The sequence below is a fragment of the Camelina sativa genome, chromosome 15 (genome assembly GCF_030686135.1).
Source record: "Camelina sativa cultivar CO46 ecotype springtype chromosome 15, ASM3068613v1".
NCBI classification, from domain to species: domain Eukaryota; kingdom Viridiplantae; phylum Streptophyta; class Magnoliopsida; order Brassicales; family Brassicaceae; genus Camelina; species Camelina sativa.
This window is the reverse complement of record NC_141894.1, coordinates 12,832,703-12,948,310: the sequence shown is the minus strand read 5'-3', so window position 1 is coordinate 12,948,310 and position 115,608 is coordinate 12,832,703. Positions and strand designations below refer to the sequence as shown.

The 115,608-nt window shown below is 38.5% G+C and overlaps 15 protein-coding genes and 1 pseudogene across 21 annotated transcripts; 8 read left to right on the top strand and 8 right to left on the bottom strand.

Moving 5' to 3' along the window:
• The first annotated feature begins 3,783 nt into the window (after window positions 1-3,783).
• Window positions 3,784-4,587, top strand: LOC147926569 (secreted RxLR effector protein 161 pseudogene; annotated as a pseudogene).
• A 29,344-nt stretch (window positions 4,588-33,931) lies between these two features.
• On the top strand, window positions 33,932-36,224 carry LOC104746710 (FCS-Like Zinc finger 8). Its single transcript, XM_010468238.3, has 3 exons — window positions 33,932-34,757; window positions 35,066-35,804; window positions 35,924-36,224. Exons 2-3 carry the CDS (start codon window positions 35,080-35,082, stop codon window positions 35,991-35,993), a joined length of 795 nt encoding a protein of 264 aa, XP_010466540.1. The 5' UTR covers window positions 33,932-34,757; window positions 35,066-35,079; the 3' UTR covers window positions 35,994-36,224.
• A 3,045-nt stretch (window positions 36,225-39,269) lies between these two features.
• On the top strand, window positions 39,270-40,353 carry LOC147926568 (uncharacterized). The gene is made up of 3 exons (XM_087487104.1): window positions 39,270-39,590; window positions 39,679-39,861; window positions 40,159-40,353. The coding sequence occupies exons 1-3, from the start codon at window positions 39,270-39,272 to the stop codon at window positions 40,351-40,353; spliced, it is 699 nt and encodes a 232-aa protein (XP_087343230.1).
• A 16,386-nt stretch (window positions 40,354-56,739) lies between these two features.
• Window positions 56,740-57,386, top strand: LOC104746709 (uncharacterized). Its single transcript, XM_010468237.3, has one exon. It carries the CDS (start codon window positions 56,957-56,959, stop codon window positions 57,287-57,289), a length of 333 nt encoding a protein of 110 aa, XP_010466539.1. The 5' UTR covers window positions 56,740-56,956; the 3' UTR covers window positions 57,290-57,386.
• A 6,032-nt stretch (window positions 57,387-63,418) lies between these two features.
• On the top strand, window positions 63,419-64,514 carry LOC104746708 (uncharacterized). Its single transcript, XM_010468236.3, has one exon. The coding sequence runs from the start codon at window positions 63,765-63,767 to the stop codon at window positions 64,350-64,352; it is 588 nt and encodes a 195-aa protein (XP_010466538.1). The 5' UTR covers window positions 63,419-63,764; the 3' UTR covers window positions 64,353-64,514.
• A 28-nt stretch (window positions 64,515-64,542) lies between these two features.
• On the bottom strand, window positions 64,543-67,631 carry LOC104746707 (uncharacterized). Its single transcript, XM_010468235.2, has 4 exons — window positions 67,421-67,631; window positions 67,228-67,308; window positions 66,048-66,592; window positions 64,543-65,912 (listed from the first exon to the last, which is right to left on the bottom strand). Exons 2-4 carry the CDS (start codon window positions 67,284-67,286, stop codon window positions 64,714-64,716), a joined length of 1,803 nt encoding a protein of 600 aa, XP_010466537.1. The 5' UTR covers window positions 67,287-67,308; window positions 67,421-67,631; the 3' UTR covers window positions 64,543-64,713.
• A 178-nt stretch (window positions 67,632-67,809) lies between these two features.
• LOC104746706 (uncharacterized) lies at window positions 67,810-68,907 on the bottom strand. Its single transcript, XM_010468234.3, has 3 exons — window positions 68,375-68,907; window positions 68,199-68,287; window positions 67,810-68,115 (listed from the first exon to the last, which is right to left on the bottom strand). The coding sequence occupies exons 1-3, from the start codon at window positions 68,610-68,612 to the stop codon at window positions 68,062-68,064; spliced, it is 381 nt and encodes a 126-aa protein (XP_010466536.1). The 5' UTR covers window positions 68,613-68,907; the 3' UTR covers window positions 67,810-68,061.
• Window positions 68,908-69,276: 369 nt separating this feature from the next.
• LOC104746705 (late embryogenesis abundant protein 32-like) lies at window positions 69,277-70,672 on the top strand. Its single transcript, XM_010468233.3, has 3 exons — window positions 69,277-69,627; window positions 69,704-69,997; window positions 70,093-70,672. Exons 1-3 carry the CDS (start codon window positions 69,316-69,318, stop codon window positions 70,255-70,257), a joined length of 771 nt encoding a protein of 256 aa, XP_010466535.1. The 5' UTR covers window positions 69,277-69,315; the 3' UTR covers window positions 70,258-70,672.
• Window positions 70,673-71,547: 875 nt separating this feature from the next.
• On the top strand, window positions 71,548-72,755 carry LOC104746703 (late embryogenesis abundant protein 31-like). Its single transcript, XM_019237376.2, has 3 exons — window positions 71,548-71,938; window positions 72,022-72,327; window positions 72,418-72,755. The coding sequence occupies exons 1-3, from the start codon at window positions 71,621-71,623 to the stop codon at window positions 72,580-72,582; spliced, it is 789 nt and encodes a 262-aa protein (XP_019092921.1). The 5' UTR covers window positions 71,548-71,620; the 3' UTR covers window positions 72,583-72,755.
• On the bottom strand, window positions 72,731-74,456 carry LOC104746704 (prefoldin subunit 2). Of its 4 annotated transcripts, none has more exons than XM_010468230.3 (2): window positions 74,143-74,456; window positions 72,731-73,397 (listed from the first exon to the last, which is right to left on the bottom strand). In XM_010468230.3, the coding sequence occupies exon 2, from the start codon at window positions 73,374-73,376 to the stop codon at window positions 72,930-72,932; it is 447 nt and encodes a 148-aa protein (XP_010466532.1). In that variant the 5' UTR covers window positions 73,377-73,397; window positions 74,143-74,456; the 3' UTR covers window positions 72,731-72,929. The 4 variants fall into 4 exon arrangements, with proteins under 4 accessions (XP_010466532.1, XP_010466534.1, XP_087344724.1 ...); XM_010468232.3 differs by having other exon boundaries at window positions 72,731-73,387; window positions 74,143-74,432; XM_087488598.1 differs by having other exon boundaries at window positions 72,731-73,647; window positions 74,143-74,291.
• A 111-nt stretch (window positions 74,457-74,567) lies between these two features.
• On the top strand, window positions 74,568-75,785 carry LOC104746702 (uncharacterized). Its single transcript, XM_010468228.3, has 3 exons — window positions 74,568-74,833; window positions 74,908-75,153; window positions 75,286-75,785. Exons 1-3 carry the CDS (start codon window positions 74,568-74,570, stop codon window positions 75,527-75,529), a joined length of 756 nt encoding a protein of 251 aa, XP_010466530.3. The 3' UTR covers window positions 75,530-75,785.
• LOC104746698 (cysteine synthase-like) lies at window positions 75,721-78,206 on the bottom strand. 2 transcript variants are annotated; one of them, XR_002035587.2, is made up of 11 exons: window positions 77,856-77,909; window positions 77,666-77,775; window positions 77,525-77,582; window positions 77,171-77,434; window positions 76,949-77,086; window positions 76,819-76,870; window positions 76,567-76,646; window positions 76,400-76,459; window positions 76,173-76,253; window positions 75,876-76,028; window positions 75,721-75,782 (listed from the first exon to the last, which is right to left on the bottom strand). XR_002035587.2 is itself a non-coding variant. In XM_010468223.3 (11 exons), the coding sequence occupies exons 2-11, from the start codon at window positions 77,895-77,897 to the stop codon at window positions 75,936-75,938; spliced, it is 978 nt and encodes a 325-aa protein (XP_010466525.2). In that variant the 5' UTR covers window positions 77,898-77,909; window positions 78,046-78,206; the 3' UTR covers window positions 75,721-75,935. The 2 variants fall into 2 exon arrangements, 1 of the variants encoding a protein (XP_010466525.2); XM_010468223.3 differs by adding an exon at window positions 78,046-78,206 and having other exon boundaries at window positions 75,721-76,028.
• Window positions 78,207-78,213: 7 nt separating this feature from the next.
• On the bottom strand, window positions 78,214-79,420 carry LOC104746699 (uncharacterized). 2 transcript variants are annotated; one of them, XM_087488597.1, is made up of 2 exons: window positions 78,731-79,420; window positions 78,214-78,639 (listed from the first exon to the last, which is right to left on the bottom strand). In XM_087488597.1, exons 1-2 carry the CDS (start codon window positions 79,418-79,420, stop codon window positions 78,508-78,510), a joined length of 822 nt encoding a protein of 273 aa, XP_087344723.1. In that variant the 3' UTR covers window positions 78,214-78,507. The 2 variants fall into 2 exon arrangements, with proteins under 2 accessions (XP_087344723.1, XP_010466528.1); XM_010468226.3 differs by having other exon boundaries at window positions 78,214-79,420.
• A 273-nt stretch (window positions 79,421-79,693) lies between these two features.
• On the bottom strand, window positions 79,694-82,847 carry LOC104746700 (FRIGIDA-like protein 4a). Its single transcript, XM_010468227.3, has 3 exons — window positions 81,132-82,847; window positions 80,613-80,788; window positions 79,694-80,514 (listed from the first exon to the last, which is right to left on the bottom strand). The coding sequence occupies exons 1-3, from the start codon at window positions 82,042-82,044 to the stop codon at window positions 80,002-80,004; spliced, it is 1,602 nt and encodes a 533-aa protein (XP_010466529.2). The 5' UTR covers window positions 82,045-82,847; the 3' UTR covers window positions 79,694-80,001.
• Window positions 82,848-84,219: 1,372 nt separating this feature from the next.
• Window positions 84,220-88,815, bottom strand: LOC104746696 (uncharacterized). 2 transcript variants are annotated; one of them, XM_010468221.3, is made up of 3 exons: window positions 87,670-88,815; window positions 85,642-85,952; window positions 84,220-84,825 (listed from the first exon to the last, which is right to left on the bottom strand). In XM_010468221.3, exons 1-3 carry the CDS (start codon window positions 88,605-88,607, stop codon window positions 84,470-84,472), a joined length of 1,605 nt encoding a protein of 534 aa, XP_010466523.2. In that variant the 5' UTR covers window positions 88,608-88,815; the 3' UTR covers window positions 84,220-84,469. The 2 variants fall into 2 exon arrangements, with proteins under 2 accessions (XP_010466523.2, XP_087344722.1); XM_087488596.1 differs by lacking the exon at window positions 85,642-85,952 and having other exon boundaries at window positions 87,670-88,770.
• Window positions 88,816-88,876: 61 nt separating this feature from the next.
• Window positions 88,877-91,289, bottom strand: LOC104746695 (imidazoleglycerol-phosphate dehydratase 1, chloroplastic). Its single transcript, XM_010468220.3, has 8 exons — window positions 90,801-91,289; window positions 90,588-90,709; window positions 90,319-90,423; window positions 90,074-90,166; window positions 89,897-89,971; window positions 89,724-89,786; window positions 89,495-89,604; window positions 88,877-89,225 (listed from the first exon to the last, which is right to left on the bottom strand). The coding sequence occupies exons 1-8, from the start codon at window positions 91,048-91,050 to the stop codon at window positions 89,198-89,200; spliced, it is 846 nt and encodes a 281-aa protein (XP_010466522.1). The 5' UTR covers window positions 91,051-91,289; the 3' UTR covers window positions 88,877-89,197.
• Window positions 91,290-115,608: the final 24,319 nt, after the last annotated feature.

The following is a 115,608-nucleotide window of genomic DNA, read 5'->3' as shown; positions in this document are numbered from 1 at the left end:
GGGGACAACTACTTGCAATGGGCTTTGGATACTAAGATCCATCTAAAATCAAAGGAATTATGCGAGTGCATTGAGGAAGACTTTGGATGTTCTGAAAAGCAAAAGTATAAGGCGATTATGCATATACGCCATCACCTTACTGAGAGTCTCAAGAACCAGTACCTCACTATTGAAGATCCTCTTGACCTTTGGACAGAGCTGAAAAGCAGATATGGACACCAAAAGACGGTGCTCCTACCAAAGGCTCAATTTGATTGGAAAAACCTAAGGATCCAGGATTTTTAAATCCGTGGATGAGTGTAACTCAGAGGTATTTAAGATAGTCTCGATTTTGAGGTTGTGTGGTACTGAGGTTACTGAGAAGGATCTACTAGAGAAGACATTCTCTACTTTTCCCACTAACAACATACTGCTTCAGCAACAGTATCGTGAAAAGGGGTTTAAGACCTATGCAGACCTAATCTCTTGTTTGCTGCTAGCTGAGCATAAGAATGAACTATTGATGATGAATAGTGCATTGAGACCTCCTGGTGCAACCCCATTTCCAGAAGCACACAAGGTTGACATGGCAAAGAAAAATCCCACAGAGCCTATAGAGCCTAAAGAACCCAAGGAAACTAAGAAGTCTAATTACGTCTATAGAGATAAGCACCATGGTCGTGGCCGTGGTGGAAGAGGACGTGGTGGTCGTGGACATTACCAAGGGAACCGTGGAACCCGATCCGACTTTGGTCGTGGTCGTGGTGGTAGAGGCCGCGGGTCTTTCAAACCGCAACACAAGGCCAAATCGGTTTGTCACCGATGATGTATGTCTAATCATTGGGCCAAGATGTGTAGGACGCCTAAGTTTCTCATTGACCTCTATCAAGAGAGTTTGAAGAAAAATCCAGAAGCTAACCTGGTTCATCTCGATGGTGAAGGAGATTTCGACCATGAGAATGATGACCAGATTGACTTTGAGACTTCTGATTGCCTAAAAGAAGATAACTAACTTTAAATGTTGCTTTGGTTTAATTTCTATGTTTTATGCTTTGCATTTTGATTGGATTATTTTATTGGATAATTATTTGGTTTAAGCTCAATGATTTGATTTCCTTCAATACATATTTGCTTGTTTTATTAAAGTTTAAAACAAAATTATTGTCCATTATAGAAATGGCTGAAGACAAGAGTGTACTTGTGGTGGATAGTGGATCCAGCCACACAATTTTGAAGGCCAAGAGATATTTTATTAATCTCATAATAAAAAATGCCAATGTTAGTATAATTGTGGGTATAGCAAGCCAAATAGAAGGCTACGGCCATGCTTATATTATTACCAAATGGCACACATCTTGAACTAAGTGATGCCTTGTATTCACCCAGGTCTAAGAGAAGTTTATTGAGCTTTAAGGACATTCGATTGAATGGTTACCATGTTGAAACAAAGGGTGAAGAAATAAAGAGTTCAATGACATAAGAAAGTCCTAGAGACTATACCTGCACTAGCCACTGGTCTTTACCATGCCAAGATTAATATGATAGAGGCTAACTTGGCAAATAATAAAATGTTCAATAAACAATTCACTCTATGGCATGACCGGCTTGGCCATCCGGGTTCTAACATGATGCGAAAGCTAATTATGAATTCAAATGGGCACACTCTTAAAGAGAGAAAAGTTATCCCTAAGAATCTCACGTGTGTAACATGTGCACAAGGGAAACTTATTATAAGGCCATCACCAGTCAAAGTAACTAAGGAGATTTTGAACTTTCTGGAAATGATACAAGGAGATATATGTAGACCAATACACCCACCTTGTGGGACGTTTAGATATTTTATGGTCCTTATTGATGCATCGACCAGATGGTCGCATGTTTGTTTGCTATCAACAAGGAACCTAGCATTTGCTAGGCTGTTGGCTCAAATTATAAGACTAAGAGCACATTTTCCAGATTTTCCACTTAAGACTATACGTCTAGACAATGCTGGTGAATTTACATCCCAAGCATTTAATGAATATTGTATGTCCATGGGGGTGAGTGTGGAACATCTTGTGGCACATGTCCATACACAGAACGGATTAGCAGAATTCTTCATTAAACGAATACAACTAATTGCTCGACCATTGCTAATGAGGTCAAAGCTTCCTGTGTCGGCTTGGGGACACGCAGTATCACATGCAGCAGAGCTTATACGCATCAGGCCATCTAGTGAACATAAATATTCACCATCCCAATTATTAACGGGTCAAGAGCCAGACATATCCCATCTCAAAACATTCGGGTGTGCCGTTTATGTACCTATTGCTCCACCACAGAGAACTAAGATGGGACCTCAAAGGAGGATAGGAATATATGTTGGATATGAGTCTCCCACCATTATTAAGTATCTTGAGCCAACTACAGGTGATTTATTTAAGGCCAGATACGCGGACTGTCAATTTACGGAATCCGAATTTCCTATGTTGGGTGGAGAGACAAGCAAGCTGGTTAAAGAACTATCATGGAATCAAACATCCTTAAATTGGCAAGATCCTCGAACTCTAGCATGTGATGCAGAGGTTCAAAAGATTATTCATTTGCAAAAGCCAGCTAATCAATTGCCAGATTCCTTTGCTAACCCAAAGAGAGTAACAAAATCGTACATACCAGCTTGTAATGCACCAATACGTATTGATGTTCAGAAGGAACACAATCAATTTGCTACATAGTCTAAGCCACATTTAAAACGAGGTAGACCATTAGGTTCCAAAGATAAGAACCCTCGGAAATCTAAGAAAGGTGTAAAACAAACCGAGGTTAAGGAAATTACAGACATGGCTGCGGCAAATCCTAAGGTACCGAATGAGGTTTGGGACGCTGAACCTCAAGGTCCTGAAGGTATTGATAATAATGAGATCTCAATCAATTATATCATGTCTGGAATACAATGGAACCGTAAGAATGTCGACATTGATGAAATATTTGCTTATAAGGTAGCACTTGAAATAAATGAGGATCAGGAACCCACATCTATATTAGAGTGCACTCAAAGTAAAGATTGGCTAAAGTGGAAAGAAGCCATTGACGTGGAGTTGAACTCTTTAAAGAAGAGGAATGTGTTTGGTCCGATCTTAAGGACACCATTCGATATAAAGCAAGTTGGACATTAGTGGGTCTTTGTAAGAAAGAGAAATGAGAATAATGAAATCGTGAGATATAAGGCACGGCTTGTAGCACAAGGATTCTCTCAAAGACCAGGAATAGATTATGAGGAGACTTACTCCCCTGTGATGGATGCAACGACTTTTAGATATTTGCTAAGTCTGGCTATAAGAGAAAAACTGGATTTTCGGTTAATGGATGTTTTAACCGCATATTTATATGGTCCACTGGATAATGAAATTTATATGAGATTACCAGAGGGTACTGAGCTCAAAGATAAGAATGGTTCTCGAGAACAATACTGCATAAGGCTGAACAAATCCCTTTATGGACTAAAGCAAAGTGGTCGAATGTGGTACAATAGACTAAGTGAGTACCTAACCAAGGAAGGCTATAAGAATGACCCAATCAGTCCATGTATTTTTATAAAAAGTTTGCAAACAAAGGGTTTGTAATCATAGCAGTGTATGTGGATGATTTAAACATCCTTGGACCTCTGGTGAAATCGCCCAAACAGTAGAATATCTAAAGAAAGAATTTGAAATGAAAGACCTAGGTAAAACTAAGTTCTGTTTGGGATTGCAGCTTGAGTACATTGATAATAGAATCCTTGTGCATTAAATGGCATATACAGAAAAGGTACTCAAGATGTTTAATATGGACCAGGCTCACCCATTGACCAGCCCAATGGTTGTGAGAAGCCTTGATTTGGATAAAGATCCATTCGGTCCAAAGAAGGACGATGAAGAAGTTCTCGGTCCTGAAGTGTCATACCTCAGTGCTATAGGAGCGTTAATGTTCTTGGCTAGCCACACTAGACCAGACATATGTTTTTCCGTGAACCTCCTAGCAAGATTTAGTTCTTGTCCGATCCAAAGGCACTGGAATGGTATTAAACATGTACTGTGTTACCTACAAGGAATGACAGATTTGGGTTTGTTTTATACTAACTATAACAAAGAAGGTTTAGTTGGTTTTGCTGATGCAGGTTACTTATCGGATCCACACAATTCAAGGTCTCAAACCGGCTATGTATTTACACACGGTGGTACAGCGATCTCATGGCGCTCTATGAAGCAAAGTATTGTGGCCACTTCATCTAATCATGCGGAGATCTTAGCAATTCATGAAGCCAGCCGTGAGTGTGTTTGGTTGAGGTCAATGACTCAATATATCAGGACAGATTGTGGCATGGTCGACGATAAGGAAGCAACTGTTATGTACGAAGATAATACGGCCTGCATCGCACAGCTCAAGGAAGGATACATCAAGGGAGATCGGACGAAGCACATCTTACCGAAGTTCTTCTTCACACATGAACTACAAAAGGCCGGAGAAGTTCAAGTGGTACAAGTTCAATCATGCGACAACTCAACCGATCTCTTCACCAAATCATTGCCGACATCAACATTCAAGAAGCTCACACACCAGATTGGAATGCGGAGACTTAAGGACTTTTAGGGATGCTTAGAATAGGGGGAGCAATGCGTGCTGTACTCTTTTTCCTTCACCATGGTTTTGTCCCACTGGGTTTTCCTGGTAAGGTTTTAATGAGGCAGCACCCCCAAGCGTATTGCACTGATCCCTTAGCATCAACACGGTTATGTCATCCAAGGGGGAGTGTTGTAAAATACTTGGAGTGGATCTTCCATAACCGGTCCATACACGGTCCATACCTTGAAGCCCATCGATCAGGACCATAAGGCCCATCGGCCATAAGCTTTAGTCTAAGTCGGTTTAAGTGTATTGTGTTTCCTATTGTGATAAGGCTTAGTTCTTTACTATAAATATGTAACCTCTATTCGATTCTATCAATAAGAATAAGAGAATTACAACCTTCAAGTTCTCTAGTTTCACAATAATATGGTGCTTGTAAAACAGTTGGTAAACCTCTTAGTGGTCCCCTCCTCCCTCTCAACGACCACGAGTACTACTAGTTTTCTTTGTCATAAAATAAATTTCTTTGGCATATAGTGACCAACTATATATTAGATAATTAATACTTGTTTTCTTTGTTTGGAAAGATATAGTTGGGAGAGAGAGAGAAATGTTGCAGTGTGTAAGTTATTGCTTTATATATAGAGGAGCAAAAGAGTATTGGAGTCATCTTCCTCCTTATAATTTGCCTGAGTGTGTAAGTTACACAATCACAATCTCACTTTTTAGTTTCTTTTAATTTCTTCCGTTCTGTTTTGTATTTTTCTTGCTCACACGCTAGTACATATATATATTTGCAGAAGAAGCTCATTGAGCAAGAAGGGTGTGGTCAGTGCCGTACCTCATGTATATTGAAAAGGGCATTTGCCCAAAACCACATAATATAAAAAAATTCTAAGCCACATATATCTTTTTAAGTTAGTTTATGTATTTAGTTTGAAAATGCGTTTACGGCTTTTATTTTAAAAATCTATAATATTTTGTTTGTTATTAATTCTTTCTTATTTCATATTTCATAATTTTTTATTTGCATTATTAAAGTATTATATAATTTATTACATGTTTGAAAGGAAAATGAAAAACTACATAAAAGTTGAGAACTTGTATTAAAAATTTATGAGAAAAGATATTATTAATTAACTAACAAAATGCTAATGTGTAATAACATATAAAATAGATTATTAAATATCATACGATCTATTTTTTATTGTCACATTAGCATTTTGGTAGGGTGGTTGCAAATTTTCAACTTTCATGTGATTTTTCAATTTTACTTTCAAACATCTAATACATTATAAAACACATACATAAAAATATTTTACTTATGTTTTATTTATATTTTGCATATGTTTTACTTAGTTTTTGTTAATATCTATTCAATATTTCAAAGAACCAAAATATGACTAATTTGCTGCCATATATAAACAATCACACCTACAATTTATATTTATATAAAATTTAATGTAAACTATATTCAATGTATCAAGCAATTAGATAATTTTTATATATGTAAATGATTTTGTTATAGTCACAAAATAATATAAATATATAAACAATTAAAAATACATATCATCTATGATGGGTAACCATGTAGTATGAGCGAAAATCTCATAACACCCTTTCTATCAAAACAAATTCTCAAAACTCCCTCAATGGTAAAAGGACAATATTACCCTTAATGAAGATTGTTTTAGGTTAAATATAATTAAATAAGTAATTGTTCAACGAAAATCACAGTAGCTTAGTGGTTGTGAGCTCCATGCGCACGCACGCGCGCCCAGGGTTCGAATCCCACTATGTGCGGTACAACTGGTACAACTAGGGTGCAACTGGTACAACTAGAGGATATATGGTACAACTATGCGAGGTGCAACTGGTACAACTATGGTGCAACTGGTACAACTAGGGGATATATGGTACAACTATGCAAGGTGCAACTAGGAGATATATGGTACAACTATTCTTTAAAAATTGTTAGAGGGGTAGTTTCGTCCTTTCGTTAAAAAAAGGGGTAGTGAGATTAAGTGGGGGTAATACAGAGATGAATTTCTGGTATAGGGACACTAGAGATGAATTCTCCATGTAGTATATCATTTTGTCATATGTCTCACTTGTCATTCGCCAACCACTTCCTGAGGGAACCGATGGCTTTCGATTCGACATCCGTATCATGAAGAATGAACAAGGACGGGGCTCTACCTATTTTATGATTCATGGGTTACTACCATGTTACAGACCTCTCTTTTGCGAGAGTACCGGTACCGGTACCGGGCATGTGGTCTTCGCAGACGAGCTCGTAACGACCTCCTTCTTTGAGGTGTGGTCTTCCTTCCTCCGTTACTACGAGATCAAGAGGGAAGAAGATTCTCCGGTTAGATGCTGGCATCGTCGATGCGACAAGTTCACCGACGTATTCGATGCGGCAGATTCACCGTCGCATGTTGATGTTGATGTGCAGTATTTCTTGGGAAATGGGAACCGTGAGTTTCATCGAGCTAAAATCTCATAACACCCTTTCTATCAAAACAAATTCTCAAAACTCCCTCAATGGTAAAAGGACAATATTACCCTTAATGAAGATTGTTTTAGGTTAAATATAATTAAATAAGTAATTGTTCAATGAAAAACACAGTAGCTTAGTGGTTGTGAGCTCCATGCGCACGCGCGCGCGCCCAGGGTTCGAATCCCACTATGCACGGTACAACTGGTACAACTAGGGTGCAACTGGTACAACTAGGAGATATATGGTACAACTATGCGAGGTGCAACTGGTACAACTATGGTGCAACTGGTACAACTAGGGGATATATGGTACAACTATGCAAGGTGCAACTAGGAGATATATGGTACAACTATTCTTTAAAAATTGTTAGAAGGGTAATTTCGTCCTTTCATTAAAAAAAGGGGTAGTGAGATTAAGTGGGGGTAATGCAGAGATGAATTTCTGGTATAGGGACACTAGAAATGAATTCTCGAGTGTCCATATAAGTCCCGAAGAGCTTCTTGAGTAAAAGTTGGAACTATCTACACAATAATAAGTCTTTCTAATTGTTGTTTGGTCAATAAGTCTAGTTTTTTTGGAAAGATACGTTTGAATTCGTCTTATATAGTTTGGTTCTCTCATTTGGTTGTTGGTTATGTGTAAGGCTTTTTGAAAGCCTGTACTTATTATTATATATCAAGCTTTTCTTAGCAATTCCCTAATTTAATGATACTCTCTCTCTCGTACTTTAATTTGTGTCTCCATGTCATGAGCTAATTGAAAGCTGGTTTGATTTCGTTCTGGTTTCTTGTTTTGTCTTTTTCTTTTTTGCTTTTTAATTATATGCATACAACGGTATAGTCCACATTAGATATATTCTTACTTTCGATTCTCTTGTTTTGTTAGAAAAGATTATAGTAAGTGGCTCTCCAACCTTTACTTACCTCTCCTTTTCGTTTTATAACAACATTAATCAACCAAGGCAGTACACTAAAAAGAAATATCATAGTTCCCAACAAAAATTTTGACTCAACAAAACAATGTTTTTTTTTTGCTTTTTCGACTAACTCTCAAAAACGAAAATGTAGTTAGTAACTGTCTCCCCCAAACTTAAATAATACTGTCCCCAGTGTTATCAAGTAAGTGATTGGTGAAGAAAAATAAACAAAGACAAATAAATATTGAAAGTAACCAAAATTGGATTAACTCATCTGTGATGGTGGTGTCGAGTGACACCAATAGTGGTGTCGGTCGACATCCTCTGCGTCTGCAGAGTGTTCGCCCTGAAATCCCATAGTTAGTTGCTATTAATTGTGTCCCTCTCAATCCTTGGATGTTGGCACTGCTAAGAATCACTCAAACACAAGATTAAACGCAACATGATAGATAGAAATTCATAATTCAACAATAATTCAAAATGACTCAAAGCAAAAATAAAAATGACTCAAGATGGAAAAGAAAAACCTAAAGGTATTTGTGTGTTTTAGTACACCTAGAGGTATTTGTGTTTTTAGTACGTTTTTGGAAAGTAATAAGCAAATTAGTACATTTCCTATTCACAATTATACAAATAGTCTGTCTCTCACTGTAGCAACGTTAGACTTTAGTGTTTTTTTTTTTTTAATATCATACCCCCTCATGTTAATTACTCAAATACTTGATAATATAATTTTTTTTCTAAGTTTTTTTCAGATACAAAAAAACTATGTTTTTTCTTTATAATTTGATATGCATTTTGTTTAATGATTTTATTTGATAATATTTAATATTTTTTACAAATTTTATATCCGTACAACCTATTAATTGTATAGATATCTGTACAGATCTAAAAACCTAAAAAGTAAACAAATTACATACTTAATAATGCGTACAGATGTCTGTACATAACCATTGTATAAATCATTTTTGATATGAATATATATTTGATAATGTTAAATAATTTTTACAAATTTTGTATCCGTACAGCTAATAAGCTATACAGATGTCTGTACAGATTTGAAATCCTAAAAATTTAACAAATTACATACTTAATAATGTATACAGATGTCTGTACAGAACCATTGTATAAATCATTTTTCATATGAATATATATTTGATAATGTTAAATATATTTTTACAAATTTTGTATCCGTACAGCTTATTAATTGTACGGACATCTAAAAGCATATATCATTTTTGATATCAAAATTTAATATTTATTTGAAATTATTAAAACAAATACATGTCAAATTATAAAGAAAAAGACATAGAATTTTTTTTCTATTTTCAAAAAAATAAATAAATATTATTAATCAACAAATATTTAAGTTATTAGTGAGCAGGAGATGTGTAAAAAATATATATATATATATATATATATATATATATTTTTATGTTTATTTCCTATGTCCCACTATTCTCTCTCACACACTCACACATCCATATCCCACTTGGCCACTTTTCTCTCTCACACACCCACACATCCATACCCCACCTTCTCCCTTTCTATTACACTGTAGCTATTAGACAAAAAACATATGTACTATTTCTCAAATTACAAATAGTAAATGTACTAAAAACCTTATTATTTTCTTAAAATGTACTAAAACTACAACACACCCAAAAGAATTATAGTAATACGAACTGCAATGTAAAATTTAGTAATGGCTACGTACATGCGTGCATGTTGGCTGTCGGTTAAGTCAAACAAACATAGCAGCTTTGTTCATACCAAAAGAAAAAAAAATGCACTATATATCTGAACCAATTAGCATGCAAGGCTCAGAGAAAACAAACCTATCTGAACAGAATCAAAATAAACCTCAAAAGGATTCATCTCCAACCACATCTCTCAAGGAAACATGAAAACGGGAATGGTTTTAGTGTTGCTTACAGTTTTCATGGCTGTGATGTCTTCTACAAGGGTCTCTGCTCAGTTGAACTGCAAAAACCTGATCACGGGACTGGTTCCGTGTATTCGCTACCTGACTAATCCTACCTCTCTTGTTAATCCGTCCTGCTGTGCGTCGATGCGTAGAGTATCCCAAAATTCTCGTGACTGTTTTTGTCTATTCCTCAACAATGGCTTGAATCTCCCTATGAATTTTATCCAAACACGAATTCCTGGTCTGCCATTGGCTTGTGGAGTTTCCACTGGGTGTAACATTAAGGGTAAGAATTTCAAACATCAGTTTATATAGGAAGAAACAACAATCCTAGTACGTAGTCTTTATGTTATCTGATGCATGGATATCGCTAATATATGTTATAGGAACAGGAAATTGATTGAAATCTGTACCAGTAGGGTGAAATTGGAGTTGCAGAACCGGTTAGGAGGACGTCAAACCGAGCGCGTGTTCCAAACCGAAAGCATTTGAATTGATTTAATCGTTGTTCTGGTTTTATTGTGTATCATGAGTCTTTGTTTCAGCATGAGTCAATAACGTGGTCTTCCTTGTGTTAATTAAGGAGCCAGCTTTCAAATTTTCCCATTCATGATTTGTAGCAGTAACAACTCCATCTCTTTGATTTAAGAAAATAAAATAAAGACTATGGAACAAACAAAAATACCTATATTTATGAAACATGAGACCTAATGTGAGAGTTAGATAACTAGATAAGCTCTTGAAGTTAGAATAAGATGAACAAACTTTCAACCAAGAGAAACAGTAACTATCCACATAGGAACCTTGTATATATACATATTGTTCACGTATTAAAAAGCAAGAAGTTTGATAAGCTAGAGAATCAAATAATAAAATACAAAAAATAATAATTTGAGATATACCCCAATAGAGATTAGGAAGACGATACTTAGGTCAAAAAAAAAGACGATACTTAGCTTTACCTCTTTCTTCATGAAATGATCAAAACAACGTGGGTTTGAACAAAAAAAAAAAAAAAAAAAAAAAAAGAAGAAAGATCAAAACAACGTGGAATAATGCATTAGTTTTGTTTCCACACCAAAAGCTACGAAAAATGACAGTGGGAAAACTTATTTTCTTGAAATGGTTGGGTCACTAGAGTAGTATAGAAATATAGAATTATAGATATAGAGTCTTCGCAGCTCAAGCTAACTTGAATCTAGCAAGAAACTTCCTCACCATAGTTAGAAGAGATGAAGAGAACTTAACTAAGAACAGTTATTCTTCTTGAGACATCATCTGAAGATCTTCACCTGACCCAATCATCAAGCTTCAAAGCAGATGATTTGTCCCCAACTTAATTAAATACGCAGTCACACTAACAACTGTTAAAAAGATTTGTAAATTGGTCATATTAGCAAGTCTCTAAGATGTAAAACCGATAAGAATAGGCCTAAATAATTAATGGGTCTTTTCAAGCTTAATATAATCATCTCTCCTGAATATTCACATCTGTTGCATTTTTATATATCGTATTTAGTATCAGATTAAACTACAAGATTTATGTAAAAAAAAAAAAAAGATAGTAAAGATTTTACATAAACATGGAATCACCAAAAATCTTTCTCCGGCCGTTCAAAGTATCAGACGCCAAAGACGTCTTTAAATGGGCTGGTGACGAGTACGTCACACGTTAACGCCCGACCGCCACTTTTCTGTGGGTCCATATCCACTCCTAGTTCATGGGCACACTTTTCTTAATGGGCTTTACGTTTTTTATTAGGTTCGTGAACCCATCTATATCCGACGGCCGGTTTGTTACGTCAGGAGGCTTTAAAGACTTGTTACCATCCCTACAAATCACCACATGATCTTTTTTGTATTTTGTCCTCACTCTCACAGTTCCGACAGTTACTTCCCGGAAGTTCACCCATCGTGAGACTACTCCAGCTCAAGCACGCTTAACTTTGGAGTTCTCTCAGGACCCTTGACCGAAAAGATAATTGCACTTTGGTGACAGAGGTGGCCAAATCATTTTTCTAAACCTCTCCGCAAGTCTCTAAAACCGGGGTGTCACAATTTACCCCCACTAACAGATCGCAACGTCCTCGTTGCGCACCAATACCGTCACCCCCGACGGTGTGATTCCACTCGACTCCACACTAATCTAGGTTCGGCTCTGATACCACTTGTAACGCCCCGACCGCCACCTCTCTGTGGGCCCATGTCCACTCCCAGTCCATGGGCCCACCTTCTTTAATGGACCTCACGTCTTCTCACTAGGCCCGTGAGCCATCCATATCCGACGGCCGGTTTGTACGTCCGGGAGGCTTTAAAGACTTGTTACCATCCCTACAAATCACCACATGATCTTTTCCTGTGTTTTGTCCTCACTCGCCCAGTTCCGACAGTCACTTCCCGGAAGGTCACCCATCCTGACACTACTCCAGCTCAAGCACGCTTAACTTTGGAGTTCTCTCAGGACCCTTGACAGAAAAGATAAATGCATTTTGGTGACATAGGTGGCCAAATCAATTCTTTAAACCTCTCGGCAAGTCTCTGAAACCGGGGTGTCACAGATTCAGTTAAGACCTTAGAGGAAGCCGAACAACACATCTTGAACAAGGCCATACCACACCCGTGGCACCGTTCCATATCTCTCCTCCATGAAGGCCGTTCGATCGGTTACGTCTCTGTCAAGCCAGATTCTGGTGATGGTTGGTGCCGGGCTGATCTCGGGTACGCTGTCGCTAAAGAGTTTTGGGGGCGGGCATTAGCCACGGCGGCTGTGATGAGGGCGGTGGGACAATATTTCAAGGATTTTCCGGTGGTGGTGAGGATTCAAGCGGTAGTGGAGGTTGAGAACAAATCGCCTCAGAGGGTTTTGGAGAAAGTTGGGTTTCGTAAAGAGGGTTTGCTTGAGAAGTATGGTTTTAGCAACGGCATGATTAAAGACATGTTTCTCTATAGTTTCGTTAAAGAATGATCATTGGTTTATGTGATAACTGATAATTAACTGTATAATCCGGTTTTTACCGAGATGATTGATACACAATTAGGTCAAACATTTGGTTTACAGAGACAAAAATGTTTACGGCAACAAATGATGTATGGGTGGCATGCCTTTTGTCTCCATGTTCTTTATCATGTACAAGTCGTGTTGGGTGTCTATGGTGACCCTTTAGAGCATGGCCATTGCACATCCCATGGGGATGTCTTTTATTTGTTTAATAATATAACAAAAAAAAAGAAAAAAGTTTTAATCCCATATTTTGTGAGACACATGTCTCTGCCCAGACCCTTTTACATCCTCAGAGACCCCATACGTGTCATCAGGTTATTGGTCAAGTATTGTTTTGTTTTTTTTTTTTGTTTTTTTTATCTTTTCTTTCTTTTCCTCTCGTTCTATTTCGACAAAATCAAAACAAAGAAACACGAAATCAAAACGATCGATCGGTTTCCAGAAACAATCCGAAAGTTTTGATCTTGTTTTTTTTAATTGAATGCAGAACTTGTTGTATAGGAGAGGACTCATCGATTTGGTCAGAGCTCTTTTGTTGAATTCCGGAATTTTCTTTGGGTTTCGTGATTTTGTCGTTGTGGTTTGTTTTGCTACTTGTATCCTTATTCCCTTTGCCTCTGCTTCTTCTTCTTCTTCTTTTGTTTATTGGCAATTCATCTGTGGAGCTCCTCCGCTCATCTTTCCCGGAGGTGTTGGCAAGAACAAATTCTACTCCATGGATTCTCGAGCCGACGAGGAGGCGCCGTTGGTCTCTGGTGGTGAGGATCGTAAAGGAAGAGCTGGAAAGAGCTACACAAGGGATGTTCATATCCTCAGCATCTCCTTTCTTTTAATCTTCCTCGCCTATGGTGCTGCTCAGAACCTTGAAACTACCGTTAATAAGGTGCGCCCGATCAAACTTTTTGGGGAAATCAGTAGCAATGCGTATAGGAAAAATGCAATTTTTGAATTTCAGATGGATGTTCAACTTTCATTTATATTTTTGAGGGGATAAATTATGCTGGCATTTTGTATTGATGGATCATTAGAGGAATATGAACTTAGGAGCAGTGAGAACTTAGGAATATCAACTTTCATTTATATATGAACTTAGGAGCAGGACCAGTGAGGCTGTTGTCTATATTTATGTTGAGACACGATATTGTCTTTTGTTCTGAGGATTTCACAGTGTAAAATTCTTGTTTGTTTGTGCGTGTGTGGTGATTATTTGAGTTGTTTTGATTCTATCAGTATTTGGGAACAATATCTCTAGGGATAATGTATGTGTCCTTCATGTTTTGTTCCATGGTTGCTTCTTTGGTTGTCCGGTCAATGGGATCAAAGAATGCTCTGGTTTTAGGAACTACAGGGTATTGGCTCTTTGTCGCTGCTAATCTCAAGCCATCTTGGTATTCTCATTTGTTTCTCTTGTCTTGATCACTACCGTTGCTTCTTTTTTGGCTATAGAATGTCTCCATTTAATTGAATCTTTTAGTCTCTCTGTCACTTTCGACACTTTCTTCTTTGACAGTTTTAACTTGGACTGTTTACAAAGTACATATGGTAAGCGACTCTTACTAAGAGTTCTTGTTATGTGATGTGAAGAAGTGTTGGAGAAGCATTTGAGACCAAACACAAAAGATCTAGAACAGTGTGTAAGTCTGTCAAAGATCTTGTTATGTTGATATCTTGGTTAATTTGTTTTTAATATGGTCACATAAATGTTGAGACTAGATTGTAATAGCTTTCTAAGTAGATGCAGAACCATGATAACTAAGTAGATGTAGAATAAATTGATAGCTTCTTGTTTGTTGTTTTAAGTCATGTCTTGTTTGCCTTGGATACTTTGAGCGGTCAAGCTTTCGGAGCTAAGCTATAACGGAAACTAGGTGTTCAGACTTACACAGCCATGTTTTGTCTTGCTTTGGTGTGTATCCCTCTTTCTCTCGTTTGGCTCAACATGGAAAAGCTTCTTGTGTTCCTGGGACAAGACCCTGCTGCCTGGCTTATCCCTGGACTCTTTGCTTACTCTGTTCTACAGCCTCTCACTCGCTTCTTTCAAAACCAGAGTTTGATCTCACCTCTCTGCATCACTCTGCAGTTAAACTTGTTCTGTTCCTTAGATGGTAACTGTTGCTCAGTTCAGACAGCCTTATGTCATCCAAGGGGGAGTGTTGTAAAATACTTGGAGTGGATCTTCCATAACCGGTCCATACACGGTCCATACCTTGAAGCCCATCGATCAGGACCATAAGGCCCATCGGCCATAAGCTTTAGTCTAAGTCGGTTTAAGTGTATTGTGTTTCCTATTGTGATAAGGCTTAGTTCTTTACTATAAATATGTAACCTCTATTCGATTCTATCAATAAGAATAAGAGAATTACAACCTTCAAGTTCTCTAGTTTCACAATAATATGGTGCTTGTAAAACAGTTGGTAAACCTCTTAGTGGTCCCCTCCTCCCTCTCAACGACCACGAGTACTACTAGTTTTCTTTGTCATAAAATAAATTTCTTTGGCATATAGTGACCAACTATATATTAGATAATTAATACTTGTTTTCTTTGTTTGGAAAGATATAGTTGGGAGAGAGAGAGAAATGTTGCAGTGTGTAAGTTATTGCTTTATATATAGAGGAGCAAAAGAGTATTGGAGTCATCTTCCTCCTTATAATTTGCCTGAGTGTGTAAGTTACACAATCACAATCTCACTTTTTAGTTTCTTTTAATTTCTTCCGTTCTGTTTTGTATTTTTCTTGCTCACACGCTAGTACATATATATATTTGCAGAAGAAGCTCATTGAGCAAGAAGGGTGTGGTCAGTGCCGTACCTCATGTATATTGAAAAGGGCATTTGCCCAAAACCACATAATATAAAAAAATTCTAAGCCACATATATCTTTTTAAGTTAGTTTATGTATTTAGTTTGAAAATGCGTTTACGGCTTTTATTTTAAAAATCTATAATATTTTGTTTGTTATTAATTCTTTCTTATTTCATATTTCATAATTTTTTATTTGCATTATTAAAGTATTATATAATTTATTACATGTTTGAAAGGAAAATGAAAAACTACATAAAAGTTGAGAACTTGTATTAAAAATTTATGAGAAAAGATATTATTAATTAACTAACAAAATGCTAATGTGTAATAACATATAAAATAGATTATTAAATATCATACGATCTATTTTTTATTGTCACATTAGCATTTTGGTAGGGTGGTTGCAAATTTTCAACTTTCATGTGATTTTTCAATTTTACTTTCAAACATCTAATACATTATAAAACACATACATAAAAATATTTTACTTATGTTTTATTTATATTTTGCATATGTTTTACTTAGTTTTTGTTAATATCTATTCAATATTTCAAAGAACCAAAATATGACTAATTTGCTGCCATATATAAACAATCACACCTACAATTTATATTTATATAAAATTTAATGTAAACTATATTCAATGTATCAAGCAATTAGATAATTTTTATATATGTAAATGATTTTGTTATAGTCACAAAATAATATAAATATATAAACAATTAAAAATACATATCATCTATGATGGGTAACCATGTAGTATGAGCGAAAATCTCATAACACCCTTTCTATCAAAACAAATTCTCAAAACTCCCTCAATGGTAAAAGGACAATATTACCCTTAATGAAGATTGTTTTAGGTTAAATATAATTAAATAAGTAATTGTTCAACGAAAATCACAGTAGCTTAGTGGTTGTGAGCTCCATGCGCACGCACGCGCGCCCAGGGTTCGAATCCCACTATGTGCGGTACAACTGGTACAACTAGGGTGCAACTGGTACAACTAGGGGATATATGGTACAACTATGCGAGGTGCAACTGGTACAACTATGGTGCAACTGGTACAACTAGGGGATATATGGTACAACTATGCAAGGTGCAACTAGGAGATATATGGTACAACTATTCTTTAAAAATTGTTAGAGGGGTAGTTTCGTCCTTTCGTTAAAAAAAGGGGTAGTGAGATTAAGTGGGGGTAATACAGAGATGAATTTCTGGTATAGGGACACTAGAGATGAATTCTCCATGTAGTATATCATTTTGTCATATGTCTCACTTGTCATTCGCCAACCACTTCCTGAGGGAACCGATGGCTTTCGATTCGACATCCGTATCATGAAGAATGAACAAGGACGGGGCTCTACCTATTTTATGATTCATGGGTTACTACCATGTTACAGACCTCTCTTTTGCGAGAGTACCGGTACCGGTACCGGGCATGTGGTCTTCGCAGACGAGCTCGTAACGACCTCCTTCTTTGAGGTGTGGTCTTCCTTCCTCCGTTACTACGAGATCAAGAGGGAAGAAGATTCTCCGGTTAGATGCTGGCATCGTCGATGCGACAAGTTCACCGACGTATTCGATGCGGCAGATTCACCGTCGCATGTTGATGTTGATGTGCAGTATTTCTTGGGAAATGGGAACCGTGAGTTTCATCGAGCTAAAATCTCATAACACCCTTTCTATCAAAACAAATTCTCAAAACTCCCTCAATGGTAAAAGGACAATATTACCCTTAATGAAGATTGTTTTAGGTTAAATATAATTAAATAAGTAATTGTTCAATGAAAAACACAGTAGCTTAGTGGTTGTGAGCTCCATGCGCACGCGCGCGCGCCCAGGGTTCGAATCCCACTATGCACGGTACAACTGGTACAACTAGGGTGCAACTGGTACAACTAGGAGATATATGGTACAACTATGCGAGGTGCAACTGGTACAACTATGGTGCAACTGGTACAACTAGGGGATATATGGTACAACTATGCAAGGTGCAACTAGGAGATATATGGTACAACTATTCTTTAAAAATTGTTAGAAGGGTAGTTTCGTCCTTTCATTAAAAAAAGGGGTAGTAAGATTAAGTGGGGGTAATGCAGAGATGAATTTCTGGTATAGGGACACTAGAAATGAATTCTCGAGTGTCCATATAAGTCCCGAAGAGCTTCTTGAGTAAAAGTTGGAACTATCTACACAATAATAAGTCTTTCTAATTGTTGTTTGGTCAATAAGTCTAGTTTTTTTGGAAAGATACGTTTGAATTCGTCTTATATAGTTTGGTTCTCTCATTTGGTTGTTGGTTATGTGTAAGGCTTTTTGAAAGCCTGTACTTATTATTATATATCAAGCTTTTCTTAGCAATTCCCTAATTTAATGATACTCTCTCTCTCGTACTTTAATTTGTGTCTCCATGTCATGAGCTAATTGAAAGCTGGTTTGATTTCGTTCTGGTTTCTTGTTTTGTCTTTTTCTTTTTTGCTTTTTAATTATATGCATACAACGGTATAGTCCACATTAGATATATTCTTACTTTCGATTCTCTTGTTTTGTTAGAAAAGATTATAGTAAGTGGCTCTCCAACCTTTACTTACCTCTCCTTTTCGTTTTATAACAACATTAATCAACCAAGGCAGTACACTAAAAAGAAATATCATAGTTCCCAACAAAAATTTTGACTCAACAAAACAATGTTTTTTTTTTGCTTTTTCGACTAACTCTCAAAAACGAAAATGTAGTTAGTAACTGTCTCCCCCAAACTTAAATAATACTGTCCCCAGTGTTATCAAGTAAGTGATTGGTGAAGAAAAATAAACAAAGACAAATAAATATTGAAAGTAACCAAAATTGGATTAACTCATCTGTGATGGTGGTGTCGAGTGACACCAATAGTGGTGTCGGTCGACATCCTCTGCGTCTGCAGAGTGTTCGCCCTGAAATCCCATAGTTAGTTGCTATTAATTGTGTCCCTCTCAATCCTTGGATGTTGGCACTGCTAAGAATCACTCAAACACAAGATTAAACGCAACATGATAGATAGAAATTCATAATTCAACAATAATTCAAAATGACTCAAAGCAAAAATAAAAATGACTCAAGATGGAAAAGAAAAACCTAAAGGTATTTGTGTGTTTTAGTACACCTAGAGGTATTTGTGTTTTTAGTACGTTTTTGGAAAGTAATAAGCAAATTAGTACATTTCCTATTCACAATTATACAAATAGTCTGTCTCTCACTGTAGCAACGTTAGACTTTAGTGTTTTTTTTTTTTTAATATCATACCCCCTCATGTTAATTACTCAAATACTTGATAATATAATTTTTTTTCTAAGTTTTTTTCAGATACAAAAAAACTATGTTTTTTCTTTATAATTTGATATGCATTTTGTTTAATGATTTTATTTGATAATATTTAATATTTTTTACAAATTTTATATCCGTACAACCTATTAATTGTATAGATATCTGTACAGATCTAAAAACCTAAAAAGTAAACAAATTACATACTTAATAATGCGTACAGATGTCTGTACATAACCATTGTATAAATCATTTTTGATATGAATATATATTTGATAATGTTAAATAATTTTTACAAATTTTGTATCCGTACAGCTAATAAGCTATACAGATGTCTGTACAGATTTGAAATCCTAAAAATTTAACAAATTACATACTTAATAATGTATACAGATGTCTGTACAGAACCATTGTATAAATCATTTTTCATATGAATATATATTTGATAATGTTAAATATATTTTTACAAATTTTGTATCCGTACAGCTTATTAATTGTACGGACATCTAAAAGCATATATCATTTTTGATATCAAAATTTAATATTTATTTGAAATTATTAAAACAAATACATGTCAAATTATAAAGAAAAAGACATAGAATTTTTTTTCTATTTTCAAAAAAATAAATAAATATTATTAATCAACAAATATTTAAGTTATTAGTGAGCAGGAGATGTGTAAAATATATATATATATATATATATATATATATATATATATATTTTTATGTTTATTTCCTATGTCCCACTATTCTCTCTCACACACTCACACATCCATATCCCACTTCGCCACTTTTCTCTCTCACACACCCACACATCCATACCCCACCTTCTCCCTTTCTATTACACTGTAGCTATTAGACAAAAAACATATGTACTATTTCTCAAATTACAAATAGTAAATGTACTAAAAACCTTATTATTTTCTTAAAATGTACTAAAACTACAACACACCCAAAAGAATTATAGTAATACGAACTGCAATGTAAAATTTAGTAATGGCTACGTACATGCGTGCATGTTGGCTGTCGGTTAAGTCAAACAAACATAGCAGCTTTGTTCATACCAAAAGAAAAAAAATGCACTATATATCTGAACCAATTAGCATGCAAGGCTCAGAGAAAACAAACCTATCTGAACAGAATCAAAATAAACCTCAAAAGGATTCATCTCCAACCACATCTCTCAAGGAAACATGAAAACGGGAATGGTTTTAGTGTTGCTTACAGTTTTCATGGCTGTGATGTCTTCTACAAGGGTCTCTGCTCAGTTGAACTGCAAAAACCTGATCACGGGACTGGTTCCGTGTATTCGCTACCTGACTAATCCTACCTCTCTTGTTAATCCGTCCTGCTGTGCGTCGATGCGTAGAGTATCCCAAAATTCTCGTGACTGTTTTTGTCTATTCCTCAACAATGGCTTGAATCTCCCTATGAATTTTATCCAAACACGAATTCCTGGTCTGCCATTGGCTTGTGGAGTTTCCACTGGGTGTAACATTAAGGGTAAGAATTTCAAACATCAGTTTATATAGGAAGAAACAACAATCCTAGTACGTAGTCTTTATGTTATCTGATGCATGGATATCGCTAATATATGTTATAGGAACAGGAAATTGATTGAAATCTGTACCAGTAGGGTGAAATTGGAGTTGCAGAACCGGTTAGGAGGACGTCAAACCGAGCGCGTGTTCCAAACCGAAAGCATTTGAATTGATTTAATCGTTGTTCTGGTTTTATTGTGTATCATGAGTCTTTGTTTCAGCATGAGTCAATAACGTGGTCTTCCTTGTGTTAATTAAGGAGCCAGCTTTCAAATTTTCCCATTCATGATTTGTAGCAGTAACAACTCCATCTCTTTGATTTAAGAAAATAAAATAAAGACTATGGAACAAACAAAAATACCTATATTTATGAAACATGAGACCTAATGTGAGAGTTAGATAACTAGATAAGCTCTTGAAGTTAGAATAAGATGAACAAACTTTCAACCAAGAGAAACAGTAACTATCCACATAGGAACCTTGTATATATACATATTGTTCACGTATTAAAAAGCAAGAAGTTTGATAAGCTAGAGAATCAAATAATAAAATACAAAAAATAATAATTTGAGATATACCCCAATAGAGATTAGGAAGACGATACTTAGGTCAAAAAAAAAGACGATACTTAGCTTTACCTCTTTCTTCATGAAATGATCAAAACAACGTGGGTTTGAACAAAAAAAAAAAAAAAAAAAAAAAAAAGAAGAAAGATCAAAACAACGTGGAATAATGCATTAGTTTTGTTTCCACACCAAAAGCTACGAAAAATGACAGTGGGAAAACTTATTTTCTTGAAATGGTTGGGTCACTAGAGTAGTATAGAAATATAGAATTATAGATATAGAGTCTTCGCAGCTCAAGCTAACTTGAATCTAGCAAGAAACTTCCTCACCATAGTTAGAAGAGATGAAGAGAACTTAACTAAGAACAGTTATTCTTCTTGAGACATCATCTGAAGATCTTCACCTGACCCAATCATCAAGCTTCAAAGCAGATGATTTGTCCCCAACTTAATTAAATACGCAGTCACACTAACAACTGTTAAAAAGATTTGTAAATTGGTCATATTAGCAAGTCTCTAAGATGTAAAACCGATAAGAATAGGCCTAAATAATTAATGGGTCTTTTCAAGCTTAATATAATCATCTCTCCTGAATATTCACATCTGTTGCATTTTTATATATCGTATTTAGTATCAGATTAAACTACAAGATTTATGTAAAAAAAAAAAAAAATAGTAAAGATTTTACATAAACATGGAATCACCAAAAATCTTTCTCCGGCCGTTCAAAGTATCAGACGCCAAAGACGTCTTTAAATGGGCTGGTGACGAGTACGTCACACGTTAACGCCCGACCGCCACTTTTCTGTGGGTCCATATCCACTCCTAGTTCATGGGCACACTTTTCTTAATGGGCTTTACGTTTTTTATTAGGTTCGTGAACCCATCTATATCCGACGGCCGGTTTGTTACGTCAGGAGGCTTTAAAGACTTGTTACCATCCCTACAAATCACCACATGATCTTTTTTGTATTTTGTCCTCACTCTCACAGTTCCGACAGTTACTTCCCGGAAGTTCACCCATCGTGAGACTACTCCAGCTCAAGCACGCTTAACTTTGGAGTTCTCTCAGGACCCTTGACCGAAAAGATAATTGCACTTTGGTGACAGAGGTGGCCAAATCATTTTTCTAAACCTCTCCGCAAGTCTCTAAAACCGGGGTGTCACAATTTACCCCCACTAACAGATCGCAACGTCCTCGTTGCGCACCAATACCGTCACCCCCGACGGTGTGATTCCACTCGACTCCACACTAATCTAGGTTCGGCTCTGATACCACTTGTAACGCCCCGACCGCCACCTCTCTGTGGGCCCATGTCCACTCCCAGTCCATGGGCCCACCTTCTTTAATGGACCTCACGTCTTCTCACTAGGCCCGTGAGCCATCCATATCCGACGGCCGGTTTGTACGTCCGGGAGGCTTTAAAGACTTGTTACCATCCCTACAAATCACCACATGATCTTTTCCTGTGTTTTGTCCTCACTCGCCCAGTTCCGACAGTCACTTCCCGGAAGGTCACCCATCCTGACACTACTCCAGCTCAAGCACGCTTAACTTTGGAGTTCTCTCAGGACCCTTGACAGAAAAGATAAATGCATTTTGGTGACATAGGTGGCCAAATCAATTCTTTAAACCTCTCGGCAAGTCTCTGAAACCGGGGTGTCACAGATTCAGTTAAGACCTTAGAGGAAGCCGAACAACACATCTTGAACAAGGCCATACCACACCCGTGGCACCGTTCCATATCTCTCCTCCATGAAGGCCGTTCGATCGGTTACGTCTCTGTCAAGCCAGATTCTGGTGATGGTTGGTGCCGGGCTGATCTCGGGTACGCTGTCGCTAAAGAGTTTTGGGGGCGGGCATTAGCCACGGCGGCTGTGATGAGGGCGGTGGGACAATATTTCAAGGATTTTCCGGTGGTGGTGAGGATTCAAGCGGTAGTGGAGGTTGAGAACAAATCGCCTCAGAGGGTTTTGGAGAAAGTTGGGTTTCGTAAAGAGGGTTTGCTTGAGAAGTATGGTTTTAGCAACGGCATGATTAAAGACATGTTTCTCTATAGTTTCGTTAAAGAATGATCATTGGTTTATGTGATAACTGATAATTAACTGTATAATCCGGTTTTTACCGAGATGATTGATACACAATTAGGTCAAACATTTGGTTTACAGAGACAAAAATGTTTACGGCAACAAATGATGTATGGGTGGCATGCCTTTTGTCTCCATGTTCTTTATCATGTACAAGTCGTGTTGGGTGTCTATGGTGACCCTTTAGAGCATGGCCATTGCACATCCCATGGGGATGTCTTTTATTTGTTTAATAATATAACAAAAAAAAAGAAAAAAGTTTTAATCCCATATTTTGTGAGACACATGTCTCTGCCCAGACCCTTTTACATCCTCAGAGACCCCATACGTGTCATCAGGTTATTGGTCAAGTATTGTTTTGTTTTTTTTTTTGTTTTTTTATCTTTTCTTTCTTTTCCTCTCGTTCTATTTCGACAAAATCAAAACAAAGAAACACGAAATCAAAACGATCGATCGGTTTCCAGAAACAATCCGAAAGTTTTGATCTTGTTTTTTTTAATTGAATGCAGAACTTGTTGTATAGGAGAGGACTCATCGATTTGGTCAGAGCTCTTTTGTTGAATTCCGGAATTTTCTTTGGGTTTCGTGATTTTGTCGTTGTGGTTTGTTTTGCTACTTGTATCCTTATTCCCTTTGCCTCTGCTTCTTCTTCTTCTTCTTTTGTTTATTGGCAATTCATCTGTGGAGCTCCTCCGCTCATCTTTCCCGGAGGTGTTGGCAAGAACAAATTCTACTCCATGGATTCTCGAGCCGACGAGGAGGCGCCGTTGGTCTCTGGTGGTGAGGATCGTAAAGGAAGAGCTGGAAAGAGCTACACAAGGGATGTTCATATCCTCAGCATCTCCTTTCTTTTAATCTTCCTCGCCTATGGTGCTGCTCAGAACCTTGAAACTACCGTTAATAAGGTGCGCCCGATCAAACTTTTTGGGGAAATCAGTAGCAATGCGTATAGGAAAAATGCAATTTTTGAATTTCAGATGGATGTTCAACTTTCATTTATATTTTTGAGGGGATAAATTATGCTGGCATTTTGTATTGATGGATCATTAGAGGAATATGAACTTAGGAGCAGTGAGAACTTAGGAATATCAACTTTCATTTATATATGAACTTAGGAGCAGGACCAGTGAGGCTGTTGTCTATATTTATGTTGAGACACGATATTGTCTTTTGTTCTGAGGATTTCACAGTGTAAAATTCTTGTTTGTTTGTGCGTGTGTGGTGATTATTTGAGTTGTTTTGATTCTATCAGTATTTGGGAACAATATCTCTAGGGATAATGTATGTGTCCTTCATGTTTTGTTCCATGGTTGCTTCTTTGGTTGTCCGGTCAATGGGATCAAAGAATGCTCTGGTTTTAGGAACTACAGGGTATTGGCTCTTTGTCGCTGCTAATCTCAAGCCATCTTGGTATTCTCATTTGTTTCTCTTGTCTTGATCACTACCGTTGCTTCTTTTTTGGCTATAGAATGTCTCCATTTAATTGAATCTTTTAGTCTCTCTGTCACTTTCGACACTTTCTTCTTTGACAGTTTTAACTTGGACTGTTTACAAAGTACATATGGTAAGCGACTCTTACTAAGAGTTCTTGTTATGTGATGTGAAGAAGTGTTGGAGAAGCATTTGAGACCAAACACAAAAGATCTAGAACAGTGTGTAAGTCTGTCAAAGATCTTGTTATGTTGATATCTTGGTTAATTTGTTTTTAATATGGTCACATAAATGTTGAGACTAGATTGTAATAGCTTTCTAAGTAGATGCAGAACCATGATAACTAAGTAGATGTAGAATAAATTGATAGCTTCTTGTTTGTTGTTTTAAGTCATGTCTTGTTTGCCTTGGATACTTTGAGCGGTCAAGCTTTCGGAGCTAAGCTATAACGGAAACTAGGTGTTCAGACTTACACAGCCATGTTTTGTCTTGCTTTGGTGTGTATCCCTCTTTCTCTCGTTTGGCTCAACATGGAAAAGCTTCTTGTGTTCCTGGGACAAGACCCTGCTGCCTGGCTTATCCCTGGACTCTTTGCTTACTCTGTTCTACAGCCTCTCACTCGCTTCTTTCAAAACCAGAGTTTGATCTCACCTCTCTGCATCACTCTGCAGTTAAACTTGTTCTGTTCCTTAGATGGTAACTGTTGCTCAGTTCAGACAGCCTTAATGTAATTTGCTTCAGTTCTTCATATTCTTCTTATTCTCCTCTTTCTTCTTGTCCACTTTCCTCTACTTCTCTACTTACAAAACATTTTTAATAAAAATTATATAAGACACCCATATTTAGGGATGTCTAATGGGAGAAGAAAAAATAAAATCAATGGGATGAAGATCAAAACTTAAATTAATATTATTTTTAATATTATTAAAAGTTAGAGACACTAATTTGAGGTTGTGCAATGGGTTTGCTCTTAGTTTATCATTCTATTAGACAATATCCCACATCAAAAGAAATGTGTCTATGTATAAGTAGTGTTGTGTGTCATGTATAAATAGTACATGGATCCCTCCACTCATTGTCAATTAGTTTTGGGTTGGATATTCATGTTTATTAATGGTATCATTTTCAATTGGTTTAGGGTTGGATATTCATGTTTACAAATATGGTATTATAGTCAATGATTAGGCCCAACAAGCAATTTCCCACAAAATAATGGTTTCCTACCTATGTGGCCCTATGGCGGAGCCAGACTAAAAGTTGAGAGGGGTCAGAAGAAATTTTTTTTTTCTAATAAGATAAAAATGTAAAATTGATGAGGTCAATATAAATTTTTTTTTTGGGGGTAAAAATGCAAATTTTTGGAGGATCAAAGTATAAATTTTGTTTTAATAGGGTCAAAATATAAAATTTGTTGGGATCAAGATGGAAGTTTTAAATTTAATAGGGTCAAAAAACAAAATTTGAGGAGGTCATTTTTTATTTATAAGTAAAAATATACCAGAATTTTTTTTCATGGGGTCAGCTGACCCCCTCCCACTTTACTGGTTCTGTCCCTGATGTGGCCCATATAAGTGGCATGCTTGTTATGGATTTAAAAAAAAAAATATCGATTGTGGGTTCACCCGTGAGGAGTGTATTAGACAATATTTCACATCGAGAGAAATAAGATTTGTGGGATAATATAAATAGTATATGGATCTCTCTATTCACTATCAATTGGTTTTGGGTTGGATATTCATCTTTACTAATACTTTTTTAAAATGTTTTTTCTTGTTTGGTTGCCTACCTGAAAAAGATTGATGAAACTCTATGATAATAGTAGTTAATCTTATAACGTCATTAATTTGGGGTGAAAAAAAAGTCACCGGAGGTTTTGTCCAAGGCAAGAATAATTTTTTTACTGTGTAGCTGAACAAAATTAGATTATGGCTTTGAATGACACCTGATTTTAGAGTGGTTTTTAGCTTTAGATTCTGAAAAATCTATTTTTGGAGCCATTCACGATTATGAAAAAATAGATTTCCTAAAATTTAAGAAAACCAGTTTTTAGAGGATTTTAGCAATTCCTTCACAAAATCTAGAAACCACATTTTTTGGGTTTTCAGCGTGATTTTTCTTTTTCTTTTTCCTAATATATATTTATTTATTTTAATTACTTATTAAATTCCAAAACAAACGAAATCTTCTTTTTTTGTGTGCAATGAACAAATTAAAACCTATTCTAAGGATATTTCCTAAAGACTTGCATATTTGTTATTATTAAACTAATTTTTCTTATATACTTTTTTACTATAAAAGATCTACGTTTCATACTTTTTCTACATTATTGTATTTTTTTATTTTATAATATTTATTTTACTATTTTAAAAATAATTATTATACATAAAAACCAAAAACTAATCAAGTTACCAGATTTTACAAATACTAAGATCTACACCAAAAATCAAAAACTCAAAAAATCAAAATCCAAAATCCAAAAACTAAAAACCAAAATCTAAAAACCAATAAAAAACAGGCAGCCATTCATGGCCTATGACAGTTCTCAGTTTTGTGCTCCACTGAATCTACACAAATACGTCACTGACTCACTGGCATGGCGATGGCGGTATCTATTACAGAATAGCAAATATTCGGCATTATACATGTCGGATGCATTATATACACTACTAGTATTACACCCGTACTTCGTACGGGAAAAAAATAGAAACAATTACACTTGGTGAAAAACGTATTATTTAAAAAATATAAACATGAAATATATTTACACAAAGTAACTACGTACAGAGAAAACTATTTTATTGTATGCAACAATTGTCTCCGTCCTTCCTCCATATCATCGTATCACCATATACATCTACTGCTTGAACGTTTGAATTATGTGCTTGAATTACGTATTTGAATTGTTTGGAGCCCCTGTTTTAGTCGTCATTCTACCGTTGTTGTCCAGGTTTGGCTACTTGTCGTCAGTCAGGATGATTTTCTTCTAATCCTTTTTACCCTTAATCCACACTGACACTGTTGATTTTGTCGTAATTGATGTAGCCGGTAATCACCCACCTCGAAGATAGAATTATATAATTAGAACTTAGACATATGAGTTATAGAAATTGGGACACAGCATACAAAAGTCTGCTATATTTTTTTATACGTTACACAAATATTGAATACAAAAAAGTGTAATGCAAAATCATAACCAAGTAGTTTATTATACAAAACAATGAAACATTATAGTAGATATAGAAGTTCGCACGATGATTGAAAACCCTGATTTTATAGCTCCATAAGTTACGTATTTCTTTAGTGAATTGAGAAACTACACATATTATAACCATTAATCTTAAGTCAAGTCATCTACATAGGCATTTGAATAACACGCAAAAGATTGAGATTGGAGACATTACTCGATCGTTACCTTCATCAGTGGCGTTAATTTGCTTGCCGAGGCTTTCATATCTTGGATGATAGAGCTATTATTTTTTTCATTTTGTTTTGAAGAATTTAGTTGGCATCTTCAACCTGGATCATGTAAAATCAGAGAAAATTTAATATGACTTAAAAGAAAAAGAAAAAACGAAACTGAACAAAAAGTCATAAAAACCTGGATCAGCTTCTTTGGTAAATTATATGAATATGACAAACACGCAAATGAAACGACAAAGAGGAAAAAGGACCGACAAAATAGCATGAGAAACTGAGAAAGGGATGAATATGAGATTTCTTAGAAAATAAAAGATGGTAATGGAGAAAAAATATATAAAAGTTGTGTTGATTTGAGACTTAAATAGGTGATCAAACGGTTGAAAATGTGACCTATATATTATCATGATTTTCGAACGTGGTAGCGGTGGTGTGAGCAAATTTAGGGATCTAAAATTTTGCATTTTTAAAAAATAAATAAAAATAAAGTTTTTTTTTAAATATAATATATTTTCTATTTAGATCTCACTGAAAATATCTTTTGATTCACCGGCGAAACAATTTTTTTTATATAACTAAATTTGATAGTTGTTTTTTTTAGGCTTTTTTCTTTCTTTTTCTGGTTTTTTCTTACCACTATTTCGATATTAACTGTTTTTAATTAATTTTTTAAATATAAAAATATAAAAACAAAATCTATGTGGCATAACTCTATTGGTCTAGTGACTTGTGCTTTATAGGATAAAGGATACATAAAAATAAAATAAAAAGAGAGTATATAATTTGGAACGTCAGAGTTGGTCCATGTAAAAAATACGAAAAAATTATAAGAGTGATGAGTGAAAGTCTTTGAGAAGTAGCAAGGAGCACGCATGCGTGTTGAACATAAGTCATGTAATATGTATAGTGTCGTCAAAATCAAATTGGTGTATGTTTTTACATTTCTTGTCCTATCAAATCTTAAATGTGTCAACTTATATCATATTCAACTACTTCTATATACACATACTGTACCATCCTTAATATTCGCATAAATCGAACATATGCTGATATGTGGGTCTTAAGAGTGAAGGCCCAAAAGCCAATAATGGGCCTTCTAAGCGCCATAGAATAATCTCTTATCATGTTATTTATTTACATTTGTTGCGGTTAATTTACATAACCACCACGATGGAACCACCGATAATCTTTCTCCGGCCGTTCAAAGTATCAGACGCCGAAGACGTCTTTAAATGGGGCAGTGATGATGATGTCACACGTTACCTGCGTTGGGACTCAGTTAAGACCTTAGAGGAAGCCGAACAACACATCTTGTACAAGGCCATACCACACCCGTGGCGCCGTTCTATATCTCTCCTCCAAGAAGGTCGGTCGATTGGTTACGTCTCTGTCAAGCCAGATTCTGGTGATGGTCGTTGCCGGGCTGACCTCGCGTACGCCTTGGCTAAAGAGTTTTGGGGGCGGGGGATAGCCACGGCGGCTGTGAGGATGGCGGTGGGACAAGCTTTTCAGGATTTTCCTGTGGTGGTAAGGATCCAAGCGGTGGTGGAGGTTGAGAACAAAGCGTCTCAGAGGGTTTTGGAGAAAGTTGGGTTTCGGAAAGAGGGTTTGCTTGAGAAGTATGGTTTTAGTAACGGCGTGATCAAAGACATGTTTCTCTATAGTTTCGTTAAAGAATGATCATTGGTTTATGTGATAATAAACTTATAATTAACGGTATAATCCGGTTTTTACCGAGATGATACACAATTATAAGTCAAACATTTGGTTTACGGAGACAAAGATGTTTACGGCAACAAATGATGGACGGCATGCCTTTTGTCTCCATGTTCTTTATCATGTATAAGTCGTGTCGTGTGTCTATGGTGACTCTTTAATTTATCTTTCTTAATTGTTTTTTCTTGTTTGCTTGCCTACGTGAAAAGGTTGATGAAACTCTATAACAGTTGTAATCTCTTAACGTCCTAATAAGTTTGGGGGAAAAATAAAAAAGTTACCGGAGGGTTTGTCCAATGCAATAATAATTTTTTTACTGTGTAGCTCAACAAAAATAGTTTATGACAGTTCTAAATTTTTTCTCCACTGAATCTATACAAATACGTCACTGGCATGGCGGTATCTATTACAGAATAGCAAATATTCGGCATTATACATGTCGGATGCATTATATACACTATACATTAAAAAACAAAAACAAAAACAGTGTATATTTGGAACGTCAGAGTTGGTCCATGTATTTAATTATACTGTAAGAAATACGAAAAAAAAAAAAGTGTGTGAAAGTCTTTGAGAAATAGCAAGGAGCACGCATGCGTCTTGAACAGAAGTCACGTATAGTGTCGTCAAAATCATATTGATTTATGTTTTTACATTTCTTGTCCTATCAAATCTTAAATGTGTCAAAACTTATATCATATTCAACTACTTCTATATACGTACTGTACATAATAAATCTTTGATCTTACATATACCATCCTTAAACTTTGCATAAATCGAACATATGCGTTGGCTAGTGGTGACACGAGATTTTGTAGTAAGTTATCGACTGGTGATACAGTTTGTTAATTACGAAGATTTAATATTTGTATTTCTTAGTTTGTGATGTTTAAATTTCATAATGATCGGATAGAAACAAAAAATGAGGACTAAAGTTACTACTTAATGGCATGCTAACTATACCAATTCTTTTTTAGACAGTATTGTAAAGAAACGTCAACTTAATTGTAAGAAGAAAAAACACAGGATTCGTTCTTTTTATATTATTGGTATGATGTAGGATTCAAGACTTAGTCAGTTTATAATTTGGAAATGATATAAATGTCATTATAGATTGGTTGGCAAGTGTTTTTATTTGCCTAAGATTTTAGTCACTTTATAGTTAAGATCTAAAATTAAAAAGAAAAACGAAATAATTAGTCAATTTTCTTGATTTCTGCTTGTCATTTCAAAACAAACTCTCATGTTAATTTGAAATAAAAAAAAGTCAAGAGACTGTAATTGGAACACCGATACTGAAAAGCTGATGGACACGCCACAAACACATCACAACTTTAATTGTGTAACTAACGCACTTGTTCTTTATTTTATTTCCAACATTAATATTATTAAGTTCTAACCAAATTAAATCCCAACAAACCCACCTCTTAATCAACGAGTAAGTCCAAAATCTTAATTGCAAAATTGTATTCATCGTGTGTGGTCACGCCTCTTCCATAAACCATTATTACCTCTCTTATTATTATTATTTTTACTTTCTTCTGCGTAAAAGATAGATGATGCGACATGAAGCAGTGAATGCTGATGTGAGCTTATATGGTCCCTTAACTCACTCGACGTGTGGAGGCCAACTCTTAGTGCCTTCAGAGGGGTTTATACATATATATTAGGGGACCCTATATCTTATAATTCTTAAAAGAGTGGGCTCCTTTGTCCTGACAGCAACAGAGAGATTAGATTCTGATCTCATGGACGGTCACGATGATATGATGGATTGTGTTCACGAGCCATGACACGACTCATGATGCTTCATCAGTTCTCCACTGTGAGTGACTTCACACTATTATAGTCAAATTTTATGATGATCAAGTTTGCAAAAACACTGCTTAAACCTATTCTTGATCTCCTGTCCCTCAACTGTGATTGGTAAATTCGAATAGTTTATTTTTATTCTTTCCATTAAGTTGTATAATGGAAAACAGTCACAACACACACAAATATGCAAGTAAACAGTAATCAAGTTCATAAATGGTAATTGAAACTTTTAGGTAAATGTGGAAACTTTTTCTATCTAAAAATTACGAAAGTTTAGTAATGTGTACAATGGTTTCCAAAAAGTCTACAGAATCACACTACTCATTCGAACAGCTTGTCAAAAATAAGATCGCAACTTTGATTAGTAATTAATTTAATTCAATAACACAATATGAGGAGGTTGGAGGCGTTCAAGAGTGAACTCCATTTCTTGATTTGTAATCGAATGAATGAACGGATGGAAGATCCAACCAACATGCATGACTGCATGTTTACATACACTTATCCTCAGTGGCAGATCCAGGATCAAAAATTATGTGGGGCACTAGTAAGGCAAAACATTGAGGATAAACAATAAAATGGAAAATAAATGCAGATGAGGGGATTTGAACCTGGTCCTAAGACAGGATATAGGGCACTCCTCTCCAAATGAGCTATCAAATACATTACAACAAAACCTAACTGAATAATTATTAAAATGAGTGTGGGCATGTGCCCCACCCCCTTTGGCTGTAGATCCGCCCCTGCTTATCCTCCTGGTAGAGTAACCAACCACGGAGTGATGTTTGGTTAAAGAGAATAAGTGATACTTTCTATTTTATATTTAAAATATATACTTTGATAATTTTGTGTGAAAATATCAAGATGATACTTATTATAAAAGAGAGAGTGAGAGAATATCAACTAATTTAATCTCAAATACATAGAAAATACCCAAAATTAATTTGAGTTTAAAGAATATTAGAAAAAATTAAACTTGATAAAATTGTGTGAAAATATCAAAATGATACTTATTATAAAAGAGAGAGTGAGAAAATCTCAAATAAAAAAATGGCTAAAATAACAAAAGGTAATGCGTTACTAATATATTAACAATAGTATAATATACAAATATGTTATACCACTAGTTTGGTTTAAAGTAACGTTAATTATTTTCTTCGTGTTATACATATATAGCAAGTGTGTGTAGTGTCCACCCAAAGAGACTAGCCAGCTATGAAAGCAAAAGAGATATTCAGTTAAGATTGTGAAATATATTCGTACGTATGATCGTATCTCATTCCATTTCGATTCTGAGCGACCAAGTCCACTCCCCACCCACACTCCCATGCTAACAATATAGTCATCATCACCACGACGTACCATAAAATCATTACACAAATAAATTTTGTCATATAATGATCGTAAATTATTTTTGTATCTACAATAAAGATAACCAAAAGTTCTCGTAATCATCATCTCGATTTGTCTCCCGTTGAGAAAGCTACTTGCGTGTTTATATGAGTTACCTAATTGCTCCTCTATCTTGTTACAAATTTTGGTAACTTGAGAAGCCGTGGAAAGACTTCAATTCTTAAAAGACATGATAAAACCATCTCAAAAGCCTTGTACTAAATCTAAAATCATTGTTTTGGGTAATTTCTTATTCAATTCGTTTTCGTTCTCTGTTTCATTTTTGTTTTAATTAAAACATGATTTTATAAACCAAAGCTCTCTCGTTTCTGTCTCATCCCTAACTTTACATGAACTTTTGAACTTGAACTAGAATGAGATTTTTTATTTCCAGTTTTCCACATTTGCATCTACTAAAAACGTGTCTTGAATACCTTTGTCATTCCCACCTTCTAATTATGTACTGTTGTTACCTAACAGGCTTAACAGTGATAGACAATTACGTGAGAAGGTACATATGCCTCTAAATTAAATGACATGCAAGACGTAAACAACTTTGCGAACTTCTGCTATTTAAAACGTTTTAAATAGTATATATATAGTGAATTCCTAAGTAAACTACAAAAGATTATATCATATACTTCTAATATCATATTATCATCCATATATATTATATTATTATTATCCCCTAAACGTTTTGTGTTGTACTCCATTCCATTGTTAGATTACTCGTAACCCGTACGATATGCAAATGCAACATATACACGAGTGTTACCAACAGCTTTTTTCTCTTTTTGACAACATAATAGTAAGTTCTATTTCCAACTTGTTTTTCATTAAATTCCTAAAGTTTCCGTTTTCTATACAATAAATTAAAAAGAAAAAAGAATATAGAAAGAAAACTAAAAGAAAAATCCAAAAGAAAATATAAAAGACGAAAGGGTCAGTAGAAAACGACGTGAGTGGTTCCTTGGCATACCCAAAAGCAAAAAAACAATAAATCAGAAAAGAATAAAAGACAAATACATATAAAAAATAAATAATCGAATTTAGGTAGTTCCACTGCTAAAAAAAAAAAAAAAAAGCTTCGAGTGGTTTTATATCTTCACCCACTGATTCTTCAAAAACAATCTCTCACTCTCTATATATGATTACTTATACACAGAATTATACAGACGGATATAAATGCAAAACTGTGTGTATATTAGTATAAATATATTATTAATTTCATACAAAGAGCTAAGTGGGTGAGTGTGTCTCTTTAGTGCTCTCTCTGTTTCTTCTGCTATGAAACTTCATGGCGAATTTTGAGGATATGGTAGAGAAGAGAATCAGTGGGGCTGCTGTTTTATAATTTTCTTCTTTTCTCAGTTCATCGAAACTATAACCCCACTACTCCAACAACACAAACCCACACACACAAAAAATTGTATTAAAAAAGCAAACAAAATTACAAAAACAAACGGATCAATAATTCTTGCTTTTGTTTGTTTGTTTGTTTCTTCTTCTTCTTTCTCCAATCTCTAGTGTTAACGTTTCATGTTGTTGTTACACACTTGAGAAAATAAAAATAAACAAAGTTTTAGCAAGAAAGTGCGAGAAACTCGGGAGTTACAAACAATTATAAAAATCTTTTCAGTTACTTTTTCCTTTTTTATAATATTTTTTTCTTTCTCATTTTAGTTTCTCTTTGTGACACTTTCATTTTCTTACCAAATCATGGAGGCAACAGAATTGCATTAAGCTTTATCTTTCTCTGTAAAACTTCCACAATCTTCGAGGTTAGTTCAATTGAGTTCAAAAGTTATGTTCTTTTGCCTAGTTGAGTTACAAAGTTATGGTTTGTATTTGCATAATTGAGTTATGAAGTTATGATTTTTGTTTGCATAATTGAGTTATAAAAGTTGTGATTTTTATGCTTAGTGAGTAACAAAATTATGATTTTTATGCTTAATTGAGTTTGTATTTCCATAATTGAGTTACAAAGTTATGACTTTTATGTGTAGTTGAAGTTATAAAGTTTTGATTTTTATGCTTAATTGAGTTATAAAGTTGTGATTTTTGTTGTTGTTGTTGTTGTGTGGTGTAGTTGAGCAGTGAGTTATGCTAAAGAAGAGATCAAGAAGCAAGCAAGCTTTAATGGCGGATACGAACCAGAACCAGACGAATCAAAAACAGAGTAAACCGACGCCGTTTCCAAGGCTCTTCACAGCTTTCAGTAGCTTCAAAAGCTTCACTGAAAACGACGCTGTCGCGAGCCCGACTTCGATCCTCGACACCAAACCTTTCTCCGTTTTGAAAAACCCGTTCGGATCCGACAACCCGAAACTCCAAGAAACCCATCTGAAACCCGAACCCAGAAGAATCGGACTTGCCATCGTCGACTCTCTCATCCAAGACGAGAACTCCGAACCCGGATCCGGAACAATCCTATTCGGGTCACAGCTTCGGATCCGGGTCCCGGATGATTCTCCACGCTCCTCGTCGGACTTCGGGATCAAAACGAGGAACTCTCAACCGGAGTCGACGAAGAAACCAACTTCCGGGTCGGGTCTCGGGTCGCCCCGGGTACTCTCCGGCTACTTCTCGGCCAGCGATATGGAGCTATCTGAGGATTACACATGCGTGACATGTCACGGGCCTAACCCGAGAACCATTCATATATTCGATAACTGCATCGTCGAGAGCCAACCGGGCGTCGTGTTCTTTCGAAGCTCCGACCCGGTTAACGAATCGGATTCGGATTGTTCCCCACCCGACAGCTTTCTCAGTAGTTGCTGTAACTGTAAGAAGAGTCTTGGTCCTCGTGATGACATTTTCATGTACAGGTTTGGTTTGGCCTTTTTCATTATACTTTTTTTTTTTTTTAACATAACAAATTATGTGAAACTTTTGTAAAATTTTGGTTGGCTAATTAATTTGGTGATTTTGATGATTTTAATTGTAGGGGAGATAGAGCCTTCTGTAGCAGTGAGTGCAGAGCCTTGGAGATGATGTCTGATGAAAATGATAATTAAATATATATTAAAAAACAAAAAAGAGAGAGTATGATAATAATGAGTAATTACTAATAATTAATAAAATGTTTAGATATGAATTTTCAGTTTTGTTTAGTTGCTTTTTTTTTGTTTTTTTTGGTTTGGTTGGGAGCAGAGAGAGTTTGGTATCTTCATTGTATCTATGTGTATTATGTGTCTACATGCATAATCATATACTTTAATAATAACAGTAGTGATCACAATTATTAATGTAGCAAGTTCCATTTGATATGTGTTAAGACAGAAAACTCTAAACATGAGCTTAGCTTAAATTTTTATGGAGGTTTTGAATATCTTGAATCTTTTTTTGCTGCACTCCATACTAATATTTGTGGCTATTGGCTAATATCACAACTGTTGAACTAGTATAGCTACTAGCTCGAGGATGATATAATAGAAAGGGTGAAACAAAGGACTTTTATTAAGATAGTCAAAGATCGTCGAATTACAATATAACCGTTATAAGCCAGGTGGCTAATTACAGAGAATTGTGCTTCTCAAAATGACTAACTGAACAATAGCTTAGAATCGGATTTACTCCTGACTCTTGCCCGATGTTACTTGCCCCTTTCTGCAAGCTGATCCCCTGGTATTTATAGCTGATGGGACGTTTCACCTCTCTGCCTCGGGATCGATGTGGGATTGTCCTCAAGTAAAGTCGGCGATCGTTCTTATCCGGGCCGTCATTTATTGGGCTGTCCGTCTTAATTGGGCCTTCTAGGAGCTTGATCGGCCCAACAAGTAGGATTTAGCCGGTTTGCCTTCTTGGGTTTTTGGGTTGACTGTTTCGATAATGGGCCTGCAGGAAAGCCTGTTAAGGCTGGGTGAAACCCATATCCAACAATTGTCCCCCCCTTAGTTCATTGTGGTCAGCCTTGAGCCAATGAGGACAATCAACGGTGTATTAAGTCTGGCTATGCGAAGGATAAGGATATCGTTCCTATCGATCTCACGGTTGAAAAGGATCGCTCTTCCTCGAAAAATTTGCCTGACCCGACGGGGGATTCTGGCAAGCGCAAAGAGGCTCCGGCTGGTTCTGATGCGGTCGTTGCGTTTAAAAAGCCTAGGACCTCCTCGCTAGACCCAAAGGATAAAGGCGTCCAGCCTTCCTATTTTCATAACTTCCGCTATGCGAAGGACACTCCTTTCCTTTCTGACAAACGGGAATGTGGTGCTCTCATTCGTGAGGTCTCCAAAGTGCCGGGTGATCGCTCTGAGGGGGACTTGAAGGAGGATGATGCATTCGACGAATGGGCTCGGCATCATCTCCAGGTTCATCCTCTCTTCTCTATATATATATATATTATTATTATTATTATTTTATTATTATTATTATTATTATTATTATTATTTTTTTTTTTTTTTTTTTTTTAACTTTATTTGGTTTTGCCTCAGTCGGCAAGCTCGGTGTATTCGATGGTTTGTCGCTACGAGCGCAGGCTGAAGGCTGCCGAACGTGAGACTGCTTTTGCCGAGGCTGGACTAAAGGATTGCCAGAACCAGGTCGGCAAGTATCGATCTGAATCGACTAAGGCTTGGCGGGAGTTTGATCGTCTGAAGGAGGAGAATCGCCAACTGCAGGGGTCCTTGGAACGTTCTTGTGCCGACATCACTCGCCTGGAAACTTCCGTCAGACGGGCTGCTGAAGATTATGATCATCAACTGAAGGCTGCGGTCGAGAAGAGAGCCGAGGAAATTCGTCGCGAGGTGAGGGATTTCTACCGCGAACGGTCGGATCAAAATCGTCAGCATATCTGGGACGTGAGGCGGGCTTTTAACCCAATGATGATGAAGGCTCAGGCGAATGGTATCCTAAAGCAGGTTGAGGACCTTGTGGCTGATGGTTGTCCAGTTCCTACGAAGGTGGTCCAATTTGTCACTGACGGCTCGGCATTTTGGGATAATGTTGTGGATGGCATTGAGATCACCCCGCTTGTCAACGATGGGTACGTGGTGACTCCGACCGCTGAGCGTGTTGCGGCTAATCCTCGGCGTATTCCTGGCTATGATGAGATCGTCGATTTTGACGAGTATGGTTCGAACATGCCGTCTGCTACTGCCGAGGTTGCGGAACCCGATCTGCCCGACACTGAAGAACAGGCTCCCAATGCTGAGACACAGGCGGTGAGACAGGAAACGCCGGAACTGGACATTGTGACTGGCCTCGCTTTGGCGGATGCTGCTGTGGCTCCGATTTCCGAAGGGATTGAAGGTCGTAGCGTTCAAATTGCTGGGCTTGTCAGTGATGCAGGCGTGAGGGATCCACTAGCTCCTGCTCCAGTCATCGCCTCTGAAGGCGAGGGCGAAATTGTGCCGGAATAAGCCCTGCGAGGCTTTGGAACTATGCCGTTTGTGGCTCTTATCGTTTAAGACTTATTTATATTTTGCATCTCCGTTTTTTTTTTGAGTATGACTTGAATACTTTGGGGGTGGTGTATTAATTCCCCCTCCCTTTTGTTTGTGAATGATGGTAATGATTCTAAGTTTGCGACGTTCTGTCCTTGCGGTTTATTACGTGTTTTTTTTTTACGAGCTGGGGCGAGACTTTAGGCAAAGTTAGGATTTGCCATAGTCCCCCCCCTTTTTGACGAGCTGGGGCGAGACTTAGGCAAAGTTAGGATTTGCCATAGTCCCCCCCTTTTTGACGAGCTGAGGCGAGACTTAGGCAAAGTTAGGATTTGCCATAGTCCCCCCCCTTTTTGACGAGCTGGGGCGAGACTTAGGCAAAGTTAGGATTTGCCATAGTCCCCCCCCTTTTTGACGAGCTGAGGCGAGACTTAGGCAAAGTTAGGATTTGCCATAGTCCCCCCTTTTTGACGAGCTGGGGCGAGACTTAGACAGAGTTAGGATTTGCCATAGTCCCCCCCCTTTTTTGACGAGCTGGGGAGTTAATGCGTTAAGTGGCTGCAACTCTTGGACCCTTCGGCTTTGCTGTATTAATTGCTTGGTTTAAATGGTGAATTGCTTTTCCAAGGTGTTTCTCATCATTACCGCATGCGGATGTTGCGTGTGGCGCGATTTTTATTGCGAGGCGACGGTTGGCTGGGGAGGGAGGTGCATTAAATGCGGTAAAGTGGACGGTTTTCTAGTTAACCGTCGTGTCGCTTCACTTCTGTCCTGTCTTTGCTATATATAAAGGGAGGCGTGGGTGGGCGAAAGTGGGTCACGCAACGTTCTCTTCGTCTTTTCTTTATTTCAGTTTGCTGACAATCTTTCCTTGCTTCATACTCTCCTTCCTCCTTGTCTGCTTCGATCATGAGTAGCTCCGATGACTCGGGGGAATGGGTTCCGGTGAATCGCAGTGAACGGATTATTTTCGGTCGTCCTCGAACTGGCCGTTCTCCGTCGCCAGTTCGCGTTGATCCGGCTCAGCCTAGTGATGGGTCGGGTCGATTTGTTGAAGCTGGTCCTCATGATCTGTTCTTTCCGTGGAGAAGCCCATCCGTTGCTGCGGCGTCACCACCGTTTCGGCCACTGCCGCGGAACTTCGTGCCGGGTGTTGCTGAGATTCCGGTGGAGTTCCTTCAGTCCTTGAGTCCTGACGAAAGGCGTTTGGCGGTTGGCTGGTTTAGGACGGTTAGTTCGTCATGTTGCGCTTTCTATTATCTAATTTCGACCTTCTAACTACTTTGCTTTTTTTTTTTTTCTTTCTTGTTACTGGTAGATCGAGATTCAGCACCGGGCCTACCGTCGCCGGCATGAGTTTCTGGTCAAGCAGATTATGGACCTCGAGATGGGGATGCGGAAATTGGAGGCTGGGCCAGAGGATTGGGAGCGATTTGGGTTCGGGAAGTTTCGTGTGATGCCTTTCTGGCTCCGTGATCGAGTTCGTGCCTACAGCCGTAGAGTCCGTGAGAGTCGCTGAGGGTGCTCGGCGTATTATATGTCTTTACCGGTTGATGAACGGTTCCCCCTTTTTTTTTTTTTTTTGGTACCCGTGTGTTGGGTTACGTATTATTCTCGGAACTTTTGTATTACGGTTGGTGTTATTTTTTTTGTTGAACGCTTTACCCGCTTGGCGGGTTTTATTTTCGGGTGTTTATGTTATGTTTGGGTTATTCTCGACAGTGAGACGTCTCTCATCTTATTGTGTCGAGCCGAAAGTCTTTGTTCGGAACCGTTTTTTTTGTGTCTGCTTTTGCAGGATGTGACTGTCAGATTTTGGGAGCGAGAAGCGTTGGATTCGCGTATTAAAGCTCGGCTTATTCCCTACCTTGGAACCGAAGAGGTTGCGCGCTGGTGGCGGCTTATTTCGCTTATCGGCCTTGGTTTATTTGCGAGCAATGGTTGGAGCTCGGCTTACGATCTGCACCTCGCGTGGAGTGCCATTTTTTATTAATTTGTTTAATCGTCACGACTGGCCAAATTGCCGACCCTGTTTGGGTGTGTATTTTTTTGTTTTCTTTGTTGCCTGTATGATATTTGTCGAATTTTGCAAGACAATATGCTTAATAAAAAGGAACGCGGGGATTTTCATAGAAAATTGCATTCATAAATTGTGGCTGCGCCTTTTCAGGTTGCCTACGTACCCTTTTTTTTTTTTTTTTAAAAAAGGATCAAGCCGATCGTAGTTCAAGTTACACAGATACTGAATACTCCTAGATGGAAATAGAAATATAATATGCGTAATACACAAATTTCTTAATAGAAGTAGCGCTTAAGGTTGCCGGCGTTCCAGGATCGCGGAATAGCTTCGCCGGACATGGTAACTAGTTCGTAAACTCCCGGGCGAACAATTTTGGATACTTGGTACGGCCCTTCCCATTTTGCGCCGAGCTTACCAGCGTTGAGCTCGGCGGTGTTTTCGAACACCTTGCGTAGAACGAGGTCTCCCTCGCTGAAGGATCGCAGGTTGACCTTTTTGTTATAATGACGAGCTGCCGCCTGCTGGTAATTCTGAATTCGGAGCAAGGCGCGATCTCGTAGTTCTTCGATCTCGTCGAGGCTGTCATAGAGCATTTCGTCGTTTAGCTCGGTGTTCTTGACTAACATGGTCTGGCGTAAACTGCCGACGCTTACTTCGGCTGGCGCCATTGCTTCCAGGCCATAAGCTAGCGAGAATGGTGTTTGTCCTGATGCTCTTCGCGGAGTTGTTCGGTGGGACCATAGCACGCCGTCTAGCTCGTCGGCCCAGAGGCCTTTCTTTTCTTCGAGCCGCTTTTTTAAGCCACTTAAGATAGTCTTATTGGTCGCCTCAGCCTGACCGTTGCCTTGAGGGTACCTCGGGGTTGATTTACTGAGCCGGATACGCCAACTTGCGCAGAAATCATCGAATTTTTTGGATATAAACTGCGATCCGTTATCTGTTACGATTTCGTAGGGTAATCCGTGTCGGCATATTATATTTTTCCAGATGAAGTTTTGGACCTCATTCGCTTGGATTTTCTTATAGGAATCAGCCTCAACCCACTTGGTGAAGTAGTCAGTCAATATAAGAAGGAACTTTTTGCCGTGTGACGCGGGTAGTGGTCCGACGATATCCATTGCCCATCTCATAAACGGATACGGTGCTGTTGTTGTTGAGAGTAATTCTGCCGGGGCGTGTATATCGGATGCATGTCTCTGACATTTTTCACACTTCACGGCAAACTGCTCGCAGTCACTGACCATAGTCGGCCAGTATATTCCATGTTTCCTGATTTTTAGTGCTAAGGCGTGTCCACCGGAGTGGTTTCCTCCGGCTCCTTCGTGTGTTTCCTGCATTACTCGCTGGGCTTCTTCTGTCGAGATGCAATGTAGTAATATGCCGGCCGCGCTCCAACGGTAAAGGCGTCCCTCGACTATAACGTACTGTGCCGCCTTCTTTTTAAGGCGTCGGGACTGCCATTTATCTGCCGGGATTACTCCTTCACTGATGTACTGAAGTATTTCTTGGCACCAGTCCGCGGGTTCGGCGGCGAGCTTGGCCTCATGGTTAGGTTGTGCCTCATCGTCAAGGTCGGCATGTTCCACCGGGTCGGCAGATATGATGTTAACTTGAGCCCCAGAGTCGATGCTACTTACTGAGATACTCTCGACTGGGATTACCCGACGTAGGTCCGGGTCTGAGGTTGATGCTAAGACGGCCAGGGCGTCTGCGGGTGCGTTGGCGCTTCGAGGTATCTTGTCGATCATGAATTGGTCGAAACCCTTTGCTAGCTCCTTTACTATCTTTAAATATGCGTCCATGCGGCCGCATTTGGTACCGTACTCTCCATTGTATTGGTTTGCGACGAGCTGGGAATCGCAGTAGGCATGAAGCCTTTTTACGACGATCCCTGCTGCAAGCCGCATTCCGGCAAGTAAAGCTTCATACTCTGACTCATTGTTTGTTGCGTTGAAGTTAAGACGGAACGACTGCTCAACAACCTCTCCGGTTGGGGATGTTAAGCGAATCCCAATTCCTGAACCATGCTGCGATGAGGCTCCGTCGACGTACAAATACCAGTTCTCTTCGCTTGAGCTAGGAGAGGTGAAATGTTAGGGCAGCTCGACAATGAAATCTGCCAATACTTGAGACTTCATGCAAGTTCGGCCCAGATATTCGATATCGTACTCACTTAATTCGACTGCCCACTTCGCCATGCGACCTGATTGTCCCGGGCTATGCAGAATTTGCCGCAGAGGTTGGTTCGTCAGGACCGCGATTGTATGTGATTGGAAATAGGGTCTGAGCTTGCGAGCTGAAGTTACCACGGCGTATGCTATTTTTTCCAGGTTCGGATAACGCAACTCAGCCCCGTCGAGGGTCTTGCTGACGTAGAAGATTGGCTTTTGTTCGCCTCGGTCGTCTCTGACTAATACTCCGCTAACTGCCGATCCCGAAACGGCGATATATAGGTAAAGCTTTTCTCCTTCCTCAGGCTTTGAAAGTATGGGAGGGGTGGTTAAATAAGTTTTTAACTCGACGAACGCCTGCTCGCATTCGGCGGTCCATTCGTACGCTTTGTTCGTCGATCGCAGCAATTGGTAGAACGGCAAGCTTTTATCGGTTGACCGTGAAATGAATCGGTTTAAAGCTGCTATCCTGCCGGTCAGGCGTTGGACTTCGCGCTTGTTTCGCGGCGAGGGCATGTCGAGTATGGCTTTTATTTGCTTCGGGTTTGCCTCTATTCCCCTTTTCGTGACGATATACCCTAGAAATTCTCCTGACGTCACACCGAATGAGCATTTTGCCGGGTTGAGTTTCATGTTATACTTATTCAGGGTTTGAAAACACTTTCGCAGGTGCTCGACGTGATCGTTTGCGTTTGCGGATTTGACTAACATGTCGTCGATGTACACCTCCATAGTTATTCCTAATTGGTCTGCAAACATCTTATTGACAAGACGTTGATAGGTGGCTCCCGCGTTTTTCAAACCGAACGGCATTACTTTGTAGCAGAACGTGCCTTGATCTGTGATAAAGGCGGTTTTTTCGCGGTCGTCGGTGTGCATCAAGATTTGGTTATATCCTGAGAAGGCATCCATGAAGGAGAGCAATGCGTTGCCCGCCGTGGCCTCGACGAGCCTCTCTATATGTGGTAGCGGGTAGCTATCCTTGGGGCAGGCTTTATTGAGATCCGTGAAGTCGATGCAGACTCTGTTCTTCCCATTTTTCTTTTTAACCACCACCGGGTTTGCTAGCCACTCAGGATGCTTAACCTCCATGATTGACCCAGCATCTAACAATTTTTTGACCTCATCATTTACCGCTTTAGACCGTTCGGGTCCGAGTTTCCGCCGCTTCTGCTTGACGGGTTTATAAGTGGGATCGACGTTAAGTTCATGACTTGTGACGTCCATGCTGATTCCAACCATATCGTCAAAAGACCAGGCAAAGGTGGAAGCGTTGTCCTTCAAGAATTGGACCAGTTCGATTCTTATTGCCGGGTCGAGATCAGCACCGATCCCAACGCACCGCTTTGGGTCACTCTCGTCGATATTGACCTCATCGAGCAGGTGGTGACTCAGAATTTCCTCGGGGCTAGGTGCTGGCGGCGCGCCCAGCGCTTGCTGTGATTGCTATAAATCAGCGGCCTTCCGTAACTTGCATTCGATCGCGAAACAGTTCCTAGCGTCTGATTGATTACCCTTGATTGTGAATATCTGGCCGGACAGGGGAAACTTCACACACTGATGATAAGTGGATGGGACGGCCTGCATGTCGTGAATCCAGGGGGATCCAAGAATGATGTTATAAACAGCCGGCTTGTCAACCACAACAAACTTGTGCCACGAGGGTATGCCGGATACGTAAATTGGCATCTTGATTGTGCCGGACGTCATCATGTAATTTCCGTCGAACCCGGTGAGTGGCCTGATCGATGGTTTGATTTCTCTATTATTGACCTTCATTTTGTCGAGGACATCCCGGAAGATTACGTTGACGGAGCTTCCCGTGTCGATCATAATCCTTGTTACTTCGCTTTCTCCAACGTGTAATTCGATGACGAGAGGGTCGTTGTGCGGGAAGTTGACTCCAGCCAAGTCGTTTGCTGTGAACGTGATCGGAGGTACAAAGGGTGGGACTTTAACTGGCCAGACCGCAGCTGTGCCGGCCTTTACATAGTCGCGGATTGACCGCACGGAATCTCTACATGCTGTCAATCCTCCCATTATCATGTCAACACGGCGACGGGGCGGCCATTGGGTCGCTGTTGGGTCGGCGTAGAGGGTGTAAGTGCCGAACTCCATTGGGAATTTGACACATTGATGGTAGATGGAAACCACAGCTTTCATTTTATGGAGCCAAGGCGTCCCAAGGATGGCATTATACGCGCTTGGACGGTCGACGACTGCGAATTCAAAGAGGTGAACCGTACCACCGACCCTCATTGGGAGCATGACCGTTCCTAAAGAGGTAAGAGAGCATCCATCGAAACCAGTCAAGGTTTGTACTTCGGGCATGGTCAAGTGCAGGTCGACTTTTATCTGCGGGAGTGCTCTCCGGAAGATGACGTTAACGGAGCTTCCTGTATCGACCAACACATCCGGGACTAAGCAATCGCCGATGTTTATTTCAACAACGACAGGTCCAGTGGGCGAAGTCCGATGCTCGGCAGTGTCCTCTTCTCCGAACATGATCGGAGAGTACGATCGGCATATAGGTGTTCTGCCGGGCAACCAATCGCGTTCGGCTCTCTCGACGTCGTGGACGGGATATAAGGCGCGAGGCCAGTTAGGGTCGTACGGTAGACTTCCTCTTATGACATTAATTCTACGGCGGGCTGGAGGTGGTGGCGCGTCAGCCGGTTGGTTTTCTTGTCCTCCCACCTGGTTGCCAGCTGCGGGCTGGTTATTCGGCGCTGGTCCATTGTTGAAATGGTTATTTGGACCTCGTCCTTGATGTCCATGGCGTCCTCGACCTCGGCCTCGCGGGGCATTACTCTTGTACTGTCGTAATTCCACTTTGACCTCGCCGTTGAGGTATTTGCCCAGCAACGCATTTTGTAAGTGTCTGCAAGACTGCGTAGAGTGTCCGGTGTATTCATGTAACTCGCAATACAAGTTATGGTCAGGCTCTTCTCTTGCCCCTTTTGGTGGGGTCGTCGGTACTATAGCTGACAAACTGACTGCGGGGGTTGGCGGGGCGTCATTGACGAGGTACGTTGCGCCGCGCTTCTTACTGTCCGCGAGGTACTCTTTGTCGAGGTGTTGGCGAGGTTCGTGGTATACCTCTTTTGCTTTGCGGGTTGGCACTTGAATTCCGGTAGAAGCACGTTTTTTGTCGTAGATGACTTTTTCTTCTTCCAGTTCAATGTGGACTCCCGCTCGATGGAGGGCATCTTGGAAAGTTGGGAATCTGTTCAACTTGAGATCCTTTCGGAACGTTGATTCGTACCATAGGGCCTTGTGAAGGGCTGCAAGCGAAACGCTATGGGGTGCTTTTACCTGTGTGGCAATCTTTTTGAACCTATCCATGAATGTTCGCAACGGCTCATGTTCCCCTTGCTCGATATTGTGGAGATCGGCGATTGTCGCGGTGGGGACGGCTAATATCGAGTATTGTTTCAAGAAGGTTAGCGAGAGTGTACGGAAGCTGTCGATTGAGTCAGGCGGCAAAGAGGAGAACCAGCCGAGGGCGTCGCCGCTCAGGTTTTCGATGAACAGCTGACACTTTCCAGCGTCTAGCTCTTCCGGGGAAAACTCGCAACGATGGATTGCGATCTCGAAGGATGTCAAATGGTGAGTTGGGTCCGAATCTCCCTTATACGGAGGTAGGTGCTTTATTTTGCAATCGGGGCGAACGACGACCCGACGGATTCGCGCAGTAAATGGAGTTTTTTGGGACTGCTCCAACATATGGTCTACATCAGGTGCCGCGCTGGTTGCTTGGTGGAACTTGCTTGTGACATCCTTCATTTGACTTTTGAGTTCGGCCAATTCCCCGCTCTGGTTCTGGTCGGCGCTATTGGGATCGGCTCTATTGGTGCCGTCTGGATGTTCGGCATTTTCTTGTAGTTTTGCACAGACGCTAGAGAGAGTGGCGAATCGTTCCTCTGTCTTTCTGTCTTGGGCGTCGATTTTTTCCAGGATGCTTCGCATTAGTGCTCCTATGTCGAGGGCGCTGGTGCCTTCTCCGATCGAGCCGTTCGGCGTTGTCGGGGGCCGGGTCGGCGGTATTGGAAGCTCCTCTTGGGCCTGCTGGATGCGGTCCGGCGTGTCCGCCACATAGCCGTCGCTGCCCGTCGTTTCTCTTTCTGCCATTGCTCGAAATGTGCTTCGTCGATGTTGGACTTTCTTCAAAAGCTTTCCTTGTTTGTTTCCCTGGATGCGCACCAAATGTTGAACTAGTATAGCTACTAGCTCGAGGATGATATAATAGAAAGGGTGAAACAAAGGACTTTTATTAAGATAGTCAAAGATCGTCGAATTACAATATAACCGTTATAAGCCGGGTGGCTAATTACAGAGAATTGTGCTTCTCAAAATGACTAACTGTACTATAGCTTAGAATCGGATTTACTCATGACTCTTGCCCGATGTTACTTGCCCCTTTCTGCAAGCTGATCCCCTGGTATTTATAGCTGATGGGACGTTTCACCTCTCTGCCTCGGGATCGATGTGGGATTGTCCTCAAGTAAAGTCGGCGATCGTTCTTATCCGGGCCGTCATTTATTGGGCTGTCCGTCTTAATTGGACCTTCTAGGAGCTTGATCGGCCCAACAAATAGGATTTAGCCGGTTTGCCTTCTTGGGTTTTTGGGTTGACTATTTCGATAATGGGCCTGCAGGAAAGCCTGTTAAAGCTGGGTGAAACCCATATCCAACAACAACGAATCTAATTAACACATGAAATGACAAATTCAAATGTAAAAGACAGTTGCGAAGATATGTCGTTCTTGTCTCTTGATCGTGAAGCTCTACATGTATATGTGTTTTCACCTTCTTTTTTTTTTGTTCTTTCTGTAAATGACAAGAATTGTTATCACCATTAAATTTGTATTTGATGCATCAAAATCCTGATAACTTAAAAGTCTTTCTTGACTATCTTAAATGAAGTATATATTGAACTTTATTTGAGAAAATAATTGTAAAAGTTGATGAGTTTTGACTGTTGAAATATGACTGAATTATTTGAATTTTGTACTTTGAGAAAAATAATAAAAGACAGAAAATAGAAGTAAGTGATTTGAATCTTATATATATCACAATCACATGGTATATAAAACAAATTGTACAATAATTAATGGAACCGTATAGTTTTTCTCTTTTTTTTGTTGACAACATTTTGAATTATTGGAAACAAATTGTACAAGAATTCTAGTATAAAACAAAACACTGAAAATTTCTTTTACTCTTTTTTCTTCCAAGAAATGATATAGATTAGGGTGAACTTAACCATTGAAAGTATTTTTAGTCACACAACTCTGTACTTTATTTTATCAAAGAAAAAAGAAGTAAAGTTGAAATTAGTTGACAAAAAAGGAAGAAGAAGTTAAAAATTAAAAAGTCGAAGCCCGTTAAGGATCAGGATATTACCATTCTGCATCGTGGACCAATTATGATTGGGTTTAATAATAGTCTTACACTTGTTGGTCTAGTTTAATCCGCAAACAAACCGTACTAAAACCGAATCTGATTGCGAGTATGGGCTTTGGTTGCCTAACTACACACTGACAAGTGACAAGTATATAATGTTAATATGAAACTATTACCACTATAAAATAAAATAAAATAAAATTTAAAAGAATATAAAGTAAATATTTATCAATAAAAGTAAATAGATACACCGGGATATCCAATGTGATATTTGGTGTACAAGGTGCGACCTGCGGTTGAGACTATTAATTACGTTTTCTTTGAATGTTCTCGCTCGTGTGAAGTTTGGGATTTATTTCCGACTCTGGTCTCGTCAGAGGGTTTTACATATGAGTCGGTGTAATCGAATTTGGATTTTTTTTCTGGAAGAGTGCCTCTCAAAAGGGTGATCATGATCAACTTCTTCAATTACAGTCAAACCTCTATAAATTAATACTCGGTAAATTAATACTCTCTGTAAATTAATAAATTTTTCTGGTCCCAAGTTAGGATTAGTGTAATTTTGGATATAATTCGATAATTTAATAAAATAATAAAAATTTTGAAAATCCTTTGTAAATATATAGTCCCAACAATAGTATAAATTAATAATTATATAAAATTATCAAAATATATGTATATATATGAATATTAATTTTTGTTAAACCTCATTTCTAATATTTTTACTATATCAAAAAATTTTAGTTTTCTCTTCAAAACATGAGAATTGTTATTTTCCTTGTAATTGATTATATAAAAATATTATCTATAAAAATTAAATCTTAGTTTTTTAAACTTTTTTTAAAAAAATTACCAAATATGGACATTTGCTCTATAAATTATTAATTTATCGATAAAATAAAACCTCTATAAATTAATAAATTTCTGCAGTTCCAACATTATTAATTTATAGAGGTTTTACTGTACCATGAATTTTATGGGCAATCTGGAAAGCCATAAACAAAAAAGTTTTTCAAGGTTTAGAGATTGAGGCAAATGATATAATTGCTAAGGCTTTGGGCAATAAGTTAGCCTTGGAAGAGGCGCTCTCTTTTACGGTGGTCATGTCAGCTCCATCTCCATCTTCGCATGTCCATGTTTTTCACCTCGTGTCTAAGATGGAGCCTCTCCCTCTGCATTTGGAGTTAGAAGAGTTGTTGTGGGCCATGGAACGGATACGTGCTGTAGGAATCACTTGTCAACATTTTGAGACTGATTGTGCTGAGTTACTCGCTATGGTGCAGTCCAAGATTATCCGTCTTTCAACAACCTGCTCGATGAGTTTAACTCGCTGGAATCATTCCTACTATTCTTCATCTCATGGATCCCGCGTGCAGCAAATACAAAAGCGGAGTATCTTGCATGTGTTTCGCGTTCTCTTATATCTGAAGTTTCTTTAATAAACCCCTTCCCTCTGGCTTGGACAACTAACTGAGGAATTTCCTTTTAATTTGTTGTTTGGTTGAAAAAAAAGTATATAGATACACTTTAGTTAGAGAAAATAGTTGTAGATGAGTTATTAAAATAAAATAAAATTTAATAAAGAATATATATTTAATTCTTTTCGTAAGTAAAAACAACGTATAAAAGTAAAGAGATAAACTTTTAGTTATAGAAAATATTTATTTTTTTTTTGCTATAATACAGTAATGTATATCTATTTACAAATATAATATCTACATTACCACTAAAAATGTATTTGTACACACAAAAATATATTACTTGTAAAATATAATTTTTAGTCTTTACTACAACCAACAAATTTTATTTATGAACACATTAAATAACATATTATATATCTCTTTACTTTAATTTTTTTATAGTTACGAAAACACATACATTAATCTTACATACTCATATCTTATATATATTACAATAACAGTCTTTTTGAATAAATTATTTGATTGGTGAAAAAAATATGAGACGATTATAATTTTGAATTTCGAATTTCTATTTATTAGGTTTTCTTTTCTCTATTTTAATTTTATATAAAATCTTTTTATGGTAGGTTTTAAATTTTTACATTTTTATTTTTAAATTTTTTAATAAATTTAGAATTGACACGTGTCAACATCTGAATGATACAATTGACACATGTCACGATCTTGTTAATTAGTAATTTTGACATCAAGCTTTATATAATAAGATATTGAACATGTACAGGATACTGCTAATCTGCGCCTCCTCCTTTGCGAATGGTAGTAGTATAAAAATATACAATGTTTTTTTATTTTTAACTATTTGAACTTTTGAAGCTAAGCAGTTTGTATGGTTACTACTGGCACTCCACGCACTTAAAACATACTATATTAGGCCAAGTCCAACGGGACGGTAAAACTGCATAATAACGTGGAAGTGATAATTTTTTGTCTCCAACCAGACTGTATATTTTACACTATAATAGTGTGATTTCTTTTTGTTGCACAGTACACCACTATATTTGGTGTTTTACTGTAGGGACGCCAAATACTATAATATTGTTTTTTTTAAGTGTTATTCTATTTGAAAATAACTTAGTTATAGTAGATTAAATATAAGTTTAGTATTGTTATATAAGAATCTAGTTAAGTTTGTAATAAAAATTAATATACCAAAACAGTTTTGTAGTTTTTAATTTTCATAATATAAATTATTAATTAGTAGAAAATATTAAAATTAATTAGTAATTTGATTGATAATATATATAATAAAATTCAACTAACCATTAAAAATACATAAAAAATTAAATACAAAATAAATTATAATTATTATATCATTCAAAAAATCTTTATTTTAGTAATAAAATAATATAGAATAGTATTTTTAGTGTAATATTTGGTGTTGTGGTTGGAGATAAAATTTTTTTTAGTGTTAAAAATACACCAAATATAGTGTTATTTTAGCACTAAAATAGTATTGTAGTTGGAGATGCCCTTTGCATTATTTACACACAAATAACACTTGTTAGTTGTTGCTTGTTATAAGTTTAGGATGAGCTAGTTACAAGTTGAGGCTCTCGCAAGTTCGCAACGTCGGACCCATGAGTCTTAAAAAATCCAACTTTGAAGTCAGCATATGGTCCTACGAGTGGCGGCTTGATTGGTGAAGGACACGTAGTGGGCCAAATAAAATTATATGTTTGACAATTTATTCTATTTAATTTTGAGGTTGGTAATAGATTTCATTACGGTTCCGTTGAACAATCCACTTGGTAGAAACTAGAAACTGAATAGATTTATCATATCTTACAAATGATACTCAAAATTCTTCGACGATCTCCTCGCTACCTTGCCCCTAGCAAACCTCCCCGTCTTATTTTAACTCATTTTCACTATAATCTTTGACTAGGCTCATCGCGGATGTAGATTAGTTAATTTGACCTATATGATTTTACTTCGCGTCCATAAAATCTTCAGATGAAAGCTTGTTTAACCCCGAGAAAGTATGAAATGCCCCAGAGAGATCTAGAGATAAGAGTTTACAAAAGCGATGTCATTCTTTTATAGCATTAATACTATTATCAGGTTATAATGATTAATCCTAAGCAAACATCCGCTGTTCAAGTGAAAAGTTGCATATTAAGTATTTTGAATGGACGACACCATATTTTGTAAGCATTTCAAATAAGTTTAAATAATGAAACTCGAGGGTTCGAGCACATAAGACATACAAACAAAGACAAACCAACATGTAAACATGTATGTACACGTGAACTTTTTTTTGGTTATCACTTAATTACATGCGACCTATAATTGAATCTTCTACTTCATAAAAATGTACAAAAAGAAAAGGAAATGAATATGGTTCCAGTTAGTTTTTTTTTTTTTTATAGTGTTCAGATGATCTCAATTAGTTAAATACGTAAACACTTCTCTACTCCGCTAATTTTGTCAAAGCTCCAATCAAAGCGTCATTGTGTTAATCAAAGCACATGCATGCTTATGCGTGAACAGTTTGATTCATAAAACATCAAATTAATTTCAGTAATGCATAAAAATTCTACTAAAATGAAACAAAAAGAGACTTCTTACATATCTTACATAATGGGACAAAGGGATATGTATGTTATTTTACCATTGTTTGTTTGTTATAGAGATATCCCACAATGTTATTATTATCCATTTTAGGACATACATGAATGAGACATGTGATAGGTAGGACAAGCACGGCAAGGTCGAGAGGTTGAACAGAACCCAGCGAGACATATGAAACCTGTTCTTGTATTCACCAATCAATTCTTCTACTTATACCAATTTTGTTTTTATGTCTCAAGTTTTTACTAGTCACGCACAAAATCATCTAAAAATATAAATTTCTATATCCCCTGTATGATCAGTTCTATGGTAATCCTTTTTTTTTATAGTGTTCAGATGATCTCAATTAGTTGGTTTATTATATAGGTACCCACATGCATATAGGTATGGCTCTTTACTACAACATCGTTGGTCTCATATGCACACATGGCAACTATTGCTGACTCTTGTTTCATTCACAAGATTCATAATATATTCGCTTATAATTGGTTGTAATTCATGGTAAACAGGACAACATACATACACACACAGTGTAACATTAAACCCCAAAAAAAAAGTCATCAGTGAAGAATCGATTATGGGTGTGAATCAAACGATCAGTGTGGAATTAATTTGTTTGGGGGAAAAGTTGACGGACATATGGTTCTATGCTCCAATACAATTTTTTGCAAAAGAGAGAAAAAAAAAAGAGAAGAAGACGTATACAGTATGTAACATGCTACTATAATGAACTGATTTTGACTTTTGTTTGTTAATGTAATTAATATGACTTTACTAGACCATCATTTATCTTGGCCAAAGTTATAATCATTTGCAATCTTTTCAATTATTTAATTATTTTTTTCTTCAATTATTGAGATTGATCATACTATTAAGTTTTAGGAGAATATATGTAAGAAAGACCAACTTGGCCAAGGAAAGGCAACTATGTTATATGGTATATATCTACTAAATGTAGTGGATGAGAATCATTATATGACTCACGTTGAGTGGTTGATTGAATGCGTCAAGTTTGAAAGTTTAATTTAGTCAACTGAATACTAATGATGTTCTTAATTATGAACAGATTTAAAATATTGGGGCCATTTTGGAAAAAGAAAATCTTATGCCAGATACTCCTAATCCAATTAAGTTGATTTATGTTGCCACCACAACCAATCCCATTATAGATTGCTTTGATTAGCTCCAACCCTTCTCGTCAATAAATTATTATGTGTATTTGGCTGGCTTACTATAGAAATCAGTTGTTGTTATCATCATAAACCCACGTTTTCACTGAACTTATATGTTAACGCTTCCGTTTTTATAAGTGCAACAGCAACATATAAGTTCTATGCTAAAGTAGAATTTTCATAGAATTTATATTAGCATGTTTATTGAACTATGTGCGATATATGTTGCCGCTTGTACTTAGTTTCATTCTGGACGAAAATAATCAGTATAGTTACAAATCATTGTTGCATTTTTACTAGCTAAAAGGTTCTTTTTTTTTTGAAAAAATATTACTACTAAAAGGTTCTAAACTGTCAATTCGTGAAATTGTAAAATCCATTTTATGAGTCAACCATGGATAATTTTCATAGCTTTTAATTAGTTAGATATAACAAAAACATCTTTGTTAACGATCAATTACTAATATTCCCTTTTTGTTATGCGTGTGAAGTAAAACTCCTATAGACCGATATGATTATTATGTATATTGAAATAATAGTTAGTGACATGATTCTTGAAAGTAACTCGAAACCAAACCCACACGAGACATGTAAAATTTATCCACATAATCATTGGTGGTATACTTTTCCTTCAAGTGATGTAAGAGCAAATCATTGACAAAGAAAGCAATGAAGAAAAAGAGAGACAAAAGTCCAAGCATGGGGGCAAAAAATGATTACATGATGCAAAATCTAATGTTTAATTACATTTACAGTCCACACCATTTACGATTTCTAGCGAGAACGAAACTACATGAGTACCCACTTACTCGTAGCTGAACTCAAAACCTAATATTGAAGAGTGTTTAACTCGCTGCTTGAAGCAAAACATCTTCATAGAGGCTAGAGCTCCCCACTATCCGATCCTAGTCACTCGCGGTTCTCTACTATATAGTGATTGCACTGAGCATTTATATTTTCAGTTCTATTTGTTTCTTTGTAAGGCTAATAATCCATTGATGATCGTGAACATTATATGATTGTATCCATCTTTATTTTAGGCTAGCTTACATATTATTATGGCTATTAATTATTTTATTTGCCATCTGTTTAAGTCAAAACCTAGCTTAATATTAGGGTTGGAAATATGGAATGAGAGACATTTAGGAAGAAATCATACAAAATGTTATAGTCTCTTCAACTACTGAGAGAATATACGGATTTAAACTCAAAATATCTTAGTAGTTATTATTACAAAAAATAATCATGACTCGAGTTGCCACTTGATTTTTTACCGATTTCAACTAATAAACCCATTTAGTTTTATCTTTCTCTTTTACCATATACTACTATATTGCATCTTGTTTCATTAAAAAGTGTTTACATGATTATAAATAATGATTTTAATTACTATTTTCAATATAGTCAAACTTAGATATCCACATATAAATGAACTAAATCGGAGCACGATAAACGTTTTATAACCGAAGAAGCTGAACATACTTTTGAGTTTCAAGCCTAAAAAACTTTTAATCCTTTGTTCAACCACTTAATGAAACGTTCATATGTTTTTTTATACCTTTATGTACATAGTATATAAAAAAAACAAAGCCCTTAAAAAAAATATGATTCAGAAAAGCAGTCAATGGAAAAAAAAGTTGTCAGCATTATTGCAAGACAACGTCGGAAGTAACGCTCATGCTCATGTCTTTGTAACTCTTCTTGTTGCATCATATTCACAAATGCTTTATATTTTTTTAAGCCAAACAATTGCCCAACTTGTTTCTTAAATATGTTTTGTTTGTTTCTTGATGCAAATATTTTCTTTTATTTTATAGACTTGTATGATGTGTTTATCCGCTCTTATGAAGCCCACTTGACATAATTACATGGATTTTCATAACATAATACCATTATATGTGTAAGTATTAGTGATGTTAGCAAGCATATTAATTAAGAAAAAAATTGCATACTTATATGTGATGTGTAATGCATGATGACATGGCAAATATAGACAAATCTATGGCTGAAACTCTGAAAGACAGTCACAAGCTTAGTCAAGCAACTGTCGAGAGAAGACATGACAAATAGGGTAACTGAAATTAACTAACCCTACTAAATTGCATTCAATATCTCTTTTTATTTCTTTCTTTTATTTATTACAACAAAAAGTTTAACCGCCCACAGAGTTTATGCCTCGAGAGCTAGCATGCTGTTGAATAAATTATCTCTCTACTCTCCAAGACGACAAAACCTTTAACCACAGACCAACTTGTGTATATATTTTTCTAATCATCGTATTGTTTAACTTAAGATTAGAAATTATTTAGTATTCAAGAAATTATAAATTAGGTTCGCTACGGTTTTTGGCCTAAAATAATGATAGATTCGAAAAAGTGGGAGGAAAATAGGTAGATTAACTTTATTTACCTTTTTCTTCGATTTTTATAACAACTTTGCTTTGACATATAGTAATGATACTGTATTACATTATTGTTGTGGCTACAAGACTCATAGGCCTTAATTAATTATTGTTCCTTCTTTTGGGGACGAGTGTGTTTGCATCTTGTATGTTTAAGAGAGTTATGGTGTTTTCCTACTAATTAAGATGTATATATGCATTATAGAAGACTACACATATTATTCGGGTACATTTGCAAAATGATAAAACTCCAAGCTTACTGATTTATAAGCAAAAAAAAAATAACTATCTTATTAGTCATAACCCAAACAAATTCTGCTTTGAATAATACATCAAGAAAACTAATGATAAAGCATATGTGAAGAAGATATTTCATGTATAGATATATATATATATATATATATATATATATATATGTGTTGTTTATATATAGATAGATAATGGTAATAAGGATCATATGTATATGTGTGTGGTGTGGATATAACAATTCTAGAGGAGATTGAGAGAAGTGTGTTATAATTGGGTAGGTGATGGACCCTCCTAAATCCAACCACCTTTGTCTCTATTTCCACCTTCCCATGTCCCTTAGAACATGGAGCAAATTATGGCAACTCTTCTCTCTACCCTCTCTCTTTGTTTTTTTATTTATTTTCATATTGTTAATTCTTTTTAATCTTCTTTTCTATATTATAGTTTTCTGGTAGTGTATACTGATTTTATAAATCACTAACATTGCTTATAATTATTTTTAAAAAATCATAGACAAAACTGTAAAATTGTAAACAGATTTGAAGTTTTTAAGAAAACGCCCATAGATTTTGATCATTTTTCACCAAAATGGGTATTCCTCTATTGCCATTTAGATCGCACCATAATAATGTCCGAACATGGCTACGCAATTGGTTACTGAACCCACGATAAATTTATCTGACAACAACGGTGATTGATTAGAAATCTACACGTATAGATTCAATGATTCATACAGTTTCTAGACTATATTAATACTTTCATATACATTATACATAAAAAAAAATTATTATTACTTCTAAGCTTTGATTAGTCAAAACTTTAATATATACGATCGTCACTTGTAATTTGTGCTATTTCGTTTTGTCACTATCCAAATATAAAACCAATGTAACCGTTAAGAGATTTATTACTATATGATCTGCCCAATTATACGCATCGCTCGCTCTAGAGTATAATATTGATTGTTGCAAGTGTCGAGAGCCGGCCAAAAAGAATGCAACATATAAAGCCATACCCACAACACAAAACCATTCTCCATCACCCAAAAAAAAAAATACAATCTTCTTGTTTTGTTTGCCATATTGAAAGCTCATAGGCTTTTTTCTTTTCTTTTTTTTGGTGAAGAATGGAGATAGAATCTGTGAGATGTGAGTGTTGTGGGTTAATGGAAGACTGCACACAAGACTACATTAGTGAGGTCAAATCTAACTTCGACAACAAATGGCTCTGTGGTCTTTGCTCCGAGGCCGTGAGGGACGAAGTGAGCCGCCGGAAGATGACCACAGTTGATGAAGCCGTTAGAGCTCACGTGTCTTTTTGTGGCAAGTTTAAAAAAGATAACCCCGCGGTTCATGTCGCCGATGGTATGAGGCAGATGCTACGGAGGAGGTCCGGTGACTTGACGACTTCCTCTGCGTCCAAGAAGTTTGGTAGATCTAACACCACCAAGTTGTACTAAACCATTTTTCTATTTTCCGCTAATTATTTAATGTATAATATTTGAAGCTACTTTGTTTTGTTTTGTTTAATGTCATAAATGATGGTCGGTGATGCTATAACTAAACTAATCAATTAATTTCCCCCAGTCTTGTCATTTAGTTTCCACACAGTTCAATCTCTTTAGTCATTTGATTAACATGGCCAAAATTATCCCATGAGGAAATCTTGAATTCATGTTATGTTATTTGCTTGGTAACCAAGACGTACTTCTATAACCTTTTCGAGTCAGAGATGAGAGACCATAACATACTAAATTAGTAATCGAACTCGTGATTTTGAATACTCTATCCATTTGGGTCGCTAGCTATATATGTAATGCTGCAAAAGTTTGATGCCATTTTTATGTATTTTGGTCGTCCACGATTCTATACTATTGACAAGTTCTTTAACCCCCTATCTTGCCCCACACAAACTATCCACATTCTTCATTTCCTCAAACGTCTTTAACGCTTCTTGTAGATGCTTACACACTAGTGAAGTCCTCTCGATTTGGCCATACATTGTCTAAGCTAAGCATCTACAAAGAGAGAAAATAACTTTTAACTGAAGTTTTTAAAATTTTGATCATAACATCGTTTGTGGTCATTTCATTGAATATTTCGACCAGAAAATTTCAACAGTTCCATCAAAACAGTCTCAACAAACGTACCGGACAGAGCACTGAGCTTAACTATAACACCGTGAATCTCGATGCCGCCGATAACCGCCGAGGGTGCCGGCATTGTTCGTAACCATTCGGAGTAATGTTGATCGGCTAAACCAACACTTTTTTAACTGGGCTGATAATGGGCTTTGGCTTCGTCTAAACAAATATATCTATTATAAATTATCACAACAATTGTCGCTGAACTCATCAAATAGAGGCCTAATAAGAGCTCCATCTAATGGAAGTGACTTCATCAAATGTTTTTGTTCTACTTTTATTTACACTAACTATTGAACCTTCTATACGTTATATTTGCTTTTAGCTAGTAAATAAGATATTGATAGAATCATAGAATGATAGATCATATAAAATAGATTATGTTTATTTTCGATTAATGGATTTGTGATCTAGAGCAAACATTAATATAATGTTAACACGTAAATAATTAAAGTTTTCGAGTCTACTTAGAACACGTAAAGTACAAAAATAAAATCGGAAATTTCAGACAATATTCTTCTGTTTTTACACACATGTGAACATTTTGGATTTTGTTGGTTTCACTTCATATCCAAGATCTTACGACTAGCTATAACATTTTGATCCGTGACATATACTTTTTCCCCCAAGTTACATCCACAACCGATACCAAAGTTACATATGATTTTTTTTCTTTTTTCTTTTTATTATGTAGATTTAAGTTGGGGTTTATATTCTTCTAAAGGCTAAAATTAAAACCCAAGATACGTGTTTCTCTTTAAATTATATATTAGGATCCGTGCTAGAGCACGGATTGAAATTCATTTTATTTATATTATAATTTTAAAATAAAATATAATTCATATGATTGTTTTTAAAAGATTTTTTTTGATAAAACATTATGCAAGAAAATCATATGCTAAATATGATGCTTGTAAAAAGCACATATTTGTAAGTTTTATATTGTAATTTGTAATTTTATGTATGAGAAATGGTTATGTTTGTTTTTTGTTTTTATTTTAATTTTTGAACATATTTGGTGAGAGTGTTTTAATATGACTCGTGCTTAGGTAAGATTTTATTTTCAACTGCACAATAAGATGTTGGAAATCACGATTAAATGTGATAAATTGCTAATATTTTATTCTTTTTACGCCTAAAAATATATTTTATGCCTAATAGTATATATTTTGTAACAATACATGGAATACTAAAGATTTTATTTTAGAAATTGTATAAATCATTGGAATATTCTCTTTAAAATGATTCTTTGGAATATTTTTAAGTGTATGCCATATATTGACCAATTAATCTATAATCTTTTTTTTTTGTAACCAACATATATTTAATCTATAAACTATTTTGTAACCAACTTATAAAAATTATATAGTCTACAAAAAAAGTTGTGTACTTCCGTTTTATTATATAGGAGATTTTAGGTTGATTAAATTTAATTATAAACCTAGAATAAAATTCTTTCATTTTTGGGGGTTTATAAGAGAAAGAAGTACTGAATAATTGGGTCAAATACATAAAAATTTGGATGAAAGAAAACCAAAAACCTAATTTATGTGGCCAAAATGATATAGTCTAACCTCTAATTAATGGATACAAATAGATGAAAGGAAAAGAGAATCACTTTGGTTCACAAAAAAAAAAAAAAAAAAACCAAAGTATTCTTTAAATCTTCTTCTCATTAGGAAATGACCAAAGAAGTTTTGTTGCGTATCTTTTTGTTATCCCCCAATTTATCACTACCAAACATTTTTATGTCTCTGTCTTCCGTACGTCTGCAATTACGTTATATCCATCATATTTTATAACGAAAAATACTTAGGTGAACCTTCTTGTTCACTTCTTCCTAATCAACCAATCAGAATTTTCTTACATTATCTTGTTTAAAAAAATAAATCAAAATTAAATTAAAAAGCAATACATATTAAGGAAACAAATTCTGTATAATTTCTTTTAAGGAAAGTTAAATATTGGCTTGGTTTAGATTTTATAATTAGAATGAAATAATTTATCGGTTTGGGTTTACAAATAAGATTATTAGGGTTTAGATTTTACAATTCAAACAAAATTATATGTCGTTTTGTGTTTACAAATGAAGTGGTTAGGGTTTAGATTTTACAATTAAAACGAAATTATATGTCGGTTTGGATTTACAAATAAAGTGGTTAGGGTTTAGATTTTACAATTAAAACGAAATTATATGTCGGTTTGGGTTTACAAATGAGATGGTTAGGGTTTAGATTTTACAATTAGAACAAAATTATATGTCGGTTTGGGTTTACAAATGAGATGGTTAGGGTTTAGATTTTATAATTAGAATGAAATTATATGTCGGTTTGGATTTACAAATGAGATAGTTAGGGTTTAGATTTTACAATTAGAATGAAATTATATATCGGTTTGGATTTATAAATAAGCGGTTTAAGTTTTTAATTTTATAATAATGTATACAGATTTTGTTTCCTTATTTTACAAGGAGGTGAATAAATAGGTTATTAAATATACTATGACATGTCAGATTTTCATTGGCTAAAATAAAGAGAAGTGAACAAAAGGGTTCACCTTAGGAGTGAACCCAAGAATTGTCCATAACATATTAACATGCGTTTTTCTCTCTGAATACGGAAATTTGCACGACTCTTATTCAACTCTGATGAAATACATTCATGTGCTTATATATGAGTAATCTATTTATTATTGGGAACGAAAAAATCAAAAATTCATCAATGGAGGGAATTATTACAACTAATAGTAATTTTATATTCAGTTCGTAAACTAATTAAGAAAACTCCTGCATATTTGAAACATGTTACAAGAATGACTCAAGGAATATACAACTTTTGTAATCATAAAGTTAAACAAGAAAAAGGTTCTTTTTTGTTAAATAGATACATGTCCTACGAATCACTTTTTCTTCGAACATATACGAGGTAATCAATCAAAAACTTTATTACAGTCATAATCACAGTTAATAATAGCAGCCTTAAATACTCCCTCCGTTCTAATTTAGTTGTCGTTTTAGGATTTAATTTTTGTTTCATATTAGTTGTCGTTTTAGATTTTCAATGCAAATGTTTGATGAATATTCCAATCTTATCCCTGCTGTTTTAAAGTTTCAACCAATGAAAAAATTATAAAATATATTAATGAAGGGCAAAACATAAAATTTAATAATTTCCTTAATTTATGTGCAAAAACCTTAAACGATAGTTAAACTAGAACAGAGGGAGTACTAGTTTGTTTCGTTAACTAAGTATATCTTTTACGACATATATATTTTTTTATCCAAGACTAAAACCACTAAACCATAGTCTACTTGGTAACACACTAATGCATTCCAAAAGCCAAATTTACAGATTATTTGTTGTAATAGATTAAAAATCTGTTTTCTATTAATAACAATGACCATGGTGTAATTTTTTTTTAATCAATGGTTGATCAAAAGTTAATTAATATTTTTACACCGAGAGATCTAGGGTTCAAACTTCGACGTTCAGATACTATGATCTATTAATTTGTAGATTAAAAAAAACAAGTTTACCGTGCAAAATAAAAACATCAAGAATCCTACCAATCGAGTAAAACAATATATTTGCCTACTTGGTCACATATGTTGGTCGTCAACTCTTAATTTCTCTTTAATTTTGTTGGAAAAAAGATAGTCAGTTACACGAACTATATCACAATACATGACCACATATGCCAACTTTAGAAATGTATACTCAACTACACGAAGTATATATATTGCATGGCCACATATACCAACTATATGATGACATGTGCTCAACATCACAACCATCTTATTCCGGTACACCTTTCATCAGAATCCGGTGTTGACCAATATTGACCGGCGTTGACCGACATTGACCAATAAAAATATGCATTTTTTTGTTTTTTAATATTAGAAACCAAAATAAAAAATTTAATTGAATTATTTAGGAATCAGTTATGGTGTTTTATAACTAAAAACATATATGGATCCAAAATAAAGATATATTGTATATATATTCCATTCATTTAGTCTTATAATAGTTACTTTTTTATTTCGAAACTTAACTAAAATTAAAATAAAAATCATTTATAAGATATTAAAACTTAAATTCAAACCAGATAATCTTGTTGTAACAAATCAAATAAGAAAACTACTTATTTTAACATTATTAATTTAAAAACATCAACTTCTTACTTAATTTCTCTAAATATAAAATTAATTTTATTTAATATTCTCAACCACAAAACATTTTTCTAAAACAAAAATACTTAGAACCAAGCCCAATACATATCAAAATCATTAGAATTATTGAAAATGTTATATACTCATGGTAAAATAAAAATTTTAATATCTGAAAAATTATTAATGATTTTTCATTTCACTTTTATTAAGTTTTGCAATAGAAAAATATTTTGTATATATGTTAATTCATCCAGTCTTATGATAGTTAGTTTTTTTTAATTCTATTGTAACTAAAAACATCGTTATTATTTGATTTTTTTAAATACAGTGTTTTTTGTTATTTAATAAAAGCAATATATTTGATTGTAAACAACAAAAACACACAATATTTATTTTTAATATATAAAAGATAGAAGATCCAAAAAATTTATTTAACTATTAGTTTAGCTTCAAAATTAAAATGACTAATTATAAGAATGAATACATTAAAGATGTAAACAAAATATTTAGTTATATAATATAGAATATGTCTTAATTGAAAAAAAAACTATAAACTATTTGATATAGCAATTTATGTTTTTTCTTTAATATTATACATTAAAAAAAGGAATATTTTTTTGGTCAATATTGGTCAATGCCAGAGTCAGTTAACCGGTGTACCGGAATTGTATGTTTATGGTGTTAACCACATGACGTCATATAGTTCATACATGTACTCATGCAATACATCTACTTCATGTAGTTGAGAGTACAATATTATACTTGGAATGTGTGACCATGCATTCTTACATACTTCGTGTAGCTAGCCATCTTTTTTCCAATTTTGTTTCTATGAAACTTTTTTTTTGTAACAATATAAGGATGAATCCTATATGCCATTTTCACATACCAAACTACCAATGTATCATATTTAGATATAATCTCATTGCATTAAAGCGTTCTTTTGACTTTAAAATTTAATATGTCAAACAAAATTTTAATTTTTTTGGAAAACAAATTCTTAAAAACAAATATGCAGTGTAGGTTAATGATGAGTAATATAGTATACATTAAGATAAGCGAATTTAAATATAAGTTATGATACAAAAACATTGACGCTAAAGCTAATACTCTTTTAACCTACAATTAAATTTAGTATAACAAAAATAAAAATCTCTAACCTTAAGAACCGCAATTTATTTCAAAACCTACTTATCTGTTTCAGAATCTAATTAGTTTAATTGTTCCTTTTAATTAGACCTCAATCAAAATTTCATGAGTTCTCGCATAAATGATAAATCCAATTTTGTTGTATAAATAATAAAAACTGAAGATAATATGATAACAAAAATGACAATAAAAAGAGGGGTATTTTGGTAAATTAAGAAATGCCCTTATCACAATTTTCCGATCCATCATCATCCTCCTCCGTTGCTGCCGCCTTCGCACCCATTCATAAAACAGGAAAGACGCAATCTTTTTCTTGTCTCTCTCTCTCTCTCTCTCTCTCTTCCCCATTCTTCAAAATCTTAAAGCTTTCCTCATTCACTCTCTCAATCTCTTTGACCCCATTTATATCCCAATCTCAAAGTTTCGATCTTTCGATTAAAAAAAACAAATCCAACATTTTTGTGTTCTTTATATATGATTTTGTTTCCCATAAAGATTCGATCAGTTTTCTCATATCTCTTGTTGCTGAGTTTGATCCAATCGATCGATAAACCAAACCCAGAAGCCATGAGAGTCCACCCAATCCCTAGAAACCTCAACAACACTCTGATCCATCATCATCGTCATAACCCGACCCGAGAACCCGGCAAGAACCTCCGGAGATTGCCGCATATCTTCAACCGTGTTCTGGAGCTTCCGTTGAGGTCAGAGGCAGATGTATCCGTGGAAGAGAGACAAGACTGTTTCAGATTCGTGGCGGAGACGGTAGGTCTCTGTGACGGCGACGGAGATATGAGGGCTTATATGGTTGAGATTCATCCTGGTATAACCAAAATCGTGGTGAGGACTAATGAGTCTTCGTCTTTGGGTTTGTCCTTAGACGAGTTAGAGCTTGACGTGTGGCGTTTTAGGTTACCGGAATCAACTAGGCCTGAGCTTGTTACTGTGGCTTGTGTTGATGGTGCTTTGATTGTTACAGTACCTAAGAACGCAGAAGAAGATGATGATGATGGTGGTGGTGGAGACTTTGGACATAGTGGAAGGCTAGTGCTTGTTCAGTGAATCAAGTAATGTCTCTTTATGTAATGTAATGATGATACTCTTGGAATGTTCATGAGTGAAGAAGACAAATCTCTAATCTTCCTCTTTTCTACAATATTTGTGTAGCCTACTGTTTTTTTTGTTGTTGGCAATTCAGTTCTAAATAAAAAGAAAGATTGAATCTTTTGATCTCTCAAACTGTAAGATCAAGAAGCACAAAAAGGTCTGATTTTTATCAACTAACGGATAGTTTTCCATAGTACAACAACAACATAAAACAAGTTTTCATTCAAGAGACTTCTTGCAACATAAACCAAAAAGGCTATGTGACACAAAAAGACTAGCTAAAGGTTTTATAACAGGATACAACACGAGGACGGATTTAGAGGAAGAAGCCTTTGAGAGGGGTGAACTTAGAGAGGATCTCTGCTTCACGCTTAAGAGCATTATCCTTCTTACATTCCCATTCAGGCTTCTTTGAGTTGGCTGATTGAACTTCCTGTACGAGTTTTGGGATCGAGTTCGCTACCATTTTCTGACCGTAGCTTAGATCAACCCTTTCTTTCTCCTTGTTCCCGATGTACCGCTTCAGCTCAGACCGTCTAGCTTGAAGCTGCGCGATTTGGTCATCGATTTGGCGGATTGTCTCAGCGTTTGTGTCGACTTCCATCTGGATACTCCCTAGTTTGTCCTTCAGGTCGCTGTATTCGTATTTAAGTGATGCTACCTTGGCTTTGTTAAGCTCCAGCGCAGAGAAGAACCTATCAGCATCTTCAATCACCCCTTTGTTCTCCAGGAACACTTCGCTAAACGTTGGCATCTCCTCCATCAGCTTCAATCTCACAATCTCTTCAGCGGAAAGGTTTGGATCTTTCCTCAGTTTAGTTGCCAATGCTGCTATCTCTGCTGCGTCCTTGGAGAGGAACAAAGTAGTGAAATCCTTCTCCAGAAGAGATGAAATCTTCATTCGAGCTTCAGCCCATTCATATTCTCTCATTGGAGAGCTTACATTAACAAGAACATGAGAGTCTCCCCCGACCTCTTCTGGAGGCTGCTGCATGAGGTTATCAAGAGAGTTCAGGTAGCTGTCAAACTCCTCCGGGTTAACATCGATAGGCGAGTGCGAGACCGCGAGGACACCATTCATAGGAGAGACATAGATATGAGGAATAGAAACATCTTCTTCCTCGTAGTTAGCTCCGCGTTTCTTTCTCTTGTTACTAGTTTTTGGTGCAGTAGCAGGTTCACCTTCTTCGTTCTGGAAGTTCAAGTCCACAGCACCACCACGCTGCTGGTTCGAGGTGCGTCTTGTAGATTGTCGAGATGATTTCGGTTTGGTCGCAGATTGCGATCCAGTGGCAGGAGTTGTGGCTCCTTTCTTCTTCTTGTTACTGCCAGCTCGGGGAGTTGGTTTAGGTTTCTCTTCAACAGGTTCATATGTTTGTGTCTGCATTGGTTTCCTCTTCCTTTGGCTGTATCGGGAGTTTCCTTCTTTTTTCACATCCTGAGCATTCTCATCATTCTGGCCAACCTCGGTCTGTACCTCCTTCGGTGTCTCCTCAAAAAGAGACGCAGCATCAACTACAAAAGACAGCAAAGATGGTTTTACTAGCAGTGCTTAAACGAAAACACGAATCACTGATAATGTTCATCCATGAAATGAGAAAGGTACATCTGCAAAGTCTTACTCTCTCTTGCATAGATATAAAATTATACCTTTATTTGCAGGCTGGAAGAGAGCTGGAATCTTCCAGCTAAAAGAAGCAAAGAATGCATCAGCATCCATGTCTGGGAAATTCGATTGGACATAACGAGCAAGAGTGGCTTTGCTAGCGAAAGACTTTGGGACATTCTTTTGCTGAAGCTTTTGAGGGAGAATAAGAAACCTATCCTGATGATACCCAGTAGCAGTCACTCTCCTTCCAACTCTCCAAGTCCAAACATCACCAGGGGCTGGCCAATCAACAGGGGCATATGGCAGACCTTGACCAGTTGAAACCGGGGGAATGGCTGGAAGTTGATTGAGATCAGTTTCCCCATGAGTGAAGGAGCTGTTGTCTACGCTTCTCTTTCCATTCTCCTTTGCCTGAGAGGGCTCTGGATCTTCAATGGCCTCTTCCCTGTTGAAACCGTTTTCCCAGAAGTCATCTTTCTCTTGCTGAGTGGGGTCGAGATGATCAGAATCGTTTTCACGGTAAGTTGAAAGCGGAACAGGTTGATTGTCATGGTAAGTACTGATTGGGACTGGCTGTGTATCAAACCTGCATGCAAATTAACACTAGAGGAGCTGAAAGAGAAGTGGTATAAAACAAACAACAAACACATGAAACAAAAACAAACAACACTAACGCTTAAAAACCTTTCGATATACACAAGGACCACAAATCATTTGCCTTCTCAATAGCACAAATAAAACAAGTAGACAAACAATGTAACATACATTTCACTATACCACAACGTTGAAACAAACAAACACTAAAACATGGAGACTTCACCAAACCCACACCACAGTCAACCCTAAAGGCACATCCTATATGGTTGCAGCAGTTAGTATAAGAACCCTAACTTTTGCTCAACGTACGTTTCACAGTTCACGCTTTCACACCCTATTTCCCAAAGACAAAAAGGTTCCCTTGTACATAATTTTTAATCTTGTCTCATCTAAAACTCAAGAACTCTTGATGCTTAGTCAGAATTGTGAACATATATCTGCTAAACAATACAAATCCAAGTCTAAGAGAGGTGAATTAGTCTCATTTCCCGACACAAACCCATCAAAAGCTCTAATTTGTTCAAGGATCCAGAGAAATGACACAGACCCAGAGTTAAACAAAAAAAAAAAAAAACAAGTATTTGTTCACAATTATAACAAAGCTAGAGAGAAAAGAACAAGTACCCAGGAGGATTTTGAACGATCTCTTGCATATCAATCGGAGAATAAAAAGGAGCAGACATGTCCACTCAAACCCTAATTTTCCTGCAGATGGGAAGAAGAAAAAAAGGAAAAAAAAGCAGAATTCAGAATGAAAGATCAACTCTAGAAACGTGAAAGGTATGACCTTTATGCGAGATTAAGATGATGTACGAACAATTTTGGAAGCAGATCTAAGCTTTTTTCACTCTCTTCTTCTTCTTTCTCCTTTTGTTGTTTTCTAACTCTGGAGATGTGGTTAAAAAAGTCTTGAAGCTGAGAGAAGTCTAAGATGTAACGAATAAACGAGGAATTGACAGCTATGCCCTTATGTGTGGTTCATCAGTCCCTTTTTTGGGGGAATAAAATCCTTTTTTTTTACGTGTTGCACGGTAAGTTTTTTTCCTACTTTACCCGATTTACCGTGATCGCTATCTTCATTTGCACCATTTCCAGTGTCAAGACAAAATTGACAGATTTGTTTTTCATTTGTTAATAATACGCACAATTTTTTTTTGTCAAGAACCAAAATTTTTATTGGGTTTGTAACGTTTATTGGGTGTCATGTTTGTTTCAGTATGAACAATTGTTGCATTGAGTCAATCATATTTTACATATTTTTCTACATAGTGCTCGAGAACCGATCATACGGCTATATGCCCATAATCATGATTACATCAAATAAACATAGGTCTGGATTCATATATGCTATGCTGTCTGATCAATAACATCTTGTTCTCCGCCAATTTTTTTCATACAACTACAAATGGACGATCAAATTAGGCACCAAAAAATGATCTAAACCGTCCAAGCTACCGCTTAATGAGTTCCACGCATATGTTCTTCATGGAGTATCATCAATTGTTCAGCTACCTAACAAAAAATCACACGATCGAAGTTTAGTAGTATCTCTATATATACAAGTAAAATCATCTACATTTTTTAAGAAATGGTACCTCTTCAATGCTGCCATCTTCAATCTCTGTATTGAAAGAAAGAAGCAAGCTTTCGTGTAGCAAATTCTCAATCTCTTCCAGCGTAATCACTGCTATCATTTCATAATCGAAATCAATATATCTTCATGATCTTAACATATAACACAATAAAAGAAGGGGAAAATAGCAAATCGAACCATTTGATTGAGAGAAGAGAAGATAAAGATGATGGGCAAGCTCTTTAGATTTCTTGAGAGAATCGTGGCCTCCCCATTGATTCTTCACGGCCATCTGAAGCCCGCCCCACCGCGAAAGAACCTCTCCGATGCCTCTCCGGAGGAAAGAGTCGTCGTCGGCCATAGGACGCACGTGCTTTTCATGCCACGTGGCGGAGATCACGTGAGCAGTATCGAACGTTCGTCCACCGGCTCCCATATCTTTCCGGCCGCAGAGACAACGGTTCTTCCGCCTTGTAACTCTCCGTTTCCTTAAACGGAGAACAAATGCTGGAAGATTTTTGCGTATGGAACACACAAAGAGAACAAAAAGAAACGTGTGCGTTTCTGTTTGTATACTCTGTTTTCTAAAAATGGAAAAAAAAAAAAAAAAAAAAAAGAGAGAAAGCAACGAAAAATAAGGATCTAGAGAAATGAGACAGATCCGAGGAGTTAGCAGGAGTTTATGAGTTTGCCAGACTGACAAAGATTTGTTCTTTTGACTTCAGACATATGACATACCGGTGACTTCTGTTTCCAACTTTTTCTTGATGTTATGTTTTGTCTTCAGATTGAAACGTGTCTACAACAACAAAAACAAATACTGAAACGTGTCCAATGGAATACTACGACGCATGTGGTAACGTTAGAAAAAGGTCCGTTTCCATGCATTCTTCAAAATTAAATTACAAATATACAAAAAGAAAAGTAAAAGCCCTATCTCAATCTATCTTCAAGCTTTCTCATATTGTTATAAACTTGTAATCTGACACGGGTGTCCTAGTCACCTCACTGAGACACTGACAAGAGTCAAAATCTTAGAATTTTGGGTCCATACTCATGCACATCTCTTATTTATAACTCGCTAGACTCTATGAGTTGTTATAGTGTAAAAACCACATAACACAACAAGCAAAACAGAGATGAGCCAAGAACAACCACATAGGCCACAAGAGCCAGTCAAATATGGAGACGTTTTCGAAGTCTCCGGCAAACTCGCCGACAAGCCTGTAGCACCTGAGGATGCAAAGATGATGCAAGCTGCGGAGACACATGTGTTCGGCCATACTAAGAAAGGTGGTGCAGCTGCCATCATGCAATCTGCAGCCACGTCCAACATACGCGGTGGCTTCGTTCATCCAGGTGACAAAACTGACCTTGCCGCTGAACGTGGCGTCACGGTGGAGCAAACAGTCCCCCCTTCAACTGTCACAACCGAATCCGTCGGTGGACAGGTCCCAACTCGTTTCCAAAATGACTTATTTTTTCATGTATTATTCATTTTTTTTGGTAGTAAAAGTGAAGTTTTAGGTCGTTGGACAACATGTTGAACCGAGGCGCGTAGTAGCTGCAGCACGGACGGACGAACCAGCTTTACAAAGTAAAATAACAATCGGAGAAGCATTGGAAGCGGCTCTGAAGACCGCTGGAAACAAACCGGTGGATCAGAGCGACGCAGCAGCGATTCAAGCGGCGGAGATGAGAGCTTCGGGCACCAACGTCATTGCTCTTGCTGGAATCGCGGCAACAGCTCAATCCGCAGCGGATCACAACGCTACTGTAGATCGTGACGAGAGAAAAATCAAGCTCGTTGATGTTTTGACGGTTAAACTCCAACTTCAAAACATGTTCATCAAATGTTTTGTGTGTTTCTTTAACAGTGTCTAAATTAAATGTTTTCGAACCGGATGGATTATTAGGGTGCTGCGGAGAAGTTACCGTCAGATAGAGCTGTGACGAGGCAGGATGCGGAAGGAGTGGTGAGCGCCGAGATGAGGAACAACCCTAAATTGTGTACTCACTCTGGTGGTGTAGCGGCTTCGCTTACCGCCGCTGCTAGGGTTAACGAGAGAGTCGATATATGAGAAGACAAATCCGGCGAGAGAGAGTATGACAACTTAAAAAACCTTAGCTTGTGATGTATTGTAAAATCGTCTTAGCTTTTGGTCGTCTTGTTACAAAGACTTTAGTGTAGCTTTCGTTTGTTTCTTTCTAAAGACTCTCACAACTTAAGAAGCCTTGTGATTAGGTGAAATATTCGTTTAGTTTTTGACAGAAGTGGTGACTTCGGTTTAAAGTTTGAATGTTCTTTAGCCGATATGTGAAAATCCGGCAAGGGGAGGAGCTTGTGATATAAATCGCCTAGCTTTTGTTATTGTCTTCTTTTCCTTAATTATGTTCAGAAACTTTAAAAATGTTGTTGAAGAATGGAGACTCTAATTTAAGTTAAAAGCCTTTCTTGAGCTGATTTGCTTGGAGAATGCAACTGATTTTGTAACACTTCAAAACATCTTAGCTTTAACCAAAAACCCATAATAATACCAAACAAAAAAGAGAGTTTTACTGGCAACTCAAAGAAGAACACCTTGACCATTACCTTTTTCAAATTCTGTAAGTTCTTTCTTCTTCTCCAGTGTCTCGTATAGCTTCTTCACAACCTCTTGTATACCTTCCTTGTTGGGTTGCACAGCTGAGCAGCCTGAGCTGAGAGTACCTCTATAATGATTCTCTCGACCAGAACACCTCCTATGATCATATCATGCGGAAGCATATTTCCTCTATTGGCCGATCGAGAGGTTGAATGGCGTTGATGACCAGAGAGAGTTTGTTCACTTGCATCGCAAGTTAAGTTATGGAGTGGACTTGGCTCAGCTCTGATCTCATGGCTTCTTAGATGTTCAGAACATCTTGCTCATTTTTGGTGGTTCTCTTAGGCCACCACTTCCAGATTTTCTGGCCATGAGATCAGAAATATTTCTGGCTTGATGTATATAGATATCGGAGTAGCTTGGAAAGTTTGTGATTTGTGAGTTTGCCAGACCGACGAAAACTTGTTCTTTGACTTCAGACATATTGGTGATAGTTTGTCTTAAAATGGAAACGTGTCCAATGTTATACGATACATGTGGTAAAATAGTGTTTTAATTTTTAAAACTAAATGACAAAATCCTTATCTCATCAACTGGTCTAATTCATATAAGCCGTCTCATCTTGCTATAAACTTGGAAACGGGCACGTGTGTCTTAGTCTCACGACATTGACAAGTGTCGAAGTCTCACAATGTTGGCATCACACTCATGCAGCTCCCTTTTTTTTTTTTTGGTAAGGTGCAGCTCCCTTTATTATATATATACTCCATATTTTATTTTGTTTTGGGACATTATTATACTCTATATCTCTAGGAGCTGTTTATATTGTAACACAGAAACAGAACAGAACAACAAAGAAATGAGTCAAGAAGAGCAACCACAGAGGCCACAAGAGCCAGTCAAATATGGAGACGTTTTCGAAGTCTCAGGTGAACTCGCCGATAAGCCCATAGCGCCTGAAGATGCAAACATGATGCAAGCCGCGGAGACACGTGTGTTCGGTCACACTCAGAAAGGCGGTGCAGCTGCCGTCATGCAGTCTGCCGCCACCGCAAACAAACGTGGTGGCTTTGTCCATCCAGCTGACACAACTGACGTCGCAGCCGAACGAGGTGTCACGGTGGCACAAACTGACGTCCCTGGTGCACGTGTTACTACAGAATTCGTTGGTGGACAGGTCAACAAATCTCGTGTCCAAAATTACATCCTTTTTTCTTATAATCGTTCCTCTGTTTTATAGCGTGAATTGTTTATTATTAGGTCGTTGGACAATACGTTGAGCCGAGGCCTGTGGCCACTGCTACAGCTACAGCCGCAGAAACGTTGGGGTTGAACTTACAAAGTGCCATAACGATTGGAGAAGCATTGGAAGCGACTGTGCAGACCGCTGGGAACAAACCGGTGGATCAGAGCGATGCAGCTGCGATTCAGGCGGCAGAAGTTAGAGCTTCTGGTACTAATGTCATTGCTCCCGGTGGAATCGCCGCTTCAGCTCAATCCGCAGCCAATCACAATGCTACCGTAGATCGTGAAGAGGACAAAATCAAACTCATTGATGTTTTGGCAGTTAAGCTCCAATTTCAGATACTGTTTCATCAATGTTTGATGTTTTCTTCTTAACAATGTATAAATGTTTTTGAACCTGATGGATGCTAGGGTGCGACGGGGAAGTTATCCGCGGATAAAGCTGTGACCAGGCAGGATGCTGAGGGAGTTGTGAGCGCTGAGCTGAGGAACAACCCAAATCTGTCTACTCATCCTGGTGGTGTGGCAGCTTCTGTTACCGCAGCCGCTAGGCTTAACCAGAAATCTGATATGTGATAGATCAGGCTATTTGAGAAGTTCTGTCCTTTTGTGTTTTCTCACAAAATAGGGAACTTGTAATGTAACATCGTCTAGGCTTTGGTTCTGTTGTTCAAGAAAGTTCCAATGATATAATGTTAGTGTGGAAAAAAAAACTCACTTCCAGTTTAAAAAGTTGAGACCTTTCTTAAGATGATTGCTTCATCAATATCTAACACAACTGATCTACATAAACATGACGATTCTCCAGTCTACTAGTTTTGTAACATTCCAAACATCCTTTTCCAGAAGCTCATGGCTTTTTTTTAACAAAAAGGTCCCAAAAAGAGATACAACAGTAAAACAAAACGCCAAAAAATAGAGTTTTACTGGCTTGAACTAGCAGCTCCAACAAGAACACCTTGAGCATTACCTTCCTTCTTGTTACCCTCTTCCTTGTTATCATCCTGCTTCCTTATCCTGATCTTATACTTAGCTTCAAACTCCGTAAGATCTTTCTTTTTCTTCTCCAGTGTCTCGTATAGCTTCTTCACAACCTCTTCAAGCCCTTCCTTGTTGCGTTGCACAGCTGGGAGTACCTCTTTGATGGTTCTCTCGACAAGAACGCCTCCTATCATGCGGAAGCATTTCCTCGATTGGTCCAGAGGCTGAATGGCGTTGATAACCAGAGAGTGTTCACTCACTTGCATCTCGAGTTCAGTTATGTTGGAGTAGATTTGGCTTAGCTCTGATCTCATCCCTTCATAGATGTTCAGAACAGCTTGCTCATTTGGTGGTTCCCTTAAGCCACCACTTCCAGATTTGCTAGCCATTTGCTTCGATCCTACTACGAACTTAAAAGTTAAGTTCAAGAAATCAGGAATTGCGTTGATATTTGCATAGTTAAGGAAAAAGAGATCAACTCAAACAACACTCAGAGAAACATTTGGATCCAACAGAACTACATATTGTAACAACAAACACAGTAGTTCGCTGAAACTATCTACCACAAGGAAGCTCCAAACTCAATTCAATATTCTTTCAAGAAGTTATGAATGCAGAACATGGCAAGGCATAAGGCTTTCATCAGATCCGAGATCAATCCTACAACCAATCCATTACACATCAGATCAACACTACAAACAAACAAAACCCTAAACACTACTGCATCTGCATTTAACCCAATCACGATAGCATATTCACCAAATCCACTTATACAAGTAGAAGAAACCAATACAGAACATTGTAATGTCTAGAAGAACATACTACTAATACTCCATCCTCAAAACTACGTTGTTCCAGAAGATTCAAACATAGAAACGGTGTCAAAAGACCAGTTTTTGAAACAATCAGGGATATTGAAACTAGGGTTCCGATGTCACTGATATTAACTCCACCCAATGATTCCATAACTAGGTTTATGTTTCCTTGAATAATCTAGGTTTCTAATATAGTAAAAAAGCTTGATCGGGATCGAAGAAATTTTCTAAAATCCCAGAACCTAAATTATGATTACTTCAAGATCGATATCGATACAAACCTTAAGACCCACTTGAAAGAATAAAAAAAAACATCAACGAGTAACAAAAAAATACTTACTTTAAGAAACAGAACCACACGAGGAAGAAGATCGAAGAAGCTTTGGCTTTTTGAGAGGAAACAATCGAGAGGAAGATGAAAGCAAACGCGGCGCAGAGAGAGAGAGAGAGAGTGAAGGAAGAAGAAGAAGAAACAAAAGGGTTTGGTTTAACTCAATTAAAAACCGGTTTACAATTTAAATCAGAAAAAAGAACCGGTTTAAGAATTATCAAACCGGAATATTATTTACTTCTTCTCTTTCCCAGATGTTGTTTTACCTACAGTAACCTAGTGTAGACATCGCAAACCTCAAATCATGAGCATTGAGAACTTTCCCAAGTACAGCTCCAAAACGGTTTGATAAAATGATGGTTCAGCAGATGTGAATTAAGGATTAATGAACCGAAAGAAAACCGGAGATAACCAAGGAATTGGAGACTCCATGCATGTTTGTTTATTTGGGAGTCAGAAGAAGAAACGGGTGGCGGCATTTTTTGATCGAACATCCTCTCTTAAGTCTCTCTCCGTCAATGGCGTTCATGAGTGACTCAGACGAGGAGGCGATACTTATCGCGAACAAGCAATCTAAACTTCTCTTCGAGGAAGCCGGTCGTGATAAGACGACTTTGAACTTGAACGGCGCTAGTGAAGAAGGCGCAGATGCCACAATTTTGCATCATCCAGCGGCGGAGGGGTCGAAGTCACAGCTCGAGTGAGTAACCAAGTAACTAATGGATTTTCTCATATGTTATCAAAATCATCAAATATTAATATGATCTCTCTCAGGATTCAAGGCCAGCGACGACGAAGACTTCGTCGTTCAAACCGGCGGACGGCTTCCAAGCATTCAAAACCGGCGAAGGCTAGCGATGGAGATGCCAAATCACAGGATAAGATGACTCCTCCTACTTCGGAGGAGCTTAAAATCGCGCACGAGGAACTATTCAGCTTCCTGGAACCAATAATTTTGCGGCAGCAAGCAGCAGTGGCCAAGGCGTTTAAATCAAAGGATTCTTTTACCTTAGAGCTAGAGTAAACTAATAACAAATGACTGAACCCAAAAAAAAAATCATCTTTTTTATGTTGACTTTGACTTGTTTGTTTGTTGTTGAATGTTGATGCTAATCAAATCAAATTCTATATATATATATATATTTCTCTCAGGGAGCAAGGCCGCTTGGAGATAATCAATATGAATCTCAGATATCAAATCCGGCGGAGACCTCCTCATCCAAAGCGGAGGGCTGTGAAGTGCTCCAAATCACAGGATAAGATGGAGGAGTTCATCAACGCTAGCGACGGAGATGCGGAGGTGGAGGCTGAGGAGATGGTTTTTAAGCAACCAGTGGTGAGGTTTGTGCTGAAGCCGTTGGCATCCACGGCGTTCGCGAGTGACGACTCAGACTAGGAGGAGGCTAATATGACTTCCATCTTTTTGAACACCTCCTAGGTAATAGAGGCAAATGATTCATATCTATCTCCATTGACTTGATGCTATATACATATCAGTATGTATAAAATATTCAATCATATTTCCTAAAAGTACTCATCCAAGAGGGTAAGAAGCTGCAGCCTTGGCAATGAGGTCTGCACCACTTATTTTGACTGATTTTTGGCTTTTTATTAAGTATCCATGTTGTGGTCCTCTTGTGACTGTTTGTCTAGTTGCACAAAGATTCAAACATTGAGAGCAAAAACTTAAAACCAAAAAACTTTCTAAGTAACGGATTGTTCACAATAGCAGACAAAACTACCTTTGAGTCATTTATTTGGTATATCAAAAGAAGCTTCGTTGGAAAGGAAAGATAAACAGATCAGGGCTCAAAGGTCATCTTCTCTGCCTCTTTCCTTGTTGCATCAAACAGTACTGTCGATAGGTATCTTTCACCAAAACTCGGGAATACCACCTGAAAAAACATTCAGTTTTGCACCTCTTGTTATCCAAATCAAAGACTCTAAAGCTTCCATGAGTTCACTGTTTGTTCTGTTTTCGGGGTTTTAGACGACACAATCTAGAGAGGCAAACTTCTATGGGTTTGGATAAAACTTACCACTATAAGCTTCCCAGCATTTTCTGGCTTCTTTGCAAGTTTGATTGCTGCGGCAGCTGCTGCCCCAGATGAGATTCCCACCTATTAGTAACAGAAAAATGTGATTAAGAAACTGTGTTTTTCATATGGTGATGTTTGAATCTTTAATGGTGAGGATAAAGTTGAACCAAGCTGCCATTATTGGCTTAACAAAGAACTCTGATGAGCTTAAAATATGAAGTACTTACTAACAGACCCTCTTCCCGAGCAAGAAGCCTTGCCATGTCAATGGATTCTTCACTTGAAACCTGCGTAAGCGTTACAAAACAATAAGAGGCAACTAACAAATGTGTGGTCTCGTCCATAGTGTGTTTTGGAGTCAGCAAGTTGATATTTTGATGAATATGATCTTTACCTGAATAACTTCATCCATAAGATCAACATCCAAGATGCCTGGAATAAAACCAGCACCTATACCTTGGATTTTGTGGGGACCTGAGCATATTTACCAATCAAACACAGTGTAAGTGTTAGTCTGAAACCAATTGAATCTTGATATTGATATTCATTGGTGAAGAACACTAAAACTTTAGATAATGAGCACTCAGGACTAACAAGTGAGCAATATACTTAAGGAAGACTTTGATAGTTATAGAATGAAACACACCTGGCTTTCCACCGGACAGAATAGGGCTTTCAACGGGCTCAACACCATACAACTGAAAGATGAGAAAACAAATGAGACAAGTTTTGAGTTTACTAAGAACGTTCTGATTGTATGAGTGAAAAAAGTTCACCTTAATCTTTGGGTTCTGTTCCTTGAGATACTTGCCAGCACCTGTTAAGGTACCACCAGTACCAATACCAGAAACAAAGATATCCACTTTTCCACCACAGCCTTTCCATATCTCAGGTCCAGTTGTCTCATAGTGAATCTGCAATGAACATACACAATATTATGTCAAATTAAGTAACTCGATTTCGATCCACTAAGGCGTTCAAAATATATATATTAACACCTTTGTGTTGGCAGGATTCTCAAACTGTTGAAGCATATAACCGTTAGGCGTTTTCGCCAAAATCTCCTCGGCCTTTGCAACAGCTCCTTTCATGCCTTTGGCCGGGTCAGTAAGAACAAGCTCAGCTCCAAAAGCTAAGAGAATGATTCTTCTCTCTATGCTCATTGAAGCTGGCATTGTGATGACAAGCTTGTAACCCTTTGCAGCAGCTACGAATGCTAACCCAACTCCAGTATTCCCACTTGTTGGCTCAATCAACACACTCTAAAGTAAAAAACACAATATCAAAATATCAGAAAATCAATAAAAGAAGAATCAGATATGATAGCTTCCATTAAAAAAAAAAAAACAGACCTCTCCTGGTTTAATAAGACCCTTAGCTTCTGCATCAGCAATCATACTATAACCAATCCTGCAAACAAAAGACACAAAGTATTGCTTCTTTTGTCGCAAACAGAAACTCGAAAAGCAGAGCTCTAGAGTTTCTGGAAGCACCTGTCTTTGACGCTAGAGCATGGCTCCATCATCTCGAGCTTAGCAGCAACATGGCCAACACAATCTTTAGCCACTTTGTTTAGATACACTAATGGAGTGTTCCCTATTAACTGCCCCCAAAATAATCAAAAACAATTAAAAACATAAAAACATAATTGAACAAGCAAAAAGAGTCTTGAAGCTTTTTTACTTCAGTAACATCTTTGGCGATTTTAGGAGTCCCTGAAGCCATGTTTCAAGATCACTGCTCAAAATTCCACAAAAGATAGATACAAGTTGTTAAATATCAAATTCCTCGACATAGAGACCACAATATATCACACAATTCCAGAGTAAATCTGCAACAATAACCATAGTCATAACAGATTGATATAATTTACCAGAATCGATCAAATCAAATAAAAATCACTGGTGAATCGGTCTTTGAATAAAAATCGGTTTGAAGACAAAGATTGATGGATATGGGGCTATGGAAGATCAACAACACTTTGACCCGACGATAAACGTAGAAATGAAACTGATGATAACATTTTAAGGCTCCATACCTAGAAACAGAAACATATCTTTATGGGCGCACTTTGTCCAACGTTGTTACATTCTTCTTTGACTAATTCAACACTAAAATCATTCACTGTGACACATTCTATTTTTAACTAGATGTCTAAAGTGATCATTAACCGTGGTCCGGGTACTAATGTAATTGAATCATTGTTTGGTACAACTTCGATGAAAATGTGGAGGAGCTCGAGCTTTCTTGGAGTCTTCTTCTTAATTTTTCTAAGGAGAGAAGAACCTCTATGTTAGATGATTAGTCTTCTTCTTGAGTTTCCTCTGCTTAAGCTTCACTTTAACATTAACACCATTGTCAATAAGAGCTTGAAGCACAACCTGAAGCTTACCTTCGATTTTATCTCCTTTCCTAGGAGTGTATATAACGTCATGTATGTCATCTTCCAAGCTTCTTTGAGCGAGAACTGCACCAACCGCAGCACAAGCTTCAGCGTTTCTAGTCGAGCCAAGATCGAACTTCATGTCTTTTGAAATAGAATGAGCTACAGTGACAACCTTACTAGTCACCCTGTGAATCACACATGCACGAACCGAGGCCTTTGAGATGTATATGTCTAAGCAAAACGGGTAGTGAAAAGGTGCTGTGAGTTGGTTAAACGTAAACGTTCTTTCTCTCTTCTTCTCAGCTACTGCATTATTAGGATGATCTGTTTCGCCGGTAAAAGAGTTGATCATCGGCTCATTTCTCTTCTTGTATTCCTCACGCACTTCCTTCTTCTTCTTCATCTTTGTTTCTTCTTCTTCTTGGTTTTGCTCTTTTCTTGCGTTCTTGTGTTGATTCTTGCGGTGGAAGTCGTAGTTGTATTCCTCGAATTCTTTTGACCCTCGATCGAGTTTGAAGAAAAGATCACCACGAATTCTCATATTATCGATTTCATCATGATCATGATCTTGATCAGGATATTCATCATCAAGCTTTGTTTCTCTTCCTTCTTGTATTGTAAAGGGAGAGGCTTTTGGAGTGTCAGCTTGAAATTGTCTCCAGGCTTGTGATAAAGATGATGAGACATGCCAAGACTCATCATCCACTGTATCTATACCACAACCACTCAACCCACCAGTCACTGTATCCTTTCCAGTTTTGCTATTGGAAAATCTCGAGGAGAAACAATGCGATGGTGGTCGGGAAACAGAAGCGAAACCCGGCAAACGGAGCCAATTTCTTCTCAAAACCGTCAAAGCCATTGGAGGAAAGGAGATCAATTCTGAAAGTGTAGGTGGTTGGCTTCACAGAGACAAATCGTCGAACACCTTGTGTGCAAGGTTTGGTAAAACGAATTACGCACCTCTGATTCTGTGTCTTGTATCGAAATTTACCGCAGACTAGCACGACGACGAAGAAACGCAATTCACCAGAGAAGTGTGATTCCGATGTTTAGATAGTATGATCAAAGGCGGAACTGAGTGAAGAAGGAGACAGAGATTGGTGAAGTAAGTGACAAAAGAGAAGTTGTCAAATTTGATTAACAGACAGATAAGTTGTTGACTTAATATTAGACATTACAAAAGCTTAAGAGTTTTTGTTTTTTAATATGTAAGTAATAAACACACCAGAGATATTATAAGCTAAGTTACTAAGAGAGAAAGGAGACTGTTAGGCTTGGAAGAGATATTACAGACAAAAACAAAGACGTAGAAAAGACAAATTTGCAAGAGCCAGAGCAGAGAGAGGACACCAGAGTAGGGTAACTTTTGTCACGGTATCAGTTTTGTTGTTATTACCATCTTCTTCCCTTCTTGTTTTGTTGTCACGCTGTCTCTAAAATTCAGTAGTAATGTTGCTGATGCTGATGGTGGAATTGGTGGTGTTGATGATGGTGTGGATGGTAAACCGGAGGAGCTGGAGCAGGAACTGGACCACTGCAATAACCGTTGTAAGCTGGGTAACCAATAGGAGAGCCTTGGTATGAGGCCGGGATGATCTCTGGAGAGTATGGATAAGGTGGGCTTCTGTTGCTGTAGACAGTTGTCGGTGGGGATGGGTAAGCAGCTGGTGAAGCGTATTGAGGAGAGTGAGAGGGTGATCTGATGAACGGGAAGGAAGAGACGTATGCGTTTGTGATACGTCCGGCTTTGGCTGGTGGCATTGGACCGTAGCTGGCTCGGGTTCTCTTGTTTGCAGGAACAGCTGCTGGTTTTCTCTTCTCGGTTTTGGTCTTCTCTAGCTGGTCCAATCGCTTCTTGAGGTTCTCTGGAGGGAACTCTTCCTCGAGTTTGTACTCTTCTATGCATTTTAAAACCGCCTTAAGTGCTGATTGCTCTTTGCGTGCCACAAGATGCTTAAGGAAGAGGAAGACATTCAATATTAGAGATTCACAAATAAGATGTTTGGTTGCAACAGAAATGAGTAGATGCTACGATTGAAATAAGTAGATACCGTAGCTCGGCCAGTATTGCTAGAGTCCTCCATGATAGAAGCTGCTGACTTCTTTGCGTCTCTTAGATAAGCTTTGAGCAAAGGAACAGGTGGGAACTTATCCACAAGGCCAACTTCATAAGTAAAATGAACAGCATCAAGCTGTTGTCCCCTGCTGATTAATTCTTCAATCATGTCTGCGGACAGCATTAACAACTCATTAGCTCAGATATTATAAAACAAGATACAGAGAAAAGGGTTCAACTTCACACAGCTTATGATCAATTCTAGTCAATTACTACACATTGTACCACTAAATGTCTCAGACTTCACCACAGTTTATACTTTATACTAAACAACGTTTGTCAGAAATTTTCCACACAACCTTAAATTTGAACTAATCAAACCGTAAACTATTTGTAACCTAACAAACTCTCAGTAAACTCCATACAAGAAAGCCAATTACAAAGCCAAATGTGACCTCATATTAAGCATGGTACAGGATCAAAACCAAAGGAGGTAAGAGCTAAAGAGGGTTACCAGGCATTTGATCACCCAAACCAACAGAAACAGCAAGCTTAGGCATCTGTTTACGCCAAGCAGATCCAACAACAAGCTTTCTATACAAAGCAAGATCTTCACTTCTAACAATCCCAAACGTAACAAGATGCTGTAGAAACGTATGAACATCAGGAGTCTTCACATTCTCAACCATTCCTCTCTCTTCCAAGCTCTTTTTCCAAGTCTCAGCAATCTCCTTAGCCTTCTCCTCAACGCTCGGCGTAACAAGCAGCCTCGATTTCCCAATCACTGGATCAACCATTACAGGTGTTAAACTCTCAAGAATCACTACACAAGCCCATCCATAATCATTACTCATCTTCTCTTCTCTCTTATCCACCGGAAAAACCTCAGATATCGCTTCAAGCACTAACATCGCCGGATCCACACAATCCCCCAACGCCGCCGGAATCTTTGACCGGAGATTCTCTAACTCCTTCTTCCTCGCCGTCACAAAGTTCCAGAATCCTCTCGCGTCCATTTTAAGACAGAGAGATTTCAAAGCAGAGAGAAGACCTTCTTCATCGTCAACCTCGCCGGAATCATCATTAGCACCCTCACCACCACCGTCTCTAGCTTTCTCCAGCGATTCGAGAGCAGCTCTAGCTCGTTCCCCAACTTTCCCAGCTACAATCTCAACGCTGTGGTCGATTGTAACCTCTCTGCGTTTCAGTGACTCGAGCGAGGTCTGAGTCTGGTTATCTAGGGTTTCAATCATCTGCTTCAACGCCTCTGATTTTTTCATGAGGTTCTGCTCTAGTGAAGTGAAGTGATCGGAGAGCTCTTGCCATAGAAGAGTACAGCTTGTCATCAGCGACGTTTGTTTCTGAAACTCTTCGAAACTCGGCTGAGCTAACTCAGTCAACTCGCCTGGATCGGGGACTGACCCCATCGCCGGAAATCTTTAAGGTAACAACTCAACCTCTGTCGATTCGATTGATACAGAGCAGAGAAAGAACAAAAACTCAAGAGAGAGAGAGAGAGAGAGTGAAATTGAAGAAACCCTAGAAATGGCAAAAAGCGAAGAGAGGAAGGAAGAAGAAGAAGATAAGAGACAAAAGAAACAGTGTGACGTGGACAACTCACAAAAGCGACACGTCTCGGTGGAGTCTGATTAAAGGCGCGATTATTATTACAGTGCTTCTTTCTACATTGCGCCAAGTTAAATGCGCAGGTTATTGTGAAAATGGCGTAGGATAAGAGAGTTGGGGGATGACGTGGGAGTGTTTGGGATGGTGGTAATAAGTATACTACTATTTCTATAGGAATGGTTCGCTTTATTCACGTATAAAGAAGAAAAAAAAAAAAAAAAAGGAAAGGTGAAAGAGATAAGTGGGGGCAATCCCACTGACCACCACCACATGCGTTGAGTCGGAAACCAGTGAAGCATTTGCCGGTAAATATTATAAATACGGAATTGAATAATAAAAACTATAAAGTATAAATGTTGTTTATGAAATAATTCGTGTAGTTGTGATTATAATGTAAGAAGAAGAAGAAGAAGAACAATGGCATGTGTTTTGAAGAAAGAAAAGGCTGTAATGAATCAGAGGGCACGCGTGATATAATAAAAATCTCTGGACCGAAGAAAATAGTTTGTGTGTTTCTTAGAAACGTGATAATTAAGCAACCCACATAGAAAGAACATTTTTGTGCTAATGTTTTTTTTATTAATTTTGCTAATCTTCGTACTATGTTTTTTTTTTTAAACATGTCTTGTGATAGAGAATAAACGGAAGAATAGAATAAACCGAAATTCAAATTTTGATTTGTTTAAAGCGCTATTGCTTTTTTTTGTTTTTGTGGATATGTACAAATGTTAAACGGGACAATGACATATAACATATTATTGAGAGGGAGAAAAATATCCTTCTAACTCTGTCGACATCTTGCTATTAGATTATCATTTTATAATTATATATTAAAAGTTACAAAGACATTACAAAAAAATTAGAATGAGACGAAATATGAAACTGATGGCTAAAATTTTATCTTATAATTAAAATGGGTCCATAATGGCTGACTACTACAAATGACAAATCAACCGCCGTTTACTGTTTACGCTTTACGGATAAAAAGTGAGAAAGAAATTTGAAAAATGTGAGGGAGATTGATAAAATCGAATTCAAAAGGGATAATGATTTAAATTCAGGCAATTGATTTGACCTGAGAGTCTAGCTAGTCTTATAGTAATATGATTATGACATAGCACAATCAAGAGTCTTTTATATATATGTGGTTAATTTATAGTGCTTGTAACTCTCTATCCAAGTACTTTGTCCTACATAATAGTACAATTATAAAATCGTATCCTAATTGTTATGATAGTGGCCAGACTATGATCCTATAAATTATATTAACACTCACTACCGGAATAATGATCGTGTCTGATTACTTGTTAAAAAAAAGTTTTGAGGTTTCTTATCAAAACTGAAGCTGATCAAACCCCATTGATCAAACATGTAAATTGGTAAAAAGCCAATGAAAGAACCAAAGATTTGAATGATACACAAAATAAAGTTTGTCAGAACACATGAAAGTAAAGGAAAAAAATCGTCAATGCTTTACACCTAACTTGTCAATTAAAACAGTTATACATAAAGGACTAAACAAAATTTATATAGTGGTTACCAAAAGTCCCCCACAAATATACAAAAACTACAATGCCCTCTTATCTTATGTTTTTGTTTTTCATCCCAATTTTATAGTTTTTTTTTTTAAAAATATAATCAATAAACTATTACAGTAAATGAAACATCACTATTATTGTCACCAATCTAAGGTACTCAAAAGTATAAAGCTATCACTCACTAACCCAATGTCATGCATATCTATACATACAAAGGAACTAAAGGCACCATTGTTTGGTTCAATACTCCAATTTTCATAGGTGTTTCTTCTATTTGTTTATCCAGTTAGCCAAACAATACGTAAACAGCCATAAGAGTGCATGTGAGTACGCAACAAACACTTTCATTGGCTGCCTAAAAGCCTAAAGAACAAGCAGGAATCACTACTCTATAGGAGGACATAAAACATGGAAAGAAGAGAACACAAAAGAATCAGGGACATCAAAAACATCAAGCACTTGAAGGCTTGAAGCTTGTATATATCAAGTGTAGCCCATATTAGTCTCTATGCAATATGAACACTGAATCAAACGATCAAAGAAACCAAGAAATTCAGTAAATAAGTAAAAAAACACCAAACTTTTCTTTCCTCCTTTTGAGTTTTTGAGCGTGTGACTAAAGGATCCAGACTCAATAGCCAATACTCGAAAGTAAAGTGTACCTTTTGGGGATAATAGCACCTGTAATTTACTTTGTTCCCGTGAGTTCTCTAAGGCTCTCAATTGTGGTCTTCTTCTTTGTCTCCATATCGACTTTGTCCAAGTCTGCTACGGTCGCAAGATAGCCATAAAGGATTCTCTTTTTCTCACCCGTCCTCCCATCAACCTCCACAAGACTCTGGTTTTTCTCATCATCTTTGCTTGGAGTGAATGGTTGTATTCTACCCCAACTCTTACGCCCACGGTTCGTCTTCTCAAAATGTTCTGCCATTCTCATAGCTTCCCTGAGCCCTGAATCGTCACCCGAAAACTTGAACAGGGTAATTCCCAAATGACCGTCTCTTCCATACAGTGACTTTGATTTCCCACCAGTGAGTCCTAATTCTGTAAATATACATATAGACATCAAAAATGAAGGCAGAATTGTGTCATCAAGTGTTGTTACCTGACATAGGCCAATACTAGATACGGTACTTGCACAACCATCATTAGACTAATCACATTTCGATTTTGAAACCTACTACTACACACCCGAAGTTCTGAAACTAGATGCTGAGATTCCTAAAGAAAAGGCCGGGAAAATGGTGTCCCAACAAAGTTCCGTTCAAGAAGATTAAATACTTCTTAGACCATTGTTGAGGTTTTGAAATCAAAGATCAAACCAGAGTAAGACATTATTCTACAGTAAATAAGAGCAAATTTAATTTACAAAATCACAGAGAAATATTGGGGAGAAATGGGAAGGGATCTAAGCAAAGTGAAGGCTTTGCCTAAGAAGGATCGACAGATGATGATAAAATCTTGTTACGTTCCAGAGTCTTACTTATAATACATGTTGGGGGTATTCTTCTAGTGTTAGCAAAACAAAGAGAAGGGTTTGGACCTTGACCTTTCTACTGAAAGATCAACGAGATATTATTGTTGCACAAAGTCAGGGATAACAAAGGGATGTCAGATCATTAAGAGTATTGATTGTACCCAGGAATCATCTTTAAAGCTCTGGGTCGAAACCTAATTGATGAAGATAAACTACTGTACAAACACATCTCTAAATGGGAAAGGGGGAAAAACGAAGAAGAGAAAAGTGAGCAGAGAAATCTAAGGTGTGGATTAACCAATGCAAGATTCATGAACTGTGCCAGAAGGTTCTAAGCCGGTATGTAAACGCAAGAATAAGGAATGAAAGGCCGCATGTTATACCTCTGATGATTCTGTTATCCATTGTTTTGTTTCCAAAGCCTTCCATGCGCCCTTCTTTACCCTTCCCTGTACTTGTATTATGAACAATAACATGAGGTGGCCAAATAATCAGCTGGGCTTGATTGATTGCTGCCTCTTCAGCAGGTAGATTCTGGTATGCCTTTGTAATATCAGGAGCCTTTGTGAAACTCCAACCCATCAATACACAGAGAGCTTTGTGTAGGCCTAAGTGATGCACGCGTGAGCTAGCATCATCAGAACAGTATGTGTGCATTACCAAACTATGTGTATCCTGGACGTCTCTAGAAGACCTGTGTTTTAGCATAATCCGAATTGGAAACACTCATTCAGATCCACCACACAAATATTCCATACAGTAGTCTGAGGTATTAAACTCAAGAAAATCAAACTCATGCAGTTAAGACCCTTCAATGTGGACACTACGACTATTGAATATACACACTTAAATAATTGAAAGTCCAAAGCCACATCCACATTTCAGCTTAGTAGGCAATCAACAGGAATCAAATGTAGATGGAATAACCCAATTTTTAACTTAAGCTAAGACTAGGGGGTACTAAGTGATGCACTGATAACATATAAACATAAAGAAAAATCACATAAACCTCTGCACAATTATGAGGAGTACCATCATAACGTAGCAGATGACAACGAAGGAATCAAAGAACTTCATCATTAGCTTTCTACATCCAAACAAGCTTATCTGTGACATAAAAGAGCTTTCCAAATAGATTAGTAGCTAGTAAAGCCTACTAACCAAGCATCCTTGACATTGATTAATATGGTCATCATATTTGACCATTTACTCATCATGCCAAATTAATTAACAAACTACATCTAGTCAAAGAACTATAGAGTTAAATATCTCAAACCCCTAAAGAGATATGAATATAAAGTCGACCAACTTAACAAGCTGGATTCACAAAAAAAAAAATCCAAAATTCACAAGCACAAGCACTGCAGACGAGTAAAGAATGCTAAGCAGTAGCACACGCACAATACAAGATACGTGGTTCAGATAGTTCATGATCTGACCGTAAGCAAGTAGATTAAAACGGAAAAAAATGCGCAACTCAGATTCCAAGTTGGCTTACTACTGATAATAGAGAGCTGATTTGAAGGTCACCCAAAAATACCAAAGAACTGAACGATAATTAGAAAAACAGAAAAGCAACTACTTAATTGATATCTATTCGAAATATATATCAGCACGCTAATTCTACACAACTGCAAGAAACTACCATTATGTTGTATTCAGAAGAAAAATAAGCATGCATAAGGCAAGGACTAATAGGTTGAGTCGAAAGATACAGAAAAACACTGAAAAAGCTGTGGAACAAAGACCAACAAATAATACCAATTATTATAGCAGAATCAACTGGATCAATCAGAATTTAAGTCTAATGCCTAGAGGCTGCGGTATATAAACACCCACAACCTTTTGCTCTTAAGGCCAACCAAAAAAGTAACTGCAAAAAAGCAGCCACGGGAGTGGTAGGTACAAAGAAATTAAGAACAAGTTAAATGATACCTAATGTCTAAATAAAACAGTGAACTTACATAATCTAAGAGGGTTATCGACAGGCAATGAACATCAGTCATAGTATATGAGTAATCGATAATAGTATATGAAAGTTAGCGCATTGTTAAAGCAAGAATTTCAGTAATGATAAATACGTCGTAATAGAGAAACAAAATCAATGTGAAGCAAACACCATTCAACAGCTTATCTAATAAGGTGAACACATTTTGCTACAAACACGAACCATTAAAGCATGTCAATATAAGTTTAATACTGTAAACAATTAATAATAATGATCTAATAATTATACATGTCAAGGTATATATTAGTGTTCCCTCTTACTTTCTTTATGTTCATTTAGCGTTCTAAGCCATATAAGACCAATTAAAGCAACCATCAAGAACAAGGTAACTAGAGTTTCCAACAAAATCAAACTGAAACGAAGAAAAAAACAAACACAAGAGACAGATTGAAACCCATCAAACCTGCCACAAACGAGACACTGAAGCCGCCCTTTTCTCCCGTTCTCCAAGTAGTTCTTCTTCTCTGCCGTGTCCTCGAAAACTCGCTTAACAAAACTCAAAAAAGATTTCTTCAGTGCAACCTGGTCAACCTGGAGACCCCCACTTTCATGCCTACTTGATCCAGTCCTCATATGCTTAGCTGCTCTACCATCTTCTCCAAAATGACCACTCGTACCAGCCATAAGTGAGTGATGATCATTAGGATTCGCATAATGCATAAACTGTTGTCTTTGCCTCATCATATCAGCAGCTCTCTCGTCTCTCCAATCAAATTCTTCTTCCCCTGGATACTTCCGTTTCATCGACCCTTCAGGACGATCCCAATGCTTCCGCTGATCTCGAAACTCTTCCGGATGAAAAGGAGGGAATCTCCCAAATTCCGGTCTCGGCGGAGGATAATTCTGGTAATTAGGAGGAAGCGCGAAGTAGGAACGAACACTACCATCAGCGAGAACAATTGTGCGTCGCTCCAGCATATGAAAATCATAAGTAGGTGGAGGAGGAGGACCAAGTGCTGCCGCCGCCACAGACGAATCAGGGAAAGGAAACGGAGCCGCCGTCATCGGCCGTGAAGATGATGTTGGAGCTGTTGGATTTGGATGATTCGAATTGGATTGGTTCGGTATCGGAGCTAGCTTAGGTGAAGGATTCGGCCTCGGGAGCTTCTTATCCGCGATTTTTTGACCACCCGTCGTTGGTTTGCTTTCTTTGTTGTTGTTGTTGTTGTTGTTGTTGTTGTTGTTGTTGTTGTTACTGGTTCCGCCATCGTTGTTGTTCGAATTCCAACGAGATTTACGATTCTGTGAAGAGGAAGCAGCAGCAGCGGTGGGAGCTGAAGTCGCCGGAGGTTTGTTCGTCGATGGTTTAGCGTTGTTGGTGTTGTTGTTGCCACCGACCATCTTCAATGGCCGTGAATCTGCTTCTTATTATTACCTCTGAGCAATTCGCGGGGAGAATGATGATACTGTAGCTGCTATGGAAGAATCGTAAGGCGAAGGTTACTAAAAGAATCGAGAGAGATTAGGGATTGGATCAAATCAAATCATTGAAGACGAAAGAGACGGAAACAATATTCTCTCGTCTGGGATCTTGAAACGGTGTCGTTGTGGTATCGTTAAAGTAAATTACTACCAAAAGAAAAAGAAAAAAAAAAAGCGAAACGCAGTCGTTTTGCGAAATATAGAAACAGAACATTGGATAGTAATTACAGAGTCTTCTTCAGGTCACAGTAAAAGTTCCTCGGTTGATATAGCAATGGTGAGCGATCTAAAACACTCTCCAACAACATATTACATATACTACTAATACAAAAGATGAGCCCATCATCTTCTGAAACTGTGTGATCTTCACTTTGGCTCTTGGCACTTCTGCAATGGAACAGCAAGATCCAACAGGATTGACATTTGGAAACATAAGAAAATTGACTATGGTTCAAGAACTGGACGATAAATTGTGATACTGGGAGCGTCCTTGCGATTTTGCCCAGCTCTCAAGACCGTGACAATACTCCTTTTGAACTGCAATTGCCATAAACCAGTACACATCAAACGCGTTTTCCAATGATATACATTCCTCACATCCCAAACAATGATCTCTATACAACAAAGATGCATCCTCAGGCTCAATAAAGGGCATGCTTTTAAATAGAAATATGAAAGGACATTGTCTTGTTTTGACTTAAAAGATGTTATTTGTTCTTTGACATAATGAATCGTGCATTCTATATGATATCTATCCTTTGTGTGTGTGTGTGTGCGCGCAAAATATGGTGGAGGAGAAGTCAAACCTTGGTATCGTCCCACCGCGGCGTGGATCATCCTCTGTTGCTTGTCGTAGAGCCCTGGCAAAGGCCTTAAAGGTAGCCTCTATTATGTGATGAGAATTTTCACCAGCAAGCTGTTGTAACAAACAAATTTTTTCAAAGCTGTCAAGAAATGGTTTCCAAACAGATGATAGAAGAAACACATGAAATTGTATGATTTTGTTTTGCTATTGGGAGATTGGAATGACAGTACCTGCCGGATGTGAAGTGTCATACCAGAAGTATTCACCAACGATTGGAAAAAGTGCTCCACCAACTACAAATAGAGAAGTTCACAATATTCAGCTATAAGTTTCAGTGTTTACAAAGCAATTAAACAACACATTTAAACCCAACAGAGGAAAACTCCAGGAGTGAAGAAAGAACCTGAGTGTCATATGTTCCAACTCTCTGGGTTGGAATCTCCAAGTTGTAACCAAGATACGGTCGACCAGACAAGTCCTGCAAGAAATGTTTGTTCACTATAACCAGTAAGCAAGTCTGGTAGATATCCAGTAAAGAGAACATAAAGAAGATGTAACCAAAAGTTTCACAATTTTATACCAAGGAAACATGTATAAGCGCTTCATCTAAAGGAGCTGTAAAGTCACCAAACCGGTTAATCCCTTTACGCTCACCAAGGGCCTTTAACAGAGCCTAGAGAAGAAACAAACACACAGAGATTTCATCACAACATAATTACCCTAGGAGAAAACAACATATGTAGTTGCTCATATGTCTAAAAAGAGAACATAATATGGCGGAAACAGGGAAAAGAAGATGGCAAAACGAAAGACAGTAACACTTACTGTTCCAATGGCAAGAGCTATATCTTCATTACTGTGATGATCATCGATGTGAACATCACCAGTAGCTCTAACATGCACATCAAACAAACCATGCGAAGCAAGTTGCTATATACCAAAACAGGACAAGTAGTGGAAATCACACAAACATTAATCAATCAACACTCTCCAATAACGAAATCAAAACAACTCTTGGAAACTGAAGCAATCAAAATCCAACAAATCCAAAGGCAAAAAAGGTGTTAACTTTGAAGACAAAAAAAAACACTTACATCTAACATATGGTCAAGAAAAGGGATCCCAGTAGAACTATCTGCAACTCCAGTACCATCTAAATTAATCTTCACTGATACATTCGTTTCCTTTGTTACTCTCTTTACTTCTCCAATTCGAGCTGATTGAGAAAAAACAATAAAATACTAATAAACAAGTATTCAACGATGAGATGAGCTTCGATCTCAGCCATATCTATACCCAAAACTTACCTAATGCTATAGAAGGATAAGAATTGGTTGCCTGGGAAACGTTCTCACTGAAAGAAGAAGCGCAGGAGATAGATTGGCGAATCGGAGTTTGAGATTTCATCCGCAAAAATCGAGGAAGCGAAGATGAAGATGAAGAAGAAGAAACGATCATCGCTCGACGAGGAAGCAAATATTTAAACCCGAGCTTAGGTCTGAGAAGTTGAGAGGAATAGTGGCTAATTATGGCGGAGGAGGAAGACGACAGCTCCATTTGTTAGCGCCGGGCCGGATTAAGGAAGAAGAAGAAGACTCACAGGAACGAACGAACGAACAACCAGAGACGATGACTTTGATTCTCCCTTCCTCCTCCTTAGCTAATTCAGAATCTTAACCGAACCGGTACATTTGAACCGGAAAATGATTTTGATCTAATTCAGTTATTTTAACCGTACCGCAAATTCCACTATAACCGGACCAACGCCAAACCATGGATGGATGGATGGATGATTCAATGTTATAAATCATTCAACAGTGTTCTTAATCTTAAAAAAACTCAAAAAGCAACCGTTAGATCATAACATTGATTTCCATCTTTGATCTTTCTCGTAACATATTTCTTTGAAGATCATAACACATAAGTAATGTGAATTAGGTACAAAGTGTTTTAGAGAAACCTTGGAAAAGGGATTATAACTACAATCAAGACTCAAGTGTCAAAAATTTCTGACAGTTTTTTTTAATAATAAAAATAAAATTTAAATCAAAAATAAATTTGATATTTAATAAACTTTAATTAATAATAGTTCAAATGAAAATTAAATTTAGATTATAGTTATTAAAAAAACTGTATAATATTAAAAATATTTCTTATCTCCTATATACCAGAGTTTCTGACTAAAACACACAACGATAAAAAAATATATATATGTATATTATCATTTAGGAAAAAATTACAAATAGAAAAAATATACTGTATAATTCAGATAGTAAAATTTTAACATCAATAGTGCATAAAGTTGTACAAAAAAAGTGCAATTTATGGTGGAACACTATGGTGTATCTTTTATCGATTATGTTTGATTTTTTATCTTCTTTAACATATCTTTTGGAATTGAATTGATTGTTAACTAGTGCCATACTGCCATGTATGATTGTTAACTAGTACCATATCTGAATTTTGTGGAACTTTTTTTAGCAAAAAAAGAAAATTCAATAGTTAAGTTGTGTTTTAATAAAAACCTACGAGGAATGGGAATTTAAGAGAAAACCAAGGTTTTACTCAAGCTGTGTTAACTAAACATTGAATGTTGGCTAGTGACACAACTTAACCACATCACTTTGTTAACGTAGTTACAAACCTAACACCTTTAAAATATATATATATATATATATATATATATATATATATATATTAGTATAGTTGTTAACGTAAATATAAAAAAAAAGAAATACTGATAGATGGAAAAGGGGGAAAACCTGAAGCAGTTTGATCTCCTTTTTGTAATCTGCAACCAGAATATATATAGATTAGTATAGTTGTTAACGTAAATATGAAGAAAAATAAATAATGATAGATGGAAAAAGGAAAAAACCTGAATTAGTTTGATCTGCTTTTTGTAATCTCAAACCAGTGTAGCTTGGAACTTGTTAAACGATATCCAAAGCGCTATTTATAGAATCGTAAACACATGATTTATGAAAAGGTGCTTTATGAAAAGAATGAAAGATCACAACGCTTCATAGAAATAGATTACCTTGTTGGGAATCAGAAGAACATCCAGGTTTAGTGGTCACTTCATTCCAAATATGAGGACACACATGTGTAATGACTTGGTGGCTATCATAGAAATAGGTTAGCGATGTTGTTGATCATAGAGAGTATTTTTCATATATTTACAAAATTAATTTATATTTACAAAATTTTGTATTTTATCTCTTGCTATATATATATATATATATATGACAATTATTTGGAATTAGCAAGAGATAAAATACAAAATTTTGTAAATATAAATTAATATTAACTTGGGGCACATTAACTCATGCTTTAAAAATCAAAGTATCTATTTGGAAAAGACTGATTTTGAAGCTTATGAGTAATGAAAAGTAGATACTTTGATAGTGTTGGATTTTTGAAGCATGAATTAGATATAGGCAAGGGCGGATCTAGAACTAATATTAACTTGGGGCACATTATCATTATTTTAATATAATAGTTACGAAATTTATTTTGCATCACATTTTTTTAGAAATTAATTTTCTTAAAAACACTAAAAATTCAAAAAAAAAATGCATGAAGAATACCATTTTCATTGGTTTTTATATTATTTGAAACAAAAATTGTAATCTACTGAACTTTATTAATATTTTAGAATGTAGACATTCAAATAACAAAATAAACCAGATGCATTTTGATATATAGGTAAAACAAAGAAAAAAATCTCCTATATATTAATAGAAAAGCACTTTGGCAGAAAAACTGATATGTTAGTATTAAAGAGCTCCATGCACCATTTATCAATTAACTCTCAAATATAAATTTATTTACAACTAAGTGCCATTGTATTTATTAAAACAAAAAAGTGTGCAATGAAGAATAAGGGATTAACTAATGGGCCTCGAGAAACTTTAAGAGGGGTGTATTCAACTTGACATTTTAAATGATTTGTGAAAAAGTTACAAATCATATGTTATTCAATCATGGATTTTAAAAAGTTTCCTGAAATCAATTGTTATTGAACCGATGATTTAAGAATCTACTTTAAAATCTACTGTTATTCAAAACAGTTTGTGGATTTGAATTTTAATAAGTTTTAAGGATTCAGGAGGATTTGAGAGTATTTGTTTAGTTAAAAATACATAAATCCAAATCTCATAGTTTTAGGTGGGATTTGAAAGAATTTTACCATAAATCATATCAACTTCCCTAAAATCTATCAAAATTCCAAATTTCCTAAATTCCATAAAATCCTCCAAAATCATTGTTTCAATACACCCCCCTAAAATCCCAGTAGGATACTAAGTTGGATTTTATAAATTATGCCCCTTAAATTATTACACTTTTATAAAATGCAAACACAATAAAATTAGAGAAAAAAATAGTGCTTTCTGTTTAATTAGAAAAATAATTTCCATTGTATAAAATTACAAATTCAAATTATTATTAGTGTACTACACAGAGTGGAAGAAAATTAAAAATATATATACATGTATATACCTACAAATAAGATTTGATTAATTTTAATTTGCTAAATTTTGGTTACATTCACAAATTTTGTATCTTATTATATAAAGCTTGATATCAAAATTACTCATTAACAAGATCGTTACACATGTCAAATATATTGATTAGATATTGACACATGTCAAAAAAAAAATTTATAAACGTAGTAGGACACCTTATTATATTTTACAGAATTTTACATGTTCATATTTTAAAAATATATATTTTCTAAATCAAAAAAGAAAATTAACAAAATCAATATATTTTCTATTTTATGCTAATTATACTATACGTGTGTTCTCAATAAAATTTGACATGTGTAAGCAAAAACTTATTAATCAATAAATGATAAATAACAAAGTTAAAATGAATAACATAAGTTATTTAACATAATTTAATTCGGATATAAATTATATTTATCGTTGTAATATATATTTTTTATTGTAAATAAGTAAACAAAACCTTGAAAGAATAATCAAAAAGAAAATTAACAAAATCAATATATTTTACATTTTATGCTAATTATACTATACGTGTGTTCTCAATAAAATTTGACATGTGTAAGCAAAAACTTTTTTAAGCATGCATATTAATCAATAAATGATGAATAACAAAGTTAAAATGAATAACATAAGTTATTTAACATAATTTAATTCGGATATAAATTGTATTTATCGTTGTAATCTAATTTTTTTATTGTAAGTAAGTACACAAAAACTTGAAAGAATAATGAACTTAAAAAGAAAAATTTCTATATATTAGTATAGTTTTACATGTTTTATTTTAAATATTTATTGGAGGAAACATTAGTAGTAGAATAGTTTCTCTCATTTTATTCATTAGCCTCTAGGCTTATATTTATACAAGAGATATAACTTGTCTAACAAGTTCTTTACATATACAATAATGGTAAATTTACTTATTTAGCAATAGGAGAATATTACACAAATATTAACTTTCTATTTAACTCAATCTCGTAATCTCCTAATACCCTCCCGCAAACTCATACATAGTAACACGTATGAGATTGGACGATAACATCATCTTCATGGTCTTCATACTCACTATAGAGTCATCAATGGCGTTATACCTTGCCATAAGGTCATCGATTCGGTGGAGAATGTGTATCTCCATTGATTTCAACATCACAAGTTTAAATCGTTCTTCGAACTTCTTGTTCATGAAGAAACTTGTGTCGTGGTCATGGTCAGATTCATGTTTGTCATCCTCGGATCAGCATTGTATCCGTCGTCACTTGCCAATTATCTTCGTGGCCCATCTTGTTCGTAGTGAAAGATGATACCACATGAAGACTCAAACGAAAAACGCAATCATGTGCTATTGTGCCATATCTCTCATGAAAGAGACGTTTTTTTTTTAAAACAATCGAACAAAACTTTTTTTTTATAAGTTTTTGAAGAAAAAACGAAGCAAAAGAATAAAAGATGAATTCAATAAAAAAACATGATTTTTTTTTTAAAATGCGGAGAAATAAAAAAACCATAAGCAATGGAAATTGGATCAAGGCTCTGATACCATGATAAATTTGGAGGAAACTTTACTAGTAGAATAGTTTCTCTCATTTTATTCATTAGCCTCTAGGCTTATATTTATGCAAGAAATATAACTTGTCTAACAAGTTCTTTACATATACAATATTGTAAAATTTACTTATTTAGCAATAGGAGAATATTATACAAATATTAACTTTCCATGTAACTCAATCTCGTAGTCTCCGATATCGTAATATGAAAGCCTGAAAAAAAAATAGAAAAATGAGTCTGTAGGAATAAATTTTTGGTTAATTGATGAAAATTGACAAAAGTATTACTTATGAAATTATGACATATAGAAGAATAATATTTTGGATATTTTTGGATTTCCAAAAATTTTGTGGATGTTAACTGATTTTTTACTGGTTATTCAAAATAAATTATAATTTATAGGAATAAATTGTAACATCCGCGAACCGGATTATGCGGTTTTGGTAGGAGTGTCGATCGACACCCTTGTGGCATCGATCGACACCACTATTTCTGGGTTCGTCGGGTTTGTTTTAATTCGCGATTTTGGTTTGGGTGGTTTGGTTTAGTTAACCAAAACGAGTATATAAGTGGAGAAGCGAAAAATTAAGGGTTTTAGGGTGTTTGGTCGCCGTTTGCAGAGATAGAGAGAGAGGAGAGAGCTTATTGTGGTGTGAAGGAGATTAAAGGAGAAAGAGCAGAATCGTTAGGGTTTGGGAGGAAATAGTTTCGGCGTATCAAATCGTTCTCAAAGGTAATGAAATTTGGTAGGTTTATTCCCAAGTCTTTCATCGCCATTCTCTTTTTTACAGAAGTAGTTTTGGATTTAAACACGATGAGTTATTGGCAGTTTCGTGAGTCACGTTTTCTCAGACGCGAGTTGGAACCATCGAGAATTGTAATTGAGATTGTGGTCTCGTCTGGTTCCTGATCGTGCTGAAATTTTGTGGGAAGCTTCGTGATGTCTAGGGATAGCTTTTCACCGGAGCGATTTGGTAGTTAACGGTTGGTTTTCATTTTAGGGTTTCGTCTTTGAGACTGTTCTTTTCTGATGTTTCTGTCCAGTTTTGCTATAAGTCGTTTTTGGTTGTGTGGCTTGTTGTAGGGCGTTTCTGGGCTGTTTCAGACGTTAGGAGGGTCTCAACTGGTTGTATTGGTTGTTATAATCAGTTGATAAGGTGAGTGCATGACCATAGCTTATCTAAGCATGAGAATCCTTTGTTCACTACAAGAAAATAAGTTTATTGAGACGTATTTTTGAGATAAAAAATTTCCGTTATAAATTTGTGACACTTTAAATACGATATTATGACTAAGTTTATTTGTAACAAATTCATAGTATTTTCGTCACTATATTATGACGAAAAAACTCAGTAACAAAAGTTTGTCACAATTAGTGACGAATATGCTACGATAATATTAATCGTCACTCTTATGACTACATTGTGACCAATATGTTGTTGCAAATTAGTTATGAACTTATAAAAGATATGCAAGTCACAGTTTGTGACATAAAAATGAGTAAACTTTAGTCATAAAATAGTATAAATTGTTATGTCATTTATACAAAGCCCATTAAGCCAAGTCTCTAACCCTAATTTAACAAGACTTATTTAAGAGATGATTAGGGTTTTATTCTTTATAATTTCGTGCCTCCATAACCTAGAGAGAGAGAGTGAACCATTTGAGAGAAAGAGAACAAGGAGCCACAATTGAGATTAAGGACAGATCTTACATGCTCTAGGAGATGGTGGAAAATAAGGGGTAAACGGACTCTTTTATGGACGAATTTTGGTGAGCAATTTTCCAACCCATAGATGTAAGTTCTCCCCAAAGGATTTTGTAACCCCTTTTGTAAATTAAAAGTTATACATGTTTTCTCAAACCTATTCTGCGCAGATTCGTGAATTAACATCAGTCATCTTGTAAAATCATTTCCCACTGCTACAAATTGAACCAGAAGCTGATCTACCAACCGTTGGAAAGATCTGAGTCTTACCTTTCCAGAAAGCCTGAAATCGTTTCCATAGGAGTTATAACATGGAAGTTATCATCGAATATGTTCATCTGGACGAATTTTTGATTTTTTTTTTGTAAGAATAAAGATAGCTTATAATGTATATCTAATGTTTATGATTATAAAAAATTTGTATGATAATAAATTTAAAAAATAATATTGTTTTGAGATTGATTTTTTTGTTATAATTTTTATCATATGCAATGAATTTTTATTATTAACACCATTTGAAAATAACTTCTAATGATAAAATTGGACATTATGATAGTCACAAAATATCATGATTTTTGAGTATTTGTTAAAATTTTGCGACAAATTTCTAATTATCATTTGTGACCATTTGAGACTATAGTTTCGTAACAATAAGATACATAATTAAAACGTTATTTTAAACACGAATTGTGACGATTTAAAGACGTCTTGTTAGTCTGTAATTAAGACAGTTTTGTTACTTTTTGGTGTCGTAGTTATTGATGACAAAATGGTTACTAATATATTCGTTGCAACTCTTGTGACGTTTTTGTTACAAATAAAAATTTGTGACCATTGTATTGCAACCATTCAAAAATCGTCACAAATTCGTAACAATGTTTATATTGTGACTAAATACTTTGTATTGTGACTAAATATTTCGTCTTAATACAATTATTTTCTTGTAGTGGTTTGCTTGATTTGTTGTGTTTTGTGGTGTTGTTGTTGCTTGTGGTGGTTGTGTTATGGTTATTATAGGTTCCTGAGGCTTTTGGGAGAGTTTGGGACAGATTGTAGGCGGATTGAAACGGAGGTTCGTCGTTCGGATTCGTGCAGTTCGCGTCTGTGAAGGGAGTGTCGATCGACACCAGTTAGGTGTCGGTCGACACCATGTTTGGCCAGTGTCGATCGACACCTCTCTGGTGTCGGTCGACACCAAGTTGCTTGTTTCGTGATTTTTCCTGGTTTGTTTGTGTTTGGTTGTCATTTCTTAAGCATTGGTTTCTCAGTTGCTTGTGTGTATAGCCCAGTAGATGGGAGGATTGCCTCACTAAGTATTTGTGATAATACTTACGCATCTGAATTGTTGTTTGTGGTGTGCAGGTTTGTGTTGTGGAATCATGGCGATGAGGAGGAGGATGATCTAGGGTCTCGTTTGTGTGTTATTGGATTGTCGGATATGTTGTTGGAACCTTGGATAGAGATATGCTAGGTTGATGGATAGAATGCTTAGGATTGTTATTGTATTGATGTTGTAATGGTTTTGTATGGTTGGTATGTTTCCGCTGTGTGTACTGGTTGTTATTGGTTTAATGAGGACTTGTGGTTTGGGTTGGTTTAATTTAGTAGTATAGGCTGCATAATTGTTTACATTGTATTTAATTGTTAAAAAAAAAAAAGGGTAGGGTTGTTTCATTTTGGTATCAGAGCCTTTACTGTTCTAGGATGGTTAAATGGATGGTTAGAGCGGTTAGGAAGTTAATTGGGTGAATTATTTTTTTTTCCTTTTGCTTGATGCATGATGTTGTGTGATAGAATTGATTATGAGTAGTTAGTCCATTTTTTTGCGGTATGGAGTCCTAGTATCATCCTCTTTGAGCCTTCAATGAGATTCCACGGTAAGATGTATACTCTATGTGCGGTTTTTGAATTGTGTGCTTAGCCTTCTGTTCTGGGTAGTGCAGATGGCTAGAGAGGGTGCTGTTGGTCGCGGTCGTGGTCGTGGTCGTGGGCGTGGTCGTGGTCGTGGTCGGGGACGAGGTCAGGTTCCTGAGGCCAGTGAGAGTGTGACCCAGAGCATGGCCAGGGAGGAGGTAGCGGAGTCACAGGTTCATCCTAGTGTGTCTGGAGACCATGCTGGTTTGGGTGACGGCAGGGCGGATGGGCCCGGTGTCGGTCACGGTGTTGCCCCGGGTGTGAGGGTTGCAGCAGAGGATGCTCCGGGCAGGGAGGATGTCTTGATGGACTTACTAGCTCAGGTTTTGCAGCGACTTCCAGCAGTGGTGCCACCAGTGGTTGGTGGGCAGGATCCAGTGGTGCCGCCAGTGGTTGGTGGGCAGGGTCCGGTAGTGCTGCCAATGGATGGTGGGCAGGTTCCAGTAGTGCCGCCAGTGGTTGGTGGGCAGGTTCCAGCGGTGCAGCCTGTGGCAGGTTTGCAGGCAGGTGTGCAGCCGGGGGCCGAGGTAGTGGTTGCTCAGTATGTGCAGATGATGGAGCAGCTGCGGCGAGTGGGAGCAGGGTATTTCTCAGGAGGTACGGATCCAAGTGTGGCTGATGAGTGGAGGGAGCGGATGGAGGATATTTTCCAGTCGCTTCGGTGTCCCGACCGGTATAGAGTGGATCTGGCAGTGTATTACTTGTCAGGAGATGCACGTGTGTGGTGGAGGTCGGTGACAGCACGGAGGGTGCAGCGGGGTATGTCTTGGGGAGATTTTGTGAGGGAGTTTAACTCCAAGTATTTTCCACAGGAGGCTCTTGATCGCATGGAGGCACGGTTCTTGGGGTTGACTCAGGGGGACCGCACAGTGCGGGAGCTGGATGCAGAGTTCAGTCGGCTGGTGGGGTATGCAGGTCGGGCTTGGGAGCCAGAGTCGGCTCAGGTGCGGAGGTTCTTGCTGGCTTTGCGGGATGTTCTGAGGACTCGGTGCAGAGTGAGGAGCTATGCCACGAGGGCAGAGCTAGTTGAGGTTGCAGCTGGGATAGAGGATGACTTGAGGTCACAGTTAGTGGTGGTCGGTCCAGCGGCTCGTTCAGAGGAGACATTGGAGCAGAGCATTCCAAGCAAGGATAGGCAGTTGGAGCAAAGGCGTAAAAGGAAGCGGGAAGAGACGATAGTGGCAAACCAAGGTGGCCAGGGAGGTTTTGGGCGCGGGAGCATGGATCACGTGTCGGCAAGCGGGCCCAGGGTTGGTGATTCGCAGGAGTACCGTCGAGTGTGTTATCATTGCGGGGAGGAAGAGCATATCAGGTCTTTTTGTCCTAAGAGGAGGCAGATGATGGAGGTTTCGGCGCAGCCAAAGGGAGGACCGGGTGTCCATTCCGGCGCTTAGTTTTAGCTTTTGTTTTCTTTATTTCATGATGTATTTTCATTTGGAGTTGTAAACGATTATTGCATTTGAGGTTCTAATAAAAGTTGGAGTTCTTTGGTTTTGGGAATTGTGAAACCATTGGAAAGGAAATAGCTCGAGAATTCTATAAATGGGAAGTTTCCATAAATAGAAGGTTGCTATAAATGGAAAGTTTCCATAAATAGAATGTCATTAAAGAAGGAAAGTTTCTAAAAATGGGAAGTTTTATGAATAGTTAAATCTTGCCTATTAATGGAATTGAGGTAGATCTAGTCGGGAGATACTTGATGACATCAGACTTGTTTGCTCAGGATTGTGTGGGCCCAACTCATGTGATACCGATAGCTCGATGGACTTTGTGGCCAGAGAGTGGGAGTGGTATGTTTGCTTCGGATGACGATCCGAGAGCGCGCTTTAGGGTGACGACCCAAGAGCGGGATTATGAGACTCCCTGGATACCGTAGCTGTGAGCCGCGGCTCGGCAGTGAGCCGGTATGTCTCGAGGGTTGCGACCCGAGAGCGGGGGGAGTGGGCGTGTGAGACTCCCTGGATACCGTAGCTGTAGGCTATGGCCTGGCAGTGAGCCGGTATGACTCGAAGGTTGCAACGTGAGAGCGGAGGGAGTGTGAGTGACTTCCTGGATGTCGTAGCTTAAGGTGGTTAGCCTGACAGCGAGCCGGCATGATTCGTTGGTTGCGACCACGGACGGGGGAAGCACTGAGTTGTAAGCAAATAATGTCTAGGATGTGAGTATATTGACTAGAGGGAGACCTCATGGTTCAGTCGGAGGTGTGTGGGTTGTCGCAACAGTTGCACGGGAAACCTTGACTGACGGTATTTAGTCCGGTCGGAGGACGTGCGGGCCGTGTTGACGGTGGCACGGAGGTCCTTGACGGATGGACGGTGTTGCGGGATTCGAGGACGAATCCTTATTGGTGGGGGAGAATTGTAACATCCGCGAACCAGATTATGCGGTTTTGGTAGGAGTGTCGATCGACACCCTTGTGGCATCGATCGACACCACTATTTCTGGGTTCGTCGGGTTTGTTTCAATTCGCGATTTTGGTTTGGTTGGTTTGGTTTAGTTAACCAAAACGAGTATATAAGTGGAGAAGCGAAAAATTAAGGGTTTTAGGGTGTCTGGTCGCCGTTTGCGGAGATAGAGAGAGAGGAGAGAGCCTATTGTGGTGTGAAGGAGATTAAAGGAGAAAGAGCAGAATCGTTAGGGTTTGGGAGGAAATAGTTTCGGCGTATCAAATCGTTCTCAAAGGTAATGAAATTTGGTAGGTTTATTCCCAAGTCTTTCATCGTCATTCTCTTTTTTACAAAAGTAGTTTTGGATTTAAACTCGATGAGTTATTGGCAGTTTTGTGAGACGCGAGTTGGAACCATCGGGGATTGTAATTGAGATCGTGGTCTCGTCTGGTTCCCGATCGTTCTGAAATTTTGTGGGAAGCTTCATGACGTCTAGGGATAGCTTTTCACCGGAGTGATTTGGTAGTTAACGGTTGGTTTTCATTTTAGGGTTTCGTCTTTGAGACTGTTCTTTTCTGATGTTTCTGTCCAGTTTTGCTATAAGTCGTTTTTGGTTGTGTGGCTTGTTGTAGGGCGTTTCTGGGCTGTTTCAGACGTTAGGAGGGTCTCAACTGGTTGTATTGGTTGTTATAATCAGTTGATAAGGTGAGTGCATGACCATGGCTTATCTAAGCCTGAGAATCCTTTGTTTGCTTGATTTGTTGTGTTTTGTGGTGTTGTTCTTGCTTGTGGTGGTTGTGTTATGGTTATTATAGGTTCCTGAGGCTTTTGGGAGAGTTTGGGACAGATTGTAGGCGTATTGAAATGGAGGTTCGTCGTTCGGATTCGTACAGTTCGCGTCTGCGAAGGGAGAGTCGATCGACACCAGTTAGGTGTCGGTCGACACCATGTTTGGCCAGTGTCGATCGACACCTCTCTTGTGTCGGTCGACACCAAGTTGCTTGTTTCGTGATTTTTCCTGGTTTGTTTGTGTTTGGTTGTCATTTGTTAAGCATTGGTTTCTCAGTTGCTTGTGTGTATAGCCCAGTAGATGGGAGGATTGCCTCCCTAAGTATTTGTGATAATACTTACGCATCTCAATTGTTGTTTGTGGTGTGCAGGTTTGTGTTGTGGAATCATGGCGATGAGGAGGAGGATGTTCTAGGGTCTCGTTTGTGTGTTATTGGATTGTCGGATATGTTGTTGGAACCTTGGATAGAGATATGCTAGGTTGATGGATAGAATGCTTAGGATTGTTATTGTATTGATGTTGTAATGGTTTTGTATGGTTGGTATGTTTCCGCTGTGTGTACTGGTTGTTATTGGTTTAATGAGGAGTTGTGGTTTGGGTTGGTTTAATTTAGTAGTATAGGCTGCATAATTGTTTACATTGTATTTAATTGTTAAAAAAAAAAAGGGTCGGGTTGTTTCATTTTGGTATCAGAGCCTTTACTGTTCTAGGATGGTTAAATGGATGGTTAGAGCGGTTAGGAAGTTAATTGGGTGAATTATTTTTTTTTCCTTTTGCTTGATGCATGATGTTGTGTGATAGAATTGATTATGAGTAGTTAGTCCATTTTTTTGCGGTATGGAGTCCTAGTATCATCCTCTTTGAGCCTTCAATGAGATTCCACGGTAAGATGTGTACTCTATGTGCGGTTTTTGAATTGTGTGCTTAGCCTTCTGTTCTGGGTAGTGCAGATGGCTAGAGAGGGTGCTGTTGGTCGCGGTCGTGGTCGTGGTCGTGGGCGTGGTCGTGGTCGTGGTCGGGGACGAGGTCAGGTTCCTGAGGCCAGTGAGAGTGTGACCCAGAGCATGGCCAGGGAGGAGGTAGCGGAGTCACAGGTTCATCCTAGTGTGTCTGGAGACCATGCTGGTTTGGGTGACGGCAGGGCGGATGGGCCCGGTGTCGGTCACGGTGTTGCCCCGGGTGTGAGGGTTGCAGCAGAGGATGCTCCGGGCAGGGAGGATGTCTTGATGGACTTGCTAGCTCAGGTTTTGCAGCGACTTCCAGCAGTGGTGCCACCAGTGGTTGGTGGGCAGGATCCAGTGGTGCCGCCAGTGGTTGGTGGGCAGGGTCCGGTAGTGCTGCCAATGGATGGTGGGCAGGTTCCAGTAGTGCCGCCAGTGGTTGGTGGACAGGTTCCAGCGGTGCAGCCTGTGGCAGGTTTGCAGGCAGGTGTGCAGCCGGGGGCCGAGGTAGTGGTTGCTCAGTATGTGCAGATGATGGAGCAGCTGCGGCGAGTGGGAGCAGGGTATTTCTCAGGAGGTACGGATCCAAGTGTGGCTGATGAGTGGAGGGAGCGGATGGAGGATATTTTCCAGTCGCTTCGGTGTCCCGACCGGTATAGAGTGGATCTGGCAGTGTATTACTTGTCAGGAGATGCACGTGTGTGGTGGAGGTCGGTGACAGCACGGAGGGTGCAGCGGGGTATGTCTTGGGGAGATTTTGTGAGGGAGTTTAACTCCAAGTATTTTCCACAGGAGGCTCTTGATCGCATGGAGGCACGGTTCTTGGGGTTGACTCAGGGGGACCGCACAGTGCGGGAGCTGGATGCAGAGTTCAGTCGGCTGGTGGGGTATGCAGGTCGGGCTTGGGAGCCAGAGTCGGCTCAGGTGCGGAGGTTCTTGCTGGCTTTGCGGGATGTTCTGAGGACTCGGTGCAGAGTGAGGAGCTATGCCACGAGGGCAGAGCTGGTTGAGGTTGCAGCTGGGATAGAGGATGACTTGAGGTCACAGTTAGTGGTGGTCGGTCCAGCGGCTCGTTCAGAGGAGACATTGGAGCAGAGCATTCCAAGCAAGGATAGGCAGTTGGAGCAAAGGCGTAAAAGGAAGCGGGAAGAGACGATAGTGGCAAACCAAGGTGGCCAGGGAGGTTTTGGGCGCGGGAGCATGGATCACGTGTCGGCAAGCGGGCCCAGGGTTGGTGATTCGCAGGAGTACCGTCGAGTGTGTTATCATTGCGGGGAGGAAGGGCATATCAGGCCTTTTTGTCCTAAGAGGAGGCAGATGATGGAGGTTTCGGCGCAGCCAAAGGGAGGACCGGGTGTCCATTCCGGCGCTTAGTTTTAGCTTTTGTTTTCTTTATTTCATGATGTATTTTCATTTGGAGTTGTAAACGATTATTGCATTTGAGGTTCTAATAAAAGTTGGAGTTCTTTGGTTTTGGGAATTGTGAAACCATTGGAAAGGAAATAGCTCGAGAATTCTATAAATGGGAAGTTTCCATAAATAGAAGGTTGCTATAAATGGAAAGTTTCCATAAATAGAATGTCATTAAAGAAGGAAAGTTTCTAAAAATGGGAAGTTTTATGAATAGTTAAATCTTGCCTATTAATGGAATTGAGGTAGATCTAGTCGGGAGATACTTGATGACATCAGACTTGTTTGCTCAGGATTGTGTGGGCCCAACTCATGTGATACCGATAGCTCGATGGACTTTGTGGCCAGAGAGTGGGAGTGGTATGTTTGCTTCGGATGACGATCCGAGAGCGCGCTTTAGGGTGACGACCCAAGAGCGGGATTATGAGACTCCCTGGATACCGTAGCTGTGAGCCGCGGCTCGCCAGTGAGCCGGTATGTCTCGAGGGTTGCGACCCGAGAGCGGGGGGAGTGGGCGTGTGAGACTCCCTGGATACCGTAGCTGTAGGCTATGGCCTGGCAGTGAGCCGGTATGACTCGAAGGTTGCAACGTGAGAGCGGACGGAGTGTGAGTGACTTCCTGGATGTCGTAGCTTAAGGTGGTTAGCCTGATAGCGAGCCGGCATGATTCGTTGGTTGCGACCACGGACGGGGGAAGCACTGAGTTGTAAGCAAATAATGTCTAGGATGTGAGTATATTGACTAGAGGGAGACCTCATGGTTCAGTCGGAGGTGTGTGGGCTGTCGCAACAGTTGCACGGGAAACCTTGACTGACGGTATTTAGTCCGGTCGGAGGACGTGCGGGCCGTGTTGACGGTGGCACGGAGGTCCTTGACGGATGGACGGTGTTGCGGGATTCGAGGACGAATCCTTATTGGTGGGGGAGAATTGTAACATCCGCGAACCGGATTATGCGGTTTTGGTAGGAGTGTCGATCGACACCCTTGTGGCATCGATCGACACCACTATTTCTGGGTTCGTCGGGTTTGTTTCAATTCGCGATTTTGGTTTGGTTGGTTTGGTTTAGTTAACCAAAACGAGTATATAAGTGGAGAAGCGAAAAATTAAGGGTTTTAGGGTGTCTGGTCGCCGTTTGCAGAGATAGAGAGAGAGGAGAGAGCCTATTGTGGTGTGAAGGAGATTAAAGGAGAAAGAGCAGAATCGTTAGGGTTTGGGAGGAAATAGTTTCGGCGTATCAAATCGTTCTCAAAGGTAATGAAATTTGGTAGGTTTATTCCCAAGTCTTTCATCGTCATTCTCTTTTTTACAAAAGTAGTTTTGGATTTAAACTCGATGAGTTATTGGCAGTTTTGTGAGACGCGAGTTGGAACCATCGGGGATTGTAATTGAGATCGTGGTCTCGTCTGGTTCCCGATCGTGCTGAAATTTTGTGGGAAGCTTCATGACGTCTAGGGATAGCTTTTCACCGGAGCGATTTGGTAGTTAACGGTTGGTTTTCATTTTAAAGTTTCGTCTTTGAGACTGTTCTTTTCTGATGTTTCTGTCCAGTTTTGCTATAAGTCGTTTTTGGTTGTGTGGCTTGTTGTAGGGCGTTTCTGGGCTGTTTCAGACGTTAGGAGGGTCTCAACTGGTTGTATTGGTTGTTATAATCAGTTGATAAGGTGAGTGCATGACCATGGCTTATCTAAGCCTGAGAATCCTTTGTTTGCTTGATTTGTTGTGTTTTGTGGTGTTGTTCTTGCTTGTGGTGGTTGTGTTATGGTTATTATAGGTTCCTGAGGCTTTTGGGAGAGTTTGGGACAGATTGTAGGCGTATTGAAACGGAGGTTCGTCGTTCGGATTCGTACAGTTCGCGTCTGCGAAGGGAGTGTCGATCGACACCAGTTAGGTGTCGGTCGACACCATGTTTGGCCAGTGTCGATCGACACCTCTCTTGTGTCGGTCGACACCAAGTTGCTTGTTTCGTGATTTTTCCTGGTTTGTTTGTGTTTGGTTGTCATTTGTTAAGCATTGGTTTCTCAGTTGCTTGTGTGTATAGCCCAGTAGATGGGAGGATTGCCTCCCTAAGTATTTGTGATAATACTTACGCATCTCAATTGTTGTTTGTGGTGTGCAGGTTTGTGTTGTGGAATCATGGCGAGAGGAGGAGGATGTTCTAGGGTCTCGTTTGTGTGTTATTGGATTGTCGGATATGTTGTTGGAACCTTGGATAGAGATATGCTAGGTTGATGGATAGAATGCTTAGGATTGTTATTGTATTGATGTTGTAATGGTTTTGTATGGTTGGTATGTTTCCGCTGTGTGTACTGGTTGTTATTGGTTTAATGAGGAGTTGTGGTTTGGGTTGGTTTAATTTAGTAGTATAGGCTGCATAATTGTTTACATTGTATTTAATTGTTAAAAAAAAAAAAAAAGGGTCGGGTTGTTTCATTTTGGTATCAGAGCCTTTACTGTTCTAGGATGGTTAAATGGATGGTTAGAGCGGTTAGGAAGTTAATTGGGTGAATTATTTTTTTTTCCTTTTGCTTGATGCATGATGTTGTGTGATAGAATTGATTATGAGTAGTTAGTCCATTTTTTTGCGGTATGGAGTCCTAGTATCATCCTCTTTGAGCCTTCAATGAGATTCCACGGTAAGATGTGTACTCTATGTGCGGTTTTTGAATTGTGTGCTTAGCCTTCTGTTCTGGGTAGTGCAGATGGCTAGAGAGAGTGCTGTTGGTCGCGGTCGTGGTCGTGGTCGTGGGCGTGGTCGTGGTCGTGGTCGGGGACGAGGTCAGGTTCCTGAGGCCAGTGAGAGTGTGACCCAGAGCATGGCCAGGGAGGAGGTAGCGGAGTCACAGGTTCATCCTAGTGTGTCTGGAGACCATGCTGGTTTGGGTGACGGCAGGGCGGATGGGCCCGGTGTCGGTCACGGTGTTGCCCCGGGTGTGAGGGTTGCAGCAGAGGATGCTCCGGGCAGGGAGGATGTCTTGATGGACTTGCTAGCTCAGGTTTTGCAGCGACTTCCAGCAGTGGTGCCACCAGTGGTTGGTGGGCAGGATCCAGTGGTGCCGCCAGTGGTTGGTGGGCAGGGTCCGGTAGTGCTGCCAATGGATGGTGGGCAGGTTCCAGTAGTGCCGCCAGTGGTTGGTGGGTAGGTTCCAGCGGTGCAGCCTGTGGCAGGTTTGCAGGCAGGTGTGCAGCCGGGGGCCGAGGTAGTGGTTGCTCAGTATGTGCAGATGATGGAGCAGCTGCGGCGAGTGGGAGCAGGGTATTTCTCAGGAGGTACGGATCCAAGTGTGGCTGATGAGTGGAGGGAGCGGATGGAGGATATTTTCCAGTCGCTTCGGTGTCCCGACCGGTATAGAGTGGATCTGGCAGTGTATTACTTGTCAGGAGATGCACGTGTGTGGTGGAGGTCGGTGACAGCACGGAGGGTGCAGCGGGGTATGTCTTGGGGAGATTTTGTGAGGGAGTTTAACTCCAAGTATTTTCCACAGGAGGCTCTTGATCGCATGGAGGCACGGTTCTTGGGGTTGACTCAGGGGGACCGCACAGTGCGGGAGCTGGATGCAGAGTTCAGTCGGCTGGTGGGGTATGCAGGTCGGGCTTGGGAGCCAGAGTCGGCTCAGGTGCGGAGGTTCTTGCTGGCTTTGCGGGATGATCTGAGGACTCGGTGCAGAGTGAGGAGCTATGCCACGAGGGCAGAGCTGGTTGAGGTTGCAGCTGGGATAGAGGATGACTTGAGGTCACAGTTAGTGGTGGTCGGTCCAGCGGCTCGTTCAGAGGAGACATTGGAGCAGAGCATTCCAAGCAAGGATAGGCAGTTGGAGCAAAGGCGTAAAAGGAAGCGGGAAGAGACGACAGTGGCAAACCAAGGTGGCCAGGGAGGTTTTGGGCGCGGGAGCATGGATCACGTGTCGGCAAGCGGGCCCAGGGTTGGTGATTCGCAGGAGTACCGTCGAGTGTGTTATCATTGCGGGGAGGAAGGGCATATCAGGCCTTTTTGTCCTAAGAGGAGGCAGATGATGGAGGTTTCGGCGCAGCCAAAGGGAGGACCGGGTGTCCATTCCGGCGCTTAGTTTTAGCTTTTGTTTTCTTTATTTCATGATGTATTTTCATTTGGAGTTGTAAACGATTATTGCATTTGAGGTTCTAATAAAAGTTGTTGTTCTTTGGTTTTGAGAATTGTGAAACCATTGGAAAGGAAATAGCTCGAGAATTCTATAAATGGGAAGTTTCCATAAATAGAAGGTTGCTATAAATGGAAAGTTTCCATAAATAGAATGTCATTAAAGAAGAAAAGTTTCTAAAAATGAGAAGTTTTATGAATAGTTAAATCTTGCCTATTAATGGAATTGAGGTAGATCTAGTCGGGAGATACTTGATGACATCAGACTTGTTTGCTCAGGATTGTGTGGGCCCAACTCATGTGATACCGATAGCTCGATGGACTTTGTGGCCAGAGAGTGGGAGTGGTATGTTTGCTTCGGATGACGATCCGAGAGCGCGCTTTAGGGTGACGACCCAAGAGCGGGATTATGAGACTCCCTGGATACCGTAGTTGTGAGCCGCGGCTCGGCAGTGAGCCGATATGTCTCGAGGGTTGCGACCCGAGAGCGGGGGGAGTGGGCGTGTGAGACTCCCTGGATACCGTAGCTGTAGGCTATGGCCTGGCAGTGAGCCGGTATGACTCGAAGGTTGCGACGTGAGAGCGGGGGGAGTGTGAGTGACTTCCTGGATGCCGTAGCTTAAGGTGGTTAGCCTGATAGCGAGCCGGCATGATTCGTTGGTTGCGACCACGGACGGGGGAAGCACTGAGTTGTAAGCAAATAATGTCTAGGATGTGAGTATATTGACTAGAGGGAGACCTCATGGTTCAGTCGGAGGTGTGTGGGCTGTCGCAACAGTTGCACGGGAAACCTTGACTGACGGTATTTAGTCCGGTCGGAGGACGTGCGGGCCGTGTTGACGGTGGCACGGAGGTCCTTGACGGATGGACGGTGTTGCGGGATTCGAGGATGAATCCTTATTGGTGGGGGAGAATTGTAACATCCGCGAACCGGATTATGCGGTTTTGGTAGGAGTGTCGATCGACACCCTTGTGGCATCGATCGACACCACTATTTCTGGGTTCGTCGGGTTTGTTTCAATTCGCGATTTTGGTTTGGTTGGTTTGGTTTAGTTAACCAAAACGAGTATATAAGTGGAGAAGCGAAAAATTAAGGGTTTTAGGGTGTCTGGTCGCCGTTTGCAGAGATAGAGAGAGAGGAGAGAGCCTATTGTGGTGTGAAGGAGATTAAAGGAGAAAGAGCAGAATCGTTAGGGTTTGGGAGGAAATAGTTTCGGCGTATCAAATCGTTCTCAAAGGTAATGAAATTTGGTAGGTTTATTCCCAAGTCTTTCATCGTCATTCTCTTTTTTACAAAAGTAGTTTTGGATTTAAACTCGATGAGTTATTGGCAGTTTTGTGAGACGCGAGTTGGAACCATCGGGGATTGTAATTGAGATCGTGGTCTCGTCTGGTTCCCGATCGTGCTGAAATTTTGTGGGAAGCTTCATGACGTCTAGGGATAGCTTTTCACCGGAGCGATTTGGTAGTTAACGGTTGGTTTTCATTTTAGGGTTTCGTCTTTGAGACTGTTCTTTTCTGATGTTTCTGTCCAGTTTTGCTATAAGTCGTTTTTGGTTGTGTGGCTTGTTGTAGGGCGTTTCTGGGTTGTTTCAGACGTTAGGAGGGTCTCAACTGGTTGTATTGGTTGTTATAATCAGTTGATAAGGTGAGTGCATGACCATGGCTTATCTAAGCCTGAGAATCCTTTGTTTGCTTGATTTGTTGTGTTTTGTGGTGTTGTTCTTGCTTGTGGTGGTTGTGTTATGGTTATTATAGGTTCCTGAGGCTTTTGGGAGAGTTTGGGACAGATTGTAGGCGTACTGAAATGGAGGTTCGTCGTTCGGATTCGTACAGTTCGCGTCTGCGAAGGGAGTGTCGATCGACACCAGTTAGGTGTCGGTCGACACCATGTTTGGCCAGTGTCGATCGACACCTCTCTTGTGTCGGTCGACACCAAGTTGCTTGTTTCGTGATTTTTCCTGGTTTGTTTGTGTTTGGTTGTCATTTGTTAAGCATTGGTTTCTCAGTTGCTTGTGTGTATAGCCCAGTAGATGGGAGGATTGCCTCCCTAAGTATTTGTGATAATACTTACGCATCTCAATTGTTGTTTGTGGTGTGCAGGTTTGTGTTGTGGAATCATGGCGATGAGGAGGAGGATGTTCTAGGGTCTCGTTTGTGTGTTATTGGATTGTCGGATATGTTGTTGGAACCTTGGATAGAGATATGCTAGGTTGATGGATAGAATGCTTAGGATTGTTATTGTATTGATGTTGTAATGGTTTTGTATGGTTGGTATGTTTCCGCTGTGTGTACTGGTTGTTATTGGTTTAATGAGGAGTTGTGGTTTGGGTTGGTTTAATTTAGTAGTATAGGCTGCATAATTGTTTACATTGTATTTAATTGTTAAAAAAAAAAAAGGGTAGGGTTGTTTCATTTTGGTATCAGAGCCTTTACTGTTCTAGGATGGTTAAATGGATGGTTAGAGCGGTTAGGAAGTTAATTGGGTGAATTATTTTTTTTTCCTTTTGCTTGATGCATGATGTTGTGTGATAGAATTGATTATGAGTAGTTAGTCCATTTTTTTGCGGTATGGAGTCCTAGTATCATCCTCTTTGAGCCTTCAATGAGATTCCACGGTAAGATGTGTACTCTATGTGCGGTTTTTGAATTGTGTGCTTAGCCTTCTGTTCTGGGTAGTGCAGATGGCTAGAGAGGGTGCTGTTGGTCGCGGTCGTGGTCGTGGTCGTGGGCGTAGTCGTGGTCGTGGTCGGGGACGAGGTCAGGTTCCTGAGGCCAGTGAGAGTGTGACCCAGAGCATAGCCAGGGAGGAGGTAGCTGAGTCACAGGTTCATCCTAGTGTGTCTGGAGACCATGCTAGTTTGGGTGACGGCAGGGCGGATGGGCCCGGTGACGGTCACGGTGTTGTCCCGGGTGTGAGGGTTGCAGCAGAGGATGCTCCGGGCAGGGAGGATGTCTTGATGGACTTGCTAGCTCAGGTTTTGCAGCGACTTCCAGCAGTGGTGCCACCAGTGGTTGGTGGGCAGGATCCAGTGTTTCCGCCAGTGGTTGGTGGGCAGGGTCCGGTAGTGCTGCCAATGGATGGTGGGCAGGTTCCAGTAGTGCCGCCAGTGATTGGTGGGCAGGTTCCAGCGGTGCAGCCTGTGGCAGGTTTGCAGGCAGGTGTGCAGCCAGGGGCCGAGGTAGTGGTTGCTCAGTATGTGCAGATGATGGAGCAGCTGCGGCGAGTGGGAGCAGGGTATTTCTCAGGAGGTACGGATCCAAGTGTGGCTGATGAGTGGAGGGAGCGGATGGAGGATATTTTCCAGTCGCTTCGGTGTCCCGACCGGTATAGAGTGGATCTGGCAGTGTATTACTTGTCAGGAGATGCACGTGTGTGGTGGAGGTCGGTGACAGCACGGAGGGTGCAGCGGGGTATGTCTTGGGGAGATTTTGTGAGGGAGTTTAACTCCAAGTATTTTCCACAGGAGGCTCTTGATCGCATGGAGGCACGGTTCTTGGGGTTGACTCAGGGGGACCGCACAGTGCGGGAGCTGGATGCAGAGTTCAGTCGGCTGGTGGGGTATGCAGGTCGGGCTTGGGAGCCAGAGTCGGCTCAGGTGCGGAGGTTCTTGCTGGCTTTGCGGGATGATCTGAGGACTCGGTGCAGAGTGAGGAGCTATGCCACGAGGGCAGAGCTGGTTGAGGTTGCAGCTGGGATAGAGGATGACTTGAGGTCACAGTTAGTGGTGGTCGGTCCAGCGGCTCGTTCAGAGGAGACATTGGAGCAGAGCATTCCAAGCAAGGATAGGCAGTTGGAGCAAAGGCGTAAAAGGAAGCGGGAAGAGACGACAGTGGCAAACCAAGGTGGCCAGGGAGGTTTTGGGCGCGGGAGCATGGATCACGTGTCGGCAAGCGGGCCCAGGGTTGGTGATTCGCAGGAGTACCGTCGAGTGTGTTATCATTGCGGGGAGGAAGGGCATATCAGGCCTTTTTGTCCTAAGAGGAGGCAGATGATGGAGGTTTCGGCGCAGCCAAAGGGAGGACCGGGTGTCCATTCCGGCGCTTAGTTTTAGCTTTTGTTTTCTTTATTTCATGATGTATTTTCATTTGGAGTTGTAAACGATTATTGCATTTGAGGTTCTAATAAAAGTTGGAGTTCTTTGGTTTTGGGAATTGTGAAACCATTGGAAAGGAAATAGCTCGAGAATTCTATAAATGGGAAGTTTCCATAAATAGAAGGTTGCTATAAATGGAAAGTTTCCATAAATAGAATGTCATTAAAGAAGGAAAGTTTCTAAAAATGGGAAGTTTTATGAATAGTTAAATCTTGCCTATTAATGGAATTGAGGTAGATCTAGTCGGGAGATATTTGATGACATCAGACTTGTTTGCTCAGGATTGTGTGGGCCCAACTCATGTGATACCGATAGCTCGATGGACTTTGTGGCCAGAGAGTGGGAGTGGCATGTTTGCTTCGGATGACGATCCGAGAGCGCGCTTTAGGGTGACGACCCAAGAGCGGGATTATGAGACTCCCTGGATACCGTAGCTGTGAGCCGCGGCTCGGCAGTGAGCCGCGGCTCGGCAGTGAGCCGCGGCTCGGCAGTGAGCCGGTATGTCTCGAGGGTTACGACCCGAGAGCGGGGGGAGTGGGCGTGTGAGACTCCCTGGATACCGTAGCTGTAGGCTATGGCCTGGCAGTGAGCCGGTATGACTCGAAGGTTGCGACGTGAGAGCGGGGGGAGTGTGAGTGACTTCCTGGATGCCGTAGCTTAAGGTGGTTAGCCTGATAGCGAGCCGGCATGATTCGTTGGTTGCGACCACGGACGGGGGAAGCACTGAGTTGTAAGCAAATAATGTCTAGGATGTGAGTATATTGACTAGAGGGAGACCTCATGGTTCAGTCGGAGGTGTGTGGGCTGTCGCAACAGTTGCACGGGAAACCTTGACTGACGGTATTTAGTCCGGTCGGAGGACGTGCGGGCCGTGTTGACGGTGGCACGGAGGTCCTTGACGGATGGACGGTGTTGCGGGATTCGAGGACGAATCCTTATTGGTGGGGGAGAATTGTAACATCCGCGAACCGGATTATGCGGTTTTGGTAGGAGTGTCGATCGACACCCTTATGGCATCGATCGACACCACTATTTCTGGGTTCGTCGGGTTTGTTTCAATTCGCGATTTTCGTTTGGTTGGTTTGGTTTAGTTAACCAAAACGAGTATATAAGTGGAGAAGCGAAAAATTAAGGGTTTTAGGGTGTCTGGTCGCCGTTTGCAGAGATAGAGAGAGAGGAGAGAGCCTATTGTGGTGTGAAGGAGATTAAAGGAGAAAGAGCAGAATCGTTAGGGTTTGGGAGGAAATAGTTTCGGCGTATCAAATCTTTCTCAAAGGTAATGAAATTTGGTAGGTTTATTCCCAAGTCTTTCATCGTCATTCTCTTTTTTACAAAAGTAGTTTTGGATTTAAACTCGATGAGTTATTGGCAGTTTTGTGAGACGCGAGTTGGAACCATCGGGGATTGTAATTGAGATCGTGGTCTCGTCTGGTTCCCGATCGTGCTGAAATTTTGTGGGAAGCTTCATGACGTCTAGGGATAGCTTTTCACTGGAGCGATTTGGTAGTTAACGGTTGGTTTTCATTTTAGGGTTTCGTCTTTGAGACTGTTCTTTTCTGATGTTTCTGTCCAGTTTTGCTATAAGTCGTTTTTGGTTGTGTGGCTTGTTGTAGGGCGTTTCTGGGCTGTTTCAGACGTTAGGAGGGTCTCAACTGGTTGTATTGGTTGTTATAATCAGTTGATAAGGTGAGTGCATGACCATGGCTTATCTAAGCCTGAGAATCCTTTGTTTGCTTGATTTGTTGTGTTTTGTGGTGTTGTTCTTGCTTGTGGTGGTTCTGTTATGGTTATTATAGGTTCCTGAGGCTTTTGGGAGAGTTTGGGACAGATTGTAGGCGTATTGAAACGGAGGTTCGTCGTTCGGATTCTTATAGTTCGCGTCTGCGAAGGGAGTGTCGATCGACACCAGTTAGGTGTCGGTCGACACCATGTTTGGCCAGTGTCGATCGACACCTCTCTTGTGTCGGTCGACACCAAGTTGCTTGTTTCGTGATTTTTCCTGGTTTGTTTGTGTTTGGTTGTCATTTGTTAAGCATTGGTTTCTCAGTTGCTTGTGTGTATAGCCCAGTAGATGGGAGGATTGCCTCCCTAAGTATTTGTGATAATACTTACGCATCTCAATTGTTGTTTGTGGTGTGCAGGTTTGTGTTGTGGAATCATGGCGAGAGGAGGAGGATGTTCTAGGGTCTCGTTTGTGTGTTATTGGATTGTCGGATATGTTGTTGGAACCTTGGATAGAGATATGCTAGGTTGATGGATAGAATGCTTAGGATTGTTATTGTATTGATGTTGTAATGGTTTTGTATGGTTGGTATGTTTCCGCTGTGTGTACTGGTTGTTATTGGTTTAATGAGGAGTTGTGGTTTGGGTTGGTTTAATTTAGTAGTATAGGCTGCATAATTGTTTACATTGTATTTAATTGTTAAAAAAAAAAAAAGGGTCGGGTTGTTTCATTTTGGTATCAGAGCCTTTACTGTTCTAGGATGGTTAAATGGATGGTTAGAGCGGTTAGGAAGTTAATTGGGTGAATTATTTTTTTTTCCTTTTGCTTGATGCATGATGTTGTGTGATAGAATTGATTATGAGTTGTTAGTCCATTTTTTTGCGGTATGGAGTCCTAGTATCATCCTCTTTGAGCCTTCAATGAGATTCCACGGTAAGATGTGTACTCTATGTGCGGTTTTTGAATTGTGTGCTTAG

Coding starts and splice junctions, on each gene's coding strand:
- LOC104746710 (XM_010468238.3), top strand. CDS start 35,080: ATGCTAAAGAAGAGATCAAGAAGCAAGCAAGCTTTAATGGCGGATACG. Junction 35,805..35,923: donor GATGACATTTTCATGTACAG/GTTTGGTTTGGC, acceptor TTTTAATTGTAG/GGGAGATAGAGCCTTCTGTA.
- LOC147926568 (XM_087487104.1), top strand. CDS start 39,270: ATGAGTAGCTCCGATGACTCGGGGGAATGGGTTCCGGTGAATCGCAGT. Junction 39,591..39,678: donor CGGTTGGCTGGTTTAGGACG/GTTAGTTCGTCA, acceptor TGTTACTGGTAG/ATCGAGATTCAGCACCGGGC. Junction 39,862..40,158: donor TTCGTGCCTACAGCCGTAGA/GTCCGTGAGAGT, acceptor CTGCTTTTGCAG/GATGTGACTGTCAGATTTTG.
- LOC104746709 (XM_010468237.3), top strand. CDS start 56,957: ATGGAGATAGAATCTGTGAGATGTGAGTGTTGTGGGTTAATGGAAGAC.
- LOC104746708 (XM_010468236.3), top strand. CDS start 63,765: ATGATTTTGTTTCCCATAAAGATTCGATCAGTTTTCTCATATCTCTTG.
- LOC104746707 (XM_010468235.2), bottom strand. CDS start 67,286: ATGTCTGCTCCTTTTTATTCTCCGATTGATATGCAAGAGATCGTTCAA. Junction 66,593..67,227: donor ATCGTTCAAAATCCTCCTGG/GTACTTGTTCTT, acceptor ATTTGCATGCAG/GTTTGATACACAGCCAGTCC. Junction 65,913..66,047: donor CTTCCAGCCTGCAAATAAAG/GTATAATTTTAT, acceptor TGTCTTTTGTAG/TTGATGCTGCGTCTCTTTTT.
- LOC104746706 (XM_010468234.3), bottom strand. CDS start 68,612: ATGGGAGCCGGTGGACGAACGTTCGATACTGCTCACGTGATCTCCGCC. Junction 68,288..68,374: donor TCTCTTCTCTCAATCAAATG/GTTCGATTTGCT, acceptor AAATGATAGCAG/TGATTACGCTGGAAGAGATT. Junction 68,116..68,198: donor AAGATGGCAGCATTGAAGAG/GTACCATTTCTT, acceptor ATTTTTTGTTAG/GTAGCTGAACAATTGATGAT.
- LOC104746705 (XM_010468233.3), top strand. CDS start 69,316: ATGAGCCAAGAACAACCACATAGGCCACAAGAGCCAGTCAAATATGGA. Junction 69,628..69,703: donor CCGAATCCGTCGGTGGACAG/GTCCCAACTCGT, acceptor GTGAAGTTTTAG/GTCGTTGGACAACATGTTGA. Junction 69,998..70,092: donor AGCTCGTTGATGTTTTGACG/GTTAAACTCCAA, acceptor ATGGATTATTAG/GGTGCTGCGGAGAAGTTACC.
- LOC104746703 (XM_019237376.2), top strand. CDS start 71,621: ATGAGTCAAGAAGAGCAACCACAGAGGCCACAAGAGCCAGTCAAATAT. Junction 71,939..72,021: donor CAGAATTCGTTGGTGGACAG/GTCAACAAATCT, acceptor GTTTATTATTAG/GTCGTTGGACAATACGTTGA. Junction 72,328..72,417: donor AACTCATTGATGTTTTGGCA/GTTAAGCTCCAA, acceptor GATGGATGCTAG/GGTGCGACGGGGAAGTTATC.
- LOC104746704 (XM_010468230.3), bottom strand. CDS start 73,376: ATGGCTAGCAAATCTGGAAGTGGTGGCTTAAGGGAACCACCAAATGAG.
- LOC104746702 (XM_010468228.3), top strand. CDS start 74,568: ATGTTTGTTTATTTGGGAGTCAGAAGAAGAAACGGGTGGCGGCATTTT. Junction 74,834..74,907: donor GGGTCGAAGTCACAGCTCGA/GTGAGTAACCAA, acceptor GATCTCTCTCAG/GATTCAAGGCCAGCGACGAC. Junction 75,154..75,285: donor TCTTTTACCTTAGAGCTAGA/GTAAACTAATAA, acceptor TATTTCTCTCAG/GGAGCAAGGCCGCTTGGAGA.
- LOC104746698 (XM_010468223.3), bottom strand. CDS start 77,897: ATGGCTTCAGGGACTCCTAAAATCGCCAAAGATGTTACTGAA. Junction 77,776..77,855: donor TCGCCAAAGATGTTACTGAA/GTAAAAAAGCTT, acceptor TTTTGGGGGCAG/TTAATAGGGAACACTCCATT. Junction 76,029..76,172: donor ATGCTGGGAAGCTTATAGTG/GTAAGTTTTATC, acceptor ATGTTTTTTCAG/GTGGTATTCCCGAGTTTTGG.
- LOC104746699 (XM_010468226.3), bottom strand. CDS start 79,420: ATGGCTTTGACGGTTTTGAGAAGAAATTGGCTCCGTTTGCCGGGTTTC.
- LOC104746700 (XM_010468227.3), bottom strand. CDS start 82,044: ATGGGGTCAGTCCCCGATCCAGGCGAGTTGACTGAGTTAGCTCAGCCG. Junction 80,789..81,131: donor TTTGGGTGATCAAATGCCTG/GTAACCCTCTTT, acceptor TGCTGTCCGCAG/ACATGATTGAAGAATTAATC. Junction 80,515..80,612: donor GCAATACTGGCCGAGCTACG/GTATCTACTTAT, acceptor CTCTTCCTTAAG/CATCTTGTGGCACGCAAAGA.
- LOC104746696 (XM_010468221.3), bottom strand. CDS start 88,607: ATGGTCGGTGGCAACAACAACACCAACAACGCTAAACCATCGACGAAC. Junction 85,953..87,669: donor CAGTGTCTCGTTTGTGGCAG/GTTTGATGGGTT, acceptor GCTAAAACACAG/GTCTTCTAGAGACGTCCAGG. Junction 84,826..85,641: donor GGATAACAGAATCATCAGAG/GTATAACATGCG, acceptor GTATATTTACAG/AATTAGGACTCACTGGTGGG.
- LOC104746695 (XM_010468220.3), bottom strand. CDS start 91,050: ATGGAGCTGTCGTCTTCCTCCTCCGCCATAATTAGCCACTATTCCTCT. Junction 90,710..90,800: donor TTATCCTTCTATAGCATTAG/GTAAGTTTTGGG, acceptor TTTCTCAATCAG/CTCGAATTGGAGAAGTAAAG. Junction 90,167..90,318: donor TAGCTCTTGCCATTGGAACA/GTAAGTGTTACT, acceptor TTTCTTCTCTAG/GCTCTGTTAAAGGCCCTTGG.